The sequence below is a fragment of the Aythya fuligula genome, chromosome 5 (genome assembly GCF_009819795.1).
Source record: "Aythya fuligula isolate bAytFul2 chromosome 5, bAytFul2.pri, whole genome shotgun sequence".
Lineage (NCBI taxonomy): Eukaryota > Metazoa > Chordata > Aves > Anseriformes > Anatidae > Aythya > Aythya fuligula.
This window is the reverse complement of record NC_045563.1, coordinates 55,373,531-55,517,709: the sequence shown is the minus strand read 5'-3', so window position 1 is coordinate 55,517,709 and position 144,179 is coordinate 55,373,531. Positions and strand designations below refer to the sequence as shown.

General features: G+C 37.8%; 2 protein-coding genes across 4 annotated transcripts; one reads left to right on the top strand and one right to left on the bottom strand.

Moving 5' to 3' along the window:
* The first annotated feature begins 40,982 nt into the window (after window positions 1-40,982).
* On the top strand, window positions 40,983-45,206 carry SVIP (small VCP interacting protein). Its single transcript, XM_032188942.1, has 4 exons — window positions 40,983-41,162; window positions 41,768-41,818; window positions 43,508-43,621; window positions 44,420-45,206. The coding sequence occupies exons 1-4, from the start codon at window positions 41,100-41,102 to the stop codon at window positions 44,432-44,434; spliced, it is 243 nt and encodes an 80-aa protein (XP_032044833.1). The 5' UTR covers window positions 40,983-41,099; the 3' UTR covers window positions 44,435-45,206.
* Window positions 45,207-50,516: 5,310 nt separating this feature from the next.
* Window positions 50,517-139,781, bottom strand: GAS2 (growth arrest specific 2). Of its 3 annotated transcripts, none has more exons than XM_032188752.1 (8): window positions 139,759-139,781; window positions 129,702-129,863; window positions 121,849-121,973; window positions 105,183-105,324; window positions 95,057-95,120; window positions 90,266-90,410; window positions 86,158-86,265; window positions 50,517-51,314 (listed from the first exon to the last, which is right to left on the bottom strand). In XM_032188752.1, the coding sequence occupies exons 2-8, from the start codon at window positions 129,841-129,843 to the stop codon at window positions 51,096-51,098; spliced, it is 945 nt and encodes a 314-aa protein (XP_032044643.1). In that variant the 5' UTR covers window positions 129,844-129,863; window positions 139,759-139,781; the 3' UTR covers window positions 50,517-51,095. The 3 variants fall into 3 exon arrangements, with proteins under 3 accessions (XP_032044643.1, XP_032044642.1, XP_032044641.1); XM_032188751.1 differs by lacking the exon at window positions 139,759-139,781 and adding an exon at window positions 139,564-139,678; XM_032188750.1 differs by lacking the exon at window positions 139,759-139,781 and adding an exon at window positions 139,066-139,146.
* Window positions 139,782-144,179: the final 4,398 nt, after the last annotated feature.

Here is a 144,179-nt window from a genome sequence, read left to right as displayed (position 1 = left end):
CAAAATATGCAAAAGTATTTCTTCCATTAGATAGAAATTTCATCTCTGATCTTAAAATTACCTATCTGGTTCTTCAGAAATGCCTGGATGCTCACAATTTCTCTGTGGGAAAGCACCTCTTTTTCTTTCTAAAATATTCTTTGAGATTAAGCAAGAAGTGTAAAAGAAATATATACCTGCTCTGAACTACTTCTTTCATGAGGGTTTCATTATGAAGACACTTTCTTAGGTGAACTGCTTTGGTTTGCTTACAACTCTTTTGTTTTACGGTAAAAACAGTAAGAAATAAGTGAGGTGAAAAAGTTTGCTTATAAGCCAAGGCTCCTCAGTCCTATTGCTCATGAGGACTAGTCCAACTACCTTTATAGACTCTGATCCCCATCACCTTACATTTGCTGTGCAAGTTTCAGAAGGAAAACCTCTTGAATTATCACGTATCAAGAATTGTGATTAAATGGGAAATAATATCATTTGTTCCATTATTTCTGCCATAAAATATGCTGCTTTTTAGAAATGGGATAGAATTCCAGAATAAGGAATGTAGATTTTGTTGTTCTTCTGGTTATAACAGCATATTTAACTGAGTTTCAATCATTTCAAAATAGATAAAGATGACCTTTTCTGAAACAGATTGTGCTGAGCACAAAAACATGAATAAAGATTAGTTGACTGTATGGATCTCTCCATCAGCTGCACTGCAGTAACATTTTAAGAGAACATAACACTAATGCCTGTTTGTCATAAACCTGGTTATCATAGCCCAATATGGTTCACTCAAAAATTATTCTGTTTACTGTAGCTTTTACAAAATTATGAATTCACCTATTTGCCGTTGCTGATTTTTTCCAAACAAAAATGTATTAATACTTTTATTTATGAAACTTGCATTTCCCAACTAAAGTTATTAAAAGGTTTCAGCTTACAATACTATCACAAGTTCACCCGTTCTTATTGTTTTGCTACAACTTAATGACAAGATAGATACTGTAATGCATGAAATCAGTGAAGGGTTCTGTATTTTAATTGCAAAGCATAAGAATAGCCCAGTAGTCTACTTCAAATAGTGTCTATGAGTACGTGCATAGGGAGAAAGTATGTATAAGCTTTCTTTTGTTTATTTTTTAATCTTTCAAGAAAAAGATGCCATCTAAGACAGATTGATAACACTTTTATTTTTACTTGTCGTGTAATGATCCTATATTGAAGCGTTACACTCTTCATTTAAAACAGAATACATTTGGATTCCTGCAGAGTAAGACAGGTCAATCAGATAGCAGACTCCCTATTTTTAAAGAAAACATAATATTTAAGTTATATTATTACTGACACATAATGAAATTGATCCCCAATCAATACCCTGAACCAAATTCCGGGGCCGTAAGTAGGACATACGGAGCAGAACCCAATGGCTCTGCTGCCAGCGAAATCCAACAGCTCTCAACAGTTGCCACTCAATCCTGCCTGCTTTTGATTCATCCAGACCATCACAAAGTAAGGAGAAAAAAAAAAAAAAAAAAAAAAGAAAAAAAAAAAGAGAGAGAGACAGAGAAGGAGAGAGAAAAATAGAAAGAGAGAATGCGCCTTAACACATACAAACTACCCAAGTGGATATGCTTCTTGTAAGATGAATTTTCATCAGAGTCTCCCCAGGCTATTAGGCAGGTATGTCAGAAGAAGCAGTTCCACTGAAAGCTTAAAAGGCATCAGATCAATTTGCCTGTATGATTTTTTCCATTCAGCTATAATCCTCTGCCATTAAATAGAATAAAAAAAATAAAATCACCTGGAGCTGAAGAAAACATCAAAAAAATCAAGTGGAAGAACAGTTTCAATCACTATTTTATTGTTTATCTTAAACTTAAATATTTATTTATTAGAATTTTTAAACAAACTTTTTTTTTTTTTTGAAATCTGTAAAGAAGCATAATTAAAAAACATCTCCAACATCCAGAAGATGCAATTAAACCAAACACTTCCATATACAAACTAAACTGAAGGTGTCCTAACCTAGTTTTTACTACAGGTATCTTTTTTTTTTCTACCCACAGCAGAGAAGATTCTATAAATAGAAGGCTAAAAAATATTTTACACCTATGATTTACATTAAGAAATGTCTCCAGACAGAAATGTCCCATCCTTCCTACCTAGGCAGACAGTTGGTGATACATTTAGTACAAACATATACATATATATATACACATTTATGAAGTGTTGTGTTTTTGTTTGTTTGTTTTTTCCCAAAATAAAAAATAATTTTAAAAAGCAGCTTTGGTTGACAAAATTATTTTGCTGAGTTAGTAACCTAAATAGGAAAACATTCTGGAGAACATTATTTTATCTAATTAACATTCATGCAATTAAAGCCATGAATGAAACTGGATTCCAAGCTAAGCAAATTCAGAGTAGGACACTTATTATACCTTCAGAGTCAATCAGTGGAAATTTCAGTGTTCTCATCCCAGAATAAATAAGCTATGAAGAAAATCACTTTGCTCCCAAAGGTTGTTTTAATCAGTCAAGTGTATCTATTCAGCTTTAATTTCAGAGATTTTCTGATTCAGAATTAGTGTTTATTGAGTAAATAGATTTCTTAATGTGTACGTAAATTGTCTTAACAATAACAATTTTAGCTGTAAAAATTGCTGACAAAGTTAATATCCCATTTATTAATAGACAGCTAAACATAAACAGCTAACAGTTTAACAAAAACAAAACAAAAACAAACAAAGAAATTGAAACTGCGTAAGCAAAACTGAATCAAGGTTATTCTAAAGAAGGTCCCTCTCAAGTCTATTCTTGAAAGAGTTCTTTCATTTATGAATCTTATGGAAAAAGTTAGAAATGCACTGGATGAAAGCTTTGTAGGTGATGAAGTATGCAGTTATTTCCCACGAAATCTCATACTGCATCGTATTTTCAGCTTAGGTAAAGAGTGATGTGGAATACAATTCAGTGCAAACTGCTATCAGGAACCAAGCATATCTATCACAGGAAAGCTTAAGAATCAAAAACAGCAAGAGAATGAACAGTCAAGTGCAAATAAGATGCTAAAACAAAAGAAATGGAAGCAAATGGAATCCTTGAGTGAGTTCACAGCACAGTATCAAACTAAAAAATACTTCACTATGAAATATCCTTACTGACATTCCTGTAAGTACATCTAATAATGGTGTCCAGATTGCTGAAAAGAAATCTTGAATATACAGGAATTGGGCAGGATCTTTCAAGTGCTCAACAGATATGGGAAAACATGGTTTATTTGTAAAAAGCATGTGCTAAATCAAATAAAATGATATACCTGACTGTGCAGCAAAGATCTCATTTACTCCTCAACTCTACCTTGCTCAGCCATTTTTCTCCAGTGACAGCAAAATACTTCAATGTCTTTAAGAATTTCTGCTCACCAGGTTTATTTAATGGCAACGGTCATCCTTTGGTTTCCATAGGACAAGAAACTGCAGAGTGATGTGATGCCCTGGTGCCATGTAACCAAGGAAGCACTGCTGTAGCAATAGCACTGTGGGGACAGACAGCAAGCAGTCAAGCTGCTTGACTTGTTTTCCTGCTATGTATGCTGTTGCTGGTAAACGTTGTCCATTTTAAAAATAAATGAAGATATGTGTGTAGGCAGAAACCAAATGCTGAGATAATCACATGCTGTCACATCGTTATTATTAATAGGGATGAATAATTTCAAATAATAATAATAATAATAAACAACAACAAAGAAGCTTTTGGTCTTTCAAGAATACAGATGGGAGGAAAAATAATAAAAAGAAATAATAAAACAAACAAACAATACACAAAGTCAAGCTGACACATCAAGTAAAAAGGTTGTACCTAGGCAGTATCTCCAGCAGATAAGGAATATGCACTACATATAATCCCACAGGGAGCATTAAGAACTCAATTTTCAAGGAAACCAGGCTAGGAGAGTTCAAATTATTTGGAGAAAAAGGCCAGAAAGATTAGTAAATCAGGTGTTTCTGGTTCCTTAAATAAATCAGAGTTTCAAAGCAGACTGGAAATGAGGAGTATTTACAAGTATTTCCTCCAAGCACTTAATATTTTTATCTTCAACCCCAGTTATAACACATTTCTTCTCACCACAGTCCTTGGAGGAAAAAAAGGGAAGTTTAGATGTACTTATGGGATATCCTTCACCCTTGAACTACAAATTAGTACTGACTGGCAACTGCCAAATCTTTATCTTTTCAAGAAGGCACACAGAAGGCGGCTTTATTGTCAGTGTAAATTGACTGGAAGGAGTTACTGCTTCCAAAGGAAAGAAGGATGTCAAAGACAAGCAGAGGCCAAGACCTAAAAAAACATTAAACAAAGTCACAAACAGAGACAAAAAGAACAGGGTAGGAAAAAATAACTATATCTATCTATATACATATATGGCCCTAAAATGATAACACACACTTAAGACATTAAAAAGAAAGAAAACAAAAATTGTGTCTGTGGATTCTCTCTGAGTTTCTTCAGCTTCACAAGTACCAGGAGAGTAGCTCATCAGGAGGGATTTGAATAGTTACAGAGTAGAGTTTTAAGAGACAAGATGATGTATATGTGACAATTCAAGCAAGCTGCAAGATAGGTTTGCATCACTGAGCACGTAAAGAGATGAAGAGTACAATAAATACAGGCAAACGCAGAGGTTAAGAAGGACTAGGCTGAAAAGCATACTTCCTGAGATGGCAGAGAACAGTGCTGGCACAAGGATTCAAAGAAAGCCAGAGGATCCCAAAGGCACCGTCTTGCACTGCTCAGGTTGGTGAGCAACAGAGGTAGTGGGGTGATGCAGAGGACAAGCAGACAGAGAAGGGCGATGTAGTGATGGGTATGGCAGAGTGAAAATGCTAAAGGTAAGTTGCAAGCAAGGCTATAAGAGTAGGAGTGCCAAAGATCAGTTTGCTACCTAATGGAAGGAGCAACCTTCTCCTCAGCATCCTGCAGAATAAATGATATAGGTATTGAAACACACGCCTGGAGGTCTTTATTCCACTCTGTCTCTGCTCCAAGACCTCAGGCACAGAGCAGCAGCACACCTCGGGGTTTCCACCCACAACAGGGGAAGGAGGAGTCCCTTGAGAGTGAGTGACCCAGCACACTGCCCAGAGCCACCTGCACCATGGGCACCAGCCACAGGAAGGGTTCCACGACAGACTGAGGCTGCTGAGAATTCAATGAGCAAGATTCAATGAGAATGAGCAAGATTCAAACACACGTTACTAAATCAAATTTACTTCCATGTAACCACTGAGACAGTCTCATTGGTTTCCAATTCAAAGAGGAAACTAATTAAGAAGTTCATATATCAGGTTTTGCAGTTCTACCCCCACCTCACAAAATATTGCTGTACTTGCTTTCTATGCCAACATCTCCACCTCCAGCTGATCTGAGTCCTACAGAGAAAACTGATGCTGAAAGTAATTCAAGAATTTCGTGTCTGGAAAAAAAACAAGTACCAATTAAAAACATTTACCCATAGCAAAGAGATTTTTTTTTTTTTTTTTTTAACGCTGAACGTTAACTTCCTTTGCAGCTTTAAAACAGCAAGTGTATAATGAGGGATTCAGAGAAGTTGCCGTGGGAAAAAGAAAACCCCACAGTAACCTCTAAATTACCTGAATGAGTCATGCATGTCAGTTCACTTTTTAAGACAATACTTTGGGGGATTACACCTAATTTTGCAGTAAAGTTTTAAGAGAATTACTTTACTTGCTCTTCACTTAATAATAGGGAAAAAGCACTTTACATGTCAAATTAGCAGCAGTGCCAGGGAGTTAGTTATTCATATGAGGAACTCCATACAGAGATGCATAATCCTTCTGTTTTCAGATAATGTGTAGAAATAAACAGAGAGGAAGACCATATAAGCCTTTAAAATAATCATAATCTATAAAACAGGACATGATAGGTTCTACATCACTCTGGATGGCAGGAAATCTATCTTCTCTGATCCTGATAAGAAATTCAATCTTCTGCCATCACAAAATCCAATTGCTTTAGCTGTTTTTGACTATATGAAAAGATTGAAAACTCAATTCTCCCCATATATAGGGACTAGATTGATTAGGGGATGTTTGTATTGACTAACTATGACAGCTAACTGCTGGTTATAAACAGAAACAAAAATTCTTTCTTCTTTCATATTAGCCTTATATAAAAAGGCTATCATGGAGAAATTTGTGTAGGTGGGGAGAGGGAGAAGGTGTTACCTCCTTTACTCTCTTCAATCAACGATCTTAACAGGATTTTATTTTATTTCTTGAATTATTTCCTGTTTCATGCTTTTTCTTCCCTTGTCTTAAGTTAATTAAGTTCTTAAAAGAAAAAGAAGAAAAATAAAAATTTAAAAAGACAGGCCCTTTCTCATTTTGTACCATAGGTATTTTCATGAACATCTGTAGAGTGGAAAGCAGTATGGTACTGATTAGTGAATGCTTTGTTCTGTCACTCATTATACCCTCCTTTTAATTTTCATTGAGCCAAAACTGACTTGCAAAGCAACAAAAACAACAGCAAAATCCAATCTCTCACCACAAGCCATATACCACTGAGCAGAGTCCCCAGTGTATAATGCTGCTTGTATGCGTTCCTCTGCATTTGTTAGGCTTGGTTCCTCCTTGCATGTACCTTATTCAAAGGGACTCACACATTTCCTCCCTTTTCTATGACAACCAAAATACTATCAGAACCCAGACTTCCTGCTCCAAGCACTCCTGGCTGACAGAGATAGTACCACAGCTTAGATAAACCATGCATTTCACACAAATGCATTCAAGGCATCTCAAATCAAAAAAAAAAATCAAGGCAAAGTTTATTCTAACCTCCTTCCCAAGTCATTATTCTATACCCACAAAGAAATAACAATATGCCTAATATGCTAATATAACAATATGCCAAAATATACCTAAACATCCTTCTTGAAGTTGGAACATATAAATAAAATGCCTACACCTGCCATGTAATCTGAAGGTAGCTGTGGTACAACACTACTACAGCCCACAGAGATCAGAACAGGGATATCCCAGGCTCTTATGTACATATTTAATCTAGTTTCCATTTTCAGACTATATTAAAAAATTCTAATAGACTCAGAAACTTGATTAGATGGGGAATTTTGCTGGATCCTTTGTTATGCTGACTGACAGATGGAGAAAGAAAGGCTAGCTTTTACCTGCTCATTTTGTCAAACCTTATACATGCAAAACTTGGACTTTTTTTTTTTTTTTTTTTTTCCAAAGCCATATCTGTTATCACTTCTGCAGATCTTGGCTCATTTAAACATAATCTGTCAGAGAGAATGACAATATTGGTATACTACAAAGCTTAAGCAAAACACAAGGAGACTGCAGGAGTGCCAAGGAAAATGGGTTCCTCAGCTCCATGCCCTTATTCCAACACCATTAGGCAGCACAATATTTGCCATTCTCAGGTTTTTGGCAATTTTACAACCCCCAAAAATATGCTTTTGTATCCAGGCTTTTTATAAGCTTATCTGTAAGTCAGCTTTCCTTGCTTAGTTTCCTGCAGCTCAAACATTTTTAGTAACAAAATATGCACGTCTTCATTGATTTAGACAAACGATACCCAAGTTCCCCGAGTACTCATCACAAGAGCATCTTCAAACTAAAATACCTCATTTCCAAATATAACCAAATCTGACATCAGCACTGGTGTCACAAACCCAATTCTGCCTTTTGAGAAATCTTTTGCTAGTTCAAGAAAGGACATTAAAAGGGTATGGGGAAAGAAGATGCTTCATACTAAACAAGATACTACCATTTAGCATATTCAGGCAAACAAATAATGATACTAATTTAACGTGCTACAGAAAAACATAGCGCCTGATAATTTTCCCCTCTTCCCACTTCAGGAATGACTGGTTGTGTTTTCATCCCACACTTGAACACAACAGTGAGGTTCCCAACCCCATCTCTGGTGCAGCTACACACTGATGGGGATATCTGGTAACTGCAGGGAATTACCTTGAGCGACTTACAAATTCAGAAGTTCAGAAGTGCACAGCAGACCTATTTATGTTACACACATCCACTCACACAAACACATGTCTCTACAGCATCATCCCCATGAGAGGTGTAAGCTGACTTGTTCTGAAGCTAGGGCTTTCCTCTGATGACCTGCCATTATTTGTATTTCAGGTTTCTCCAGTCCAAAGTTGTCCTAAAACAAGAGCATAAAAGACTATTTGTGTAACTACGCAGAAGTGGTATATCCACAGCCTGCTTTTTGCTTCTTTAATTCCTTATTCCTTTCCCACCACGCCTCAGGAAGAAGCAGCCAGATCATCAGCCAGACCTAATTCTTAGAGTGTGGCAGCACAGAAGAGGTGGACAGTGCTGTGCTATCAAAATATTTTACACCTACTTTGCTTCTAAAAATATTTGAATGCAGCAATGAGTTAGAGGATAGGAGTGTTTGGCTGCAATTGCTCTTTTCTGCTTTGAATAATGCATAGGAATAAATATCCCCTCTTCTCTACTGTCCTTCCAAATGCCAAGATTCTTACAAGTTACACGTCCATCCAAAAATCAGGTCAGGCCAGAATCTACTAAACTCACTGTGGTAAGTGGAGAAAGCAATTCTACATAAAATAGCAACTTCGTTGTGTAACTTAACCATGAAGTCCTTGTAAAGTGCAAATAAAACAAACAAACAAAAGACACAAACCCACGACAGACTCATATTAATTTAATTTTTTTTTCCTGTAACCTGTGCACATAAATTGCTGGCAAGGTCTAATTTAAGGGAAGATTTCTTGCTAGGAAAAAATAGTCTGCTTTTCCCATATGTGCATAAACAGACTAGTAATTGAAAGCAAGAGCGATAACTGTGATAAAGAAATCCCAGGATATTATTTACAAATGGACAGCTGTGCAATTGCAACTACAACAATTTCAGTTGCTCCAGCTTTCAGGCTTGCCCACACAATCATTAATTTAATATTTAGTCCACCCAAATCCAATCACATTGCTCTTCATACAGACTGGCTTCTTCCCAGAAATACGTATTTTCTGACCATGCCTATACAGAGTTTTCTTAATTTATGCCTTTCATGCACAGACTATCTTAGAAATAATAGGTATTTGACATTCTGCACCCCAGCAAAACACATGAATTAGAAATTTCAGCCAATATTTATTTATTTATTTAGGCATCCTGCTGTAATTCCTGACTAAATGAAAGCATATTATTATTTAAGTGCCCTGGACCGTGATTTAAAAATTAAGAGAACTGGAGAGCTTATGATTCTGGCAGTGTCCATGTAAAGCATTATTTTTATGAAATCCACCAGTGTTTCCCTAGATGGAAAGATGGAAATCAGCTGTGGCATTAGCACAGCAATCAGTGAATCTGGGAGTCCACACACACAGCACAAAACCCATTTCTCAGCTTGCAGTTCAGTATTTGCACTAGGTAGAGATTCTGAGAAAGCGAGTAAGAACTCATTAAACAGATGTCTCATTATTATTTCTCTGTACAGTGTATTTTCCCCCACTCTCCTCATTCTGGCAGTTGCTTTCAATTCTTGTTATTTAGAAGGAAGCTTGGCACTGTAACAAAATACACCAAAATTCCCAGTCAATTAGTACGAGCTGATCCAAATGGAAGAGGAATTGTGGCACATATCTGCGGGCTGGACTTGGTTGGGCACCTAGCCTGTTTCAGACACTGATGGAAGCCATGTGAAAAGGAAGAAGATGCTGGAAAATTGCATGTTCTTTCTGAGCCAAACCACAAAGATAAATGCACCGCAGCCTGTTTCAAAATCACTTTATGACTGTGATACCTCTGGGTCAGGGTCTGTTTTTGTAGAGCAAAGCAGATTTTGACAGCACTGTATCTCTTTGTGGCTGTAATGGAGTAATGCATCAAATTGGTGAGCACAGCAAAATAGGATGCCATGTTTTCCAAGTTCACTGAAAACTACAGGGGTGAGTCATTACACAAACAAAAACCCCAGAATGAAAGAACTCAGATAGGGCAGAAATACTCTAATGTAACCTTGAAGCATCTTCCACTGACATACACTGTTTTACAACAGGCAAACACACAAAGACAAGCTCTAAATACCCAGCGTGACTTGACTCACTATTAGACGTAACTGCGCCTCTCATTTGCTAAGTAGTCAAGTGTTTGGTGATTACATTTCATTTACATGAAGGAGTCATTTGCCAACTTCAGAAGGTCAGAAAGAAATTTCACAAAAACACAGTGGCAAAACAAGGGGTTTTGTAGTCTGCAAGAACAAAGCAAATAAAATATAAGGAAGACTGGGGATCTGGCGGGGGTCATCAATATTTTCACAAGCCTGCAGAAAACAGAGGAGTGACTTGCTGTGATGTTTTGCCAGTGGACTCCAGCCTATGTAATTATTCACTTTCAGAGTCAGTTGACTTTCAAGAAAGTGCTGTCTCATTTAATTATACATGAATTTGCATGACTAAGTAGCCCTCAGTATTTTTTTTTTCTAAGCAATAAAACTTGGATTTCAGGACGTTTCCAAGAAAATACTGAGCTGCTTCCATTATTTAAAAGAATAATTAAAAATCTTGATCACCTCCAAATTGAGAGCAATGTGTGCCTAATAGAAATTTCACGCGGCTGGTATGTGCATCTCTGGCACTATTCAAAATACATATGAAATATTTTCCAGGTGACCAAACCACCCCGAGTTTTCCTGGTTAAGTACCTACATGAGACCTGAGAGGTAGCATTCTCCTATAGGAAAGGCTGTGTGGATCCCATCAATCCAACCTCACAGAAATATTGGTGTATTTACAGAATATTAATTTCATAGGGGCATATGTATAAATGCTCATTATAAAGAACACTGCACCTCAGGCTTTTTAAGCTCTCTGTAATATAATACAGCACATGAGATAGGAGCAGAGGCAGAAAGGCAGCCCAGCAAGCCTAATGAGCTGGTAACAGAAGTCAACATAACAAAGTGTAAGGAAATATAAAAGACCTTCCAGGGAGATTTTTGCTAATGTCTCACAGTTAAGCTCCAGGGCTCTAGTGCCATTTAATTTCTTGCCTAGGGTAGGGAAATGAGAGCACTGCTAGCACTAAGAGTGAATGTTTATCTCTGGCCTGCCTCTCTGCTAAATCACGGCTCCCTGCAACCCAGCCTGAAGAAGCAGGTTTAACTGGTGACATCCACCTGAAGATCCAAGCTGTCATGTTTTTAAAGGGCTTGCATGCACACAAACAGATATATGGGAATCTGAGCTATCTGAACTGGCTGTGGCACTGTTTTGGGATAAGGCTTCTCCTTCCTTTTTCAAGATCCAAGTTATATACAGTACATTCTCTCTTGTCTGTGTTGTCCACCTGCATATCTCATTAACAATGATGCTCCACACTGACCCTTAAAAACCTTAAAGCAGCTATTTAAGTGCCAGTCAAAGGAAGGCTAGAAGAGAGAAATGGCTAATTGCAGTCACTGGAGTTTGACATCTCCTGTAGGCGACTGGAGACAGGGATAGGGAAAGTAACACTACTCAGCAATCGCCTGCTCTGCCACTGCCCTCTTGCAGTGTTTTTTGGAACAGAGAGGGAAGAAAAAAATAATAAGAATACATTTCATATTATTTTCTGCAAGAAAGCCTGCAAAAACATGGACTGGCATGAGATCAGGCAAAGAATAATTCAAAAGCCTGGAACTCCAAATTTCTTAACAGCACTTTATTACAGAGCAGCAATTACAATCTATTTTCCATAAGATTAAAAATAACTCATTGTGTCCCAGCCATTTGGGTCCTAAGCCTACCTAGAAAAAAAAAAAAAGTTTCAGAAGAGGAAATCCACTTTTTTTTTTTTTTTTTTTTTTTTTAACATTTCTAAGCCTTCTCTTACATACCCAAACAGCACCTGCCAGCTCGACAGCTGTTACCATATGACAGATATCTAAGCACACAGCTCCTGTCCTAAAGAGAAATGTGTACAAGCGTTTCACGAAATAATCACAAGATCAATGGTTAGCAGGAGAATTTTCCAATACTCAGAGCAGCCTTTTTTCTGTTTAATATCCCAAATGAGTATAAGTAGATGTGGTACATCCTATACAGTTATGGCTACAAAAACAAAATCTGAGCGGCAGTCCTTCCCCATTTGGGTAAATGAAAGCCATCTTCCTTCCTCTGTTTTGAGAGCAATACCAGTCCAACTACAAAGCAAACAGTGGGTGATCACATTCTGATTTCTATTCCCATGGAGATTAATGGGTTTTGCCAAGATAAGGCAGATGACATGATTGTGCACAAGGCACGAATGCTGGGGAAGCAAAGCACGGTCTAAGGAGCACTCCTGGTGAGCACAGGTACAGCTCCTCCTTTCTGGATCTTTTGATTTTAACTAGCACCAATGACCTGCTAAGTATCTGCTGCTTTCAGTCTCCTCTCCACAGCGACCCTAGCCCAGATTAACTTAACACCCATGTCCCTGGCCAACTGATATCCAAGCTGATGCTGACAATTTCTAGCCAGAGTCTGAGATACTAAAAGAAAAAAAAAAAAAAAAAAAAAAAAACTCTCCTCCCACAGTTGATGACAGGTATTAAAATATCATACACTTATTTATCACCCAAAACTGGAGTCCAGTTTGGCACGTGCTACAGAAGCAATGCCAGTCTCAGTATTTGTGTCCTGTTTCCTCCCTGCTCTAGAGCAGGCAGAGACAGGAGCTCCCTCTACAGAGAAATGAGGCTCAGACAACAAAAACCGAATCAGCACAGAGCTTTCTCCCTGCCTTAGCTACTACTTGACAGTAGAGTCACGTCAAACTGGGCTCTCGTGCATCCACTGCCTTTGCAGGACCCACATTTAGTACCCAATCTACAAGGATGCCTGGTGAATGAGGTGCCAGAAAAAGGTGGTCATGGTTCTGATCTGCCTTCCCATCTCAGTCCTTTTACTGCAAGCACCAAACTAGTGACAGAAGATAGGGCAGAGGAGCTCAGTTCCACCTTCTGTCTTACTTCAACTGCCACCCGTCACAGGAAACATTGAAACCTCCAAATACAGGCCAGTCTGAGGCAAGAAAGGCTTTGGTATCAATGTTTTCTACTGAAGGTAAACAACCTCACAGGGATAAATTAAATATTCATTGAGCCAAGAAAAGGAGAGAAAGGCTTCACAGACCACTGGTTTGGGTATCTGATTATTCGCCAGGGAAACACAGCTTTCTGTACTGCTCTGCTGAATGCTTAACGTAAAGAAAGTGTTCAACAGCACAGACACAGGGATGGATGTCTCCTTATCTCCCAGCTAACTACCAGAGCCACTGAGCTTTGGACGTGTGACGGCTCCACTGGCTGCACCAGCAAATACTTAGTCCTGCTGCACAACAGGCATCAGCTTAAGGAGACTGGAGCTCTTTCCATGAGGGTATATCAGTGCTGCAGAGTATGCTGTACTTATGTCCATCAAAAACGAAGATTGGAGAAACAAAACCAAGCAAGCAGAAGTAATAGCAGATAAACTGAGTATGCTCAGTCATGAAAAGCTGACATTTCTGGTCACAATCCAAATTAGTAGTGAAGTATCTAGTTATTTTTATTACCCCTAATTTAAAGCCAATATTGTCTGCAACTTTGACAAAAGATTTATTTATTGTCATATTATGATGTTTATAATGAATTCATGACACACACACACTGACAGAACTTTTTGGGAGGCAGCATATAGAAATACCTGATCCCTGCTAATCTAAAAAAAATAATCCATACAAACCTCATGTTAGCAGCAGTGCACTTATACATGTACATGACTTTAGGGAAACAATCCAAATGAAAAACACCTTCTCATGGCAATGAATCACTACTACACATTCATAGCAAGAAAGTCACATTTAAATTTCCTCACTAGGCTAATGATAAGAAAAAGATCTTATATAACCAGAACCAGCTATAACCAGAAGCCACTGTAATTATTTTCCTAGGCCTAGCTGAATGGAGAGAGAGAAGAAAAAAAAAAAAAAAAAAAAAAAAAGCCTGCTGTAATGAATGTACAGTGACTTTGTCAGATGGTTGTTATTTCTGTTTTGGCAGTAGAATTTGGTAGGTTTGATCCCCAAGGACTTGCTCAAAAAATAGTAATGTGTGGATCATTTCTAGCGATGCATACAATGAAAATTAAGTCCTGCAACAAAATAAGTTTTGCCACTAGGCAGACTGCTGAATGAAATGTTCGAGTTGCATTAGTTCCCCTTATCTGTATTTGCAAGCTGTTCACAGATAACCAGCTGAATGATAGGAGATTTCCCATAAATATTCACTTCATGTTTATTGAGAAAAACACAGTAGTTTGCTATCCAAGTTTAGAGTAACTAATTTCTCTAGAAATATTTTCCATAGGAAACACAAGAATCAGCAAAGCTTTTTTTCTGGGTAGAAAACAGCAAAACCTGTGCCAAACTATCAGCTTTGTGCACAGACCAGAAAATGTTCCAGTGCACTGGAATTCAAATTTTATCAAGTCAGTCAACACATTTCTAATAAATGTCATTTTTAGGCCCCCCTGTTTGCATACTTAAGTCAACTATGGCCAAGCAAACTACATAATACCAGCAGAACAGAATTAATAAACTATACATTACGTACCTCTTTTTTGCAGTGCATCTCCATGGTATCAGGAGTTCAGCCATGGTGACTAAGGACTCAAAACTATTGCAGTTGTTTCTGTCTCTACTGTTATGTAGCACAGATTGAAATACATAGTTAAGCGAGGAAAGCAGTTTGGAGGGGCACAGCCAAAGTACTCCTCCTTCCACACATTTTACAGAAGAAATCTGGGTGCCGTCAATCAGATCACTGGGCCTCTTGCTTTAAGTGTAGGGTAAAAAAGGTTATCAGTAGTTCATGGCAGCACTTCAGTGAAGAAGCACTTCAGAAGAGCTACAGTGCACAGGTAGGGAAGCAACAGAGAATTTCTATTTATTTATTTATTTGACTGATAGCTGTACAAAATCTTTCATGCTGTGAGATTAACAGAGAGAGGCTGGATCCTTCTCAGCTCTTACTACACAAGGTACTTTCATTCAGATCAACCATGCAGTAACCATGAAAGCTATTTACACCAGCCAAGGATCTAGTCTACAATGCCTGGCTCATAGCCACTGAGCAGTCTACAGAGATGAGAGGTTTTGACATTGCCCAGATTAAAATAAATATATAAATAAATCACTGTTGTTCTTGAAATTTACTGGTTTAATATGAATTTTGCTTTGATATTAACATATAATCCCCAAACTGAAAGGACAACAGTGACAGGGGCTGCTGGTGCATAAAAGCACCAGATTATTATTATTATTATTATTATTTTAAAGATTAAATGGCCAATAGTGGATGTCCAAAGAATCAGCAGGCCTCAACGAGCAGAGGAGAGCACAGCAGGAATACAGAAGTGGTGCTTCTCCTCTGAGAGACATGGCACCCACAGCAAAGTTTTAGACCTGTCCTTTTAGTTATAACATCATCAAACTCAGCTTTGGAGTCAAGTTAAAAGTGAGGCAAGTATTTTAACATTTGTCCTTCCCCTTGGAGTCTACTAATGTGTATTTTATATATATATATATATATATATATATATATATATATATATATAAAACATATTCCCATATTTTTACCTATATATTTATATACAAGTTGGTGTGCAAGCTGTACACTGATTCAAGCAGCATCCAGTACGTGAAGTTATTATGCACCATAGCAAGCAGCATAGTCCATTTAATCATGAGATCATGAGAACTGATCCTGTCCAGGTAAACAAATAGGGAAATCAGGAAAGTAGTTGTATGTGTGTGTGTATATATATATATATGTTTATATATGTATATTTTATCACTCCTGTCACTTAGTAGGTAGCAAACAAATTTTAGAGACTTAATGGATTCTTTTAATCAGCCCATACCCAGAAAAGCAGTCCTGATCCCTGAGTAGCATATTTGAGCGAGAAGGCCATGCAGGCCCTGAAAGCACACACAAATTGAGAAGGGATCATCAGTTCATTTACCCTGAGCTCCTGTAAGACCAGAGATTTTAGTGTTTCACACAGTTGCTCCTGTACTGAATCCAGAAGTATGCTTTTGCTACACCACCTCTAGCACAGCTACAGTCAGTCTTGATTTAAAACAATGGAAAACATAGGAAAAGGGTTAAAACTTCCCAGCTAGTTAGCTCCAGCAGCTCACTACCAACGTTGCAATGTAAGGGAATGGGCAAAAAATGAAAAAAGGAGGCTAATTCCAACACTAATTTGTCAGGCTTCAGCTTCCAGCTGCTGAGCACCATCAGACTGTAAAGCACTTTGGTAACCAGTGCCTGTTCAGTGTTTTTTCCTCCTGTTAATTTCATATACTTTGTCAATTCTCACTGTCTTTTCCCTCTCTTCTTTTATTTTAACATATTAAGTAGACCGATCTTTCTTTCACATTACAATGAATTTTCTTCTGTCTTCAAAAAAAAAGCATCAGACTTCTTTCTTCTTAGACAATCAATTGCATGTCCCAGCATTAAAACAAGTTACTGAAAATTCAGTGCCATTTACCTGTATCAGCATCCTTGCTGGTGCTGTGAAGAGTCACTTCCTTGCTCCTATTTACTGTTCCCTTATGCATTCCCCTGCGGAGCACGTTGCCTTGTTTGGTTATGAAATCACACAGAGAACATATGTTCAGGCACTTGTATATTGCTACTCCCCGGTCCTTTCAGTTGCTGCCTTCCAGGGTAATTTCTCATTTAAAGTAAGCTCACATTCCTTATTTCTATAGGAATCACTTTACGATTGGTGTATTTAAAGCCTATTTCTGTTTGTTTCAGAGAACCTCTATTTATCAGTCTTTCATGCGTTGATTTATCTAAACATTTTCTCCATATTGATTTTATAGTTACTGTTGCAAAATGGTATAGCCGAGCTGCAGTAACTTTAGTAGGATGATTCTGTATAATCTATCCTGGAGTCCTGGGGACTACTAACATCCATCAGACAAGGAGCTTATAGCCATTGTGGAAAAAGAAAGGCCTTGCTGCCATACCCACAGGTGCGCTAATTACAGCAGGCAGCCTGTTCTCTAGGATTTACTCAGGTGGACGTTCAGAGACAGGGGGAAAAAAAAAAAAAAAAAAAAAAAAGCAGTCTCCAAGTTTCCAAAGAAAGCAAGCAGTTAATACTTTTGTAAAATGAAGTAAGAGAGCTGTCTGCTGTGCAATCAGGAGTACACAGGAGGGGATGGGCGCACAGAGGTTTGCAAGGCCAGGCGATCAGGGAATGAGCCAGGCCTAGTAGAGGGCCCACTGGAGCCCGATTGCCACACTAGCACTAGCCTTACGCCATGAAGGATAAGAAGCATTTGTGTCGTGAAGCTTTCTTCAACCTGAGTTCAGGCTGGAGGGACTCACTTGGTCACCAGAGGCAACCATGAAATGGGCCAAGGTGAGTGCAAAAGATGACTTCTGTGCTAGGCTGTGATCCACTTCGTGCTCTCCCACAAGGGAGGGCAGCAGCCTAATTCTGACAGGAACTGGTGCCAGCCCAGCACTGATGATCAGTTTTTCTACCTTTCCCCCTGATCTGCCCCACACAGTGCTCAGTCACTGTGATTTATAACTATCACCACAGCACCTTACCAAGTCATTGGCACTATCACAGAACTGCCTACTGGAGGCTACCACCATGTTGTGCAAAGTAAGACTCTTGGAAAATGGTGCAGATGACTATATGCATTTTCCCATTGGGAAAAACAGCAGCAGAAGCTCTGCAGATCCATCTCGTACAGCAAATCCACAGGTAGACAAAAGCTCAGCTCTCAACTCTGAGCATCCTGCTCCTGCCAAAGACATTATTCCTTTCTTAAAGTCATTTGGAAACAAAGAAAGCAGTAAAGGATTTAAGTGCTTTGAAGTGACAAGAGATAATATTAATGCTTGTTAATCAAGTGTTAAAGGAAACTAAATAGAGCAGGAAGTCTCCTGTACAGAGCATATTTTATTTGAATTGACTTAATCTGTTTTGTTTTATTGAACATTTACCTATATTAGACAAAACAAAGGAATTAATGTAATGCCTTAATACTGTGTTAATCTTGGAGTGCCTTTATTTTTTCCTCCCTTCCTTTTTTTTTTTTTTTTCCCCCCCTCTTCCTTTGGAACTTCAAAATGATTTCTAATAATCTGAAAAATGCTCCCAAGCAGAGTTAACTTGCCTCTGCTCGCTCTGTGCCTCCACTTGGGACTTGCTTCCCTTCCCATATCATTACTGCAAACAGAATGTCTCCTAAAGTAAGAAATCCAGCATGAAAAGATACTTCATTATTCTGTATGGTGATGAATACCAAATTTCCCTTGGGCTGTCAGGAAGTGGAAGGTTTTTATCCGTATATCAAAACAGCAGTCAGATTTCATGAAGCCTACTTACAGAGGATTTCCCCCCCCTCCCTTAAGTTCTTTCCGATTACTAGCATTTTGGGACAGAGCAGAAGCAATGCCATGTAAGATCGTCCCATTTTAAAGATGTTGTGGATACTGCGTCCAATTTCTTCTGCCCAGAATGATTTACACGGGTTATTTTCAAATACTGTTTACCTTCACTGTGACTTAAATTTGGCTTTGTACTGTATTTCAAACAAGCATCTGCACTGAAAATCATTATGATGACCTTTGGCTGGTGAATCGTTTTATTTATTGCTGTTCATAGCATTCGTTCATGTGCTGGCTGACATTATTATTATTATTATTAAAGTACTTCATTTTATTTATTCAACTTCTCCTAAAATGTGATTTATGTCAATTGAAACCATTAAAATCATACCGTTTCCTTCCCTTGCACATCTCACAAAATGACAAGGAAAAATACAAAACTAACTTTTTAGACCATTACATGTTTGTATTTGTCCAACTATACCAAACTAATATTCTCAGACAGGACTTCAGCTTATTTTCAGCATAATAATCACAGATTGGAGCCAGAGGCATATATGAAGTATCAGAAAGACATGATAAATATAGGATAATGATCAGTAGTAAAGTTTCCCCCAAAGCAAGTGAACAAGAAGTTGGCAGATGGTTTCTATGATTTATATTTGCAGTGTCACTTTGATGGAGACTAAGTGTACTGCTTCGTAATAAATAAATTTCATTCCTCAATTCATAGTCAGAGACACCTTTTTTTTTTTTTTTCATTGGACTACAGAAAATGCTACATCAATATACATTCCTCTCTGTTCCCTGCTTCTCATAGATTTTGTGCAGGACCTACACCACAGTTAAACATAATTTTTTTTGGAACTGGTTTTGCTCAAAGTGCAGACAGAGGTTTGAGGAGGATCCTTAAACATAGAGCCTTGGCATTAAAACAGCTATCTGCATGCACACCATCACTGCAATACATTCTCTACTCTGCACCCCACTAACTAAGGCTTTCAGCTTCATTAAGAAAACATGGAAAAAAACAAAACAAAACAAAACAAATAGAAATAACAAATATGGACAGTGATCTATTTGTAAACAGAGGATAAATAAAATAATCTTTACTTCCCAAGGTGGGAATATTTTTGTCATGGCAAGAAGAGAAAGTGAAATGTAATATGAACACTGAGATTATAAACTTCTGTACACTCATGGGAGAAAGTGATTATCTTCACACATGCTGAAAATAAACACAACTGCTTTCATTTATACCTTACAGTCCAAAGCTCAAATAAGCAAGTTCGCAAAGCTGTAGGTTAATGACCATATTAAAAAAAAAAAAAAATAGATTAAAAAGAAGTCTTTCAGCTTCCTGGTGCACACAAAGCATTCTGTGATTTAAGGAACTTGACATTTAAACACAATGTCTTCAAGAAAAATCTTAAATGAAAATATTATTTCGTCAGTAGCAAAACATCTTGTACCAGAATAATGGAAGAAACTAGATCATTTCAATGCCCTTTCATCATCTGCTGAACATGAATCTATGTTGATTCTCATCTCAATGCATAAAATACTAGCAAGTTTTCCCCTGAAGTGAAAGATGAAAGATATAACACATGCCTCATCAGGAGTGAGGTTCAAGTAGTCTGAAAACCTGATTGTGAGCCCCAGTGCCAAGCTTACTCTCTTAGAAAATATATTACAAAGCCCTTTTCATTTCTTCTTCCTGCAGTTTAACAGTGAAAGAAAAAACATCCTTCCCAACATACTACCATACCCCTACTAAAATGCTTTCCTCTTTGTTGAGAAATACAAGTCTTGGACAACCTTTTTGAAAATCCCATACACATCATGGAATTTCCTGAAAATCATTCTTGACATTTTGCAATCACAGGAGTTAATGTCAGCAACATTTGTTCATGACATCCCTGCTGCCCTTCTGGACCTTATTTCAGGCTTATGGCAAATTTGCTTTAGCCATATATTTATCAGATTCTTTAGATAAATTTGAGATTGCCTTTCTTTTTCTTTTCCCCAAAGAACAGCAAAGAACATAATGTGATACACAGCATGGCACACAGCATCAGTCTACCCACATATATACATGACTCATTGTATTTCCTCCTGACATGAAGATATTACTTCAAGGGGCCATCATGATACCACAGCTCAGTTATTTCTAGAACTCCAATTCTTTGCATGCATTAACATCTATTTCTACATAATACATCCTCATAAATGTATTTTTACTGCAATCCTCTCCCAAAATGCTATATACACCCTTCCTGATCCAAACACTCCTACAGATGGAACAACTCTAAAATTCTTCTAGGGGGTGGTTGTTAAAAAAAAAAAAAAAAAAAAAAAAAAAAAAAAAAAGCCTTCAATTAAAACACTTTTTATTTAAAGCAGATCTCCTAAAATCTGTACCATTTGGCTATCAGTCTCACAAAACCAAATCTGTTGAAATATTTCCCCTTCCTGCTTCCAAGTGGACCAGAAATACAAACAATATACTATATGGTATTTTAGTATTTCTAGTCTCTGCCTCATGAATGTTACAATAACATATTAAGGTGCGTGACAGCTGGTTTTAAAAAAGAATAGAGGTCCTCCCCATCCTCAAAAGTGTAGTTGAATAAACCTACAAACTTGTTTACTGGAATAAATCAGCAACGAAGGATGATTTCAGAACTAAAACACTTTGTGATGGCGCACAAAGTACTCATATCCCCGATCCTCCTAAATAATAAGAAATATGCCTTAGAGGTGGGGACCATTTGCAAGTGTGATTGTAATGATAGCCCCAGGCTCTTGAACACTTTAAAATCATTTCCAGTTTAATGAACTGTTCATTCTACAGCACTTAAAATCATTGCTGGCAGAAATCCCCTCGCTAATGGAAACACTGGAACTCCTCTTTTAGAGGTAACAAGGACAGGGCAAGGGAATGAAGTACGAGAACATGCAAATCTCCAAAAAGATGTTATTGGACAGCTTTAAAAAGGCAACAGATAAGCCAGGTGCTGCATGATTAAGTGATGTCATGCCAGAATTATCACTACTATACCATGTGAATCATCTGGGTTCATGGTACTCTAGTCAGAATTAAAAAACAAAACAGAAACTGCTGCCCAAGCACACCACACCACTCCAAGCTGAAGCACCAGCAGCTGGCCAAAGCTAAGAGTTAAAAGTGTGGCATGCTTAGACCCCGTGCTAAGCATTGGCAAACTCAAAAATTTAGAATTGGGCGAATAGGCAAGCGTGCTCCTCCAGGACCAGGGCAAGAGCAGAGCTGCACAGGAGCCTCCCCACTGCGGTGCACTGCTCAACCCCAGAGCCAGACCACCAGCATGGGCTTCCACAGCATAGGACAATGCTGGAAGCTGAACAGATCTGCACTGTTCCTTGCATTTCTGGAAGCGGTGGGGTGTGCTCGAGGCTGCAGCTTGCAGTCCACTGTTAGAGCGCGTTCTCAGGCAGCCCTTTGGAAAAGATTTTTTTGCAGCTCTCACTTCCATGGCACTGGTTTCTCTCTCTCTCATGCACAGAGCTGGCTGGTTTCAGAGTGAACGTCAGGATTGCTGCCTGCCCTCGGAATGACTGCTTGTCAGAGAGGCTGACACATTCGGTTTTGAAACCTGCCAATATTTCACAGCCTCTGGAACAGACAAGCTGCCAGATTTCCTTTGGGAGAAAGAAAGGAGGGGATGAACATTCACTGAATGAAAATAACTAAGGCAGGGCTGGATCCAGCCTCGTGTAAGCAAACTTTTCACTGAATAATGGCTACAGGACTGGCCTTATTGGTTTTAGCAGAGATTTTAGGTGGAAGAGGATTCTAGGATTCAGCCTTTCCCTTTAAGGGCAGGACTATTTTGTGGGGGTTACTCGCCTGAAAACAGCAAAAGCCTGAAAATTTGCACAAATACAAAAGGCACCCGACCTGTAACTCTCCCTGCACAGAACTGTTGCACTGACCAGCAGCTATTGCAAGCTTGTATTGCCTAATGCAATAGCAGCATCTTTAATCATAAAAAAATACATAGGCATAAATCTTGCCATGCTGCAAAATATCTCAACATACTGCAGAGCTCTGTGAATGGCTCATTTAGTCAAAACAGTCAATATGATGGATAGATTATTTCATTATTAATGACATATTATTCATAATAAATCCATTTATACAGATCAGCCAATACAGAGAATGCTGAAGATGAAGAACAGTTCAAACACATTGCTTTCCAAGAGAAAAATGGTCAGACAAATCCTCCCTTGGCTCCCCACACTTACGGAGATTTCCATGCTCCTCCACCCTGCAGTGACCCACAACCCACAGAAAGCCCTTGCAAGTCCTGGATTTAGAGCAGCGAGTGAGCAACACAAAGCTCAATGATTTTGGTCCAAAACCTTTTCATAAGCATCTTTCATCCTTGTCTTTCAAGCCATAGAGGGGTCCAAAGAGGAATTCATGCTTGAAAAAAACCTTTCTTCCACAGACTGAAGCAGTTGTGGGCACAGCTTGTGCTTGTCTAATTTAAGCAAAAGAAAGCCCAAGCAGGGACCATTTCTGCTTAGGTGTGTGACCCTTGTTGTGGTAGCTTTACACTCACCCAAGTTCCAGCACTATAGGTGTTTCTATTGGAGTAGATTTCTTTTTGTCCCTTTGTTTTGTTATGCACATAAAAAACGATTCTGATAATGGAGGATGTGCTTTCTCTGACTGGTGGTTGCAAAACCAATTTCTGTTACCTGTAACTTCGTGAAGGTGAACTTTATCAGCACAAGGCAGAAACCTGGCACAGTTGTTTCAGTTTTTGACAGAACTAGCTAAAATGTTACACTGATTTCAGACAAAAAGTTGGAGAAGGAGCTATACATAGGTGCAGAAAAATAATTTCAGCAGGAGCTTTACTACTATTGTTTGAAAAGCCAGTTTTCACATTGATCATAAGGGTCACCTTTCTTGTAAAAAGGATTGGCTCGGGACGAACACTCTTGGAAAAAAAAAATCCACAAAAATAAGCAAGAAATGAGCTCCTGAAAGAAATTATCACACTGAGGCTTACAGCAGTCTTTCAGAAATGCCATGCTTAGCTCATAGCTCCTCCATTCTGTTAAAACCACATAAGCACCAGCTTTGTAAACTGACTACCTGCACACCAGGACATGATGACAGGAGCCAAGCAGTTGGCAGACAGGACTTCATACAAAAGAGAATATTCCAAGTGTTTCTGCTGGCCAGAGGAAAATGAACCTTTTTTTTTTTTTTTTTCCCCCATATCAAAATAAAGCTTAAAATGGTAGAGGGTTGAATATCAGCAGAAACAGATAGACAAGAAACTGGTTGTGTGTTGGATGAATCAGTAGACAGGTCTCCTGCTGGGGCTGTACTTTTAGAGGATCTGCATGGGGAAAAAAACACTGCAGCTGAATTTCACCTGAATACATATATACCCAATGCAATCCTGCAGCACTGCTTGGCAGGTGGAGGGGAAGAAAAAAATAAGTCTGATATGCTCTACTCAGTGAATTCTCATGCACAGTGAGAACAGGAGACAGTCTTTTATTAAAATAAATAAATAAATAAATAAATAAATAAATAAATAAATAAAAATAAAAATTTGTTCTGGTCTTTTCCTGGGCTGGGGGGATATTCCGTTATGAAACTGTAGCCTTCTTTCTTGGTTGCCTCCATGCAAGTTCAGGAACAAAACACTAGATACTCTGTAAAGGACAAAACCTTTGCTCAAGGAAACTTAGAGTGCTTTGAATTATTCCAACTGTTGGCCAGATTACTTGTATGTTTGTAGGAACACTCCCCCTGTGTCACGGCTGTGGCATCTGGAGCACAGCTCTTAACTCATTTTTGAAAAACTGGGGAAAGACACAAAGGACTATGTGTTCATCCCCTCCATCACAGTGGTAGAATTCCCAAAATAATTCCAGGCCAAAGCAGTAAAGACATTCTAAGACAGGGAAACCACCTGGACCTTACATGCTCAGGGCCTTCTGAACACAAGCTAGACACTAAGCTCACAAAACAGCCCCCAACAAACACTGACAGCAGTTCTTGAAAGTGACGGTAGCAGCAGGGAGAAGCAGAGCTTGCTGCAGGCAGTGTTTCTTCTTTAGCAGCTAGCCCAGGGACCGGCTGATATTTTAACAGCTGGTTCCAGTGAACTGGACCACACTTAGCTCCAGCACAGACTCACTCACAAGTTGATTTACAGTTGTTCAAAGCTAATGTGTTCTTCACCATGAAGAATGGTATTCAGATCAACTAACAAGTCTGCTTTTCCTGCCTGAAACACAGGGGTTTGAAAGGATACAGGCACCAAGGAGAGAACCACATAATGAAGGTAGCCAGCATCCCTGTATTGCAGTATATAGTACTATGAGAAATGAAAGAGATAGATGCCATTTCATTTGTTCTAAATCAATGCATAATTTAAAGGAGATTCACATTTGTATCCTAATACAATATTTACATGGTCGATAAGTGTATTTTCTCAACAGATGTCTTATTGTAAACTCTGATCTGTTTCAATCTGCAATCACTGGGGCTATTCACATGCTAAAAACACTCTGATGGATGATATATTTTAAGAAGTAATTGAAAAGGGAAATAAAACACATAGTTTCAAGTCAGAAAGGCTATATTACATACTCAAGAGATACTGGGACTGAAAAGCAAGTGCTGCAGTGGAGGGAAAGACTCCATGTAGTTTTCCTTTGCTTCTAGCTTACTACCAAACCCCTAAATCTTTCCAGAGGAAGAGAAGCAGTTCTACTTGCAAGATATTGAATTGCCTTTAGTCAATCATCCCAATGCAGGAAAAGTGTAACAGAATTCAGAATCTGTCCCATTGCAATGAGCACGCTGCTGTTGACTAGAGGTATTTTATAGTTATTTTTATATTTTAGATCCCTGTGAAATCTGGCTAGGATGACCATATATTTCAAGAACTGCTCACACCTCATGTGAGGACCTCAGACTTGGGACACTTATAGATCCTCTGTCCTCACCATCTCAGCTAGCAACCCACACAGAGCATGTCCTTTGCAGTGAACAGTTGGTACAGAATCCAATCTGAAACCTACTTCCAATTGCAAATAATAAAGCCCTGGGAAATAAATCAATATCAGATTAGCTGCAAGGTTAGCGCAAGCATGTGAAGAAGATAAAACAAACACCCAAAATAACCCCTCAGAGGGCAATTGTATGAGGTCAGGATTCCATATTAAGGGCACAATGTTCAAACAAGAAGATGAATTTTTATTAAAGGCTAATACACAGCTACTTTGAAAAATGAACTCAAAATATTGTTCACACATGTACAGATGAAGTATTTTGAACTAGGCATACTCAAACTTACAACAGAAGTTAGACTGAGAAGAAAAAGACGTAAAACTAATCTGAAAGTTTTAAACTTGGGGGTTGGTTTGTTTGTTCGTTATGGTGTGTGTTTTGTTTTTTAAATGCTAATATTTTGGTGGAACTGCTATCATTTCTCACTTTGCTAGTCAAAACTACATAGCATGCTAACTACACCTCAGGTCTACTGCAAAGAATATTCTCATATTCAAGGAAAACAGGATGCGCTATTTTCCACCTTGATCTCCAACCAAACTGGCTCAGCATTTTCTTTCTGTGTTAGGTCAGAGCACCTCATGCACAAAAGATACCTAAAAAGGATCTAAAACAATGCTAAATCATGCTAGAGAAAAATGTCTCAAACAATGAGCTTTGTATGGGGAACAAAAAGCTGAGTCCCAGATGTCATCTGCAGCAGTTAGGGAACTCAAGGACAGAGCATTTATGAACAAAGATTACAAGCATTTAGTTTGCAAAACAATTTTCCCGGGCGTCTCCCCATTGAAAGCACAGCAAGGATGGTGGAGATGGGCTGTGGTCTATGTGGGAAGCAGCCAGCAGGGCTCTCAGAAGGAAGCAGCCAAGAGCACACAAAAAGAACATGCAGTGTTCCCACAGTCCACATGCAGAGAACCTGCAAAAAAAATCCAAGCTCACCTTCTCATTCTAGTGCCATGTAACACTGGCTAACACAGCACCAGGTTTGTCTGACCTGAAGTACAACACTAATTAGTTTCCCTATTACATGTAGGTCTACTCTGAAACAAGCTATCCTGCAACTGCATAGATGGCTTAGGTGTGTACACTGAACTCCACAAACGTCCTCATACGAAGACCCCCTTTCAGCAGGTTCACAAGGGTTAGTGGGGAGCCAACACACAGAGAAATGCCCAGTGGCCAAGTGATAACCCGGATTTGCCCTTTCACCAAGTTCTGTTCGCATTTTCATTAATATAAATTTCAGCATCTTAATACAGGTACTGCATGAGCCCCATAGTGTTATTGTGCAAGGAGCAAATGCGAGGGAATAGCCTGAGATCAAATGTTGTGGGTATTGATTGGAGTCTGGCACAAGCCACAGCTTGAGCTCTGCAAAACTCCCTGCATACAAAAGCCTCCCCTGTAAGGCCACTTGGACCTCTGACAATGAGAACACCACAACACCCTCCTCCCTCATTCCAGCCCTGTCACTGCCCAGGGCTCAGAACTTTGTTCTCTTTACCCTAGAACCTTTTCAGAGATATTTAAGGGAGCCATTAGTCAAAAACTATTCTTATCCACTGCATTTTCACTCGCTAACAAGGAAAGAGCAGCAACCAGAGCAACTACGCACGTTGTGCTGCTGTGACACAATGATGTTGCAGCCATTTCAATTGCACACAAGCTGCATAATCAACCCTTACTGATGCTTCTGGCTATTTAATAATAGACTTGCTTCAGAAAATTGTTTTTATCTCCAGTTTATCATTTCAAACTTTGTAACAAGAAAGTACTCAGAGGAAGTCGCGAAAAGACCCACTAGATGAAAATTATTCAGTGGAGGCCTATGACTGCAGGCTGTCATGCATGCTGAAGTCATATCAGGCAACAATGCATTAGGCTGTAACCAGTTTTCATGTCACATAAGGACTATAGCTATAAAGCTACTCGAACATCAGAGAAGGCACTGCAGAACCTCTTTTGGATGTGCCTATCCCAAAACAGGATGCCAAACCTGGTGTTAGGCACCAGGCTCCCAGGCAGAGGGGAAGAAAGTTAGGCATCTCAGCAGACTGTGGCAAGGAGAAAGCTAGGCACTTATCTGGCAAGGGACTTAACTAAGAAAAGAAGGTTCAAGCATATGAGAAATTCTGCTCTCTTGGAGCTTCAACGTCTCAACATTTCCTTAGATCCAATATCTGGAACCCTCTCCTAGAAGGTTTGAATGACAACTTGTCTCCTAAAGGGAGTCAGGAAGGAAAAAAGCAGAACCAAACCTCCCCTTTCTGTTACACACAACAGGCATCACACATTTTCTGCTCCCCACAGCTGACATTCCTGTGGACACAAGCCCAGGGTAGAAGCAGATCATACACTCACAGGGCTCCCACTTTACCTTTAGCTCTTTTCTGCTGAAATGTCCAAGCTGTCAGCTAACCTTAAAACCTGTGATTATGTATGTATTTCAAGGGTGTTATCACAGCTGCTGTAGTTTGGCTGAAACACCAACAGACAAAATAGCAAAGCTGTTTTCACAAGTTGACTGGGCATGGTAAAAATGAAAGGCAGCCAATGAACAGAAAATGAGTAATAGTTCCTCTCATGAATAAAAATATTAATTTACTTTGACTTCCATGTACGCATGCATTTCTCGTAAACTAATAAAAAAGACAGAAGACATTTTTGCTCTCTGTTAGCATAAGCCTCTTCATGAGCAAGAGGACGTCGGGCTACATTTCACTCATCTAATATGTTTAAAAGCTTGGAAGACTGTCTGAAGCCAGTAACTTTCCTCTTATCCCCGTGTGGTTCACAGCAGGTCACGGTCAGCCAAGACATGACTCACACACATCACAAACATCTGAAAGGTAAAAATCCTTCCTTCCCTTACCCACTATGCTATGGTCCTGCTAAAATAAAGGAAACCTATTTCCATCATGTTTAAATGCAAATCTGCAGAACACCTGACTCACCCAAATGAAAATGTCACAAATTCCCTCCTCCTAGAACAGCTTATGATGCAAACCCTTGTGGAAGGGTTTATTAAAATATTATAAAACTAAGATTCGTCCTAAAGTATCTTCTGGCATGGAAGAAAGAATTATATCCCTGCAATATAATTCTGGAGAAGGGTTCAAAAATCCTCTTTAAAAAAGAAACAGATAATTCCTTTAAAATATGCACATTTCTAATGTAATTTATGTAGAAAACCTTATTAGTTTCATTCCTGTTAAATGCCATAGGACTCTCTATAATGGAATTAATTTCAGAAGAAAAAATGCCATTTAAGTTTATTTAATCCCATGAATTAATACAAGCCATTTTCTGACCTACATTAAAGAGGAGGGGTCTAGCCTTAAAATGAAAACAACTCCTAGGAGATTTTTTTCCACTCAGTTTAATTAGAACTACAACATTAGACATGAACTTCATCTCAGACCCATATCATTCACACAAACTCTACAGCATCCAATATCTGTAACTCACTCTAAGTTTAATTTTATCTTCTGTAACCCTGAGGAGAAAATAAAAATACTCCATGAACTGCATTGTTCCACCGCAATTCATGATAATATTAAATAAATAAAAAAAAATAAAGAAAGAAAAAAAGAAAGATGGTTTCTACACTGGAAACAATTAAAACTATTCAATAATCCTAAAATTACTATTCAGTTGAGTATAAGGAAAAGGGCAAAACTTAATAGCTCTTAAAAACAAGTTCTGCAAATCAGTTTAACAACTCCTGTTAATCCAGAGATTAACAGATTCAATAAATGAGGTTTGCTTTGCATTTGTCTCAAGTGAGAAGAAAAACAACGTGAGCTCTAAAAAGACAAGTAAAGCCCCATGCATCTTAAATGCATTATTATGTAAAACTGCAGGATGTGCAGGCATAATAAAGCAGTTACACTCATGTATTTTCCCCAAACTGCCAGCTTTGTGTAGTACTTGCTATTCTGACTCTTTAGCATCAAGAACCCTGAGATGAAGCAGCCGCCCAGTGTCACAAAGAGGAACTTGTCAACTAAATGCCTGTTCGATCATTACAAACTCTTACTTTACCCAAACAATCAAGTGCTTGTTTTACAATTACATGTTAAGAACAGAGATACGAGTTGTTCTCCCAAAATCTAGATGCCATTCCCAAGACTGTCAGAAACATCTGTGCTCAACCAATATACTGATTATTTGATCGCCATTAAATTCCATCACAGATAATCAGATCTCTAGTGGTCCTGTACGGTTCCTCTTCTGTTTCTCACATAACATTTTATGTTTTCATGGTAGAATCTCAATTTTCATCAGTATTTTTCTAAGTCATGTCTTGGTTTTCTGCAGTCTTCCCACTGGCATCCCTTCTGGTTGGTTTTATTTTGCATTCTGACCAGCACCCAAGAGCAGATGTGCTGCTGTGACAGCACCCATCACCACATCACACTTGAAAACTGCCTGTGCATGTGCATATGGAGAGAGAGGTGGTAGGATGTTTAGATTCCTTTACAAGGTTGATACACTTCTGTTGCAAGTCCCCCAAAAATAGTATATTCCCAAGGCTAATTTAGAATACCATTTTAAAATGCACCAGGTTGAAAATGTTGTGGACAACCATCTTCAGTTTGCACAGCACACTAATAATGCTGTCTTGGGGACACCCTCCCCATTAACGTGATGCACAAACCATCATGCAAGTACGGTTCATACCTCTGAGGTCAGTGTCTTGTCTAATAAATTCCTTAGCCAGAGCTCCAAATTATACCTCTAACCCCTGGCAATCCAGTTGGATTTTTCTGCTAATACACTACCATCTGAAATCAGTCAACTATCAAGTCAGTAACTTAAAACGGAGAGAAATAAAAAACACAACAGCAGTATTGAAAACACACTAAGCCAGAAGCACAACTATTTTGCAGGTGAGTTAAAAGATGCAGTGCATGCATCTACGGTAATGTGCTTTTTAATGTCCTTTCTTCAGTTTTCTTTTCAGCAAGTCCCTGCAGTTAGTAGAAAGACCTTAACGTTAACAATTTCCATGGTAGCTTATTAGCACTTCATTGTTCTATAATGCCAACTCTATACACAATACTGTTGCAGTTCAATGGCTCCTGTATTATGATATGAGATTGGGCTAACTCAGCCAATATTTCAGCTGCACCTGAGATTTACACTTGGTGCAACTTGCATTTTATATATGGTTTGAAAACATATTAGAATAAATTGCAACTTGCAATCATGGAATACATGTATTTTTAATTTGCAGAATAGATTACACAGATTCCTCGTGCCCTTAAGAATCAAGGGGAGAAGCCTCCTACATGTAGTTCTACAAATCACCTTTTTCTACGGATGGTATTACTGTGACTCATAGGAGAGTATGCATAATCTGTAATACAGGGAGAAAAAATTATTTTTCTTTTTTTTTGTAGTCTGAAGAATTGTTCATAAAGACAATGAAGTCTGACTCATAAACTGAGCAGTCCTGAAGAGAAATTCATAATCTTTATTTATAGTCAAAAATGAATTATAAGTGACCAATGTTCAGTGATATGGTTGATATCCTACGAAGAAGTGATGCATTACTGTACAGTAGCTGCGCATAATATATGTCTTTTTAATTCAGTTTTTAAAATGATAGCTTGTTACTTGCACAGAACAGAGTTTATCTGAACTCAAATATATAGAATAAACATACAACATGTTGCCATGGAAACATTACACTGAGAAGATTCAGATCTGATCTACGGTTCACAAAGAAGACAGCACTTCTTTTTAATTGCTGCAGCCAGTTAAAAATAGCAAGCATTGCTTTTGAAGATGCACTCGAGAATATTTAAAGGAGAGCCAGCACGAAGCAGTTGTTTCCCACTTACTGTTCCACTTCTTTCACCTGCACAGCTTTTCCTCCACAATCAGTCATCAAACCTCCCGTGTGTGCCCACTAAGAGGTGTCCTAAGCAGCTGGCACCCCATTGCACCCCTGGCACAAGGGTAAGAGCCAAACGCCTCTGCTCAAGGGTTCTGGTGCACAAGATCTTCTCAGGGCGGATGTTTGCATTGAACACACGACTCAGTGCTCCCCATACACTTTCTATAGTAACTGAACTTTTTGCTGAAGCTCCTGAAAGAGAAGCAGCCCGAGGCAAACGCCCACATGAGGAATTTAAGTTTGAGCAGCTTGAGCCTGGCACTGTTAGAAAAAGATGAAACCCAAACCTTTTCATGCTAAGTGTCGGGAAACCTACGAAATGATACAAACAATTCTGTCTACAATAAGCACATAAAGAAGTGAAGAATTGAGACAGCAATCCTCCACAGGGTCAGAAAAGTGGACAGGGGGCTTTGGAAGATCACGAATGACAAAAGCAGCTGCAAAATCACAAGATAGGGAGCAGCTGAGGGGAAAGAATGTAGAAGTTGAAACACTAGCTAGACACGAAACACGTGGGAGTATAAGTGCAGAGATGTCACAGGATGGAGGAATGAGGCTATTAAGCACTATTGTGTCGGCTTCCTTTGACAAGGCATACCCACGCCTCTTCCGTGGCCAGCATTTTAAAGCAGTGGACTCCTCTTTCAGGTAATGAACAGCTACAAGGTGTCCTTTCCAAAGCAAATTAGCAGTGCTATTGCCAGCCTGCTTCAACCCAGCAAGCTTCTTATCTAGAAGACCGAGGAAAATACCACAAATTTTCTATAGCAATGACAAATCCCCATGTTATTCTTTAAGCAAACTTTTTACTGTTGTGACCCTTAAATATTTCTGTGTTCACTCACATACAAGTTTCTGCTATGTCTGAGTTTTCCCTGTTTCCCTGGAAAGGCCTACTTAGCTCCTGGTCTGCTTGTTTGCTCTTTATCTGGTAATTAGCAAGAATCTGATTGACTCACCATGAATGCAAACCTGTAAAGGGCTAGGGATATAGAAACCTCTTCCCATTGCCATTCTCTTCAGTATGGGATTAAAACATTAACAGCCACAGAAATCAAATGGGTACTGCATCTATTTCCGTAAATGCCAGTGAATAATGACAAATTACTGCCATGAGATTTGTTGGTGACAATACACCCAGGTGAAATCTGGAAGTTTACCCTGATTTCCTCATTTCCTGAATTTCACTTGACCTACCAGGATGGCACCTCCAGTCTGCTCAAGGACTTGTCTTCCTAAAGGCTTCAATATATGTACTCAGCCACACTGAAAGCAGAATTTTAGATAATTTTGAAAGATTTTTTTATATATATATAAATATTTCCTATAGGAAATATATTTCCTACCAAACACACTATTTCAAATGGAGTAAGGAAGTATTGCAATTTAGGTGTTTGTGTGTTTTTTTCCCCTCTTCAAGTGGCATACTGGAATTACATACATTTATTCTACAGTTTTAGTGAATATTCTTGTTTTTCATGTGGCTCTGAGAAGTACTAGAACTTCCTGGAAACTTATAACTCTATTGCACTGCTGATTTCTATTTATTAGGCTATGATTTACATTACACTGTAAATGTACCAAGTCAAAAAATCATCACTAAGGAATTTATCAGTAGGTATGGTCCACGTGTCTAGGTAAAGCTCAGGTACGCTCTTCTCTTGGTCCAAGGAGACCATTAAGGCAAAAATAAATAAATAAATAAATAATACTGCTATGTTCATGGAATTGTACAAGCAGGTTACAGAATGACCGAAAAGACCATGAAACATTAACATTGCAAATATATTCCAGAACATGCACCCATGGGTTTTGGGGACAGAATAATTTACATATCACTACAAGTTTTATCCCTAAGAATAGTCTGATGCACTACTCAAAAGGAAAAAAAAAAAAAAAAAAAAAAAAAAAAAGCTTTGTGCCACATACACTGTCAGACACTCCAGCATCTGCTGACTGCAAAAATTTTTGTTTTGGTACATAGGTGTGTGCATTGTTTTCTTCTTAATATACAGGTGTAGCTGAAGTCATACTTCCAGGATAAGGGGAAATAAATAAATAAAAACAAATGCACACCTGTGGCCTTCCTCCTCTGTTGTTTTGTTCTTAGCCCTTGCAATACTGATTTTAAATGTGTAACTGAATACAAATGTTCCCCACTGAGTGGATGCAAGAGGTACAAGAGGTTTAAAAACAAAAGCAAAACAAACAAAATCAAAACACATGCATGCACACAAACAGGGCAGCTGAACTTAGACATGAAATTTTACAATCACATTTGTAGGCAAGTCCGTAAGATACCCGTGCTCTCAGTGCTCTGTTGTTTTTATGCCCCACGCTTGGCATGGGCCTACAGATGTCTCACCTCTGAGGAGACATCAGCTATATGATGTGACCCACGTTAGTGAGCAGCAAACCAGTAAAAGGTGCAAACAGAAAAGCACTGAGAGTTCCTGCATGGAAACAATTTTGAGAAGGACAGAATTTGAGTCAGAACATCCCCTCTCAGTAAGATATGTTAAAGCCGTACCAGTCCTTGGGAATACGGGCACTATGGCAGGGAGCAGACTGCGAGCCCCCCTTGGATTTGCAGGGGTTATTACACGTGCACAAGGCATCCATGAGAGAGCTGAACCTCACACTGCACTGAAGATAAGAAACTGGTGCCCAAGGCAGCAGCGTACAATATCAGGAGCATGCAGAAACCAAGCAGAATATACACAATCCAAAAATCAGCTGTTCCTCTTCTTATCCAATCGCAGGAAAACAGTCTGCTTTTTGTTTTCAAAGTTATTTTCTGCCCAATAATTCAATGTTTCTCTCTGGTAACATGCTAGAGGGAGAAAGTGTATGCAGTGCTGTATGTCATGTAAATGAGTTTATTGCATAGCGATTTTTCAAACTGTGCAGCTGTACAAAGGCAGAGTGCAAATTGACCTTAAAGAGCAGCAAAGTCTTCCTTCTCGGTTTTAATTGCCCTTGTACTCAGGCACAAGCTATTTCACAATGCAAATTTTTCATTATAAGTGGCAACTGTAAGCAGAAGGTTTTTTGGCAGCCCCTAATTGCTGTCTAACCAAGGCATTCCGGACTGGTAAGTGCATCGTGCGAACGTGCTCAGTGCAGGACCTAAAAGCCTTCCTTTGTACATGTGAAGGAGCTTCATCAGGATTCCATCGAAGATTTATTCCTATGTGCCGGACAGTCGATCAAGCAGGACTTCCAGGTGTTTACAGACATTATTCAAGGAAATGCTGCCATTGATTTTTACAGAGTTTCCCAGAGATGTCAATGTATGGGATTCTGCTCAGAAGGAAAACGTATAGACAGGAAGTTTGTATGCAGTGTGCAAGTTTTAGTCACCCACGAGTGACATCCATATACCTCCCTTGCTTCCAGAGAGCAGATTGTGACAATCTGTTAGGAAAGATGGGAAATTAATGGCAAGGGATTCACTGCTAATGAAGCAAAATCACTGAGATTAACTGAAAGCTTATGAAGTTAAACCATGGCTTAAAAAAGGTCACTTTTCCTGGACCTCAGCAGAAGTTGTACTTCCAAAATAGAGAGTTTCCAGAGCGTGGACAGCAGTCTGACATTTTCAATAATCCCTAAGCTAAAATATAAAAGGAAATTTGCAGAAAATCTTGAAGCGATCACTGAATATCTGCATCTGTATTCTATCAAGCTAGTCAAGCACTACACCATATTCATCATCCTCTGGTTAGTCATAAACAATTTTTCACAAAGTCTGCCTTGCCACATTCTTGAAGAAACTCAAACTTTAAATGTACTAGTTCTCAATGTCGTGGAAACTGTTATCAAGTATCATCAAGTATTTTCATTAAAATGCTCCTTACATATGGTTCCCTATGTTTTGTGAAGACATAAGTAGAGTGAATACTTAAAGATCATTACTTCTTACTGCCAATATTCTGCAATATGTGTACATAAAATATTTTGTTTCACGTTAAGCTGGTGATTTCACAGCTAGTTAGTTTTCTGAATTGTCCCAAACTAGGCAGTAGCTAGAAGCTTTCCTGTTTTTGGTTTCAAGACAGGCATAAACCTAGAGTTATTATCTGAAGTAACTCTTGAGATACAGTCCTATAAAAACAGGCAAAACACGAAGTCACTGAAACATGTTCATTCTATGCAACTGTATTTTTTCTCTTGCCCCACAGTCAAATATTATAATTAAGACTTCAGTCTGGCAACAGTAAGAACAGATCCTTATTTATTTATTAAAACACCAAGGACTTTGGTGGAATTACCAACAGAGTTGCGAATGAAGTTGATGTCTTAAAGTTTCATGATCTCTGTGGTTGGAATCACTATCTACATACAGAAGTAAAATGTTATGAGTGAAAAACCACACGATTTGCAGGCCCTAATTACTGGTGTAATAAATTAACAAACAGCGCACCTCTGGCATGCATTGGACCATTGCACATGGCTGTCCTTGAACCAGACGAGAATGGAAGAGCCAGAACAAAGCAACTAAGGATCTAAACCAGCATCACTGCCAACTTGAATATATCCAGTGTGCCTAAGGTACAAGAACCACCTGGTTCTTGTGGCTAGTCTGCTTACTGGCTGGATTATACACATTTTACAGACCCGTTACATAGGCCTGAACAGGGAAGAATGGCTGGGGGAATGGTCCTGTTTAGCCTGACTTGTTGTTCACTAACAGAGCTGCGTAGGTTTTCCTATATTCATAAGAATAGATCACCCCTATATTGGAGGTGGTGTTTACACAGGGACAATTATTCTACAACCAGAAATTCATTTCCCCTTTCTGTTTACTACAGAGCATCGCAGTATGCAACAATAAAGCCAGAAAAAAGATGACACAAGCAGGATAGACCTGGTGGAGCTGCTGTGGAGGCCATCAGACCTGGAGCCCCACGACCATCTATGCAACATCACGGCCCCAGCAGGATGCTCTCAGAAATCAGGGACAGCCTTTGTATTGATTAGCTTCAGTCCTTTCCAAGTGGCATTTAAACTGATGGCTAATTTCTACAGAGTAACATATCAGGGCCATAAAGGCTTATATAAATGTCCACAGAGGCTGCAATTATTTTTCCAGTAGACAGCGTGGCACTAAGCTGACCCACGCCTTTCCCGTAAGGGTCTATGCTTCTGTTGTTGTAAAAACATTGCACGGTGAAAGCAAGTACTGCCAGTGCACAAATCAGAGTTATGACCGAGGCAGCTACTCGTACAGTCATTTGCATTTTTCTTGGGGAAAAAAATCAAGAAGTTTAGAAAAGTCAAATAAGTATTGTTATTAGCTGGAAGAGAGGTATGATACCTTAACTAGGCACTCCAAAGTTTACTCCCAATAACTAGAATTCGGTCTCTAATCAGTTTTCCTTGTGTTTTTGTTTCTTTTGTTTGTTTTTAATAAAATGATCACAAAAGCTTGTTAAATTCTCAATCAGAAATGGGTTTTCTCTAGATTTACACACACCACTAACAACATTACTTCTCCATTATTAGTAAATTCCCACATTAAAAGATCAGCACTACAATTACTGTGGCAGTTAACAGCTCTTCAAGAGGTGCTCTTTTGTAGAGAAAGAAGCATTTATGGGGTAGACTAACTACCCCATAATTTTCACCCTGTAAATGTACGTTATCGACCTTCAAATCATTTGGCCAGGGTTCTTAAAGCCACTTCCCTTTTCTCTGCCCTATATTGCATACACAATAGTGGAGGATAAAAAATGCCTCCGGTTGTTTTTCCTCTTTTTGCTTATGTTGTTGGGACTCACTTTTGTTTTCCTTTTTTTTTTTTTCCCCTCCAAAAAAGGTTTTCTGACACTTCCAGAACTCTAATGGATAGTATTGTATGATCCTCATTCCTATTCAAAGCCACACTGCCTGCAATATCAAACCACAACAAATCGAAAGTGTGTGTATAGATTTGGGAAATTCAGGAAATGTTTGTGTCAATAGTACCACCTGCTGGAATTAAAGAAGACAAAAGAGATGAAGCCTTAAATTGCATTGAGTTGCATCTTAATCTGACTTTTATCAATGTCATTCTTGCACAAGCACCATCGTAACTATTACAAATGAACATGTAATGAACTGCCAGATCTTCTAATGAGCCACAAAATAATCTGCATAAAGGTCAAAGACATCTGTAGTGTGTATTTTTTGGTAAATCAGATACTCAAAACACTACACACTATTCATCACATTAACAAAAAAAAAGTTCCAATTGATCAGTCTAGCAAGCCCCTGCAGGAAACACGATACTCCTGTTAATGTCACTGTTAAAAGTATGTGGTTTGTTTGCTCGTTTGAAGGTGACTGCATAACAAATGTATTATGCAATAACACATAGCACTAGCATTTGGCAGGGTGGGGAAAGGGGACAAAAAAAAAATAAAATGAACCAAACCCTCCCCTGTTTTCTGTTACTGTTGAGCTACCAGGCGTTATTATTACTGATCTTACACTGGCAATAAATCCTCAGCGTGCAATTAATCGAAGAGCTTTGCCATCTGTAATCAGGAAGAGCACTCTTCACTCTGTTGAGCGATCCCTGCTGTGCTGTTTACAGATGATGAGTGTCACCCCTTTTCCAGGCAAGGAGCAGAGCAATGCTCTGCACTGCTCACCCCCAGCACGGGGGAAGGTTCCCCAGAGAAAGAAGAGTCTGCTTAGTCTGAAGAGACTGAGAGAAGGATTAAGAGGGAAGGGAATGACAGCTGATCACCACTGCTTGTTTTCAGAAACACTTCCGAAGGCAATGCAGATGAGTTCAGCCTGCTGCCAGCTCCGTGTTTCACTCGTGCTGTCACGCTGCACCCCTCGCCAGGGGAACCAGCTGCCCTGCTGCTTCAGGCCAGGGAGCATCTGCCCCGTGTGCTGAAGCTAACTGAATAAGGCCCTTATTTCCCAACCTTTGAACGTGTATGTCATTTTCAAGCATCAGCACATCCGAATACTCAAAGATCCTGCTGACTTCATGTCAAGCTATACATACTCAGGGTTTCTTTAAGCTTATTGCAGGAAGCCTCAAGAAGAAATCAGTTCTTAAAGGACCCCAGACTAAGCAAAGTTACTGCAAGGCTATTCTTTAACTTCAGCAACTTCCTTAAATGTCTTGTTAGAGAACAAGTTGGTACCATATTTCCAATTACTTCTCAATAACCAGCACTCTGTGCCTTATGCACACAGGTTTAAAGAAGTGTGGTTTTGGTTGGACCACTCACTTCTCAGTTATATATCTTATCCGCTCACACTACCAGGAAGCTGCGCTGTCACTCTCTGCAGAGAAGTCTTGTTCAATAGCGCTTACATCTTCCTCTAAACCTGGTAGGCAAGACAGACACCTTTTTGCTGTATTCAGGGGTTATCATGGTACTGATGGAGTATACAGGGGACTGCAGCAACCATGAACCCCTGGGGTCTCACCTGAAGCTTGACAAGCACTAATCACTCAATCGCTTAATCCATCCAACTATAAAACCATAGCACCTTGAAAGCTCAGAAATGATAACAAAACTGCTTCCATTACAAAGCATCAACTTAAATCATAACACCCCAGAACATGCTGCAGCTCCTGGAGCACCACAGCCCTGCCACGCTGCTGCAGCTTCTTGCCTTCCTTTAGACAGCCTCTAGCTGTGAATGATGGAGGGAGGCAGGTAAATCTCTTTCTCCCTCCCTCCAGCTTAATAAGCCTCCCAGGACTACAGCCACACTTTTGATGCTCACTTCAGAAAGCCCAGGGCCATGCTGTGACTGGCTCAAAGTACTTCGTTTAGCAGTAATGATAATCCTCTCTGATGGCTAATTAGAGCTGCAGGGAACAGACACAAGAACTAAAATTACAGTAACATATGACATCGTGTACTCGTGGAATAAATAGCAGGACAAGAACATGGGCACAGAAATAAGTACTTGGTTCAATAGCACTGAGACAGGAAAGAAACTGCACAGATGTGGCATTGTTTGTGAAGAGTACTTCTAACACTCTTCACCTAACCCCTGAGAAGGGCTATATAGACAAAACCAAGTTCAGGAAATGTTGTTGAATAGAGCAATGCCATAGCTACTATAAATAACTAGGACAAAAGAGAAGGTAGCAACATTTTAAGAAAAAAAGGAACAGAAAAAGTATAAGAGACAGGAAAGAGGAAAAGACTTTTGGAAAATTCGGTATAAGTAAACACAGGGAAACAAGGCCAGCATGGAGAGAAGAGGTTTGCATGGCACTTCAGTGCTGACAGGAAAGCACAGCAAACCATCTCAAAGGGGACAAAAGGCTGAAGCCCAAAATGCAGTGCACGGAGGTGCTTGCTGTGCTCACTGACAACATCGCTACAAGCTGAGATTGTGCCAGAGCATTTAAGGGTTTGGCAACAGGCACGTCACTATCAGCTTTCAGCAGGACCTTTGAGACACCCCACCACCACCATCGTATTGGAGCATGAAGCAAAAGCAATCTTTAGACCGCACTAAATCTGGCTCAAGCTTTAGTTATTCTGACACTTCCAGAAATCTAGCAGATGCTGGTGCCTTGGTTCCTTCCCATTTAGCAGTTTATGCTAATTTCTCAGAAGTTATGTCAGAAATCTCTCAGAAATTGCTTCACCTTGGAGTGCCAACTAAGCCAGTTGGGAGGGATGGGGACAAGTGCTATGGTCTGCAGAAACCAGAGACTTTCAAGTTCTCATTTCACAATAGCACGCGTGATAGCACCAAAGGGCTGCCAGGCATTGGCACATACAGCTGGGCCAAACCAACATAATCAGACAGAAAGAGCACTGTGCATTTGCTAGATATCACCAACTTCTATCAGCGTAACTCCTGATAATGTGGCTCAATGCTTCCATCTGAATTTTGCTTTATCACTGACAGCTAAATACAATTTTGTCTGGTCAGAGGGAAGGTTTGTCTGTTTGTGAATTAGGGCCGCAGGAGCTTTCTACTGACCCCAGGAAGCCCCCTGCTGACATTCAGTATCGGTATCATTGATACCCTCTTGCCAAAAATGCAAGTACCCGATGTGTGGAAGCAGCCTGCCGCTGCTCAAGGCCAGTGGATGGCAGCATAGCACCAGGGAATGGAAATGCTGCTTCTAATTTAAGCATACTTCCAGTAAACTACAAGTCCTAAGGTTTACCAGAGCCACCTGGAAATTAATTAGACTACTGCCCCTCTTGCCCTAACACAATGAAGGCAACGCAGTTTACTTTTTGAAGGATTTATTGTGTCCTCAAGTGAATAGACATTGACTCTAATGCCATGAGCAAACGGGAACTGGAGCACTGCTCTCCTTTGGGGAGGGCTGGCTACGGACCCGCCAGCACCGGCTGGACCCGAGCTACACGGGGACAGTTCCTGGGGTGGTTCCTCGGGCTGTGATTTCACCGCCCCCTTCGGCTCCCCCGCCGGTGACCCCATAAAGCCTCAGGCACCGCCTGGGCTCGCAGCGCTCAGCCCGAGCCCGGCCCCGGCCCCGGCCATGCCCGCCCCCGGCCGCCCCGCACGGCCCCGAGGCGGGGCGAGCCCTGCCCGAGCGCGGCGCCGGGCGGAGGCCGCAGGCGGGGCCGCCGCCTCCTTTTCCTCCTCCTCCTCTTCCTCCCCGGCCGCCGCCAGCCGTGCCGGCGGGGGGCCCCGCCATGGGGCTCTGCCTGCCCTGCTTGGGGGGCGCCGTCAAGGACGTGGTGGAGACGCCCGACCCGGTGAGTGCGGCCCGGCCGCTTCCCCCCGGCCGCCTGCGAGCGCGGTGAGGCCCCGAGGCCCTGGGCCTGGCCCCGCCGCCTGTGTCCGTCCCCGTCCCCCCCCCCCGGCGCCTCCTTTTGCCCTGGGAAGGGGAGAAAGGTGCCCTGGACACAGCGCTGGGGGCTCCCCGCAGCCGCACGGGGTCAGGTTTAGGCTGCAGGGACAGGAGCTGCTGCAGGGCTGGCTGCCCCTGCCCGCCCTCCTCCACTCCCCACCTGCGGCTTTTAGCCAGGCAGAGTACAACAACCCCTTCTTTACCTTCCCCAAGGACATTTATCACTGTCTTCTCCTTGTTTTTCGGGGAGCAAAAGCACCGTAGAGGTTTCTAAGGGGGGGAGGGTTGGACTGCAGCTCTGTCAGCAGCTGCTCCTCTAGCCCATTAGTCACTAAACACACTTTGTTCTCCCACATTTGCGGTGGAGGTAAAAACGATGCTAATTGACATAAGGTTGGCATTTTGTGACGGTTTGCAGTACAGGTTTGAGTCACTTAAAAATGCAGACTTTTAAAAGAAGGTACAGACTGTATCGGAATAGAGTTTCACTGTCTTTCACATTTTATTTAGGAAATAAAAAGAAGACAGCTAGCAGAAGCTGCCGAGAAGAGGCAGATGGAGGTAACGCCTGATTAAATGCTATTTATTCAGAATATATTTGGGGAGCTGGTTTACAGGGAAAGTAGCTAGGACTTCTGCAGGAACACCAGATATCGTGCATGGATTATGGGCATTGTCGGTAGGTTTTCTGAGTACTGATATTTTACCTCCATACTTCAGTATATACACACACATACTAGATTGTGCAGCTAGGTAAGTACTCAAAGACCACTGCAAGGTAACTGAGCTTGTTTGGATGGAAGAAGTTCTTTCAGAGTTTGAAAACCATTTAGCAATTGAAGAGCAAGTTCACTGTTACTTTTTCCACACACGATAAGACTTGAAAGCAAGAGACATAACTACTGAGAACTAGAGTTGTTATTCAACTGCTGCAATGGCAATTTCAAGTTAGAATACATTTTCCATCTCTTAAAAAGGCAGATTATGGACACTCACAAGTTTGATTTATCAGTGTGGGAACAACCAAAAGTATTTCTCAGCTTAAGTTCTAGTAAGGTAAAAGTACGTACTTTGTCTTCCGTCTTTTTAAGGCTGGTAGGTTTTAGCAGTTTCAATAGCCTTAAAGCTTCATAAGGTAGAACATCACTGATCTATGAGAGTGGCTAGAACTCACTAGCCCATCTTCCTATCCTTACTTTTCAAGGAAGTTGTTAAGAAGTGAACCATACAAAACTGACAGTAAGGAAAAAGTATATCCTGAATACCACAGCTGATCTATAAAGAGAGTCACGTGTTGCTTCCATGTTACTGAAATTATATATCGAATTAAAAATTGACTATTACTAGTGACAACCACACTGACCTGGTCTTGAGGAAGTTAGCTAAGTAATTGAACCAACAACAGTAACACTTCAGAGCCTTTCTGTAGAAATTGTTACTTTTCATTTTTGTCTCAGACTACATATTAAAAGCAATCCTCCTGTAGTCTCAAACTTTTTCTCTTTTTTTTTTTTTTTTTTTTTTTAGGATAGCAGCTTGAAATATACTTTTGAGAAGTGTATAAGAGAAGGAAGTCCTCATCCAGCTCTTAAAAGGCTAAAATGGTTTCCTGGGAGGAAGGAGAAGTGAAGCAACTTGGGTTGCAGATAGCTTTGAAGTTCTATGGTAGCTATTAGGCTATTAAAGAAAATACAAGTATCACTCAGTTTCTCTCTCTTTTAAAAAAAAAAAAATAAAAAAATTGTTAAACTTGTACCAAGAACTTGGATAGCATCTCCATTTGATGAGAAGAGCTGAAAAACATGAATGGATGTTTAAACAGCTGAAGTTCTTAGAAGTTGTACCTGCCCAAATTGTCTCTTCCCACTTAAGTCTGTTCATGAGGGGAAGAAGAGGCCCTGACGCTGGAAAAAACTACAAACCAAAAGCCCAGAGCTTTTTTTTTTTTTTTTTTTTTGGTAAAGTTAAGTTCTGTCCTTGTGTCTTAAGGGATGCAAACTGGGTACACTTAATTGCATTAAAGTATGTTCACCTGGATATATTAATATCAAACTAGAACTCCCTCACATACCTGCAAGAGCACTTAATATAAAGAAGTACTCTGAAAAGTCTGGTTTGACATCATGGTAGCGTTAATTACTGTTTCCATCTTTACATGCAAACCAGAGTTCACAAGGTACCATTACCAGGACTCGCAGTTTGGCTTCTATCCATAAAAATGACTGACCTTATGCAAATATTTCCTCGCAGGCTTCCTCTCGAGGTATTAAGAACACTTATTCCGTAGAGCAGAAGAAAAAGAAACAGGAAGAAATAGAAAAAAGAATTGCAGCTTCAGGTTCTGGAGGAGGAGGAGGACTGAGAGTAAGTTTAAAAATGAAACAGTATGATGCAACTGTCTTGATATTCACTAAGGAAAATCCGATTTTGTTTTGTTGTTGTCTACAAGATTGAATAATGCAAGGAAAAAAAAAAAAAACAAGAGGAAGGGAAATGGAATAGAAATAGAAGCATGTGTCATGTATTCTCAAGCAGATTTAATTTCTGGGATGCAAGGATGGCAGAGAGCTTAGTTTTCCCGTCTTGCTCTCAGTTTCTGCACCAATGATCTGATTCTGTTTTATGATACTCTCAGCACTGGGGAACCTCCTCCCTGACCTCAGTGTCCCATTTCATTACCTCTTAAGACTTGCTCTTCTTGGCTCAGAGTTTACAGAATATCATTCAACTAAGTACAGTAAATGTTTGGGGTTTCAACCATCTTTTTCTCTTTCTAAAAAAATGCAAAATGCTGCCCTATTTACTGATAAACTTGGTTGCTGCTATTGCTACCACTTTTCTAAATAAACTGTCACAGAAAAACAGGTGAAAATTTAATGCAGGAGTTCTCCAGGGCAATAGCTGGATCCATTTCTTGAAACACAAGTTTTGTAAGCAATTATCTCTTCCCCCTGTTGCTGGATATGAGGGCATTCATAGCAGTGGAACTCTGTGGGTGGGAGTTCACATATCTGCTACCACTGGTGAGCTTTGTGTCCACCACTCACTGGATATAAACTGCATTAGACAAGGGAGTTGGTCTTTGTACAACCCTGTGGTGTGGATATTTACCCCTCCAGCTTCATATAAACCTGTGGTGCATTTTGTTGTTTTTTTCTTTAGTGGCAGGTTGGATAAAGAAGTATGACTTCTGGAGAGACGATTGATGTTTACTGCCAATAACTTGCCAGTTTCTGCAGCCGAGTGGCACTTACTCATCATGTGGCTTTTGCTGTTTGCGTATGAAGACTCAGCAGTACTTTGCCATTGCAGGAGGGCAGATGTGGAATTGTGTACTAAGAAAGTTAAGAGCTCAAGCCTCTGAACACTAGGTTTTGGCCAATTTTTGTTTTATGTGCATGTTTTATTGGTTCCCTCTCAAGGGAGTGAGATGGGTTTTCTCACATAGAAGTGATGTCTTGACCCTGTAGTCAGTCTGTGTGTATGTTATCTGGTCAGTGGGTATGTCTATGTTTATGGCCAGCTTAGGCAGAGTTCACATGCCCATGTGATGTTTAACACTCACTTCGAGCTCTACAATTAAACTTTTATCCAACTCCTTATATAGAATGGAGTTCATAAATATGTATCTGGATATGTAGGTTACCACATTTCTTTTCAGTTTCCTAATAACTTGTGAATTGCTTAAGGATTTAGTGCCTTTAAAAAAAAACAAAAACAAAACAACAACAACTAAAGCAGTTTCAATGATAGGCCCTCACAGACTGAAGCCTTTTGACACTGCATAATACACCTTTATAAACCCTGTATACTTACAGCAAGAAAGCTGTTTTATTGTGAGTCTAATAAGCGTTCTCCTCACTTTCAGATGTGAATTTCTCTTCAACATATACGTATTTATAAGGAATACTGGAGCATAAACACTACATTAAAAATACCGTTAATTCATTGTTTTGTTGCTTTTTCCTTTTAAACACAAGAGGGCAGTGCTGCACTTCAGATGATTTTGAAAAACACAAAACAGAAGACCCATTATGTCATCTCTTGGCTGGTTCATTTGCTGAAACTTCTGTACTATCTGGGTGGGTTTGTTACACTGCACTAACATTGGCCAAACGCCTGAAGCTCTGTCGCTTTTCTTCTGTATTCAGGAATGTCTGTAATTCCCTTCCCAAATGTGAAGCTGCCTTGGATTATTTAGAGCTACCTAAACTATGGCATAACTAGTGACCTCAAGCCCCTGTTTTCATAGACAAGGAAAGCTTGTTGCAGCATGATCAATGCTAAAAAGCTGGCCAGTCTTTTCCCTGAAAAGCATTGTGTTTGGCTCAGCATGTCATTGACCCCGTTTTGACCTATATTGGCTTTTCGCCTTCCCTGAACTAAATACTTGTTTTACCTTCCCAAATTGTGTCTCACATTGTCTTAGGAGCTCAGTCCTGACACAGGGAGTTTCCTGGCTTAACCTTCATAATTGACTCAAGAAAGGAGACCTTACAATTTTAATATGATAGCGTTAGGGCTAAGAAGTTGTGTCCTTGGCAGATGATGAATACATGTAGTTTCCTTTGATTGTTTGCACTTGTTCTCTTCACTGTATTTAAAAAACATTACTATGACCAATTAATTCTAATGAAAATGCATTGAGATGTAATAAAGTATATAAAAAAAAGTTTGCAATGTGAATTTCAATCCAACATCCGTCCCATTTGGCGTCCTACAGAGATTATATAGATGGTATAGATGGTACTTAGCATATTTCTATGATGTACCATCTAAGATGGTACTTAGATATTTCTAACTAACACATTTTACTTCTCGCTCTCCATCTTACTGTAAGGGAAGATCAGCAAACTGACCTAACAGAGAGTCGGTACTTGAGTAGTGATCACGAAGATTTTCATGGAAACCAACATAATAACCTCATCAAGCAAGTTGTGATTCCTGGACACCTGCTGAAGTTTCCTCTTTGACAAAGCAAGAGGTATTTGCAGTGTGAAGTTCTCATGCTAGTGTGCCATGACATGCTACCCACACTTGCTATAGATAGGGCAAGGTAAGCCTATTCTGCTCCAGGTAATATCATCTGGACCAGCAAAAATGCTGTACATTTATTTTAAAGATTACCACGCTGGCTGAACATAAACACCACTTGTCATTGATTCCTGGTCCAGCCAACACAACTGGCTTACTTGTGGCTCTTGGCCTGGCAATGTTCCTGGAAGGTGGGAATAAACAAAAATCAGATCACCTCTGATTGAGTGGGCCTTGTGTTAAAAGGAGGTTTTGCAACCCAGAATTACCACAGAAGCAAATCTTGCTTCTTTGTCCAACCCTTCACTAAATAGGAGATACGTCCATGCTTCTTAAGTGACCTGGTTTTGAACATGAAATATATTCCTACAGCAAAGAAAGACTTCAGAGGATTTGGGGTGCTGTTATTCTGTATTACAAGTCACCAAGTGATAAAGCTATTTTTAAAAAAGCTTTCTGTACCATCCTGGCTTGATTGTTTGGGCAATCACAGCCTGAACCTAAACTGGGAAATGACTTGGGTGAATAAAAACACTTCGTTTTCCTAAGTTTTCTGATAACGTTAATACCAGATCAGAATGAAAGCAAGACATACTGCAGTTCAGCAGCATACAATTTATCGTTGCCTGCAGAGTGCTATTAGGTGGTAAAGCCAACAGCTACATAGATTCAAGCTGCTCCCTACTTGGAGAAACAGATACCACCCCTCTTTGTTACCACTTTGTGCTGCACTAAGTAGCTATTAAACTCAATAGGAATTTGGTCCTTATTTCCTCCATTCCTATCAGTTCACTTCCCCTCAGAAACTGTTCAAAAACATTCAGATGAGTTAGGTGGTTGATACTGTGTTTGATTTACAGCACTATGACCACACCTCTTCCGCCTACCTTCTGAAAGCATTTTTAGTTTCTTGCAAAACGCTTGGGGAAAAAAAAAAATTCTGGCAGCCAGAAAACCATGCTCCTGAACTGACATCAAAGGGCTGAAACTGAGTGACAGGATAGTCATTGCAGCAATAGTTACAGAATGAAACCATCTGCTACTGTGCACTGTCAAGATACACTGATTCCAGGCAGAGATTGAGGCAGGACTTGCTGAGGTTTGGGAGAATGCAGAAGCTACGGCTCCCCAAGGGTAGGTAGGTAGCACCACTGGGCGCCCTTAGCCAAACACATGGCTTCAGCATGTGGTTTGGGCACCCTGACAGATTCAATCATGGAGACAAAGCTCATCAAGTACGAGTGGTGCCAGCAGCTGGACTGGGATGGAAAAACCTCTCCAGCCCCATAAAATTTTGCGTGATCCTAAAGGTCTGTTTCACCTTACTTCAAACTCCAGTATACCCACAGGCTAAGAAAGTAGGAGACAAAGCAAAGAAAAGGCCCTTGGCTTCCTTCCCAGTCAGCAGCCAACAAGGCAGTACACAATATAAGCCCCAGAAGAATCAAACCCCCATAAGCATCTCTAGCAGATGCTGCTGTAACACTGTGCTGCGGCAAACAGCTCATCTCACTGATCTAAAATGAACACGTATAATGTATTCAGTGTTGCGTCTTCAGTTATAAGAAGCTTGCTATACCTTCCCACACATATATTCACACCTCACTCTTTCACTCATCCCCACCAAGAGCCCTTGAGCTCCTTGAGCTGGTTACCATAGAATTTCTCTCTCTTAAGTTGCTGTTGGGCAGGGGGGGGGGGGGGTTGGTAATGCAAATGAAGGCTCAATTATCACTACAATAAAGATAAGGTAAAGTAATGTTCCCACTCAATTATATAAATAAATCTGCTTGGGGGAAAAAAAAAAAAAAAAGACAAATAGAATATGAACAGCAAGGTAACATAAGGTATGTTCTACAATAAGTATTAACAGGTGTTACAATTAACATTTCCAAATTATTTCTGAATTGTTTCCAGAATTATGATGTTTATTTAACGTTATATGATAATAGTTTTTAAAAGCCATCTTATACCAATTACCATCTTGAGTTTTACCAGCATTATTTATTTATTCACAGCTAAAAAGTGGTTCTGTGTTGGCTTCTACATGACCCAACTCACACTTCAAGAAGAGGCTCTGGTGCAGCTCAGAGTAGCTCAGCTTTGTAAGCCTCCCTGACACTCACACTGCAGAGTTACACAATGACAAGTTGAGCTAAAGTCACTACATGGTCCTCTTCCTCACTGTCAGCCTCCATTGATGCGTCAATGTTTCATCTTTTCATTATTCACTGTTGTAACAAGGAACTATTTCAGAGTCTCAACAGACCTTGCTTAGGATACAGAACAATGTTTGCAGATCTGATACACTGAAGGCCAGAGCATCCACTGGTACTCTGATATTCAGTTCAGCCTCCTAGGAATCTATGCAAGATACCTTACTAGCCACACACCACGCCATAGAAATTTTAAGTACTATCCAGAATAACTGATGACCAACTTCGTTTCCCCTCCACAGACAACATTTTTCAAACAGCCTGTTCTGTTCCCATACTAACAAACAACAAGAAGTACTCTAACTCCTTCAGCAAGATGTGAATGCTCAGCTTCAGCTTTGTAACATGAATTTCAGACTCCTAACTCCTCAGAAAAATAAATAAATAAATACCCAACGTTGCTCCAGAGCTTAGTACAATAACAAGACACCACTTAACTAAAGAACTACACTTACCTTCCAAATATGATATCTCCAGCCCCTCTTTCCAAAAGAAGTTAAATTACTGCAGGATTTTTTTTATTGATTCTCCTGCTTTAACTTCCTTCTCCTTGCTCCTTACCCATCCCAGGTGCATCAAATGACAGAAGCCCCACCTGAAAACGTTTTACTCCAGTTAGGTGGTAGCAGGCAGTACGTAAAAAAAAAAAAATCCTTTAAAGGGCTCCTATTATACCATCAAATAGGCTGAAGTTTTAAGTCAAGTAGTATTTCAATGTGATTTTAGGATGCTGGAGTACAAATGCATACCCTAGTTTATTACTTATTTATTTATTAAATTTAAAATCTTGGTTTGGATTTACTGGGATTATTTGTTGATGTTTAATGTTAAAATAAATCTAAGTATAACATATATATAAAATTGTAAATGTCTGTTCTTAATCTATTAACATATAAATATCTTTCAATACTGTGTGCCAAGCAACTGTGTAATTGCTAGTATTTAGCAGGTATTTATAGGTAGTAAGGTAGGATAGTTCTACTGATATGTGATAAAATGTGGTGGTTTTAGTAAGGCATTGAGCGTGAGGGAACAAGGTCTTGAGCCTGTCTTGCTGTAGCCAGTAGAAATCTTGCCTTTAATTTTTAAGACCACAGGAGCAGATCATACGGGTATTTATTAAAACTAAAAAGTACAGAAAAATAGCAATTGATACTTTAAAAAACAAAACAAAACAAAACAAAAAAAAACACTTCAGGAACACTTTCGATTCTGTTCTTTCCCTGCAAAGGAGGAAAATTAAACATAATCCAAGTATTTTCTGCGCTATCTGTCGTAAGTAAATGTTTACACCACCATTTGCTGTTTACCTTACTATTAGGTTAGTAAGCAGTTCTACATTGTAGGCATCTCCTCAGTGGCACCAAAGTACAGGAATACAGTTTACAAATACCAAACAAGACTTTGAAAACATATGAGTATTTTTAAAAAAGTTTATTTCATTTGTAATGAAACAACTGAGTTCTGCTCGAATTTATACAGTCAGTGAAATAATCCTATAAAATGATTTTTCTAGGAAGTTATAAGGCACATAAATTACCAAATATAAACAAAGAAAAGTAGCCAAAATTATGAACTAAGCCCCAATACGTCTTTAGCTATTTTAGAGGTGTGTGAATGATTTACAAGAATGTGAATCACTCTACTGACAGGGTAATGAATATTTTATATTTGGCATGACCAACAGAATGAAAAATAAGGGGAAGGAAAAGCTCACGCTCAAGCAGAGGATAATGTTTTGTGATGGAAGTGGGACTAGTCTGTTCTGAAGCTCCTCCTTGGATAGAAGGGCCATGCATCTTTTACTACTTCCCTTCATGGCTTGCAAAACATCACCCTGCTAGTACAGCTGGCCGTCTCTGTTGTCTGACAGGGGAAGGGGCAACCTTCCTTCTGCTTCTATATTGGGCAACTCTGTCAGAAAGAGGAAGGATCTAAGTGCGGATCTAGCACTTGGTATTGCCTTTTGTTTTAAAGAGTAGAAGGGTTGTGGGTCTTTCTTCTTGAGCTATTTTATGTTGTTTTGTTTTTGTGTTTTTTTTTTTAAGTAATCACTTTGGGAAGTTGTTTGGCATGCAACAAGTCTCTATATTCTATTGCTTAAAAAAATCTTGCAACCCATAAAAATAGTCAATTCTGATTTCATTTCAAGAGGCATTACCAAATAATTTCCACAAATACTAATTTTCCACCTGCATATATATATTTCAACTAGTCTAACAGTCAAGGATTCAATGTCATAAGATTTTCATACAAATATATTGTATTATGTATTTTCTTCCTTTAACAGGATCCACTCCTTTATGTAACTCTAAGTATACATTCACGTATTAAAGAGTAATAATTTGGCTAAAAATATATGTCTATTTCTTATCTGATTGTAGTAATTAGCCTAGCAAGGGTAATTTGCTATAAAAGATACAGTACTAGAAATAAATATTTCTACAATTCAAAGATCTTCAAAATGGGTTGCCATTTCCAGTCTGAAAGTTTCTGAAGTCCTTTTAAAGCATAAACTAAATTTGCTACACTTGAGAAAATAATTTGGACCTACATATATAGAGTCCCAATCACATGAGAAGCTTATTTCACTTAATCTCCTTCTTGGTTTTGTAATGGGCAGAAACAACCAGATAATTGTCTGGATTCATGTCCCTGAGGGTTGGAGACTTGCTCTGGATTGGAGAAGTTTTCCCATCCACTCGAGAGATCTGCAGCATTCGGCACGGGTCATGCTTCAGTAAGTAACCTGCAAAAGTCTCCCATCCTCCTCCAACACGGACCATCACGTGTTTGTTGTGCAGCATCTGAAATTACATATAAAGGAACAAAAAATCTTCAAGGTGAACCATTCACTGGGTTTTCATTCTTCCTGCTGGAAAAAGCTCTGCTTATTTAATTAAAAGTCACAGACATATTAGTATTTTGCTTTAAAATAAAAGGGAAAGAAACAAAACTGTAGAATGTTTTTTATTTGAACTCAGTAACTATGAATATTTTTTAAAAAAAAATTTAAATAAAACTTTTTATAAAATATAAAAATAGTTTATTTAAAACTTTAATAAAATAAAATAGTATTTAAAACTAAAAATTTTCATACTGTCCGTAAACATTACTACTTCTTTTCCGAGTCTGATGCCACTGAGTGATCCTGTTCTTCACGTAGTTAGTGTAAACATGGTAGGGCACATGGATTATTTTTTTTTAAATACATAGATACCATCATACATGTTTTGATACCATCATACATGTTTTGAGACTGTTTTTTGTTTACATGAGAAGGAACTATATAAATGAAGTAGTGAGGGGAAAAAAAAAAAAAAAAAAAAGAAAAAAGATCTTTATCTCCTAAAATATCAAAAAAAAAAAAAAGTTATTTAAGAAAATGAAGAAGTGAAGTACTGTTTGTTTGTTTGCTTGTTTTTTTGTTTTGTTTTTTGTTTTTCAGTATTGCTGACATATATTGTAAATAAAATGCTATAAGGAGGGACATCACAACTGCTATATCTGTAGCTGTTTTGAGATATCTCAATTTATGCTGAGTTGTAAAAGAATATACAAGAAAAGTCCCTACGCTCATCCTAGGAGAAGATCTCAGTAGTGCTTATGCTTGCTGTCTTTATTCCAGCAACACTAGTGCTTGACCTACAAAGAAATTTTAGGTTAAGACAGAGGTATCCAACTGTCCAGTTAGGTGCCTATCTCTGTTGTAGAGTGTGGACCTCAAGGTCCACACTTATTTTCTGCCTAAACTCAAATAAGGCTTTTCACCAATTACAAAAGTAATGTCTATGCACCTAGTCAAGTCATAATTCATGCATTGAAACATGCTTCGATTAAATGCATCTTATGAATTGCAAAACATAATTTAGCCATAGCACAAGAAATTAAAAATTTGCCTTGTGAAAGTTCCACCTCCAGGCCACTGTCCTCAGACAGCTCTACATTGTCCTATACATGCACAACTGCCTTGAGGGCTTACAATATTTGCACTTCTGAGAGTTATATGGCATACAGACCTTTTGTAACCTAGCCCAGTGGTGCACAATCACTACACAGAGTACGGACAGCAAAGCAAATAAATAAATACATAAATAAATAAAAATGCCCAATAAAATAAATAAATAAATAAAAAGCCTTCAGTGGCATGAAATTTAAATCACATTTTCAGTCTGGACAATGTATCATGAAAGAAGCAAATGGTTTTTACATCAAATTGAAAATTGAAGTTCAAACAGTGACAGTGCCTTACGACAATAATATACATACTTCTATTTAGCTGCTTTCTCCTGTTTGAATGCTTTAAAAAAATAATTTTGAGAAATGTACCCAGAACTTGTAAAGTAAAAGCATTTTAAACTCTACATCAGTCCACCACGACATGTGATGTTGCTGTGGGAATGAGTTAAGTGTTGCTGAATTTCAGCTTCCACATATTGTCAGAGGGGGCTTCACGTTCCAAAAGAAGTTAGTATCTGGACTTCTGATTAAGAGTTAGGAATGGAAAGTTAGTAAAAAAATATATTTGGTTCAATTCCCCTTAGGGACTGCTGCACAGACAAATAAAACCTATGTGGTATGCTATTTCCTGATGCTCAGGTTAAATATACATCTTCTGTCTTTCTCCTCCGTTTTGAATATATTATTTTTATATTATAAAATTCATTGCTTGCTCTCTATAGAGACAGGGTTTTCCTGCATCCTAAATATGGTCATTGTTTATGCTGTGCTGTGCCACAAAAGCACAATTTTATTCCTATGGCCATATTTTGATTTCAGGAACATCAGCACAAATCCAGAATAAATCTGCTAGCTTCAAAATTGCTCTGGACTCCTCACAGAAGAATAAAGGATTTCTCCTGCATCTATAAATAATTGCTCTAATTTCTAACTGAAAAAGCCATTTCCACTGCAACACCCTTCAGCTGAAGATGAAACTTTTGGTTGAGATTCTATAATCCCCCCAATCCAGCTTTTCCATGAGAACTCTGAGAAAAAAGCTGGATACCACAGTAATAAATTTAATTAGTCAGTTATCAAGGCCAATAAATTCATAACATTAATGTATTTTGATGCTGCTATCCAGCTAATTAAAGCTGAGAAAATCCTTCCAAATGACCAAATTACCAGACAATACCTTTGCAGAAGAAATTATAGATTGTTTTGGTATGCATTAAGGCATACCAAAGGGATAACAGACAAAACAATTGAGAGAAGTTCAAAGTATGCTGTCACTACATAGGACTTGGACATCAAAGTGAAACATGGTTTAAACTGTTTTGATTTTCACATAAAGGAATTGAGGGAACTTTGTGGACTATTGGAGAGATATTAGGCTGTACATGAAGATATTAAGCTCATGTAAATAAGCATAGCTCTACTGACTTGAAAAAAAATCTATTTGGTTTTATAGGAACTGAAAATCTGGCCCAAAAATGTTATTCTTCAGATTATATTACAACTTTTTTTTTAAGGATATTTCAGGGAGGGGAAGGGAAGCAGGGGGAGGAATTACACACGATGGATCTCATCCAAATCCTGCAAAAGCCAACGGAAAGAATCCTACTGACTTTAATGGCACTGGGGCTGGGCTCTGGAAGCCAAACTCAGCAACCTAAAGCAAATCACAGTCTGGAGTCAGTCAGCGTGATTTTAGGCCAACTTCTGAAATGATGTAGGCTACATACTGAGAGTATATTGACTATAAAATCCAAAGGTGTTTGGCAAAATAACGCAGCACATCACACCAGAGGCTGCACAGAGAAAATTTTGCACTCTGAAAGTATGAAGTTAATGAGATTGGGAAAGATAAGAGCTGAATGTATTTCAATTAAATTTTCCTGAATACAAGCCATTTAGATTTATTGTCATCAGAAGATAAGACTCTTGTTTCTTGTATCTTAGCATTTAGCGGACCTTATTTTGACAGGTGTTCAGAACCACATAATTAAATGGGCTTCTACATTAATATATTTTCACAGTGGCCCTAGAGATATTGCAGGCCACAAAAAAAAAGAGAAAAAAAAAATAGAAAAAAAGAGAAAGAAAGAGAGAGAGAGAGAGAGAGAAAGAGAGAGAGAGAGAGATCCTAGCGTTGGTAAGATTTACACACACTGTTTTGTCAGCACAGTACCAGCAGCAAGCTGGAACACCTCCCTGCCATCACTTGGCAGGCTTCGAGGCCAGTGCTAAGTCACAGCAGCAGTCACAGCAGCACCAGCACACCCGTATCGTGCACTCAGTCATGGCACTTTAACCACTTTAACTTTTTTTTTTTTTTTTTCTTCTGGAAATGCAGCTGAAGCTCTTTAGGAATCGTTTTGCTCTGCAACTTGTCTGTACCATTTACATTGCTGATCTACCCTTCTGTCTATGCCAAAAAATGGCTTTCTCAAGTCTCAGTATTAGTCACTAAGCATTTTTCATGACAGGCTTGGCTGTTAACCTACATCCTCTTGAAGCTTGCCACTGAAAATTATCACATCTGTCACTTCACGTGAAGCTCAGCCTGGTAGGGCCCAGAGAAAGACTCCAAGAAATACTGGCAACATACAGAGAAGCCTGTCCAGCTGTATGCTTTCATGGACTCTCCAAAAGAAACTGTGACAATATCAGTTCAGCATCTCTGACGGTCACTGAGACGTACAGAGAAGTCTATGCCAACATTTGAACAAAGTAATGCTAATACTGTGTTCAAACAGGTGATGACTGGGGGCTGACCGAGAAGATGACATTGAGGAGAGCTGAGTGGGCACTGGCCAGTGGTCAGAGAAAGGTCTAAAAATTGAAAACAGCTTTGATAAAAAAAGAAATGGGGGGAAACTACACAGATGTGCATGTCATGCTGAGAGTGGCATGTCGCTGTCTGCCCCAAAATGCAGATTTAGATTTAGGGATGGGGCAAGCAAGAAGCATTTTGGGTTTAGATTTATACTTCTTCCATTGAGTTTTTGAGAAGTTCTGATGCAAGCCAGTACAAGGGCAATGGACAAAAGAAAAAGAGCTGCCCTGTGGCCCATGGATTAGCAGTACTTCATGGTGATGTTTAGTAACATCATATTTCCATGATCATTAATGTTATCACTCTGACAGCGTATTAGTTTCCAGTACATGCCAGTACAGGAAATGCAGTCACATAAGTATTTGCACCAAGTCTACTAGATACATTCAAACGAGGAAGTGAATTTTCAGAAATATGCAGGTAATTGTTGCTCTGTGGAGTTTTGCTACTTCCCTGAGGATTCAGTGACCTGAAAATGCCATCGAGAATATGTAACAGTCTCCTGATAAATTGCTGCAAGCCACGTAATTACAGACTTGAAAATTACCTTGTTAGCAGAGATTATGAAACTTCATCTCTAGAGTTCATCATAAAATTTATAGCAAAATTCTGCAATACCATCAGATTTAAGCACCAGTCAGGTTAGATTTAGATACATTGCTATTTTTAAAAGTTCCCAGCCACTCCAACACACATTTTATATGAGGTATTACTGCTCTGCATACATAGAGTTCACCCTTATGGACAAAAGGGATCATGGGCGCAATTCCCAAGGGTATATGGAAGGAAAACAGCTCCCCTGCAACTATTATTTTTCTTGGCTCTCATTCTCCTTTTGTCATTGAATTTGTGGGTGTTAATGTCTTCTCAGAGAAAAGCAGGAGTCTGACAAAATATAAGGCTGATTTTAAATGTTTAAGAACTCATTTGTGTGCCTAAGTGCACATCTGAGGAATTCAAATTGAACCTCAACTCTGCAAATCTGGAAAAGTGCAAATTATGTAGCCAATTCCAGATATTAATTATTCATCCACACTGAAGTAATCTTCTTAGAGTATATTAATGTGCATTTTGGCAGACAAAAGTAGATTAGTCCCTTCCAACCTGAATTATACTATGATCTGATTATATAAAGAAAAAAGATGTTTCCCCACCTGAAAAACAGAACTCTCTGTTTTATTTTGTCATCCCTCATTAGGTCATGTTTTGTCTAACCACCTCTTAATATAGAATTATACAAAACTGGTTTGGATTATGTTTGCTACTTTTAAAAGTTTCAAATAATGCAACTTCTATTGCTCCCGTCATTACATATGGATTTGTTTAGGGACCTCCTCTGAGTTTTTGTGTCGTAGTTCTAAAGCCCCAATAAGGGAGCTCGCGCTTACCCTCTCTGCAGAAACCACACTAATGACATGGAAAATAGGCAGCTCGCTGGATTAACATTTCCCTCTCATTTTCAGGGACTTATGTGTATTAAATCACACTACATCAATCTCACTTAGATGGAAAAAGCATTATAAAAAAGCTCAGCTTGAAAAAAAGTTGTCAAGTGCTCACGGTAATTGCTTGTCTCAATATTTCTAACTGTGCTGGAGTTGGATTTTAAAATTACCATTCCTTCTGAATTATAAAGAATTGTATTTTCATGTTACATCGTGGGCGATATCAAACACATTGACGGGTATTCACTCTGTTAAGTGAAGCGATTTCCTATGCTATGTTGTATACACAAAGACCACGGTGGAACGATACTTTACAAATGAGTTAGAAGCCTCACTGGTTTAAGTCTATATTCTCTACACAAATCAAATGCAAACATTCCTTTTTTTTTTTTTTCTTTTCTTTTTTTTTTTTTTTTTCTCCTGGTGGAAAATAAACCACCATTGAGGCATTCTTCAAAATCCTTTAGTCTCCAGTTTGGGGCAGACTATCATTTATTGTTTTACATCAAGTGATACTTCTCACTGAGCAAAGAGCTCAGTTTTCACGTAGAACCTAATAAAGTTCCCAACCAGTTCAGCAACACCCACACTTCTCCATGGCTATTGACTGACATACAGGGGCAGGGAATGAAAGAAGCATTGACTTAAATAGGTGATACAAAAATTGTATCAGTGTAGTTCCAGCTGGAATGATTTTCAGTGGCTGCTGATACACTGAAGCCTGATAGATTTTCCAGGTGAGGCAGCCATAGAGGCTCGCACAAATGAAGCCTTCTAACCATTTCATTACAGTACATATAGACCAGGCTTTACAATGAAAGATCAGAAGCCTCATGTAATTCACTGAGTCATTTGTACAAAGTTTGTTTCAGATCAAAAGATCAAGCAAAGTTTGTATACAGAAGGCATCTAAATAATCATTCACATGTGCAAACATCCAAAAGTCAACCTAAAGGTGAGTAGCATTAAACAGAAAATGTTTCAGAAAATGTTTCAGTAGTATAAAACAGAAAATGCATAAGCATCTGCTTTTCTTCTTCTCAAAATTTGGCTCTAACATCACTCAACCAAAATTTATCAGAGAAGACTACAGGCTTTTCTCTCTGAAGACAGGACCTTAATTCAGGAGGTCACCCAAAGTCAAGACAGTGATTTTAAGCTTATCCTTACCTCTTTAGAAGTTATAATCTACTAAGTGAATCTTTCTCCAAAACTAAGCTGAGTACTAATTTCCATACATTCTCCTAGCCAAGAACTGTTTTTATATCAGAGTGCTGAAGACAGAAGAAGGAATGCTAGCGGTTCAGTGTTAGTGAGATATTCAGGAACATTTTTAAGACAAGCACTATCTTTTACTATATATGCTGATTGTCCAGTATCGCATAGCAAATAAGAATTTGGGTCACAGTGACATATTTTGGTACCATTTACCATATTTAACTCCAAACTGCTACAGATATACATACCAGGTTCATATTAGTAGCATGTTATTTATTCTTCAGCAATAAGAATGAGATGATAGTGTTAATTATTAATGTCCTCTGTCACAGACAGCATTGTAGCTTGAAAGAATTATTATTATTTTACACTTTATTTATGCTTAAATCTATTAACAGATTCTACAATAAAGTAGAAAAGGAAATATTTAAATGTACAAAAAAAATAAAGAAGATTGACTGTTCACATTTTGAAAGCTGGCTCAATAACAGATATAGCCTTGTCTATTCCTTCTCAAAATTAGTACAGCTTTGTATCTTTTTCCATTTGTCATTGAAAAAAATTAGCCATTCATTATTATTTTTAGGAAGGATTGAACCAGGAATTAATAAGATGAAAATCTGTCACAGAATGCAATGAATCTGGGTGAGCAGTATGTGGAGATTTTCTTACTTACACTTCGCTTTTCCAGAACTGACCTGAAACATGTAGCTCTTCACAGGTTTCGTAAAATGGCTGATGGTGTCAATGCTAAGAGCCAATGTCTAATTGTAAATCACTTGTTTTATTTTTGGTGCTTAGAGAAAAGATCAGAGCTTGGCTAGCCTGAACAATGATTTATGCTCACTCCTCAAAATGATCCTGCCAATTTGGCCTTTGTCAGTCTGACTGAAAAAGTTTTGGAAGGCAGAGCTCTATCGGATTTTTTCAATATTGTGTAGAAAAGGGGGGTATTAAATTATTTAACTATCTTCTTTATGTATCCTCCCTTGCTCACAGAGTTTTCTGGGATCACAGAAGTTGAATTCTTAAGATTGTTCCACCTCTACCTGAAAATGCCAATCTGCAAGTAGAAAAAGAAAAGATGTTTGAAACATGCCACAAAGCCAGAAGGCTCACGAACAATACTTAAAGCATAATGCTTGCAAGCTTCAAAATACTTAAGCACTGATATTAAAATGATCCATGTGAGATACCTAAGTAAACTCTTGGTCTCCTACCAGATTAACTAACATATGCACCAAAAGGTCTCAAGGGAAACATAGTGAAGTCTAATAAAACCGAATAAGACCAGTTACACAACATTTTCATTAAGTGACTGATCCAGTTCCTACTGAACACAATGGGAATTTAGCCAACTTCTCAAAATGTCTTTTGGGTTGTGTTCTTCTGAAATCTAAACCTTAACCTTTTGCTAATATGAGTGATTTTTTTCTTTTCTGAAAAGCCCTAAGGATAAGGGCTTTAAAACTGTATGCACTATGTCTTTTGCTAATTAAATCCACTCCCTTAAAAAGGAGCCTTCTCATTCTCCTTTTCATCTCACAGATATTTGTATGAAGCGATGCATAATAGCATCAACTTTCTTACTTCACTAAATCACATTGCAGAGATTTCTCCTCTTTTAAAATACAAACTGAACCGCTTTCACCTAACTTGTCCTTACTTAATTGATCAGACAGTCATTTTGCTTTTGTGGTGATTTCTCTTTTTTCTAGACTGACATTATTGCCCATTTATCACCTGTCCATTTGGCTAACGCTTCCATCTGCCAAAAAACACCTCCTTTCCATAAAAATAAATAACTAAATAAATAAAATAAAAATTTTTAAAAAATAAGCAAATGAAGCACAACTACAGGTGAACTAAAACAAGAACACCTTTTCCTCAAGGGGCTCAGTTCCTTTTCAAAACCTTTTTAATTTCATTTGCAAGTTCCTGCTAGAGGATTTGTGGACCTCACTTGAGATTTCCACCTCACCATTTTTCAATTGATTTTTCCAATACTTATACACGCTGTTAAACTAACTTATCAGTCAAAACTGTTTCTTTATGGGACTTATGAAACACTGTTATAAGATGTCACATTTTCAGCACAGGGCTGATGATTCAGATGGGAACTGAACACATCTGCATCCCGCTATGACAGATTGCTACAACAGAAGTAAGTGTCTAGTGATTCAACTCATATCAGACTGCAGTAGCTCAAATACAAAGTCTTTGCATATTAACATAACTTGTAGGTATAACATATATTATCTGGTCACCTGCTCAAGAAAGTTAAAACATTCTAACACTGCTTAAGTAACATATAATTTGTACATGACTGTAAATTCTTTATCCTAGCTGCTTAAGGGGAAGGTAAATGAAATATGTATAACCCTTTAAAAATCTGGGGACAGTGTTAACCTGTATCTCAATTCCTTGACTTTTGCCCTCACATAGAGCTAAATGTTGCTCCTTTGTTTTGGTTTATTCAGAAGGCAAATCCTCCTCACCAAGCACCACAGCAATATGAAATGAAAACAATCATTTACATGTAGTCACAGCTCAGCAAGCTGGAGTGTAGTAGGGATAGAAATCCAATACCAAAGGGAAAGATTTAATACACTGTCTGTTTCTAGAGCTTTTCCCTAGTGGAGGTACATGTGTGGAAACACTGAAGTAGCTTCTTAGTTATAAACTGGTTTTACAATATGCATCTGCTGAAAGCGTACTCTGTATAAAGACTTTAAACAATCCAGGAAACATGTATTTGAGCACAAATATGTAGGGTGTCTAAGAAGACAGAATTAATATGATGCTACATGACTAAAACTTCATACAGTCTGAGGGGAACAGCTAGGACTGTGACCTCCACTTGAAGCAGAAAATGGCAAATGACAGCCTCATGACAGCACAGGAGGACAGGAAGCATTGAAGCCCAGGACATAAGGATGACTGAACCAATAACAAACACTCGACCTAGAAACACCCAGTGTAACACTACAGACAGTAATATGCAAGAGCCAGGGGAAACAAAGGTTATTTTTAAGAGGCATCTAATGATGAGCAAGAATCCAAGAATCAAGCAGCACAATGAAGCACTGTACTGATGTTAGATATAGAATATTAAAAGACAGAAAGGGAGACTTAGGGGTAACTACAATTAATTATTGAAGTTATAGATCAACAATTTAATGACTCGGAGGACAAACTAGAAATGTGACTGACAATGCTGTACCAATAATTACGGGATCTAGCAAAAAGATGATTTTTAGTTAATGTTATGATTTGAAAAGAAATCAGACACTGAAACTATGGAGCAAGATCAAGGGAATTCCACATGATACCTAGCATCAGAACCTGAGGCACACACACAGACGTATACGGAAGGTGGTGTCAGAGGGACAGGGAATTTTATCGGAATGAGATAGGGAAGAATAAGGGTCCACTTGCATTGTGAAATGAATAGAAAGACCTCATTAGGCCTGAGGCATTGAGGAACAAACAGTTGATTATTGAAGAGGTCCAGTCTTGATAGAGTAGCATTTCCCCAGCCATTATATTACAAAAGATACTTGGAATCCATGAAATGGCATCTCAGCTTCTGCAAAAGAAATAATCGAGTGAGAAAATTGGAATTTTTCCTCTTTCACATTGTGGAAATGCAGCTTTCCCCTTCTATTTATTCTTGGCAAGGAGTTAAGCCGATACGCTTGGTATAATGGCACAAAACACTACTGCATGTGGCTGGAAACTAATGAAGCAAGTTGCTTGTTCCACTGGTTCAGCTCTGGATTGAACATACACACAGGGAGCCAGCCTTGTTTGCAAAGCTCTAGATTGTAACAGAACAAGAGTTTCGCCAATTTTCATATACTTGAAAAGGCCAGGAATTGGTTTAGAAGTTGAAACCACAACCATGGAAATCCTGCATGGCATAGACAGCTAAAGTTGCATGGCCTCCAATGAGCTCTGGAGGTTAAGAAAAAGGCAAAGTCGCATAAAACATTTTTTCCAAAAAAAAAAAAAAAATGGAAAATTTTGATGACGCTGGTGGAGGTCAAATTAAAGTATTGTGTACAGAACAAACGTTGCACTTAATGAAGCATATTTCTGTTTTCAAAGTATAACAGACTTACTCCAAGTATGCCTGACTAACTGAAACCAAGATACATTTTTGGATGTGTACTGATACAAGTAACATGCAGGTTTGGACATGTGGGATTCTCATTCTTGATTAAACTTTCCCTCAAACTTCACTTTTTATTTCTGTATGACACAATTTTATAGAATTTGGGAATAGTATGCCTATGGTGTCTAATTAACACTAGACCTTGGCTACTGTTTGAAAAAGTATCCTGCGTAGGCGAGCACTTTGTGTGTGAGAAATGACTCAGATGCAGATAGAAGTAAACACACTTGTTTATTCATTAAAAGTCAAGTGAATTTCTGACAAGTGGAAGCTTTTCGTTCTTGGACAAGGAGGAATAACGTTGTGGAGAATTAATTAGATGCGGTAGTCATGTTCAGAATGGCATTTGGAGGTGAAGGGACTGTGCACTTCCAAGCCCCTGCACCTGGTTGATTATGAAGGCAATGATGTCAGTTTCTTACTGCTTCCCCTCCAGACTTTTATGTGGGGGCCAACCACAAAGCAGACCTATTTCCTATCAACTGAAATGTGGGACGTTTAAAAGAAATCTAGCTACTTCCAGCTATTTTATGCAATGTTCAGGAGAAGAGACGATATGGCAAACATTAAATATGGAAAAAGAAATCAGGCAGAGTTTATGAGATTAAGTGAAAAAAAAAAAAAAGTACAAACTGGCAAATGCTGTCTCTGGATGGAGACATGGAAAACCAGATGCACTAAGATCAAACAAGGGGGGAGTGGAAGACTGTCAGAAAAACATTTAAAAAACATAAGCATGACACTGCCAAAATAAATCTATGAGTGACTGATTAAAAAGAAGTCTTTACTCTAACCTTTGAATCAAAAATACTTTTGATTCCTCTTACTTGTAGATAGCTGATGTTTCTGTTCTGTAGATGCAGATAGCTAAGCATTTTGAGTCTTGCAAAGTCTCTTGAAAAGAAATAGCTAAGGGGACAATTTGTGTTCACTTACTCAATCTAAGTAAGTTCTTACCCCTCAAGGAATACCACTGTAATCACATATTGGAGCAGCGAGATAGTACTCAGAATGAATTTCTAATAAGAAATAAAAATATGAGCTAGGCTCATAAGCAGTGCATGAATTTTAAAACAGAAACCTCTGTAAATACAAAAGGAATTAATTTTACCCCGACTATTAAGATTCTCCAAATTTACATTCCATTCAGTATATTAAGTTATTTACACAGTGTGAATACACATTCATGCACAGTGATGATCAGTTTAGATTTTGCCACTGAATTCAGTGAATCTAGGATTATACCATGCAAATGTGCGTGGGTAGCATGTGAACACACTCGTGTTATAGCATTGCAGAAGTACATGAAAATGTTCTTTTGAACCCTGAAGCGCCATCTGTTTTCTAGCTATTTTCTCAAGATTCATTCTGTCTCTCCTAATTTCTGAATAACAGCCTCAAAAAAGCCAAATATAATAATTCCGGAAAGCTGATAATAACAATTAAAAAGCTTCTTCTGCAGACTTCTCAATGCCTGCCCATGCAAGTGACGTGTATATGATAAGTGACACAGAGACGTTACAAGTCTAGAAGATTGATTTGAATTATCACATACATCCAACTGCAGCAACCTTTACAGTACTCTAACTCTGCTTGCAACATTTAACATTTCACATTGCTTCAAACAGCTGCTTTGCTGTACTTTATGCAAGATTAATGCATAAGCTGGAGGTAAAATGTTTGATATGATTCCTTCAATGGGCATCCCTATCCTCAGAGATATCAATACAGCACACCCAGCAATAACTTTCCTGTAGCTGTGACCTTCGTAATATTTGTCATGGAACTGATCGTGGGCTATTTTTCCCAAACTACTGCTTTCCTCAGTGAACAAGACAAGATTCATGGTCAGAAACCCAGTCTTCTACAGATAGTAAGCCTATAAGGACCCTTTCAGAAGCAATATTGCAGCAGGATCATGTGCTAAGTACTGAAAAACACCCAAATGGATGGTGTTTTCTCGCAGGTGTGGAGGAAACAGAAGGAAATTTCATTATAAATCATTTGCTCCACAAAGGTATATGACAATCAGATTTGTTGTGGAGACTGGAAATTCCTTGAGCAGACAAGATTTGAGAAAAGTAGCTGAACATTTTTATTTTTGCTGAAAGAAAGCTTTCAGTATCTGTAATTCTATTTTTCCTATCATACAGAAGTACTGATATAAAGCGTTCATGAACACTAACAGCTCAGAGCCAGGAGGTGAAATCTGTTATCTTAATTCAATCAATGCTAGGTTGAGTTGCATTTCAAATGGACTTCGATTTGCTAGAGACTATTTTCAGCCACCAGCATCTAGAAGTCCATACAACTCCCCATAACATTTGGTCCCCGAATTCCCTTCCTGTTTGAATGTCTGAATTTTCTTGCAGTTGAAGCCATCCAGTGTTGAAAAATAATATGCCTATCTTTCACTTCCTCAAGAAAACAAGATGCTGCCAGCTTCCTTAGTGGTAAGAATCGTGACCCATAAATGTTAAAATTCTGTTTAAGGTATTACCCAGCATTCAATAATAATTTCAATTGAGATAATTATGCCGATGTCCTCAAGTTGGCTGTTAGTATTTCAGTTTAATGTGTTAAGCCTGAAGTCATAATATTTTGGAAGGAAAAACCCAAACCACAAATCCCAACATGAAAACAAAATCCTAATACCTGGTGATTTTAAATATCTCTTCTTGGTGACTTTCTGAGCTGCTACAGACCTCATATGCAAACAGTTCAGTAAGGCAGTACAGATCAAGGACTGGGTATGTGATTGGCCATTTTTCAGGTTTATATGACTGACCTTCTCCACAACCTTGAGAAATGAAGTCCACTAAACACAAGCTTTTTTCTCTTACTACATATCTATTTACTTCATCCAATCTGATCATCTGAAAATCTGAACAGAATCAGCTTTTAGTATGAGTTTTTACAGTGCCCAGCAGTTTTTACAGTGGCTAGCATCACAGACCTGATTTTCGCCCTGCAGACTCCACTGCAGAATAAAATGAGAACACATAATGTTAATAAAATTAGGAAACAGAACTGTCCCATTTTCTTATATTGCAAACAGAAGTTTTGTAAGAACATCACCACTGCTTCCTAACATTTAAACAAGCAGATGTATAACAACAATTTATTCAGAATACTCAGATTTTATTTCTAAGTTATATCTGAGTTCTAACCTTTTTATCCCCTTTTCTTTTATAACGGAAGAGCTACTTTTCAGAGCTGTACATCCTGTGCTACAAAAATAACATGACTTATAATAGAAACTGTTGTTGTCTGGAGCCATGCACAAGATGAAGTCACCTTCAGGATAGCATCTTAGTCACAAGATTTAAAACCTAGTCAGCAACGGGAAGGTATGATAGCATTAGCTATCGCTTACACAAAGAAAAAACATGATGACTAAGTATGGGATCACACTCATCTGTTCGTTAATGAGTCTCTCAAAGGCATCACTCTTACGTGTTTCTGAGTAATAAATAAAAAATTAGATTCCTAGAGTCAATTGTTATCAGTTGTTTAGCATGGCCTATTAAAATAAAAATACCTACACATCAGGTTTGCAATTATAAAGAAAATCACAAGGAGGCAGACAAATACCACAATCACATTCAGAACCAGTGAGGATCTCACAAAGGACAGTTAAAACTTCTTCACTTGCTTGCATAATGAAAAGTAAAGGAAAACAAATAATTTCCAGACACTTTGAAATACTAAAAGAAACCAAAAGCCATGTATTTTATGTTAGTAGACTGATCTTTGGAAAGAACTTAAAAATATTTGACACAGTACCGGTCTTCTGCACTGATCAGCATAACAGGCACCTCGGCTTTAGATAATTTTCATCAGCCTATGAGCCCACTTGGCTAGTAGTAGCCTCCTTGTTTGGCATGATGCTATCAAGTAAGCTAAAGGAAAGACAACAGCCTGTGGTGTTTTGATAGACTCAAGAAAGGAAGCGGTGGCAACATGCTCTCTATCTTGACTCTGAAATAAAGACCACAAAGATTGTATACTCCCAGGATGGAAAAGAGGATAGCATTTCTGTCTCGTGACTGGAAACACAGGAAAACTTAGTCTCTGGATTTAAACCAGAATACAGAGCTATTGTTTCCAGTACAGGCATCTGAAAGTAAATCCATGCCCTTATTTTCAGTTTCCATTAAGTGTACCTTTAGCTCAAAGAGATTTTTGAGAAAAAAAGAAAAAAAAAAAAAAAAGGAAAAAAAAAGTTTACTTTTCTCTTCCTATATCCACAATGTGAATTATCTCTCAAGTGCCAATCACCACAGCAGAACCGTTGTACTAGAACATGAAATAGATGCCAACAGCTCCTGCTGTGTATCTAGCTTCATCCACCATGAGAAGCTGACTGCTGTACCAAGGGATGTTCTCACAACCCAAATGTTTGCTTCTGCCTCTAGCAATATCTCTGCATCACATTCAGTCTTGAGGTATTGAGGTGACATTGCCTTGGAAATGTACTGACACTGTATTGAGGTGACATTGAATTAGAAATATACATAGGAACTTATTTTGTTATATCATTTCTTAGGAAAGCAGTGGTAACACTCAAAAACAGCCAACCAAACAAATAAAAAATCTACAAAGCATTCTGCAATGAGGGCCCCAGATAAAGAATACCAAGATAGATATGCATTTTTTCCTGGAAAATTTCCTTTTTTTTTTTTTTTTTGAAATGAAAAATTCAATAATACTTTTAGTACTCAGACTTCTTTACTCTTCATGGGATTACCTTCAGGGATGGTAGAGGCATGGGCTATCTGACACAAATCATAGCAATAAGTAATATACAACAGATATGATACCATTTCACTTCATCAAGTTTATGTGACAGACCTAGGATTTATTATAAGTTCTCATACACATCTCTTGCATGACCTTTAGCAAGTAAATATACTTGAATTCCATGCTTTGAGTCCCTAGGCTGAGAGTAACAACTTATTTCTTCTGTGTACTAAATTGCAAGCTATTCAAAGATAGGGCATCTGAATATATACAGATAAAATGTCTCTCAGAAATTGGAGTTTCTAATAACTGCTGTAAACCAGTCAACACAGGGAAGATATAACAGAAACTAAAAACAGTTTCAACATTTGTAGGTAACACATGCATTATTATAGAATAATATAAGGGCTTGGGTTGGGAGGAACACCTTAGGATCAATTAATTCCAACCCCCTGCCATGGATGGACAGGGACACCTCCCACCAGACCAGGTTGCGTAGAGCCCCATCCACATCCAACCTGGCCTTGAACACCTACAGGGATGGGGCATCCACAGCTTCTCTGGGCAGCTTGTATCAGTGCCTCACCATCCTCATAGTAAAGAGTGGCTCCTTACTGAAAATTTTCAGATGAAACTGGGCTGTACTTATAGATATTTAGTTGCCCACATGTCTCCAAAGATGCAGCACAATTTCATTATACACTCACACCCTGTCTCTCTGTGACAGCTACTTATAATATCAAAAAAAAATCACACAAACAAAACCCCCACAAAACTGTAACAACAACAAATAGCCTCAGAACAACAACAAAACAATGCTTTGCAGTGATGACAGTTCTGAAGTTTACAAGAGGTCTAAAATTGGGGAAGCCTCAGCCATGTCATTACACTGGCCTGGGGATATTGTGTCAAAAACCAGAAGTGATTTAAGAAGAGTTGTAATATGCTTACAATCCATTTATTCCTGTGGCAAAGAACTAATGTTCATTTAAAAAGCTTTTAAAAGCAATACAATATGCCATGCAGATATAAAGCCATTTGTCCTTGGTTGCTTAGTGACCCTAGAAAAGAGATGTAAAGAAATTCATGGGGCCTTTATTCCAACTAATTCAAAAGGTTACATGTAATTGTCTGGTTCTATCATTAAATACACTTAACAATATGATCTGTTAGAAGGAAACTATTCCTTTAGACTCCTCTCTATGAAAAAGACTCATTAAAGTGTAGCTACATTGAAGATAGTGCTTTCAAAATCTCTTCTAATGGCAACAAGAACTAATAAACACCATCAGGTACTTGCATCATGTTTAAAGGTGGGTTACATGGCAATTATTTAACCCATCAATTTTTCCTCCATCTTTTCTCTATAGGGTGCTTTTTTTTCTTCACTTCCCATAACCTATAGCTTTAGCAAAGTCTGTTCTCTGCATTACAGGCAAGAAAAAATTGAAAGCTGCCAAATAATGGAAGATGCAGAGGAACAAGTACAGAAATGGAGAAGGGTGCAAGCCTTCTCTTTATGAGTGCCCCTGGCAATCCAGTACTCCAAAAGGACAAGGAGAAGAATACATGGAATAGTTCTTGTCCCTTCACACTGTGATGCCAGAATATTCCTCATACAGGTGCAATATCATTTTATTACCAGTGCAGCAGGAACAATTGCTTAACATTTACCCTAAGGAGAAAGCCTGCGTGTGAATACTCATGGAGTAGCTGACATGCAGCTAACTCACACCCTAAAAGTACTAGGTTAAAGGTTAGACTCAATAATCTTAGAAGTCTTTTCCAACACAAATGATTCTATGATTTGTGCAAAAGTCTTGGTGGCACAATCTCACTCTACAGACATGTAAATAATTCCTAATATACTGAAAAAGATCTTCTATTCTGACACTCTTCCAAGAAGTTCTGGTTCACAAAGAGAAGCCTTGGCCTCCGATTGCTTCCCCCCACCGGTGTAGTGTAGCAGGAGCTGTAATCCCATCTCCTCCCACTCACACTCACTCTCATGGGAACATTTCCACTGCCTCCTTCCTTCGACGAGTGGCAGGAATGCACCACATTGCATTAAGCACCCTACACTCAATAATTATCACAAGAAAACTTTGCATAATTACTCCGGGCTCCAGACCGATCGCATTCTTGCCTCATTCAGTCTATGTCACACATATAAAGAAGAGTACATGAACAGAAGAACAAAGAATGGACAGAACACCGAAGAAAATAATTTCTTTTCTTCAAATGTGTACAGCTCCCCCTCTACAGCTCCATTCAACCAGGCATCCTTTTCCTCTTTTGAAAGCATTCCTTCCAATATTCAGAAACCTGCTAGACAGAGTATGGTTAAACAAAGAACATGTGCTGACCAACATTTAAGATTAAAGGTCATGACAAGCAGACATCTGTATTCTGTATTTCCTCTATTATTTGTCATGTTGCAAGTGATCAGATCAGATCAGTTAACAACTGATATTTAACAGTACTTAATTATACTGAATATCAGGGTAATTTACGCTTACTTTAGCAGCTGTTAAATTAATTTCAGTCTTTTTTTTTTTTTCTTTTTTTTTTACACATGCAGCAATTATCTTAGAAAAATACACTATTTGTATTTTTTCCACTTTTTTTCCACACTATTTCTTCTTCTTAGTCCTGAGTGCCAGAGGACCTCTGCACTATATCAGATGTACCTCAACCTAATGCCAGTTCATAAAAATGGATCCTTATCTCATTTAGTAACACAGGGTTCTCACTGTTTTCAAATTCCATCTCAATTTCTTTTCAGATTGCAATAGGCCTTTACATATGCGGTACAGTCAAAATACAAACATTTTCTAGTTACATGTAAGTTGGAATTAAATAACACAACAAGAGAATAGCATTACCTAGAGGAGAGAAAGCTAAGATCCCCAGTGGTAAGTGCACTGCCAACTTTATTCTGCAGTCTAACTGTTTACATTGACCTATCACTAGAAGTGTCACAACTATAGCTTTTGTGGGAAAATTATCTCAAAGAACAATCTTTTGGTTACTGGCACCTCTAACTGAGACAAGAGGCTTACAATTAAAATATGCGCAAGCTGACAATATTAAGATAACATTCCACAATTGTCACTGACTAATCAGTGATTAATTATTTAGAAGAACCATCACAACTCTGTAAGAGGCTCAAGAAAACCAGTGCAAAGCCCAAGGAGCCAAGATACTGGTTGGCTGCCTATAGAGTACCTCAGATTCCTTCTGTTTTAGTTATTTAGATTTTTAGTTATGCTAGAAAACTTAGCGCTATTAGATAAGATTCAACAGACAAAGAACACAAAAGTTGCAAGATTTCTTTTCCATCTTTATATAGAACAGTTTAGGGCAACACCAGAAGTATGAAACCAGTCACAGATGTGACCAAGTAAAATGCAGAGACGTGGAAACTGCCTCCCACCTCCATTCCTGTTTTTTAAATCAATGCAACTGCATGCACAACCAAGAAAATTACATTTGGAAAGTATCTAGAAACAGATTAGTTTATCAGATCTTTCTTGAACTGAAACTAGAGATTATTCTTTTAAATGAACAGGCCTGAAATAAATTTAACTCCATGGGTTTCACTAAAATACCTTCTAATTTACAACTGGGGAAAATGAGGGGAAAACTAGTGTATCCTAAGTTCAATAATGTTTATATTTAGGCTTAATTTCCTTTAAATAGTACAAAGCATCCTCTCAAAGTTTTCAAAATGATGTCAGCGTGAATCTATGAGGTATGATGTTACAATGTTGGAATGAAATTATGTCAGTTCAAATCTATGAAATCAACATTGTAAGTAACGAACTGAAGCTATACTAATGTGTAAAAAATCGTTAAATCAGTTTGAATTGAATAAATAACTCAGAATAAAATTAAGATATTATGGACCAGAAATGAATTATCTGAGACTGCAATCATCAGTCTTGACTGAAGACACTGGGAAGATTTGGTCAAGTGCAATCTGTAGTATAATATTTAAATTCAAGTCCACCATAGTTCAAGTGATTCCAGCTTGCATTGGAAGTCTTTGGTCTAAATTTAGTGGGACCATAAGTAACCCCAGAAAATTATGTACTGTGTACAACAAACTAGAGAACAGTACAAATGTTTGGAGAATGTTAGCTTGAATGTTATGTGGAAAAAATCTTATCCTGATACTAGATAAAAGCAGAAAACCCTCATCTAGTTACTCTCTCATCTTTAAAAATCAGTAATCCAAACACAAGTCAGGGGTAATTTATTTCCATTGATGAGCACAAGTTAACATATAGCAACATGGCTGAATTATCTTTTGCTGGTACCGACTTTTCTTGCTCTTTTTTATTTTCTTTCTAGGATCAGATTAGCACTTGCACTCATGTTGATTCCAAGTTCCAAAGCATTTGATCTGAGAATGGGCTTACCGTGCTGCAGAGAAGTGAAGGATCTGCATTTCAACTTACAAAAGGTATTGATTTTACATACGGAGGCTGACTATTTCATTTCATACACAACTACTTTGTCAGTCATTATGTCCATTTTTGGACCTGCTTACCAGCACCCTGTACGTAATGTTACACTATCACTCCAGCACTACAGAACATAAATGAACACAAAAAGTACAATGATTTCAGTTTTCAGGGACCTGAAAAAATCGTTCTCATGTTCTAACCTGTACAAGTCTGAATCAGAGTTTCTGTCTTTTAACCAGGCATATTTTTTCAGCTGACTGTCTAACTAGAAGCCAAACTGAGCTGCAATCAGTCTCATCTAGTTTGATGTATAACATTTTTTTAAATTGTTTTGACACAAGATAATACAGTTTACATGGATATGAAACTGGCAAGGTTTGGTAAATTTGGGTGATAAAAGAGAGAATTCTGATGTTTCTGTTCTTTTCATGCCTGCTTTGCACATCTGATATTAACTTTGTGCCTAACCCTCACTTTTCCATGGGAAGGATCCAGGAAAAATCATGGTAATACTATCACTTTTGTTCTGCAGAATTCCAAGTTTATCTTTGGAATGCGTTCTAAGACAGTTTACTGTACAATATTTTTGTTGCACTCGTGAGTGGCTGACCAGGGGCCAAGCCTGATATCCATTTAAGTGCTGAAAGTGCTACCAAAAAAAAGCCACTTCCTTGGTGTAGAAGTAAAGATAAAGAACTAATGGGGTCAAGGGAAGAAGCAATCAGACAAACGGCATACATATTTTTCATGCAATGCACTATTCTTTGGAATATTTAACGATTTTAGGACTCTGATAACTCTCTTGACACAGGAATGAATTATCTAAATTTAGCATTAGTAATATAATTTAGCTTAGTTTTGATAGACGCCAGCTGTAACCTGACGGGACTTATATTTAGTCACATGGAAATCCCCTGTTGTATATATTCTAGCATGTTGGATCTCTTTGCACTCATCGGTTTTATATCTTTCCGCAAATACCAGAAGAAAGATCTTTTTAGGTTCTGGCAAAGATCTTGGAATGGGAAAATGTACTAGTTGCCAAAAAAGCACTGATTATTGTAACAGAGTAGCCTGGAGTTTCTATCCTTTTCCTTTTAATATATAAACTTGATTCTGATTTAGAGCTGACTCTCCTGACAGAGGTGTTTTCCTCTGTGCTAATTTTTGCACAGCTTGACTTTGAGCAACTCCATTGTTTTACAGTACATAAGCCCCTTCTCAGGTACTCAGAAGCACAAGTTTGTTTGTTTGTTTTTTTGTTTGTTTGTTTGTTTGTTTTTTTCCCCCCATCATTTACTCCTCTGTTGCAGGAGATAAAGCGGGCAAACAGAGGGAGAAACAAACAGCATTCTATTGCATGCATGCTTTTTAACCATGATTTCTCTGGGTAGCAACATATCTTTCTACCAAACAAAGTAAATACCTTCAGGAAAATCTAGTATGCCCTTATTTTTTTGCATACCTGATCCTGACATTCAATTTCCTTCAGGTAAGCACTTTTTTAAAAATCAATCAGCATAATAGATATTTATTATTAAAATAATGTTCTAATGGAAAATATAATGAACAAGATGATCTTTCCCAATGGTAATGTTTGTTTGTATGAACACACGGGATTTGTATTTATTTATTTTTAGGTCATCAGGTGATGCTACAGTAAAGCCTCAAAAGCTGTGGAAACGTTCTTGGCTGAAATGCTTTCCCAAATATTCTCTGTCATACATCTGAACTGCAGTGTAAAAAGCACTTTTTATGTTCTTACACTCCAGGTCTGTGTGGCACTCCAGCCACATCTTAATCCATGAGAAAGCAGGACTTACATGTTACTTCTCCTTTTGCTTTCTGGTTTCCACAGGTTAAAAAAAAAAAAGCTCTAGCTGCAATCTGGACTTCAGAAAAACCAAGTGCATCCAAAACCAAATTATTTCACACTCTAAACATAGGTAAGGCTAACTACAAACTGTAAAATGTAACTGTTTTAAACTAACTGAAACTGTATATAATCTAAGCATCAAGAGTGACTGTTCTTGACTTCTTGAAAGCATGTACTGAAATTCTACAAACGTAACTTGTTAAAATTAAACATTGCAAATAAATTAGTGCTTCCTTTCAAATGAAATATTAAAAGCCAAAGTCTTCATGTCCAGATTCCTGAAAGAAATACAGTGCAACTGTGTGACAATTTAGATGGTGGCTAAGACCATTCCATGTGTACTGTGGAATTTCATGCATCCATGTAGTAGCAATGAACTCATATCATTCAAGCTCTGTCTTGTATCTGCTTGAAAACACATCACATTGGCATCTTACAATAAATAATAATAATAATAATAATAAGGTCATATTTCAAAGGTGCTATTTGTGGGAAGCCAGTTTTGAAATTGGCACTGGACAGCTGAATTTCTACCAAATTCTTGTGTACAGATCTTTGTTTTCACAGTGTCCCTCACACATACTATTTTAATTGATTTTTTTTTCACTATGATCTATATGTTCTGCAAAACAGTTTGACTAGATTTAGAAATAGCACACAGACAATAAATATTTGCAATTCAGTGCCAAAACCCAGAATAATTAATCAACTTCCCTTTTTACATTTGCAACATCTAAAAGGCACAGCTATCCCTTTTAATTCTCCCTGTGCATCTAACAAAGACTTTGATAATACACACCCCAACATGGTATGAAAAGCAGATTGAATATCACTAACTCAAATAGTTTAAAAATATCTAAAAATATCTCTATTACCAAAGTGATAGAGAAAAATAATAATCAAAATATGAGATTTCATACCTTGCTTTTCAAGGTGGGGATTTGACTGATCATACTCAGATCAGTCAATATATTGAATTTATTCTTGGGTTTCATCTCCAAAGAAGATGCTGACCACCCTAAGTGGAGTGGTAAAAGCTGGACTCAACTTGCTTGAAGCCACACACATTCTGTGGACCATTTAGGGCAGTAAGTATGCCTTTGGGATGGGTAAAGAGCATTTCTCAAAACGGAAATATCTATCAACTTGGTAGACTGTGGGATTGACTAAAAAATAAATAAATCCATGGTAAACATTGGAAAAGGACTGTTGAATCTGAAGCATCAAGAAAAGTCAGGGGAGTATTTCTAGATTTGAACTTGTCTCCTTTATCTTACAAAGGTCAAAACTGAACCTGTAGGCCTACAGATTTTGCCACCACCAAAGCAAAGCATGGAATGGAAACATATGACCACCCAGCTGACACAGGAATTAAACCTGGAAGAACATATAAGCATGCACATTGTAAATGAAGCTGCAGTTTAACATGCAATTCCAGCTCAGTGTCTGCCTTATACTTTGATCTGAACTGCAGTAATTGTTCAGGATTAAGGATTTCTATTATTTCAAACCAACATCATCTCTCATCATCAGTATAGTCTTATTTCTATATTGGATTTTTTTTACTTCATTACTAGCAAAATGGGGATATTATGTAACAATTCCTGAAGTATTAAATGTCAATATATTAATATTCACTAGAATCTGCAAAAAATTACTCGATGGCTTTAAGCCAAATAGAGCCAGACTGTTGGCTTCACAGAAGAATTCACTGACCAACATCTTATGCAGATATAACTACATTGCCAGACCTGGATCAAATACTTGATCTCCACATTTCCTACAGCAAATATTTCATACCACTGACACCCTATTACACAGTATAAAGCTTTGAGCTTGAAGGTATCTCATCTGGCTTAACCCTCACGCCAGCTTTTTGGACAAAATTGAAACCACAGTAGAGAAAAGACAGAGTTGAAGAAGCATATTCAAGCCTAGTCAGTACGTTATGGACATTTTGCAATGCTTTTCACTAGCTGAAACAAGGGATCTGGATGCTTAACACATTGAATGAAAAGTCTTTTCCCTATTATTCTACACATACTGGAGTGCTCTTAACCCACCATAAAGTTTACTCATTGTTTCTAGCCTTCCTATACTGATAGGTTGGTTCTCAGAGGTTGAGAAAATCTTAACTCCCCAGAGAGAATTTTTTTTCAAAACACTGTTTTCAAGGGAAATATCTAAGTAATGACTAAATGATTAAATTACGTCAGATTAAGAACAACACAAAAAATCAAATGGACACCTAAGCCCACTTTTCTGTTACTTTTTCTTAACTGGAAAATGTGTTCCACAGTTAGGCCAGTAACAGGATATTCCTATATACGGTATCTACACTACACCTGAATCTTTAAGATAATAAAACACAAATATCAATACATGCAGACCAAACTTTCATTGACTCCTTCACAAAAAAGGGTTTATACTCAGAATTGTCTTATGTAGGACTTCCTACAGGATATTTTACAAATACTATATTTGATTTAAAGAGAAAAAACAAATAAACAAACAAATAAAAAACACTACCACCAGGAACAGACCAAAGAGCAAAAGAAGGGAGACTCAAGAACAATGTACACTTTCACTATGAAAATGCCATGATATCATTCTTTGGCTTGCTAATATATATACTTGGAGAGACTGAGGGGGCTAGGGGGGAGCGGGCAGGAACAGAAACAGGGTTCTTTGTGTCTTTATGAAATGCCAAATGACTCCTTCTCCCTCTTGCCCCTCAGTAAATCATAGGGAAGCAGTTAAGTAACATGAACCAAGAAATTAGCACAAACAGCATAGTCATTTCTGAAAAACTGGCTTCACTAAAATGCCAGGCTGTCATTTTACCTGATTTATGTGACTTTGGTTAGAAGAATTCTGAACACCACTGTAATTTTAGACCTGAGACACACCAGCATATTGATGATATTTAAAATAAATACTTTTTGCAAAGAAGGCTTTTTAGGCCAGCATTCTCCTTACACTCTTTGTAATAGACCTCTGTGTTTTAACACATATACAGAGAAGAAATCATAATAGTAACTGTTGCTTGACACTACAGGGGGGATTGCTGGCTTGGAGTTTACTTTCAGGAATTATTTTACTTCCCATGTGCAGATCTTATTGGCCTCCATCTTGCCAAAAGAGAAATACCAGTTAGGTTGACTTCCAATGTCTTCCACCGAAAGCAGTATGTTACAGCAGAATGGTAACAGCATGATAAAAACGTGTGTCTAAAAAAATATATGTTAAACAGAAATTCTTACTAGGTCATCTTCTAGTGCAACATGTAAAATAACATGAATGAAAGGGGGATAGGGCAACAGCCTGTTACTAAGAGGAAAGGCCCCAGCCACACTCTGGCCTGCTTGCAGAGGCAGATGGTAGGTCTCGGTGGCACACCCAAGCCACTCGCACCACACACATCTATTTAAAAATATTGCTGCTCTAATGGAAAGTTTCCAAACTGTGTCTGGGATCAAGGCTGAAATTTGGATGTGTAGAGATCAATGCCTTTGCTTTGGATCACCTCTGGTACCTCTGTCAGAACAAAAAAAATAAATAAATAAAAATAAAAATAAAATAAAAATCAGGGAAAGGGAAGGTTTCAGGCTGGGGCCTGTTAGGATTGAACACCGGTGAGGTAAAAAAGAGTTCCATTACACAGGCAGTTGAACAAAAAAAGTTACTTCCTTTATATTTAGAAAGTCTTTGAGATTGTTAAATCTTCCTTTAAATGAGATAGCCATTTGTTATGGCTATGCATTTGACAAATTGTTAAAAACGAGTCTCTTTATAGGGAAATACTTGCTCTTAAGTTCACATGAATGTTTTTTATATTTAAGGTGATCACATGTTTAAGGTTCTATGAGAAAAGCCAGACTGTCAAAGGCTTTGTGTAGTAAATACATCAGAGGAAGCAGCACCCTCCGCCCACCTACTTTTTTTTTTTTTTTATACTGTAATGTGATATAATAAGCTCTGCACGCAAAGCGAAAATAAATATATAAATATATATATATACACATATATATAAAAGGACAATGTTTAGGACAATGTCTCTGGCTCTCAGCTTTATAAGAAGTACAAATAGGGTTTCATCTAGTTGTGTAGACAAAAGGCCTACTTCTGATAGCAAATGGGATATAGACAGACCGAAGCACTGGGCAATTGGCAAAAGCATGACATTCAACAAAGGAATAGCATGCGTTTATCTAAATTGAGTGTTTCTGTAGTCTAAGTAAAAATTTCAGCATCTGTTGTCATGTTTGAATTACTGACTTAATCAAATACTACAATTTTAATGATTTTTTAAATTTATTTATTGTAAGTTAAATCATGGAATCTTAAAACATTTTGAAGTTGGAAAACACCTTCAAGATCGTAAGGTCCAAACTTCAAACTAATTTCTGGTTTACTGAAAACAAGACAGGCTACCACACCTCAAAGCAGTCAATCAAATGATGCTGATTTATCAAATAATGCTGATTTATGACTTGACTTGAGGAAGTCTTCAGATACAGCTGTACCTTTTTTTTTTTTTTTTTTTTTTTTTTTTTTTTTTTAATTTAATAAGAGTTCTACAGAGTTTACTAATCTTAGCCAAAGAAAACATTTGCCCAGATGCTTGTTTTGCTGCTGCCTTTCAAAAAATTAATGACAAAAAAAAAAAAAAAAATAGAAGAGATGCTCCCAAATTTCCATTAAGAGTTTACAACATTTTTTTTAAAATATATATTTTAGATAATTTTTACACAGACTAGGTGTCAATGAAACCACAAAACAAGATGAAGTTGAAAAAAAAAAAAAACGTTATTAATTAAAGAAATTTGTGTTTACCTTTTTACCCCCCAATCATAACATATTGGAAAACTTGTTTTCATATGCATATATAACAAAATAATTGTTCATTTTTACAAGACAGTCTGGAGAAAGCACTTCTGGACCTATGTAAAAAATATATATATTTAAAAATAAAGTTGTTTTCAGGAAAGGTGAAATAATGGCACTGGGTACATATTTTAATATCCAAATTATCCATACCCAAATTTAGCTCCAAATTCCACCTTTGGAGAAGTGAGAATTTTTATTCTTTGTGGCTTCTGTGGGCTATGACTGACTTCAGTGTTTGTCTACCAGTTTATGTCTGTCTCCTTCAGTTGTCACTTAGCTTTGTAGCATTGGTAATAATTAATTAAGATTTCATAACAATAAAAGGGCAGTAATTATATTCTTACTCTTTTAGCAATGGAACATTAAAAAGACTATTTAGAAAATAACATCAGTGAGAATTTGTTAATTGATGTACAAAGTATAGAAATGGATTTTGAGTCAAAAATGCTACTTCTAATATCAAGAAAAAAAAATCAAAAACACAGAAAAATAAAGTCAGGCTCAAATGTTGGCCATGGTTAAGCACTTGCAGTTTATCTTGATTTGAACAGGATCCACAGAAGCACAATTTCAGTCCCGTGTGAACTGGGATAGCCATTTGCTGCAACTATTTCAATTTCTGACATAAAAAGAGTTTGCACGTTCAAGCAGAGAGAGTAAGAGATAAGATTTAGTCCAGTGTTTGACAGTTACCCAGGGAGAAGTAAGACCTACATTTTAATATGTTAATGTATTATGATCATAAACTTTATGCTTAGCACAAACAGCTTGAACAGGAAATTAATCATCATATAAAAATAAATATTGTATATTTATAATCATATAATTATATTTATATATTTATAATCAAATTTGCATGCATATGCCCTCAAAGTCTCTTTCCTTAATTTCCCTTTACTGTAACCAAGATTTACCACAGTTTTTTGAAATATTAATTTAACTTTAATATATTAAATTAATTAGTAAATATTAACCCTGTTCTAAACTATTAACTGCAAATTACATTTCAAATGAAAATATTAATTTTTAATGACATAAAATCTAAAAATCTGTTCTTCAGGAGAATTGTTCATTCTATGCAAACAGTATTATTACTGTACAATTTCATATATAAAATAGACATACTATATTTATCATGAGACTTTCATAGCCTTTGGCTTCTAGACAGATTAATAAATAATTCAAGGACGTGACTATTATGGCTAAACGAACTGCACCACAAAGGTTTACTCTTGATAAATACTTTTTTTGGCTTTTGAAGCAAGAATCAATTCCTATTGATCCATGCATATGCAGCTCAAGTAGTTTCAAGTGTTTGAACATATCTTCAGACAGAATCTTAGTAAATAGCATCATTAAAGACAAAAAACTTGCCCCCAAATTTAAAATAAAACAAAAATGTGAAACGAACAATGTATTTTTAAAATTTGTAGTCCAAGAAATATGTAATATAAAAAGCCACGTAATTCTGTAAATTGATTTACAGTCCAGTTAATAAATGTAATAGAAAGAGAGAAGTACTGTGTGTTCCTCACCATTAGAAAAAATGCTGTAGGCATGAAACCTAGGTGACATGAATACAGCACTCAGATTCTAAAAACAATATTCACTTTTGAAGAGGGGGACGAAAAAAAGAAAAAAAAAAAAAAAACAACACTCAGCACAGCTGCATAGTCATCACAGTCTCTTTAGTGGACATCTCACAACTACTGCCAAAGCAAAAAAAAATAAAAAAATTAACACATTCTGATGGAATACTGGTCGAAAAAATAGTTGGTACACAAGCCATATTCTCATTAAAATATAACGTTTTATATTTCACTGTGGTGAAGAGCATTTGGACAAATATCATTTTCTACTTTTCTACTGGTCAGAATTAGAAGCAGCATTGAGGACAAATCCATTGAACACACGGGATAAAATACTGCTGCCCATATGATAAAAACTACTTAACACTACTTATCTTGCATGTTACCACTGAGGTGTGACAGAACTTAACTTTAAACTAAAACTATAAATTTCATAAGGATTTGGCATTTATAAAACACAGAAAACACAGTAAATACAAACCGCAAGCGAGACAGGCTTTACCTACATCTGCAGTAAAAAATGTGAACTCTATTTTTTCTATTTTCCAGTAGAATTATTAACATTTATATTTTGGATGCCTGAGTCTGTTCCCATGATCTTGATTTAAAATACTGACATCGCTCTAGTCCTATCTGATAGGAGATAGAACAATTCAGATTGGACAGGAGCTCAGGAAGTCACCTAGTCTAACCCTCTGCTTAAAGCAGGGTCAGCTATAAGGTCAGATCAGGTAGCTTAGGGCTTTAACTAGTTGACTTACACAAAACGCCATAGATGGTGACTGCACAACCCCTTTGGTCAACTTGTTTACTGGCTTGACTATCCTCATGGGGAAAAAGTTTTTACTTAAATGAGAAGAAATCGATTGCAATGCAACGAGCTTTTGTAATCAACTGCATTTCCTGTGTGAGTAAAACTTTGCCATTAAATGAATAATTTAAGCTCCACACAAAGTGATACTGGATACAACAGGAGGAAAAAACATTCATTTCACACTGATAAGAGAATGGCAAAGTAAAAGAAATGAAAGGCCTTTTAAAAAACAATTTAAAATTTTCATGTTATTTCAGGAATGCAAAGGCCAAACCATGTTGTATTAAATATTTAAAAGCCTACATAACAGTTTTCTTAAACCATGGCCAGTACAATTCAATTTAAAACCATCATCCCTACTCAAGATATAAAGCCTAGGTGGAAATCCCCATGAAAGCTTCAAGTTCCTTAAAAACATTACCCTAAAGCTAAAGAATACTGCAAGAGATAAAAAATGCACTTTTATGTCTGAATCCTACATGTTCAATGAGAATTTCTAATGAACTGTGCAGAAACTTTGGTTTACTAACATCACATAAGCCTCACTTATTTTCATTTCTCTAAATGGTAGCCTAAGTTAAGTTACAATATGCTTTAAAAGCATACTGTACACAATAGACACCTTAAAGATTCCATTAAATTTTTAATTAGCATTGTCTACTACTTGTCTAAAGCTATAGTGAAGAATATTAACTCTCACTCATCTTGTAAATCGTTGCAGCATAGTCCTATAAAAGATAGATGTGCTTGCATTGACTTCATTGATAGTGCTCACATTACAGCAATACAAGATCCTTTTTGCTTCAGCAAGGGAAAGCAAAAGGTTTATACAAGAGCACAGAAAGCTCAGCGCTAAACTCGTTAAAGAGTAACATTACAAATAGCTGCATCTCCAGTTCCAATACATCAGGATTACTAGCTTCCAGCTGTGAACACTAACTGCTGTCTCATCATTAATGTAAAATGTATTAACAGCTGTTAAGTTCAAAATGGAATCTTACAAAAAGATTAATCTATGAAGCAGAAGCACAAGAAATAACTGGAAATACTTCCCCCTATTGCTTTCAATATAAACCTATGGATCCCAACCTGTAATTCTTAACAACAAATTATAAAGAGTTTTTCATGTTGCAAAGTAATTTTTGTCTGTAAACTCATGGCTGAGTGGATTAGCAGTTTATCTGTGCACTCAGATATGCAGATGGTGATCCAGTACCTTTTCTATAAAAGGACAGTTGAGTCAGCAGAACATCTTCTCAAAAAGGGAAAGAAAATATGAGAGGATTTATGTAATTTGTTCTATTTTTATATACTCAGCATTCTAGGGAGAGAAAAAAAGAAAAAAAAAAAAGAAAAAAAAAAAAAAACAGAAACAATGAGATCTATAACTCTTCACATACTTATATTCAGTTACCCACCTTTATCGAAAGTATTGAGAATTTCCTTATATAATTATTTGGTAACTAATTACTAACTAACAACTGAGAAGGTTGAAAGAATTCAGTGTTCACTTGCAAGAAAAGATGAAACACAACAAATACTCAGAGAGGGTCAAGCTGTGGCACAGGAACTGGCACATGTTTTAAAAACAAACAAACAAAAAAAGTCCAATCATCCACTGTGAGAACATCTCCAAACAAAACAGAAAAACAAACAAACAAGCAAGCAAAACAAGTTACATCTGGGTATAAATTAGGGCGAGACTTTAGACATGACTTTCACATCATCTCTAGCAGTTAACCTTGAGCTGACAATTAGAATGTTTGTCTAGTAGCAGTAGAAGACTCGGATTCAAAGCTCAAAGAAGAGGTGAATGACTGTCACTGTCCTTGAAGTCCAGTGATCCTGATGAAGTCCTGATCAGCCAATGCTTTTGACATCTTAAACACCACTGAAAGTTATCTGATATGGATAAAGCTCTAGGAAAGGAATTAATGTGCTAGAAAGATAAACTGTTGTGAAGATTAGAAGTGAGAGGGCCTTGGCAAAGCAGAAAATCTCTTAGAATCCTTCAAATAAGCAAGACAAAAGAGCCAAGTGTTGAAGAAAAACCCAAACCCAAAAAGCACAGTTAGAGCTGTGAATATGAATTACTTATTTGGTCTGGAAAAGCAGAAGACATCTGAGTCTTGACAACTGTATAATCCATCTGCTTTCCATTTTTACATAGTTAAGTGGTATATCATGTCTACCTGGATGTCAAGCATGCTTACATGAGTGCATTTTTCTCACTAAAAATGGGCAATAGAGGGGAAGAACACTGCCATGCTGTTTGCAGCCACCAGTGATCTTATATGCATTCACACATATTGAAAGAGAGTCCCAAAAGAAAGCTTCTACATCAGTGCTATAGCAGGAAAATAATGCCTTTCATTTACTGAGATTTCAATTCAGATAGAACTAGTATCAATTTAAATGTGTCATTATTATCACAAGCAAATAACTGATACTAATGATTAAAAGAACCAGATCAAAAAGTACAAGAGCAATCAGAAGTCAGGAAACATGACAGACTTGAAAGTGAGGACCCATTAAACCACCTAATCGGACTCCAGTTGCAGAGAAACAGTTTTTCATTCTGCAGAACCCAGTGTTTTCAATTTTATTATGGATGTGGATCAATAATATACATCTTCATGAGAGAAGCTTGCTAGTTTGCAGAAATCATACATCCTTATCCTTATACCACAAGATACCTTGAAATATTTGCCACTGAAAGTCATAGTTAAAAAATAAACTTTTCCTATGACCTGACTGATATTTCTTAATATAAAATTATGTATTAATGTAAATAACTCCTTTGCTGTCTTCTGCAAGAAATAAAGAGTTGAAAATCTGTGACTCAGTTTTCCAAGTTAAAAAAACATGCTTTTGTGCAACTGAAGTTTTCATGTCTTGTTATTCTTTATTTTTACAAACAGGCTTATTAACTCAATACTACTTGGTAAGATTAAGACTTGTACCCCAAAGCACTTCGTGGCATAATGGTAGGATCAAAGATTGAACAGACAAATAATTGATTGTGAAGCTTAGATGCCATTTCCAAAGAGATATGGGCACCAACAGCAATAAATACAAGAACGTAGTTACTAGGCACAGAAGTGTCCCATAAAAGGGAAAATGGACTTCAGCAATACAGATACTTAGCATCTTATTTTTGAGAACAATTACAACTTGAGCACATTTTACACTAGTACTTGAAACAATTGATGAAAAGCATGATTTAGGACAAGGTTGGGCAGATAGTCATTTAAGAAATTCTTTCTGTAATTTTAAGCACCTGCAATAAGATGGTCAAGGTAACTACAACAGTGAGACTCAAGTCTTCATACCAGTAAAGCATATTACTCAATTGCATTTGGATTTCAGCTGCTAAAACCAAGGAAACCATGAACTTGCTGTGGCTGCAGATGTGGCAGTTGCTTAAAATGTGCTTGGTGATCAACGGTGCTAGAAAAAGGTACTTACATACAACAAAGGCCTGGAACAAAAACCACAGGTTGAAAGTCTCCATGAAAGAAAGAGCGCTTGACTTTTCTCTTGGCTCTCCAGCACTGTCAGATCACAGAAACTCTGAATGATCCAGCACTAGAATAAGCCTCTATAGAAACCTGCTCCATCAAAATCATATTGGTTATAAAGAACACTGCAGTTCTGCCTGAAGCTGACCATATACACCACTCAGAAGTGATCGTGTTCATCAGTTGGTACAGAACGATCTACAGAAGTTAAGAAAAACTGTCTCAGTTCAACTGATTATACACACTGGATTATAAACAAGTGGCGTCTATCTGGTTGTGTTACACTCTATACAGAACACAGAATGTAGGAGGAACTATCTCAGCAGCACCAGAACAAGGTGCCAAATATCAACAAAATTAGAAGTCAGCTATGCATCTCTAACATATTTTCTCATAAGGAAATGTCCAAAGGATTCCAAAGAGATACTAATAAATCTACTCATGTACACAATAAAAATACGTAGAATGAAGAATCAAAACTTACTGTGATCCAGTGGAGCGTTCCAAAACGAGATCCAAACTAACCAAAACCCAGGACAAATGACTTCCAAAATCTATGAATATAAGCTTGTTCCCACTGAACTTCCTGGCAAGTTTCCATTGATATCAATGTTGCAGGAATGATCTTTAATACTGTATTTTAATGTCTAATCTATATTACTGTTATTTTTTGGCACAATTCTACTTTGGAATGTGGTAGCGTGATATGAAAAGGGTGTTTTGTTTGCAAACTTGGAACAAAATCTGACTTGGACTAGATTACACAATGAAGAAGCCAGTGAAAGGGAATTTGACGTTCACCATTCTGGCAGAAAAAAAATGAGTTTATCAAATCTAGAAGATTTAAAATACTTTGATATTGTTATTTGAAATGAAAATTGAAAGGGAGAAAACAGAGGGGTTAAACTCTTCCAGATTACAGATTAGTTTGTTAATGAAACTACCTTCTTCAAAGTCATGTAAAGTTAGTACCCTAAAATATCACAGAATTAAAAAGTCTCATTGGCTATGAAACAGAAAAGCTATTAATCCTTTATGCTAGCATGTTAAATCTCAAACTATCTGTTACAAATCCTGTATTTCTTCTTCACTCTTAGCTATTACTGAATTAAATGGGAGTTTCCGTTTTCAGCAAAGTACTTAAACATGTTCTCAACTTTATACACATGGGACAACCTAAACCCTTATCTAAATTTGACTTCAGTGTAAATTAAGCATACGTTTATGACATAGAAAGCACTCTGTTTTGTTGAATCGGGAATTTGACTTCTATAGATGGGAAGGAGTCCTCCTGACTTTCGTTCTTAGAAGTACTAAATCCTCAGTTTTATCAGGCCATAGTTTCACGTCTTTAACAAAACAGGGATAACAGTTCTTCGACAGCAAGAGGTGTCATTCGAACCAGTCTTTACCAAGGACAGCACGTGTGAACAGAAAAATGGAAAGAAGCATAATATGAACCGGATTCTTTCCTCACTATCACAAAATCGTATGATGAGTATTTTCACATTATTAGCATGAGCATGCATCCAGAAGATTAAGGCGATCAAAATTAACTTTGGCTACCATATTTGTGCTAAATTCAGCTAAACATTAATGCTAGGAAATATTTACATTTACAATTACTTTCTGGTATTGGAGTTAATATACTACATATGAAGTCTGAAATACAACACTGGGTTTAGAAATACCTGCTCATCACATGTAGTAATACAGACATTAATGTTTTGCTCCCCTACTTTAGGGATATGTCTTAGCTGTGACTTGTTAATTCAAGGATCATGAAGTCTTTGATCCTTTTCCGGACCTGTCAAATACTATCAGCCAATACAAAGTGGGGGAAAGGCTGTGATGATGAAGTAGATTTTCTTTCAGACAGAACTGTGAGGAAATCATCTTCTCTGTAAAGACTTCTGATTGCCATTGATCAAAGACGGAGCAAATTCAATGACCTAGAATTAGAAGGACCTACCAAATGCTAATAATTCCGTAAGTCAGTTAACCCACTGTATTTCTTTATTCAGCATCATAAAACTGAGTTGATGCTGGTTAAAAAGAAAATGTTTCCAAAGGGGAAGGTAGAAGACACTAGCAACTTGCTATAAAATAAAATAAAACTTTTACCCTAATAAAGAGGATCTTTTCTCCAACTCTGTATCTTCCTTGTGAAAGGCGCTCCACACAGAATTTATTAGGGCATTTACAAGGTGGATCTTCAGAAATGTGTTTAACCTGATAAAAAAAAAAGAAAAAAAAAGAAAAAAAAAAAAAAAGGAAGGAAGTTATTAACAAAATCTGTTTAAAATAGTATCTGTGGCAAAACATTCAAGAGGACATTTACATGATACCATTAATCTAAGTCTTCATTGCTGGTATTTTCCTCATTTTTCTTCATTTCCTTTTCACTTTTTTTTTTTTTTTTAAATACTTTCATCTTGATTTTATTTATTTGTTTTTGAGAAATACTATTTCACCTACCACTTCTTTAAAGGGAACATTGTAAACCCTTCACTCAGATCTAAATTCTATCGAAGTTATTGAGAATTTCACGTGAATTATGAATGAAAAAATCCTGAATGAGAATTCAGCATTAGGCCCTTCTTGTACTGATGTGAATGCCACTGTAATATTGTTTAAAATATTCAGAACCTAAAAAAGGTTGCTTACTTCTTAGGAAACTGAGGAAAAATATCTGTGAATGCTTCCCTGTCTTTTCAGATCACTGACTGACCAAAAAGATCTAGGGTCACTTCTAAATACACTCAGCCTTAGGATGGCTATAGAAAGCACTGCATAGATTCATGTGCACATTTAGATTGTGCACGTATGTCCTTCAGGAGCTGCACCAAATTTAGCCAGACTCAAGAATCAGGAATCAGTTGCACGTTAGCCTTGAAATACAAGCTATGTGAAATCAATTAAATAAAATGTTAACATTATATATACACATGCACGCCTGGTTCCTTATAAGGCTTATATATTAAAGCAGATCTTGAATGCTGATTTTTTAAATTATTTCCATAATCCCAGACTGTGGTGCTTCCAATGTAAAGAAGGATTTTACAGCTGTGAAAGGGTAAAAATAGAGACAAGTGTCATAGTTCAACATAAAATTTGTACTGTATAATTGAAGTCTACAAACACTTTGACAATTTGAGTTTAGCATCAAAATTTTGTAGATGCATACTCAATATTTTATGGTGAATCAGCTCAACTGTCAAAGAACCAGTACAGCTGACAGATGAAGGTGTCATAATAATGTATTTTGCCTTCTAAATAAATACAATAAATACAGAAGCATTTTGGCTTCTGGATAAAAGTTATCCAATACTTCCATTTTGCACTTTCAAATAGTACACTTGTACTTTAATTAAAGGTGAGCAGAGAATATTCTGACATAGTCATGCCAAGATGCTCCTCAGTATTGCTAACTACTCTTTGATGATCACCAAGTTAGGGCATTATTGCAATCAAGGGTAATTTAAAGGGGCCTCAAGGCTGCTCTACTTTATCAATGCCAAACATGACTACATAGCCCCAGCAAGAAGAGCTGAGAAAAGACAGATTAAAACAACCTTCCTGCTTTTTGTCAGCTACATCTGCTTGACTTCAGCCTCTTGTGAAAATGCGGCCCTGCATATGCTACCAGAGACATTAATATTTAGTGAAAGTTTATTTTGTACTCTTCAGTGATCTGAAAGTAGAACAGCCATCAATTGCTAAAAGAGATGTGGTTGAGAAATTTATTTGGCATTCCAATTGTACACAGGAACATCATTTTCATACACTGCAGTTTTCTTTGATGGAAGCTGACCTAGTATGTGGGTGTCAAACAATGCAAAATGCTGGAGGAACTTCCTGGAGGTTTTCTCCACTTCAAATAACATTACAAAGTCCTTTTGAAATTCAGATTGTCTATCAAGGCCTTGTAAAAGCAGTCTGAAGACTGGGAAATAATCTGCTCAGAACAGCTAAGACATGAACATTTTGAACTTAGAAGACAAACAAAAAAACAAAAACTAGTAAAGCTATGGAAATACAAGAGGTATTTTGGTTACCTTGAATAAATTAAAAAAATACTTGTGAAGCAAAACCAAAGTTTTTCAAATACGCTCTTAAGAGAAAGTCATAGATTGTTAAACACACTGGAAAGAAATTAAACATTAACCAAAATTATTCTTTCTATACTGGACCGGTGAACAAAAATGCTTTTGAAACCAGCCTTCATGAGCAACATGAAGGCCATCTAATTATGTCTGAAGTTCTTCAGTGTAGTTATCTGAATAACTACATTACCTCGTGGAATAGTTTTACTAAGTACTTTTTTATTAGTAATATTTGTTTGCCTTTAAAAATAGGGCATTATGTTTTTGTGAAAAATATTGCATTTAAAAATTACACTTAGGAAAGGGATTCTGTGTATTTGACACAGAAAGTGTTCTTAACTATTAGATGTTTTGTCCTCAGTTTCAATGTACAATCACTGCATTATTTTAAGACTAGTTATTTAAGTGACTCTTGTGAACAAATGCTAAGTGTTAGCCTCCATTTTCTAGAGAATCAAATTATTTAGATAGTCGGCTGCAATAGGAATAATGTCAGTGAAGCGAGGAGTTGGTGACTGAAATCCAGGGTAGGTTTCTGAGCGTGCAAAAGGTGCATTCCTATATCTCTTGAAATGTAGGTAGTCCTCTAAACACCATCCCCATCCTTTTGACAACGGCCCTCTGAATGCTGCTTGATAATCAGGGATTCCTAACACAATATCCTATCACAGTTATCACCTCTGAAGATGGTCTTGAAATTTCCATCTGAAAATGGGTAAGGTGGAATATGCCTTAATTACTACGTCTACCAGGGATAATCTATGCAAGCAAAAATACAGCATAGTTGGACCTAACAGGTTCAAGATTGTTTTGAGCTGTGTAAGCAAAATAGAGACATATTAGAGCTGTGAAGAATGAAAGCCAACAGATTTATACCATTGTAAAACAGCAGATAATGAGACCTTCTCTGCTGATCCTCCTATTGAGGCTTCCATTACCTTACGATCCCAAAGGATACAGCAGTATTATTGAGTGGAATTTGGAAATCAAATAAGGAAGCAGAGGGAAGAATTATATCCTATTTTATTTTGTGTCTGGACTCTACGAGCACTGCTGCTATTTTATGGTGTGAGTGTCTGGGGCAGTAAGGGTCAAGAATCTAGCTGGATGAATTCCATTATGTTTCTATCCCTACTGGTTTCTAAATTAAAGGAGGTGGTTGGAGACAACCTTCATACTCTCTCGTGTTCCTACAAGATATGCAGTCACCACACTCCTACGCATAATTGTTCTTCCTCAATTCTATTGAAATATAAGTGAGTGCTTTTGTAAAGTTGTGGAAGAAATAATAAAACAAACAAAAAAAAGGTAAAAAAAAAAAAGTTAAATTTAATTATTTTCATTAAATAGTATAAAGTATTTCAATAAAATGAACAAACATTATATTCCATCTGCTTTTTCTAACAAAAAAGTGGCACATGGATTTTTCAAGAAGTGCTTTGTAACTCCCAGGTGGCACATCTACCTTGTAATATAACAGTTACTATAGTAACAGCTTCTTTCTATAGAATATATTTGTACTTTTCAAGTTTAACCTCTTCCTGGTCTCAGAGTGTGTCCTTTTCATCTGATTCCAGTAGTTTCAAATGAACCCCTCTAGGGATTGCAACAGAGATATGAACACTACAGTATAATGCGAAGAGTTTAATAAAATTCAAAGCAAGATGCTTTCTAACAATGAAGAAAAAATCTTCCCCCCACCACCACCACCACCACGTGAGAAACATGCACAACAGCAGAATAAAAATTAAGCTGAGATAACTTCAAAGCGTTTCTTAACTGTCTGTACAAGTCAGTATGGGCCAAATCTCATAGTCCTGACTCAGTCCTTTCTCAGACAAAACATCAAGTGGGAGTTGATGAATAAGAAGTGAACAGAAAAACACAGAGTAATAAGAAGGGAACTTGGCCTTAAACACTAAGCTAGGCTAAACTGCATATCTCCTACACAATGCTAATTTTTTTCCAAACTTCTGGCAGAAATAATTGCGGTCAAAAATAAATTAACTCTATCAGTCTGCAAATCTCTAAAATACAGTGAGATGTAAAAATGAAGCTTCTGTGTGTTTTGCAAGTTAAGTGCATACAAGAGTGGACCAGATGGGAAGCTTTTCCCCAGAACTTACAGCATCATCCAACAGCTTCCCTGTGCTCTTTTTCCCTGGAGACTTTGTTGGTGAGGGCGAAGGAGACGGGAGGGGGGCTGAAAGCGTTTCCTCTTGTTCAATCTCTTTTTCCAACTTTATTAATCCAGGAGGCTCCACCCCAAACCTTTTAGAAACACACAAACAAATTACTTGTCCTTCTGTATTTAATGTTTTACAAAAAAATGGTGGAAAGTATTTATACTTCTTATATCACACTACCGTGCAATAATAGGTTGCCACATGCAACCTATTTTTTGTACTTGTTTATAAACAAGTACAAAATATATTATATATATATAATATATATATATAATATAATATATATATTATATATATATATGATATATATTGTTTATAAACAAGTACAAAACATATCTGTCATTGATGCCATCACTCCAAATCAACACCAGGAATGAAATTAAATGATATCTTTCAGTTAATTAAATTTACAGCCAGTGTAGTTCTTCAGCTTCTCTGTCTGATAACGTATGGTGGTGATTGAGTAATTTATGAATAACAGTAGGCCTTAAAAATCGCTCTGCTGTGGAGGACTGATTGAAGTTCAGCACACTAGCAGTTTTTGTCCCTGTTGCTTGTATGTGTGGGTTGGGGGGGGAGGGAGGAGGTGTCTTTTTTGTTTTTGTTGTGGTTGTTGTTTCCTTCAAATTACTTGACATCTTTGATTTTCTGTTAGCATTTTTCATAGAACTCCAGCTGAAAAGGAATTAAAGCCTCTAATATTGTACCTGGTCTCTAATATTGTACCAAATTTACAGGCCAATAAATGGACACACAGCAAGTATTTTTCAGAATCAGCTAGTGTTTTCCTTATAACCTATTTTTCACAGCCAATCTTCAGACCTCTGCTTACAGTGGCAAAATACTTGCAGCTCCAACCAAAACAAATACAAGAAGCTTTGGCATGGAGCATCTGAAGCACAGCACTTGGAGAGCAAAGCTCTTTAAAACAATGCCTGCTTTTGAAAGCTTTATGGCAAATGATTAAGTCAGTATCTCACAGCAAGCAACAGAACTTGGACATATGTCAGGAGTCCAAAGGCCCATCCTATTTTCCTAATCACTGATAATTCCCCTCTGCGTTTTTCTGTGCCAACATTGATGAACAACAAGAAAAACAAGGAAAAAAAAAAAAAAAAGATTTCCTTTTTCAGAGAAGGGCTTCGACTTGATAAAGTTATCATGCCATGTAGATTTCTCATAGCAAGCAAACGGCTTGCATAAATGAAACCATATTTTCTTCTGTAGTAGAAAAGTCCATAGACCAGATGCAGAACTATGCTGACTTATCTAGGTAAAGATCTGGACACTGAAATATTGAGTGGAAACAAACACATTATTAACATTTAATCTAAATACTCGAAAATAATGTTAAATGCATACAGAGAAAGGGCATAAATGCATATACTGTCTCTTTTTTTTTTTTTTTTTTAAATAAATTTTAATTTAGTCACACTACTGCCTAGTAAATTAATAGAAAGAAATCTAAGAACCAAATCTGTGCTTGTATTGGCTTATAACTGGTGCAGTCGGCCTAATGAAAAGTCAGCCAACATTGAAGCTAGCACTTATATACAATCCATTTACTTCCTGTCTGTCTGCAGATGCCGACAGGCTGTAAATCATTAAATTCCCGCTGGGCCCTAAGCCTACACCTGCATGCAGCCTTACTCATCAAATAAAACTCTTCCACTCTTCTAAGCAATGTTGCTTCTTAACTTCTGCTGCTTTCCATAATCTCCATTTTCTTTTTTTTATCATTGTAACAGACTTTTAAAGTTCCACGTGTTTGTTATGTTCTAAATTCTTCTGGTGCTGAGTTGAAAAGCAAACAAACAAAAAGCCCAAACATACACACATTTTTTTCCACACGTGGAATCAACCTGGATTGATACTGAATGGATCAAACTGCTGGGAAGCTGAAATGGTAGAACCACATCTTTTCTGAGAGGGCTCTGTCATGCAGCAGAGGTGCAAATTCTGTTCTGGAAGGTATGCTGAGAATTTCCTTTCCTGCTCTTTTCTAGCCTGCTTTCTCATAACGACAAATGAAGCAGCGTTGGACTGTAACATGATCTCCAACAGACTTCTTAGAGCACCACTTCCCATTTTTACCAAGGAAAAATTGAATACAATACCAGAAGTGTTAAAATTGCTCAACAGTAATTTCAAGAGATCTGTGGGGGTTGTCTTGCCCCCAGAGTTTAACAGTTACATAAGAACTTCATTCTTTTTTTCTGCATCTCCCATCAGAATTTCTCTTGCTGCCTCTCATGCTTTCAGAGGAGGACTGAACTGAAGGAGTTGGCTTTGCTAGGCACCTCCATCCAACCCCCATTGGGTAGAGCAAGATGCCAACTGCATCCACCAAGTTGTCTTCTATAGTCTGAAGAAATCCATGTCCATCAGCCTTTCCTCACACAGAACATGTTCCAACTAACAAGCACTTCGCTCGAGCTGCTTGTTTTGCTCTTACTAATGCAGCCCTACACACATTTGTCATCTTCATTGCCACAAGGGTATCCTGATGACTCCAGACCACTTCTTGGCAGACTCTCAGGCCGTCTCTTGCAATGCTGCTGCTGAGATGGTCTGTCCCTAACCCGTACACAAGTATTCTGCTCCTGGTGCATGCTTTTGCACTTCTTTGTTTTTGTTTTCTTTTCTTTTTTTTTCTTTTCCAACTCCAGAATTTTTCTATTCTTTCAACATGTCAAGGTCCCTCTGGACAACTTTGCTCTCCAGTGTGTGGACTTGTTCCCAAAATATCCTGTTCATCTATTAATGTGCTAAGGCTGCCTTCCATCACACCATCTAGACCATTAATAAAAACGTTCAAGCAATTTTGTCACCAGTATAAATCCCTAATAAATGCCATGAGTAACCAGTGGGGCTGACACTCTGAGCTAAGCAGTCACTACAGTTTTCCACTCTCTGTGTAGTCTATCCATCCAGTTCATCTCTCTCTAATTTGGTTAAAAGGACACAGTGAGAGATGTGTTGTTAAAGTAGTTAAAATGCTATTAAAGCATAGGTAAATTAGAAACCATCTACCCTTGTCCACAGAGAATCTGTTGAATGACTTCAAGCTGAGCAGAACAAAACTCAGTTCTGTCTCTGCCTGGAATAATCCCCATTCTCTTTCATTTATGGATCAAACCCAAGAAGACCCTGAAGACTAACAGTAATCTAGCTGGACATTAGCATTCTTGAAGCTGGATCCTTGTGATGAATAGGCTGCTTTGAACATATCTTTCTGCTTTTAGAACAGAGAAAGAAGAGGAAAGTAAGAAGTTATTCAGTGTCTCTATTCTTCTCATTCTGTAGAAGCACATACATGTAGAGGCACCTTTTCAAAAAATCTCTGTGACAAGTCTTCTGGAAAGCAGACCCCAAAAGGCTGTTAACAGACCTAGTTTGCTTTACAAAGTGAGCATACAACCGGCCTCATTCCCATTTAAAACAGCAAATTTTCTTTCCTATGCTTAGTGGAGGGAACTGTCCATATTCTTTTTCAATAATAGTTTTAGTTTACAAAAGATCAATCAAAATTGATGCCAAATAAGTACTTCTCCATTATATCAGCCTATGAACCATCAATTATATTCCCCTTGAACGGTTTTTGTGCCCCTCATAAACTTAAGAGATTATAAATATTTTTGCTTGCTTTCAAGTAAGAGATATTAGAGCAGAAACAAGTATATAGACATATGTTATTTGACCTCTAAGCCATAAATAAAAAATGAATACAGTAACATAATCTGTAAAACATAATAATGATGTATAATAATTCCTGCCATGTAGAAATCAGTTCTTTTTCTTACCACCATTGCTATGCCAACTTCCACTGGCAACAAAGGCTTTTCTGAAACTTGACCAAGAGACAAGTTGAATTAAGCAGCTTCCCAAATGAGTTGCATTCATAAAATATGAATGCCTACAATAAAATTTTGCCATGAAAATACTAGTTGTTTTACTAAGAATAAGTGCAGGCCTCCTTCATACTGATTGTAAACACAAGGCATTTTACTGAAATTAATGAAACTATTTAAATAAGGCAATCCACTGCAATAGAGAGGGCTTTGTATAATTGCCATTTACATGTATGACTGGGCAGCACTACTGCTGTTCAGATATTTTGTTGAAAATATTATGCACTGCTCTGGTTATTTCTGCATCTGCAAAAACAGAAAAATTGCATTTAATTACCATCATTTTGATTGTCTAGAAAAAGTCACTGGTGACTTGCAGGCAAAAATAACACTAAAGGGTACTGAGGGTCCTGTCTGATTAGGAGCATCTGACAGAGGTGGAACACAGGCTGTTAATTCCATTCTTGTCCTGATTCTGTTGGTGAGAATCAGAGCTAAGTTTATTTAAATAAATGAGGTAAGAATCAGTGTTGTTTAGATCAGATTTAAGTTATTTGAAGACTGATTTATTAACAGCAAAACTAATGAAATCTCAATTGTTTATAGACAGACGTGACTATTAGAAAAAGAAACAGATCAAAGTTTTATTTAGAAATCATTCTCAACTGTCTCCCCTCCTAATATAAGGACAGCCGAGAGAAAAGCTTACTGATGTGAAGGTATAGATATTTTATTATATGTGTCCTGGGTGACATCATGTTCTTCTTGAACCTGATGAGCACAGAAGTTAGCTTGGGATGTGCTGATTTAGTAAGTCTCTCAATAGTCAGTGCTGTCAAGAATGTAAATATTTCTTCATTCTTTAAATATTTCCACCTACCTTGCTGCAATCCTTCCAAGTTCCAGCAAACAAAGGCACACTTCTCTTGGCTGCTTGTGGAGAACTGGAAAAGAAAAGTGAAGATGGAAAACATATATAAATAAAAGCTATTTTAAACGTCTTTGTGACGGACAGAACTAAATCATCAACATCTATAACTCTCAACGCAGATGAAACTTGCATTTTTCTTTAGCTAGCTAGAATTTTACTTACTGCAACAAAAAGGATGGGATCAAGGACTGTTTCTCAGAGTGCAGATGATTTAGGAAATTCCCATTTAGTTATTCTTTAATTCTTTTGATAATAAAATTCTAAATCATTGGAAAATTATTTGGTAACCTACAATCAGTTTGTAATATCCTAAAAATAATAAAGAGCTCTGGCAGAACTCTCAGACTAGAAGAGGATCAAAAATAAATGAGTAACATTTAAATTAAGTTTGTTTGTTGGTTTTTGTTTTTTTATTTTTAACCCTATAAACTAAAATAATTCATATCCTTTACATCACTGTTTTTCTTAACCAATTTAAATCAGAAAAACTACAAGACTTCATTAATATACCTCACTGTAAGTTTAGTCCTGAATTTCTCATACCTTTCTTCTTAAAACAAATAAAAAATGTGAGTAATCTAGGAATTAAGCTCATCACAAGAAAACCAAACCAAACACTTGCTTCCTGTAATATATATATACACGCATGCAAATATGCAAGTTTTTATGCCTGAATTCCTCATGACCTGCAGTTGTTAAGCTTCAGAAGAAACTGTAACACACTATGAATCTCTGTACTTCTAATTCAGAAATATCACCATTATCTGAAAAGATTCTCTCTCTTTTTTTTTTTTTTTATCTCAGATAGGTAGAGTTTTGCAGAGAAGTCTGGTAAAATACATAAGCAAAAAACAAAATCAGGATTTAAGGAAAGCCTGTGACTTCTTGTAGAATCAACTCCCACAAAATCCTCAAAGAAATACCAAAAAAAAAAAAAAAAAAAAAGAGAAGAAAAACAAAGCAAACAACAACAACAAAAAAAAAAAAAAAAAAAAAAAAAACAACAAAAAACCACAGATAAACTATGAGAATTATGAGTACATCGTCATCATCTCTCCAGTAGAGAGATGTCTCCATTGTCACTGTCTCTTGCAGCATAACCCTCACATTTTGGATAAACTTGAGGTTTTAAAAACTCCCATACTAACTGAAAGATATGTACCTTATACTTCAGATTGAACTGACACTAAAAAAATAATTGTGTGACTATTTGTACCAATGAGGAAAAAAAAAAAAAAGGCAATGAAGTTGATGTGTTTTCAATGAGTTCAAGCTGAGACATCTGTAGTATAAATGTTTTGGTTGTCTAATGACTCACCTAACTGAAATGCATGAGGAAAAAAAATAATTAAATATATATACACACACATATACACCTGAAAAACATATTTCAATGTCTAGCTAAAACTCAAAGTTGTTGCTTTGTCCTATAATGTATGCATAAGACCTGGACTTGGAATTCAGAGTTAAGCACCTCTAAATAACTAATGCCTACTGGGGCTGATCTTCAATTTCTGCAACTTCAACTTCTCGCTCCACTGACTTGAATAAATCTGTGGTAAATTACGTGAGTTGAATGCTCGCCCTTAAGTCTTTTACTAGCGTATATGTAGCAATTCAAGATGTATGCATTCTTCCCCTCTAATCTCATCCAAATATGTTTCCAGAAGTAAAACTGCAGAGCATGAAAACTAAAATGGCAATATACTAGGAAAAGTATTTTTATCCTTCAGACATCTGTTATTAAGAATATAAAAGATGGAGACTTGGACATCCAGCTATTCTCAATGTTCTTTCTTGCCACAACAAAGTAATTTTATGAAATATTTAACCTTCACTAGCAATCAATATTTTTTAAGTGTTATATTCATGACTCTCGAAAGATATTCTGCTGCTTTCATTCTAAAGCAGTTAGTACTACTCCAAAATAAAACTTGATTTTAAAGAAATAAGACATCTCTGAGACTACAAGTGGAATAAACCATTTTTGGAATAGTCAAAGGGAGTTTCTGAATTGCAATTCACACATATACACGTCTGAATAACTTTTGGAAGGGAGAAGGAAAAGAGAGCCTCAAGTAAAATTACTTCCAAAAGGATTCATAGATATTACTCAACAAAGACTTGAATAAGAAAGGTAAAGTATTTTTATGTCAATGCTTAAAGCTCTTCTACCCAAACAAAACCCAAAGTTCTTTAGCAAATTTGACTCAACATAGTCTAGACACATTTCATGCATTTCACACTGAGCAACGTGAAACAGTGAAATCATTGTTAGAGGATGAAAAGCTGTGCAGGCAATAACCAAGCATAAAAACAAACATCTGGTCACGCGATAAGAACAGGGTGACACACTGCTTCTCACAAGGCAATGTTAGCATTCCTGAGGACTATACCAGCATATGTATTTGAGTACTTGAGAGACAAACAAGTGTTTCTTTGTACACTGCAATACCCACTGGAAATAATTAAAGATTCTCAAAACAAAATTTTTGGTATTTTCCAAATACAGCTGTATAATGGGCTACCACCTCACTAGTGAATGTTCAGGAGTTAGCGAATGCCACAGAGACACAAGACTGCATTTCTATACCTATCTTGGTTGAGATGTTCAGTAACTTTGAAAAAGCAAACAAGACCACTGCCTTTTGGAACAAGAAGCACTTCCAAGCGTCTCAATTTCTGAGTACTCATCTCGAGTGTAACTCACATCTTGAGCTATTCCACAGTGACAAAAAACTTGATATTTAAAGTCACTTTCTAGAGGCTGCCTCCTCAGCTTTATGTGAAAAAAAGCTACCTTATTTCTTTCTCTTGCTTTTTTAGTTTTACATATGGAAGTTGCAAATTCATTGATGTTTTTAAAGCAGTTTGAGACATCTAATAGAATAGGATTGCAAAAACTATTTCAAAGACACTACACAGCATGGAATTCACTTTTTGTATTATTTGGAATCAGTATGGCACTAAAAATAAAATGTGTAGGATTCCTCGTAATTCATATTTAAGTTCTTACACTAATTGTACTGCAGTTCATGGACAACTGTATCCTCACATGTACACAGTTTTCTGAACATATATTTGTACAGACATATATATTGCCAATATCATTTGTGGACAGCAGGCAATTCATTCCGAGGTGATTGGTTACAAGCACAGGTTGAAATGCAATAACTGTGCCTATGGTATTCTGTTATATCCTGTGGGAAAGGCATCCATCTTCTGAATTACTTGAATTTACATTAGTATTTACTTATTGGAAATGGGCACCACATCTACTTTTGATATGACCAGTTACTCAATCCTAGAAATCTTGCATGGCAAACATACATTTGCTATGCTTCTTTTTTTTTTTTTTTTTTTTTTTGAACTGAAGCAATTGATACACAGTTACACACGGTAAGTGCTGAAAGCTGAAATGATGTTTTGAAGCCATCTGCATTCTATGTATAGCCACATACATAATTCACTGCACATCATTCAAAGTCTACAGCATGACTCATTTCCCCACCAGTGCTACTGTATGGTGTGAAGAACTGAAGAAAAAACAACTGTGGAGATCTCTCTAACATTCCTGCGAAGCAAGTGTAATTATCTCCATCTGATACACAGAATTAACGTACATGCATTACAAATAAAAATGCACACTAATTTAAGTGTTATTTAAAGAGACACACACCCTTATCTGCAGGGTACTTTCATGTTTTCTAGCACTACATTTTTTATGAAAGCAAAGCCAACACATCGCAGCGATCCCATTACAAGGTCTGGTATGTTTCATACCACTGCCATAGTCACTTGTCAAATGCTATTCAGTAGCAACATCCAAAAACGGTCTTTCAACATCTTATATTATTCTCCAAAAATCAACATCTTCAGATTTTTGCATCAAGTGAGGCATGTGAGGAGAAGACCTACTAGTAATGATTTCCTTCACTTCCTGAACCAATCACTACCAATACATGGCCAGAGCAAGGTCCATTCTGAAGAGAGCACAGCTCTTGATAGACCATGACCACATGAAGAGTTGATAGATATATCAAACAGTTAAAATTAAATTAATTAAAGTGGTAAAGCCAGCCTTAATTATAGCTTAAGTACTTCACTTTGCATCATTAACACAATTTTTGTATGCCATTTCCTATAGTTTTTCAAGCTGTCACATACAGAAGAGAACAGTATTCATGGAGAATCCCTGGCCAGTCCTCTCCTAACAAACATTAGGAAGGTGAATCTTCTGCATAGATGACTGTAAGTAAATAGGAATGTAAATGTAGAGGCCACGCGTGCTACATAGATCTACTGCAGAAGGGAAATGGCTGCCTTGCGAGAGAATCTTCCTGTTGTTTGCTCAACAAGAAAGCAGTGTGAAGATTTACCAACAGTGCATTAAGTCCACCTTATTTTAGATATCCTGACAATTACAAGGCCTTTTGCTTTTCATCTCATTTATTTAAAATTCTTATCTATTGTCATTGCCTGCATCTTTTCCAGCTATTGTCAGCCATTTTTTTTTTGTCAACAATACTTTGTTTTCAGCTCCTAACAAACCTCTATTCCTGCCACTCTCTAGTTCTATCTTCTTTCTCCACACTGCCCCCATCTTTTTGCTGCCCATGTCTCTTTATACAGGCTCTCTGCCTCTTCCACTCACTCACTCACTCACTCACTCACTCACTCACTCCTTTTTCTCTTTCCTTATGTTTCATTTCCTTCCTACCTGCTTTTCATCATATTTCGACATCTTCCACCTCTCCCTTGCCCAGTGGCTAGACCCTAGCAGGAAAAGCCAGAGAGCAGAGGAGGAACAGCCACTGCTTTGAAGTGCTGGTCACCCCCGGGGGCTGTGAGATGACAGCATGCACCCTGCACATGGACAGCATATGGCTGCTGAGCACACTTAAACTAAGGGTGTTCAGAATAAGAAACATGAGGTATGATTACTTATTTTTAATTAAAATTTGCAGAATGTACATCCATGATACAGGAACAATCTTCTTAAAACTGCCTGCTAAATTTCAGGTCTTGGCTCCTAACATTTTAAAAGCCATTTTTAACAGAGTCAGGGTGGTGTTCTTTTTTTTTTTTTCTCATATATAATATGTACGCACATATATATAGCTATATATTTTATATCTCAGACAGATGAATCAAAAAAAAAAAAAAAGTATGTGATTTATTCTTCTAAAGCGTTTCCTAGCTCACTAGACATAAAGAGATAGAGGTTTAGTACTAGTCATCATACCCTTCCAACTCCCATCATAATTCACACAAGCCTAGGGAAGATTTTTTGAGAAGGTTCATCCTTCTTTCTATTGTCTTCCACTTCTTCCTTAAACACTTTTTTTTTTCCTTCAGATCCTACAGTAGTTTGTTTTGTGTTTTAATGTTGCTTAGACAACACCTCATCTGTTCAACTGATCCCAATATATCCTTTCTTGTACATCAAAAAGAAGTAAGCTATGACATACAGGTACTTACTTAAGGAGTTGGGTTCTCCCAATGGAACTATATAGCAGAACTACAGAATGGCTTGCACAGGGAGGGACTTAAAAGATCATCTAGTTCCAAACCTGTGCATGCTACCCACTAGATCAGGTTGCCCAAGGCCTCATCCAACCTGGCCTTGAACACCTCCAAGGACAGCGTATCCGTAGCTTCTCCCTGTTCCAGGGTCTCACCACCCTGACTGAACAATTTCCTTTTAACATCTCATCTAAATCTCTCCTCTTTTAGTTTAAAACCATCCCCCCTTCTCCTATCATTACCTGCCCGAGTAAAAATTTCCTCTTCATCTTTTTTATCAGCCTCCTTTAAGTACTGAAAGGCTACAATGAGGTCTGCCTGAAGCCTTCCATCCTTCTATCAGTTACAGAAGTCTCAAAACAATGAAAGTTGCACACAATAGATCTATCAATAGCACAGAACTAATGTAGAATTAATATAGATAACATCTAAACAGTAACAATTTACTAGAATTATGATGCTAATCCAATGCTAATAACACTGCCTGGATGCTTCTATAGTCCTCAAAACAGAACATATTCAACAATAGAATGAGTTGTTTAGTAAAATGCTGTGAAAGATGGGACGTAGCCTTTTTCTGATGCAACTACACATAAAATTCCATGTGCTACTGTAAGATGGCAATATGTCACTCAAAGAATGGTCAAAATATGCTTCCGTTTTTCAATAGAAAAATTAAATTAGAGTAAATCAATCATAAAAAGGAAACCATTTGCCACTACACATTAAATATTTTTAAGCAGTCATTTCAGTATTGTGTGCTTTTGTTTTTTATTTTGTTTTTAATTGGAAAGCAGTATTAGAATAGAGGTCAGAGGTGTTTGTGTTTCTGTCTATTATTTCCACTAAAGCACTACATGCTTTTGTTTATGGAACCTGTTAAGTAAACTCTAACCAAAAAATTGCATCAAAACAAGTCCACGTCACACACTGTGTACACACACACACACACAGTAACAGAATATACAAGCACAAAACATTAATACAACAATATCCAATAACTCTCAAAATGAACAACACACATTAGCATGCTGGCACACTCAGTGGCAAACCCTTTTCTTGCTGGGTAGACTCTTTATCACAGAAGAGACGCAGAATATTCATTGGTTCCAAATCCTATAATCATCCAACAACACTACATTACCAACGATGAGTTCATAACTTCATCTTTAAGTTCAGTTAACTGAAGCAATCGTACAAAATCTTACCATTCTTACTATTTGGCCAACAGTATTTCTTCAAGTATTACACTCTTCAGGCTTGAGCACCATAATTACAAGAATCTCCATCAAGAATGCTTCCATAAACAAATATCATAGCTGTGTGGATCTGCTGCCCTAAAAACCTACAAAGGGGAACTTACAAAATATACATGACACATGGAGACAGAGGAGTTACAGACAGTATTACATTTCTTAGACTGCAAAGAGTGTATCATGTTCCAAGTACTAGATAAAGGATAAATTTTGACCTGTGATGTAACTGAGAACCCCATTTGAAGACAATCATCATCTGATCAAATTGTGAGATGCAAAGTTTGACTTCAGATAATCATTTGCCCTTCCAATACAGATAATTCCTTCTTTAAATACACTAACAACAAAATAATAATTGTTAAAAACAGTTAATTAATCAGTGAATGCAGGGAGCATGCAAAATTTCCCTTTCTTGACAGGTTTATTCAGGTTATCAGAATTGATCTATTTATTACCACTTATTATTATTAGAATCCTATCACACAGATTTTGAATACCAAAATCCTAACTTCAATGCAAATACAGAAACATGTAATTGAGTAAGTCACCACTGTGTACCAGAGATATCCATGTACTGAATCAGAGTATACCTACAAAATCCAAACTACTGCAAATTTATTCTTATCTGAATAAGACACCATTTTCTACTGGCTTCCAAAGTCAGCGCTAGTAGTGCCCAGGCAGAAGGGAAATCTGTGCACTTGTCCACAAATAATGGACAAAGACACAAAGTGACACGGGTAGGTTTACTCACCTGCTTGTCTGGATCCACCCCAGAATTTTAAAACATTGCAGAGCCTAAACTCTAAGAACACTCAAGATTCCCATCAACATCTCTTGCCTGCAAGCTTTAGAGGCGTGGGCCACACCTATCTGCCATGCTGCCTCTTTCCCACTGTTCTAACTCTATATGAAGGAACACCTTTGTATAACCTTCATTCAAGTACCAAAAACATGGCAGTGTTGGATGCATGTGTGTGTGGCTAGTCTTGCATGATTTCAAAGATTGCATGAATATTTCCTGTGATACATAAAGGAAACACCATTATGTGCATCTAGAAGCATTTGCATACCATAAGGCAGGCTGAGCAGAGTAAAAAGGGAGAATAAAAATCAAGGCAAGTAAGAACATTAAAACAGTAAGGTTCCTCAATATAGGCAGAAAATATTTCCTTTATTACACAAGCTTTTATGTTTCAGTACAGTTTATTAGCCATGGAGGGGAGGGAGAAAACAAAAATTAGTTACCTTTGTAAACACCATTTCACCAGGGTTATTTATTTTCAGGAACATAGCAAACTTTCATGAGGCAATGTGAACACTTACACGTCAATCTCACACATTCCTCACCACTTTGAATAGAACCTTTTATGCTACTTACCTGTGCTGAATTTTTATTTTCTGTGCAAGGGAAAATGTGATTTATGTGACAGAGAAACATAAATCCTTTCAATTGATAACTGTTATGAATCATCATTACTTCTAATGTAGTAGTACTGAAAAACTTCAAGCAAAATCAAAACTTTTCCTAATTGCACCTCAAGCTGAGGAACAATAGCAGCTTCTATTTTTATCTTGTTTGGAAACAGCATGGTCACCATTACCCTGTCAATTTTAGAAAAATAGGTCAAGTTCTTATTATCAAGTTCTAAACCTATTTACAGCACTATAAGTCTTTTCAACATATACTTTGCATACATAGTAACACTCAGAGAACAGAACCTGATTTTCAATCAGTGAGTGAAGTCAGTCAGTAATCAAACAAACCCAATAGAGCCACGTCTGGCTTATGTATTTGAGCACAGTTCACTTTGGTTTTCTGAAAGCAGAAGTCATCTTTAACACCAAATTTCCAGGTATGTTTGCAGTCTATATTATACTGTGGCTAGCAAAGCACTGTATATGTCTAAAAGTATGTGTAAGAATTCATTTATACAGGAATGATGTTATCAAAGCTATGCTGATTTCACCTCTAAATAAGATCTTATTTCTTAACAAGACAGGAGGAAACTGTAGACACACTTTCAACTACACAGTTAACCTGTTATTGGAACAATGTTGAACTGTTGAGTTTACCATAGCAGAAGAAAACCTATATTTGTTTAGATATTGGCTTAACCAGAGGGGCTCTGCTAATCTCAAGCTATTGGAGGTCTGTGTTTCCTTTCTTCTTGACTTTGCACTTTTCTTTGTTCTAGGAAATATTCAACTTCTCCCTCATTTCAAAACTTTGAAAATATGGTTGTTGTTCATCTTATACTCGATTTACTGTGTGCAAGAAAAAATTCGTCTTGAGGATTTATCTAACAAAATAGAGACAATATATATCTTAGTACTGTTTGTCAATTTAATGATACTAGTTTCTTCTCTGCCGAACAACTTCATTTCATTTAATAACTCTCACATGGTAAAAGGACAAATGAAAAAAAATGTTTCAGAAATAGTTGTGCTAGAAGACCAAGACTGTAAAAGAAGGGGAATAGATCAATTGCAACACAGGTAAGAACTCCAGACAAAGCTTCTTGTTAAAGTAAAGTGTGTTCATTTATCCTCCATAAAAAATGAGTTGTCTATCATCACAAATGCTTTATAATTTTATCTGAGTTCAGATAATAAGCACAGATTTGTCCCTCTATTTCGCGATAGGTGTCTGAAACAAAACATTGAGGTAACTAAGCCCTAAGTTTCCCTTTGAAGAGAGGAGTTAAAATCATAAAGAATACATAAAGAATATATACTGATATAACAATGTTTTTTTAAATGGTCCAATTCTTTTGATAAAGCACCCTGAAGCACTGATAGTTCTTTTCCAAAGCTGCCCAAGTGAATCAGGTGAAAAAAGATCCAGTATAGGACACGAAGAATAAAATCATATTTTCTTGCATCCTGAACAACTCACTGAATCTGCACTAAGAGCTAAATACCAGAAGCAAAAACTGAGAATGCACACATATCCTACTGTCCCAGAACAGAACAGGACTGTCCTATTCGCCAAACTAAGCAACAACATTCCACGAACAGAAAAGTGTGTATCGTGAAAAATCATTTGCATGCAAGAAATCATTTTAAGATTTTTGTTTTATACAAGCCCCTTTTAAAATTGACTTAAATGAATTTCAAGTTATGTGTACTTCATTTGTTTATGCTTCAGATAAGGGGCAGAATCTACACAGACAGAGGTCAGTTTCAGAGTCAGGATCGATTAGAAGAGCCATTTTCTCAAGGCAAAAAAAAAATAATAATAAAAAAATAGTGCTTTATAGTTAAAAATTATTATTTAAATAAATACATACCCAAACCTTCTGATTCAAACAAGCAGGTATCATCCACCCCTACATCTCTGCACCAGGATAAGAAATTTGCTGTGTTGTCTCGTGCAAAAAAAGACCCTGAAGCAGCATTGGCTTTGCATGGAATCTTCCGTACTGGTAAGGTCTGAAAAACACAAGTTCTCCATTTAGATAATTAATATCTGCCACCTAATATAATACCCAAATATTCTGAAATCAATATGCCACCATTTTTCTTTGTCCATTTCATTCTTTGTTGAGAATTTAATGGCACAAAGTGGTCAACCACAGAGACTCTTCAGAAGCATAGTAATTGGACATGTGATGTGAAGTTCAGATCACAATTAGTATTAACAACCTTTTTTTTTTTTTTTTTTTTTTTTAAAGAAAAAGCTATCATTAGCAACTACAGCTTTGAGATCTGATGTTTGGTCCAGTTCACTCAATTAAAAAAGAAGAAAACCAATACTTTCTAAAGAGAGATCTTCTACTGATAACTTTCCCAAAATTAAGGGCAACTTCAGGTCTAGTTTCAAATCTCCACGTTAGAAGAGTTTTTAAGATTTCCCTATAGCTTGGTGAGTGTGAAATTGTAGGTCTTGAGGACTGAAGACTGCAAATAAGTAAGAAATGCTACTGTTCCCAACCCCATGCTAGCCCCCTGTGTGCAACCCAGAAATCTAGCCTAGCAGTTACAATATTAAGGTCTAACAGGGCCAGACTTTCATTGTACCAGAGCAGGACTATCTACATAACCACAGCAGAGGAGACACTACTGGTATAGCATATCAATACCTGAACCCAACAGTAATTATTACAGCAAACTTGTTGCTCACGTTGGTAATTTTACTGAGATGCATACAAAGAATACTTCAGCATTTAGTTCTCATTTAAGGTTTCTTTTCCAAAAAAATGAAAAATAGACGTCATCCACAGTGAAACAAAGAAAGAATGATATATTATTACTACATAGCTTTAGAAATCAGCAAACCATGGAGGAATTCAGACTCCATGCTGATTTTAACGTGCTGCTTTTCTATTACACTAATTTATGAAATACTTTATTCTGTTCTGGAGTCAGTAGTTACACAATGGCAAGTGAGCAAATCGGTAGCAAACTGAAAATGGCTTATCTGGTAGTTCCTGTATCTATGTCCAAATCTTAGTTTGAATGGTCCCAAGTAATTCTTAGAAATGTAGGGAGGGAAGACAGACATGGGAGCAGGCTACCCTTTACAAGAGCTGCTGGTAGCGTACTTATATTAGTATTTAAAGACTATTTAGAACGAGTTGATACATGATTTTCAGTTTGAGGTCTTATTGCAGTAATGTAATTGCAGAATACATATGCAGACACGAAACTAATCTTCTCCACATACCTGATAACCAAGTAAACTACAAATAGAATGTCTACCAGAATAAACAGCATTCCAATTAACTTGTCATTATGTCAGTATGAGCCTAGAAGTTGCCCTAAATATATACGCATGCCTTATAAATATTTAGGCCTATTGCTTAGTTAGCTCTGCATCTAGCCCTCAGCTCCTGAAGATTCTTATTCCAACTGCATCTTTTTACGTTTTTCTACTCGCTCTACAACAATGATTATGTTCCAAAACATTTATAAAGAGATATTGATATTTTTCTACATGGTATTATCAAAACCACTGACCAGTTTTACATAAATTTTTAAAGAAAAACCCAAGCTACACCATTAATATCAAACAAGGAAACTCTTTTACCACAATACCTCCACTTGGACCACAGCATCTTTATGATGCAATACACAGACATTAAACCAACTGAGTGAACAGGTCAACGTAAAGATACCAAGCAGATTACATCCAAGAAATCTATGTCGGTCGGACTTTTTGAATGACTACATCCAACTTAAAGCTCAAATCCTGGATGACCTTGTAACAGATTCATAGCACTATAACAGGAACAAGATGACAGAAGCCAGCTCCAGTGTTCCTGGCACTTGCAGACTTAGGTATAAGCTACTCGAGAGAGTATGGAAAGGAGATAAAGCTACACCTAATTTTCCTCTGAAAATATCCTTGCATTGTGAAACTCTGTCATTTCTCAGTTCACACCTCAGTTCTCATGGCTGCTTTTCCACAGCACATCTAAGTTACTTTATTCTCTGACTCTCCTTTGCAGCCAGTCTAGCTAGTCTTCAAGTCAAAAACTGCTCATAAGCCCTGGAACAGCTCTGAATGATGTTACGGGTGAAATCATAGAGGGTTTCCTTCCACTCAGTTCTCCAGCACCAACCCAACCAATTCCTTGCCTTTAGAGCCTTCACCCTCTTGCATCCCCTGAAAAGTAACCTATATTCTTTTATGTCATGCTAACGGTATTAAACACTGTTCTGCAAGCCTGTCTTAAAGCCCTCATATTATTTCTGGAAATTTCAACTAGGAAGAGAAAAACCAAAATCAAACTATTATGCTATATAGCTGGTGGGTGCCAGCTGGCAATCAGAGGACACCTGGACCCTACCAACTCACTCTGCTGAGCCCAGAGCACACAGGACACGAGTCCACCTGCAGCACTGACCCCATAGACCAGGCTGCTCCCTGGAACAGATGCCCTCAGCAGAACAAAAGCAGCTGGAGCCAAGGAGACTGCCAGGAGAGCTGACACTGCTGTTCTTATAAGGAGCTGTTGGGGAAGGCATTGCTATACCTGACATGGGAGGCAGAAAACTGGAGTCTTCTCCAGGTCTGCTGCTGCTCACCAGTATTAACAGCATATTAAGAAATTTGCTTCTAAATGTTTTATATCTGTTGATTTAGATAGATGACAAGACTGTCTATAGAAATGCTTTCAAGAAAAGCACTTCAGAACAGATGGTTTATGCATCAGAAATCTATGCAGTTATAGTCAGTAAATAAACCACCTAAAACCTCATTTACATAATGGGCTATCCATCAATAACACATCCATACCTTGACAACTAGGACAGACCTTTAAGTATATCAATCAACCTAAGTTCACTGTGAAACATAGACATTCCTGGAACTATAAACAATCATTTTACAATTATCAAGATTCCAGTGTCTTCTAGACACTATTTTTGTGTAGTTATTGGTACTGACAGCAAATAATAAGGGTCTAGACACAGATCTATCATACCTAACGAAACTGGGATATTCTTTAGTTTCATAGTAACAGATAAATGGTTGATTAACAGGTGCTCTGAACAACTCAGAGATGAAAACTTCCCAAATGCAAAAACAAAACGTACTGACACTGACTACAGAAGGGAAAAACCTGCATTTTTGAAGGGGGAAAATGCACAAACAAAAAAAAACCACATGCACATAACTAACAGTCATTTCTGGAATAAATACTACATAGACAAATATCCCTGGCATTGCATGATCTCACTACCATATAGCATTCTATATTTCATCCCATTTCCCACAGCATTAGGGTCCTGCTGAATAGAACAGCAAAAACCTCCTCTGTATTCAACAACAGCACAATCAGGTTGATCATAGAAATCATAGGGAAATACTCATATTTTCTTATCACCTAATAAATTTGCCTACCACCTTTTAAATAGAAGTCTATTTTTTCAGTATTTCCAAAACTCTCACTGTAACATTCAACTTATAACATGTGAAAGCTCTTATTTAGGAAAGATTTCATGCTCAAGTATTCTTTGCCGGTTTGTATAAATGGCCTGAATATCTCAGAAGTGCTTTCTAGCAGATCATTCTGAAGTAATTAGCTTTCCATATGGCAAAAGTGACTTTTGTTGACATAGTATAGTATAACCACAGTTGCTTTGAAACAGCAGTGGCCGCAATTACTCCTATCGGATATCATGAAAACAGTTCCCCAGTTACACTCCTTTTACAATCTTGTCTTGTTGATGTGCATGCATGTGGTTTAATGCAGGATGTGAAAGTGTGAGTGAAACATATGACGCAATCCTGGAAAAATGCCGTCAGGTTCACTTCTAAACCCAAAAGGGACTCTCTTTACACTGATGCTCTGGAACCACATGGAAAAAAAAAATGTATTTTTAAACCATTTTTCCAAAATGAGGGTCCACACATACATGTTAAAAAAACAACAACATTTCTAATAGCAGATTTGAGTCATATTTTGAAGACTCAAAATCATACCTCCTTTTGAATAAGGGATTTCACAGCTTTTTGAAGTGTCACTCCCACTTGGGTACAAGGAAGAAGATGAGCAAGTATGAACTGAATGATGAATAAACTAAAGTAATTCCTGCAACCTTAAGTAGCTATTCAGCTGGACCCTTTGTATTTTTTTCTTCCCCTTACTGTGGTAGTAAGGGGAAGAAAAGTAAGTTTACTTCCATTTACTGTGGTAGAAACCATTTTCAAAGCATAACCATTGGACCAACAAATGAAAATAACTTACTAAATACACAAATTGGATACAAGTAACTCTGAATATGGAAATACATACCTGAAATTAGAAAATGAAACCTCTCCCATGTCAAAAACAAAACCTTAGGAAAAAAAAAGAGCAACATCCTCCAGCCCTTCCAAATATGCAAGATAAAGTCAAAATACGGGAAAATTGTAGAAATTAAAGCTTAACATATAAATTTTCAAGACTTAGGAGTTTAAAGAGTTGACAGTTTAAATATTGTCTATTAACCAGATCCTTACCCTATGCAAGCAATGTAGAGGTCATCAAATTCCAAAAAACACTCCTTATCCACATCCTAGATTTTATTAAAACATTTGGGATTGCTTTGGAATACCCAACCAGTTTATGATATGACAACAGAAATAATTAACATTACTGGGGCTTTATATAAAGGTACAGAGTACGACATTAAAATAAATTCAAATCTAAGTTTAGCCATGGTGTTAGTCAAGCATATTCTCTCATTTCTTCCATGTAGTATTAGCTTTAACTTCTTAAGAAGAAAGCATAGATGAAGAATAAACTTACTCTAACAACAATATATTTTTAAAAGCTAAGACTTTGTTTATGGCTCTGTTATTCCAAGAGCTCTGTCCAAGACACAGCTCACTGTTCATGTAGCAAGAGATGAAAACTGATTTTTATCCAAAAAAGATGGGGTTAAAAAAAAGTTATGAAAATCTAATCTAACAAATGCACAGCAACTCCTACTTCTAGCAGTGTCTTAGAAAACAAAAGAATAAAAGAGATGACTAACTCCATATATAATGAACCAGTTAACTTGTATACCCAGACACAAATAATACCAAGAAGTAGTATGGTAGAAGCTTCATTCACCAGTTAAAATTAGTTATATAATTAGATTTGATTAAAGTTTAGTCAAGGGGCATTTCCATTTTAACATATGAGGCAAAATCATGACATGTGCCAGAAAAAGCACTATTTAATTGAAAGCAAAATATGGCATGGAATTAGGTGTCTGTTAAAATTCAAGAGCTATTCAGCAACTGAATTATCTGGAAAAAAAAAAAAAAAAAAAAAAGGAAACAGAAACCGAAGGAGGAAATAGCCTTCTCCCAGCATGTCCCATACACAGCATGGCTATTGGGTGGCTGGATAACACACAGAGACCAACAACCTGAACCCTTCCCTTGAAGAGCGGGTGAGACCACCTTTATGAAAACCAACAACAAAAAGCCCACATAAACAGATGTCAGACCCTGCTCCTGCCTTCTCTATTTGTGTAATTGAGGCAGGGATTAAGTCACCGGAGTCCAATGGCTTAGGGAGGTCTATAAATTGACTTTCAGTTTCCTGACATCTAACTGTATAATGTACCTAAGCCTACTGACAAATTCACTTTTCTCAATTATCTCTCAGAGATAATTTAGAATTAACTGACAACCTTCAAGGATACATGCACCACAAATTAAAAGACATGACTTCTATTTATGCTCTGAAAATGCCAGCAGGCCAGAAGCAAAAAACAAAAGGAGGGTACTGTTTGGTTTTATTATGCTATAAAATAATTCCTTAGAGATTGCAACCTAAACAGCAACCTAATTGCAACCTAAAAAAAAAAAAAAAAAGTAGCATTTTATAACAAAATTAAGACAGAGACTAAGGTATGTCATGTCAAAGAAGCCTTGGCTTCATGAGTTCATCACCATTCATTAAGTGTTCTGAACACTGCCTTTAGGTTTCCAGAATTCATGTTTTTACTGGCGTTTTTTAAATTGCCATTTCATAATAGGCTTCTTAGGTATCTGATGAGAACAAAAAGGGGCAATTCTCACACTTGTTCTTTAAGAAGATAACTACAGCTTGTCTTTGATAGACAATTTGGAACTTTTTTCCCTACTGCAATCGCCAAAGCCAGAGCTGAATTAACATACAGTTAGTTGACCAAGTTAAACTATCCCAGCTTCTAAATTTCCTTCATTTATATGTAATTTAATGAGAAGCGTAGGAGGACTACATTTGTGTAAGCTGTTTGTGGTTATTTCATTACCATGCAACAGGGCCTGTGAATGAACTGCAACTGCATGTATAAACTGAATTTTTTCCGTGGAATATAACTTGGTCAAATATGAATGCACTTTGACAGGACACATTTTAAAAGACATCTTATTAACCCATGACCATCCCTTATCAAATAACACATTCTTGAAGCGTAAATGATTCTCTTGAATATGAAAAATATTAAATTTTGGCAAAAACAACATATTTTAGTCTCAGAAATTTCAAAGTCACTTTTTCCCCTTAATCATTGCAGAAGAATCCAAGCTAAGGTCATGACAATGCTTAGAAAATTTGAGTCTGAATAGCTCGAGTCCATCAGAACACATTATAGGTTTAAAAAATTTTCATATTGAAAGATGTTTCCATGCTTTCACTTAGAGTGTGGCGTAATGCAGTTTGAACAACCAACATATTTCTTCGATCCGTGGAATTAGAGGATAACATCTCACTGGCAGCCTGAATAACAAATGTAACTAGTCATTCAAATCCCTAGATGTAATTATTACAGTGCTGGGTATACTGTCATGCCTCTTCTTCTTTTTCCTGCAGCTTTTCTCTCCACGATCAATCTCGTGCTTTGTGATCCTTTGAAGTGCAAGGTGGGGATGAGGCATGGGGAGGTTTCCCAGCCCTTTCTGTAAGATTAGTTCCAAATGGTGCTTTACCTAACACGAGCCAAGTGTCAAGGAATACATGATAAAGATCACCCAGTCTAAAGGAAGACAGTTGGTTTTTTTCAGGTGCTTTATCTGTTCACTTTCCAGATGCGTAACAAAAATAAAATTTTTATGCAAATGCTGAAAACATTGAGAAAGAATTTTACACGTAGCTCACTGCAGGTAAGTCTGACTCTCCAAAGTCCTTCATGATCATTTTTTAAAAAAATTAGGTCTTTGCCTTTATGATAAAGACTTTTTTTCTGCGAGTTCTTCAATTAGAAACCACAAGGAAACTGCTGGAGCCCTGGGAATTCTACACTGGCGTAGAATTTAAAAGTGTCCATGATTTGAAAAACATGTTGGAATGTTAATCTACACAGCCAAATTTCCAAACCAGCCTTAACTCACTCTCTAAGGTTGTGAACAAAGCTTTGCTTTATTCCTGAAGCATTTGGGGCCAATCTACATACACGTGCCCAAGTGGGAATACATGCTTATAAAAATAAACAAATTCAACATAATTATGATATCTATAAATTAGTGTCTAAACTTGAAAATGACTAATGTTTTTCCCCTCCTGCCTTGCAGTCTTAACGTGTGGCAGTATATTCACAAGTACCATTTCAGAAATGTTTGCTCCTTTTATAAGTTCAAGACTCACTATTGGTATCAAATCCTGTAGTTCTTACTCATTTATTACTTCCTTCAAGCTGCTAACACTAAATCTGACTTAAGAAATGGACAATTGAGCCAAAGACAGTTTGTCTAAGTTATATTTTCTCAAAAAAAAATAAAAATAAATAATAATGCTAATGTACATTCAAGTGCCTAATCTTATGTTCCTGTTCCAGACATTTCCCTAACAGTCTATCAGAAAGCCCCATAAAATATCTGTTGGAAAGTTGCAAAAATGTTTATAGATTAATTTAGAGACTTAAAATAAACAATAATAGTAACAGAATGCATTTAACATAAGAAGCAAATCAAGCAAACCTACAAATGGCTGTTTATACTTTCCTTTCAAAAACTATGTCCTCCAATACTGAGGCTGGAGTAATGGTAAAATTTTATGACGAAAATCCAGTTTGAACAGAGATTTTGTGAAGAATCTAAATATTGGTATTTTATTTAAAAACTGTGTTCACTAAATATCCAGGGGGGGAAGGGAACATGATTTCTAGCTAAATGGTATTATTAGAAGTCAAAATTCCGTTCTCTTGACCCTATTTTCAGTCTGAATCATTAGCATATTTTCCAAAGCAGGAGCTAACAGATCATTAGCTCCTTAAATCTGAACTACTTTTTCCATGATAGTTATCACAAGATGCAAATTTTGAGTATTTCTGCAAGTTCAGGAAGGGCCAGAGAAAGAGGTATGCAAGAGAATCCCTGTCTTAGGTTCACTTTCCAGAAGAGCAAGGACGGTTCACATGGTGATTAAATGTCCACATCTACTCCAGCTAAAAGAGGGGGGAAAAAAAAAAAAAAAATTCTTTTCCCAGGGCAAAGCATCAGCAGGAAGAATGACCTTGAAGATACAGGATGCTTCAGAGCTCTTTCCAGTGCTGCATAGCACTGTCTTCAACATGGTGCATAAAGTGCACTTAAAAGCCGCTATGCTCTTCAACACATTCACCTGGAAAATACCAGGCAGACAACCACAAAATATCCTAAGTTTGGTGAAAGATCTCCTGTTACCATGTGGTAAGAAACAGAACCCTATGCTACCATGCAATCTTCCTGCAGGCAGGAAAACTTGAGTTGTAAGAATTATTTGCTCAAGCACGTAGGGTTTGTCCACGTGACCATTTGCAGGCAAATCTTCCAGTATCTGCAAGAAACCTGGTAGCAATCCAGTTGTGTGTATGAACACGAGCTCAGCAAGCTATTGACATGTCTGAGAAAGGTAGAAGGAATTTGCTAACAAACAGCTTTATGGTCTTGTGGAAATGATTCCTTCCAGATGGATTAGGACTCATGAGTCATTTCACAAGATTACTCTTTTCCTCTTCTAGCCACATCAGGGTGTCACTATAAAGATTAATATACAAAAAGACAGTACTGTACTTGATTTTTGTCCCTCCTGCATAACTAAGAACCATATCTATACTGTGTATGATTAGAAATTGGCTCCGCAAGCTTTAGCTGAAAACAAATGTCTCCAGAAAGTACAAGTGTGCAGACAAGCAAATTGCTGCCGCAGACCACAGAGAATCTGTTCATAGCCTGACCACATCCATGCAATTCTTGGCTTGAGCATCAGGTTTACAGCTCACAGAGAGCACCTGAACAGGGGCTATGAGACCACCAGACCTGCTAAGGCCGTGCAATGCTTTCCAGTGCCATGCAGTGCATACGTGGTTGCCTAAGTGGTAACTGGGGAGGCTTTACTGTGGACTGACAGGCTTGAGGCATCAAGCTTACAGAATACCATATTTGCTGCAAGTCCATTCCCTCTACAGGACACAGGTAACCTTGAAAAACTGGAGCCTGCAGTAAAAATAGGTGTGCAATGGTGATCAGATCACACTTTCAATTTTGGCCATCCAGGGTATGAGAGGAGCAAGATCCACACGTTTCAGAGGAAGATACTTCAAAGCAAAGATAGAGAAAAAACTGCCCAAATAAAGTGTTTATTCTTAGCCCTTTCCCTTTGAACTTAAATTACAGCTTCAGGCACGGAAAACTTAGAACCTTTCCAAATAATAATAAAAAAAAAATTGATGCAATTCTCTCTGCTGTACCTATGGATGTTCTCATAGCAAGCACACAAATCTGATTCTGTTTAGGAATCTGGTAGCCATGTTCTTAATTAAAAATACCTTGCTGTTTAATGTTCAAAAAGCATTATTACAATTCAGAAAGACCTAATGAAAGAAAACTATAAATGTACTGATTTTCATTGCATAACACCTAAATCATTTGAGGAAGACTTTATTAAGGCAGGATCTTTTCTTCTTCAAGAAGAAAAATAAAGTTATCTGGTTTCACTTTCTTCTTCCCCTTTCCTTTTTTTTGTTTCCTTTCCTCATTTCAATGCATTCCTTGGAGATTCAAATGTCATTTGCTATTTCTCACGAGCTTCCAGGATTCTGATAAGTTCTCCATTCACTTAATTCCCTTGATGAAAAATAATAATTGAAAAGATAAAACAAGACTATATATATCTTTTGTTCTTGTAAATTGTTAGGGCAACCTAAAGCTGTTACTCAATTCTGACTCTCAATGGTCTGGGAGATCAGTCAAATCCTAACCCAGATTCTCCTCTCCAGGAATATTACATTTAGTAGATATTCTTGTGGCCTTGTTGCAGAGCAAAAAGCAAACTCTTTGAGGCAATAGATTTGCAAGCTAAGGTCTGTCTTCTATCAATGTTTACAGAACCATAGCTTCCCATGTTCCCTATGAATGAGATGAGTCAAATAACATTTTTTGTTTTCATAATGGAAATTACTTAGGTACTGATCACAGCTCAGCAAGTGGGATAGTAATACAGTTTGGCACAAGATGAGCTCAAAGCACTTTGCAATGTTCACAAATCAAAGCAATAACATGCAGTGAATAGTATTCCCAGGTAACAGATGTGGAAAATGAAAGCATTGAATGTATTCTCCCAAGAGCAAACAATAAGTTTACAGCTGAAATTGAAAGTGAATATGGTCTCCAGTTTATAATCTTGTTCTTTTGCCATTAGTCCCTTCTTTCAATATTGACAGAATTCAAGTCATTTCCCTGCCTTCTAGAGTCCTTTGCTTTACAGGATTCTGTCTTTACTTCCACAGATGCACAGTTCTCTTTAGAAGCATAAGCATCTGGAAAACTTCAAACAAACTTTAAGTTTTTGTTTGTGTAACTGAACAACTGTTTCTTACCTGAGATCCAACTTCAATATTAGATATTAAGGGCAAGAAATCTTCACCCAAAATCTCAATACAGATCTCTTAATTATAACTCAAAACACATACAGTCAAAATTTCACTGTAGGCAAATCTGCATGACTCCAGAGAAGCCAATGCTGTAACAGTGATCTGCACCCTCCAAGTCTCAGATTCACTAAGTATATTTCCTGGCACAAGGGAAAGCTTTGCATGTGGAACCACTGCAGAATACACTTCGGTTACTAGGACTATGGGTAAGAGGTGGGCACTATTTCTTAATGTTAGGAAATACAGGAACGTGTGTGTGAATAAATTGGTGCTTTACCAGACAGTTTCAATGGAAATACACATGTACCTATGAGGGCAAAATTTAGTGTTTTATACACAACAGCTTTTTTTCAGCGTACATTCAGTTTAATGACATTAAACCAGGATAATCTCAGCTCCCACTGGAAGAATAAAATTTAATGCATAATTGAATTAAATAGTTTAAGACTTCAGAAATATTTGCATCTGGATTTATTTTATACTTCTACCTCTTTTATATGCCAAATCACGTCTAGATCATGGCTTCTTGAAAATGAGGTTGAATTTTAGATTTTGATTTGTTTTTCCAAATTATTTCTAGGGGAGATTTGAGTTGAAATTTATCTGATTAACCTCTGAGAACTCTGAGACAAGGAATGATTCAGCTTCGAACTGTTTTAATTCATTTTCCATGAAACCATTGTTTTCAATGGAATATTCATAAATACATGTATGGCTTCAAGGATGGTGGGCAGACTATTACACCCTGCCTATTAAAACTGCGATAACCATTAACACAGTTTATCCATGTTTATTTTAAAATCTTAATTAATGGGCTTAATAAACTAAGCCCAAGCAAATGCAGGCTCTATGCATAGTGCACATGCCTTGATGCTTTAAATTTGTTTGTACAGCTGTGAGATTCTCAAATTAATTATCTGTCAGGAAAAGTAAAAGACTGCCAGGAGAGCATGGAGATGAAATCCAAGCCAATGGGAGAAAATTAAAAAATGGCATCCTGTGACATGAATCACTTTTACAGAATAACCTCTGCTATAATAATAAGTCTGTAGTTTCTAGACACAGATCATTAGCAGCAATACACGTAGTTGCATCAACTTACTACCATTTAAGTGTCCAGCATTTATTAAGACGGATATCAGTCATCTATCTCCACGTCATTTTGTAAATGCACACAAGACATTATTATGACAATAAAATCTCCAAAGAACTGAAAAAAATTATTTCTCTAAGCAGATATTACATAGTCACACTACCCAAACACCACACTCCCTATTCAAAACTCTAAGTTGTCTGAAGCAAAGGTTCAGGTACAATATCAACATTTTCTGAAACACTAGGTTTTGAAGCACGGTTTAGCTGCTGAACAAGGAAGAACACTGTCTTCTGGGATTTGCAAAAGAATCTAGCACCTAACATCCTTTGAAATGAACAATTGCTACCTTTTTCATCATTAGCAATGGAAATGTTTTTAATAGCCTGTTACTGTATGATTAACTAATCTAATGCCAGAGGTCAGGGAGTTTGACTCGTGACAGAAACACTCAGTATCTATTCTGACATCCCCAAGCACCTGTTAAGACATCAAGCTCAGGAGGGCGCTGAGCAGAAACTGCATAAAAGGCACCAGAGGCTGCCAAACTCCAGTGCTCTCAATCTCATATAACTGTTCTGGATAATAGATACCAAGCAGAGTCTGACTCAGGTGCTATTTTTAGCTGTAAGACTTCAGTCCTAAAGGCAAAATGGTATTCCATATGTATGCAGAACTAAAAGTACAATTTAATTTAAATTGATTTCTGAGAAGCGTGATCCTTGTGTAAGGACAGATTTGCCAGTGCCCAACCCTGCACAACCGGCAAGGCGTTCAGCCTCCAAAAGTGATAACCCACAAAACATAAGAGCAACCCTACTGGATCAGCCAAAGGCCCACCTAGACTAGACCAGCCTTAAGTAGGTACCTTCCAACCTAGAATAAGACAACAGCAAACACATTATACCTCTCAACATTTTCTCAGGCCCCAACTACTTGATGATATGGGGACTTTCTGGGTTTCGTGGGTTTTCTGTATATTCGGACTTTTAAGGTCTTTCTTATTTGGTGTTTTCCTGAACCCAGGTCAACATTACGAGTGGGTAACGTTCATTGGCAAGACACTTCCAACCACTTCATCAACAAGAATCCACTTTTGTTTGTTTGGCTCCTACCAGCTTCATTAGATGTCAGTTTTGTATAGGAAAAACTGGGAATATCTGCCACACCCTTCACGATTTCAGACGTTCCATCCATTGTACCCATTCCGCTTCCTTCCACATTGAAGAATCCTAACCTACATAAACACTTTTCACAAAAAACTACTCTCTTGATCTTTGGTGCCTTCCTATGACTCTTAAGGAAGGAAGACTTCACTTATCTGTTCTATACTTCTTAATCTCCTTTTCAGTTTCTTAAAGCTGTATTCCCAAGTGACTTTACCAGCAGTTCCCTAACTCTTTGGAAAATGTTTCCAGTATCCCAAAGCTTCTCCACATGATACAACAAGGAAGGGTTTATATCAATACCAGCCTCTTCCTTCCAGATTTGGAAGACCTGATATTACGGGAGACACAGCCTTTTTGGTTTATGCTTTCCCAAATTATTTTACGCTTCAAAAGGCTGATGCTGGCCTACGGGGGCCCTGAAAGATGAAGAGCATTCAGTCCTCCCTCATGAGAGAGGAAGTCATGCAGTTACATCAAGAAACCAACTGCAATACTGACAGTGAATAGAAACTTACTGTGCAAGTAATAAATTCTGAGGCAATACAATTTAACCTCTGTCAGTCTGTAGATCAAACTTAAGAAATTATAGCAAACAACTGGCCAGTCAGTGTATGCAGCATTAGTTTTTTATTGTATCCTTACACATGTTGCTGTAGCTGCTCAACTAGCCAGACAGCTCCAAAAAGCTGTGAAAGCAAATTCCTGATCAGCAGTATATATCAAACAGGACAGGATATGTCATCTTCCTCTAAGATGAAACTAAAACCAAAGTATTTTATGGAGTTCTGCCATCTAGGAAGTAGCTTATAAATGAGGAAAAACTTGACTTATGAAAACAAACCAAGTCTTCAAGCTTGTGGAGGGACTTGGTAAGATTCCCTCCATCCCCATTATCTTTATCTTCAGCCTTATCCTCTCTCTCCCTCACTCAGTTGCAAAAAAACATTGTATCTGTTTTGATAGAGGTTGTCTCTATAGAACTTCCAGCTACCAGTGAAGTCATCTGCTGCAAAGCACCTGGTTGAAAGACCATAATGGTTATGTTTTCCTGTGCACAGAGAAAGGACCAAATTGTTTCAAAATTCCGCTATGTATTGTTACTGGAGAGCATAATAATAATAATAATTCAGAGGAGGACTGTGGAATTCTTACTATGTTAAATATCATACAGTATAATCTTCTTATAAATTTCCTTGGCACCACAAGTCAGATTTTCCAACGTGTATACAAGTCCTATTGCCTGGGATTGCTTCACAGGGAATTACAATCTGAAATGATAAGTAGTTCCCTAATAACCTACAATGACACAAAGCTATTACACTGACATTTCTTTCAATTCTTACTAGAATAAATATGAAATAATATACATTGAGAAAATAGCAGTGGAGCATGTTTTCCATTTTGTTGTATTGTCTATTATACCAGTGTGACAAATAATGAAGACCAAAAGTCTTCATAATTACAAATGTCTAAACAGCTTCTAATGTAACTTCAGTTAAAAAAAAGGGGGATCAGCTATCTGAAATAAAGAAGGCCATATTGTCCACTGAAGAAGTTAATCTAAGAGTGGAGCACTACCACTCCAGTGGCAGAACACAGATGTAACACTGATATATTTCTCGGTTATCTTTCCAAATGGCTGCTCTATCAAAATGACCCAGCATCAGATAAAGGTCTGATGACAGAAAAGCAAACAAAAAATAATATATCTTTAAAATGAATATTTTGAGTTTCTGAATATTCACTGGAATGTTGTAGTTGTTGATTAATTTACACCTATTATTTTTCTGACAATTTAAAATTAAAAGGACATGGCTTTCAGAGATGTCAGTCTTAAAAAAGAAAATAAAATGGCTTGCCATTCAGGATTTAATTGACTTTCTAGCATATCGGCTGGGCAAGATATGAAAACGGATTATTTCAGAACTTTGTAGCCAAGTTTACCTTTGGGTTATTCACTGAAGCTTTTAGTAGCTTTTGTTACCAACAGTAACTTTTCATTTGTTTATTTTTAAGAAAAAAATAAATTAAAAAAGTAATAGCTCTTTCTGCCTAGATAGCTCCTAAACTCAACCAAAAATACTGCCTTATTTTTTTCCTTAATTTGGGAATTATTGTGACACTAATAGACCACTCCTTAGGTGAAGACAAGCTGGACCGTATTATAAAGAGCAATTCAGAAGTCATCCAGTATTTCTACTAGCCAAATCTTGACTGCCAGGTCAAATATGAAATATGAGTTCCAGCTGTATTTTTGTCCTTGTGGGAGAAATTTTCCTTCCCTCTCTGATTTACTTCTTATCACTTCTCCTCACAGCTATCTCCTCCTTTTTCTTTAGAGGAAAAAAAAAAAAAAAAAAAAGAAGCCTGCCTTAGTGTAGACATTTTTTTTCTACAACAACAATTCTAAGCTTGGAAACTAGAAAAAAAAAAAAAAAGAAAAAAAAAAAAACCAAACAAAAAAAAACAAAAACAAACAAACAAACAAACAAAAAAAACAGCTTAAGCAGCTGCTGTTGACAACACTGTCAGTCCTCAAAACTGCTGATAAAACTTACGGTGTGCCTGGATTTCTCCTCCAGACAAGTTATGAGAACATCAAAAAGAGAAAATGCATTTTTTACTTTCTCTTTTTGGGTGTTTTTTGTTTTTGTTTGTTTGTTTGTTTTAAACCTGCTGTGTATTTGCCTTTTTAGGTTTAAAGAAAGATGTATCTGTTGCCAGAAAGAGAAATAAAAACACTTGCAGAGCAACTGAACTAATGTATATGTCAACCATCTCATCTAACTTCTTTCAAAAAGACACTTGCTGCACTCTTTAATTTCTCCCAATATAGTCAGCCTATGGTTGGGACCAAGCGAGATCTTAACCTGATCTTTGCACAGCTCTTCAGTGTCTTCTGAAGGTTTATGTTTTCCACATTATCTCTGCAGCTCTTGACTGAACTCCTTCCAGTACGCCACAGGACCTTTAAATTCTAGACACCAAAAGTAACTATAGAATTTTATTATTGGCCTCCCTAGAGCTGTTTATGGAGGAAACAGCACCTCCCTTGGCTACTTAATATACCCTTCGCAAATACATACAAGGATCACGTTTTCTCTATTAGCTACCATATCACACTGCTAGATGCCATTCAATGTCTTATTCTCCACATGTTAAAAGTCATTTTTGAGTACCTTCCTCTTGTAATTACTTTACTAATTACCAAAGAAGCATTCGTTTCCCCCAGTTTTACATTACCAACCATTATATCTCTGCCCATTTGCAGAAACTCCATAAATAAAAATTCTTAACTGCACAGAAAATTTCAGTACCAAAACAGTCAAAATATCTCAGATAATGATAATACATGCTAGAACATTTAATGACACTTACTTTACCAGGCTTGTTTGCCTCAAAGCTGTTTTCTTTAAATTTCTCCTGCAGGGTCTCAGCTAACCGACAAAGTAAGGCACCATTATCCAATTTCTCCATAAAGGTTTCTGCTGTTATTTCTCTACCTGAACAGCAAGCAGAAAGTTAGCATGGCAAAAAGTGTGCAATAGTATCAATTGCACTTATTTAAAAAAAAAAAAAAAAAAAAAAAAGGACATTCTAAATACATAGACAACAACTTGAAAAAACATGCTTTAACTGAATAACTTGCATTACATTCAATACTTAGTGAATAATCTCACTACTACCTCACCAGTACATATACAGCAAATTATTCAAAAATAACATGCTTTTGGGGGGAAGGTATGTTACCAGAAAATAATTCCAGCCTATAAGAAATCACATACAGCATTTTACATAAGAAATTCCAGTGCTTTTAGCTGTCTTTTTTACCTGTGCAGCAGGCAGATGATTTACACCAGTATGTGTGGGTAGCTATAGCATAAGAATTGCTAACACTATTACTGCAGATTATTTTGCAACAGAAGCAGCAAACTGTGCAAAGAAGGAAATGACAGTTTTCTTTAACGAGCCTTCAAGACTTGATCCTGCAAAAATGTGAGCAAATACTAGTGACTGCAAAGCCCCTTGGAAAAAACATTTTTCAGAAGAAATGTTAGATTCATTAAAAAAAAAAAAAAAAGAGAGAGAGAGAGATGACAAAATTTCATGTCATGTATCTACTTGCCACACAAATTAAAACTTTCATCCAAAAGAACAGAACCAATAGTCTGATTTGATATTGCCATTCTGGCTGATAACATCAAAATATGCTGGCTGGAACAAAGCCAACTACCTTCCATGACTCTACCACTGCATCTTCCTGCAGGAGGAGATCCTGAGTGTCCCACAGAGAGACCTGCCTTCTGATGAGGCTGGACAGGCCAGTTGAAAAGGGAATTATTTGCTGCCTCAAACTAAACTCCCAGAATCATGACATCATTTTCAAATTAAATTATTTGTAATTCTTGTTGAAACTTTTCATATTTTTACTGGAAAAAATTGGCTTCTCTTTGGAGACTCTTTTGACCAGCAGCTGTCTTGTTCAGCATTCTTAACTTCTACCAATACCAAGAGAGAAACAAGGACTAATTATTGCTAATTATTGCTTTTCCCATTAAGACAGAACTTAGTTTTTGTTTGTTTGTTTGTTTGTTTGGGTGCACTTTTTTTGTGTGTGTGTGTGTGTGATATCTTCCTCTGTAATTTGGAAACTGGAATAACACAATCAACTCATTTTTTTCATAGGATATTACACAGCAATCCCAAATAACGTTGTGAGACTGGTTCCCAAGCCCATTCACATCCACTTCTGCTACTCAAAACTGATTTAAAAAAAAAAAAAAAGTAGGTAGAAGTCTGCCCACTGCTGGTTATTTTTGCCACAGATTTTTGACCAGGAAGCAGCTGCCTGACCAAATCAGTTAATCAGTTTTATACTTTTCCAGTCAGTGTGGGAAAAATTATTTTCCATGAGATGTCTGGAAACTGAAAGCATTAGTCTGCTTAGAGCTGGTTCACAATGTTTTTGCCAAAAAAAAAAAAAAAAAAGGAAAAAAATAGGAAAGCTATGAAAAAGATTAAGTAGAAATAAAGCTTTTCTATACTTTTTCATTGAGAAGGGAAACCAAATACTCAAAAATAAAAATGAAATAGATAATTAAAAACTAATGTTATACCCTAACATACTGTGAGTACATTGTAATCTGATAATCAGTGTTCACTTACAACATTGAAGAGAGCAGTATTATAAAGCAATATCAGTAAAAAGGAAAGATTGTTTGTCTAGGCCCTTGCCTGAAAACTGTTAGATACTTCAGCATCCTTTGGACAAAAAAATGCCTAGTCTTTTCAGTTTGGTCAGTTAAAGAATAAAGATTAAGACAAAGATCTTTGCAGCAATTCATTCTCAGATACAACAGACTTACATTTCTGGTTACAGTTAAATCTGCTTTTTCAAATGCATTCCTCAGAAATATCTGTTTAATGTCAGTTGGTTCTATTTGTTTGTTTGTTTTTGCTCTCCCCTCCCTTAATTCCCTCTGCCATACAGCCTGCTTTATAGCTCCCATACACGGAAATTACTTCTCCAGGCAGAAGAGCAGTAGCAGCACTGCAAATATTGATCATGGTGGTAGCTTATGCGTAACTGACATGATTTTAGCAGTGCCTCCAATTCAGCTGAAGCTGGGTCTCAAACTGTAACAGGCCACAGATACAAAAATTGAGCATTTCAGCACCTCAAAAAACTTCACCGCCATTCTAGCTTCTGTTTTATTCCCATTTGCGCCATCAACATTTATGGCAAAAGGTATAAACCAATAGAAACCTGAAATTGAAATATTACCATGTTATAGGAACTGCTTTATTTTTAATGAAGTATTGGATTTTTTTTAATAGACTCATTTTCTCTTTTAAAAATCTATTTCAAACATTTTTAATCTCTGCAAGGTTTTACTTTTGTTTTGAAATGCACAATTACCTCTTGCATGGGTAAAAGAGAAATCACATCCTACCAATCTATTCTGTTTTATAATTTATAGATGCAATTTATAGATTTTACTGGTCAAGCCTTAAAAAACAAAACAAAACATAACAAAAACCATGACACTTAAACCTATTTAAAGCTATTTTCTCTTTAAACAGACACGGGAAAGATCTTCTATCTTCTGCTTATATTTAACAATATGTTTACACTATTTTTAATGCTGAATTGTATTAGCAGTTTGGTCACTGCATATTGTATGCTAAGCTGGAGTATTTTAGTTCTGTTCCCTTTTATGAAAGCTGAAAGAATGAGTTTTGCACTGAACATCTGTATCCAATGAAAAATATATTAGGTGTCAGCTTTCAATTCACTGTATTTTATGGCTCCAAGAGGTGGCATTTCTTTGCTAAAACAGACACTCTGACATATTTAACAGTTGAAATGTATTGATTCAAATGAGAGTAATGTTCATAGCCTGAGGAAAAAAACGGCTCTGTGTATTTGTATGGAAAAAACATTAAACTCCATTAAAAATGTATAACTCCCCCTATAATTACAAGAAAGCAGTTGCAATGTTTTTATAGAATGGTAATAACATTAAATATAATAAAAAACAACACTAGAAGTATGAAAAAAAAAAAAAACAGGAATATGAAGTCTTTCTCAAACCTTACAAGCATTGCTTACCCTCTCTTACACTACACTGACCAGATACCCCTTAAAAAAGTAGTTCTTTTTCCTGAATGCCTATTGCTTGGGATCTGCGGGCAGCTATCTGCAAGGCCACCCAGCCCTGGGGTCTTCATTCAAGCAGACTGGGAGGTCTGTGAAAGAAGAACTGCAAAGAGCCCGTATCCTCACCCTCTTGGGCACATGCCCTGGGTAAAGCACTCCCTGTTGCCCCCCTTCCTCCCCAGACAACCAGAACCTTCAGAAAAAGGTGGAGGGACTCAAATATTAAAACAGAGGTAACAAAGTCTAGCTGCTTCCTCTATTCCATCCCTGAATTGTTCCACACTCAGTTTAATTCCCACAATGCAAGACACTGGCTCCAGCCCAATAACTAGCTGATAAACTATTTGAAGTGAAGATTGGAATGGTAAGTCAAAAGTAATAGTTTAGAAACAGAAACATCTCTGAAACATCTCAGTAGGAGGATGCTCTTGTACTGCACTGAGGTAGCAGTGGAAGTATTTCTCTTGACCCCTCTACTTGTGTGGCATTCATACCCAAGACAACAAAAAATTGAGGAAAACAATGGCCAATGATTTTATGCACATAAAAAAACTGCCTCTTTTCTGACAAGAAGGCTGTTGTGTATCCTAGAATAGCAGAGAGCAAGAGGAATAATGTTGATAGCCTTGACATTATTGTTTACTTGAAATGGGATACATAAACAACCCCAGTGGCATGCTGATACTAAAGAAAATTATAAAGTCTCTCAGCTACATAATTTACTCAGTGCCAGCAAAAACACTACAAGTATCAGTGCCATGAATATCTCGATGTTCAGAGATATTCGTTATTTCCCTGTATTTCCCACTGGCTTGAGCTGAACACACAGATGTTGAAAATAGAGGTACTGTTACAAAATCCTCTTAGACTGTAAGATAACTGAGCTGAAGGAGGTTTTGCTTAAAACTCAGAATCTAAGAAATACCATTTTCTTACAGAAGACTTACAAGCCTTCATCCCCCAGACTTTATGCCTCCTTCCACACAGCTTTAAATTCCAAACCTGGTCTCAACTCAGTGCCTCTCCGACCTTCCTCACCTTACTATTGCTCTTCTCCAGGTCTACTCCATTTCCTTATCCAGGCAAGCAACTTTTGCATGCCTCATACACCATGCAATTTCTACAAGTCCAGTTCCTCATTATCTTACAATCTCCAGCTCCTTACCTATGAGTTTCTGAAGCCCAGAAGTTCTGATAGCTAGGGTCTCAGCACCGAAGCCCAGATATGTTCCCATAACCAGGGAATATCTTAAAGGCCTATTTTGTAGTTCCATGTTCTAAATGAAGCAGGATGGAATAAACAATGGTATTGGAATCTCCTGCATCTGGTAAACAGGCCCCAGAAACAGGAAAAAAAGATCAGGGCTTTACACAATAGCCAAAGGGGAAACAGGGAAATTTGCACTTTATATCTGTCCTACACTATCAACTCATCATGAGGCCTGCTCATTCTGATGGAAACCTTTTCCCTCTCCAGATACCTAAGATAAAATGAGACAGTATTGCAGAATACAGAAGGCAGCAAACCCCTGTTGCCTTCAAATTGTCATTTTGCCTCCCTTAGAAGATGAGTGTGGCCCAATGGCTGTAATTCCCATGTGAAGCTTGCTCAAGGTGATACAGATTTCAGTGTCAGCAAGAGGATTCAACTAAACACGTATTATCTATCCAATTCAAAGTGCATCAGCAGTGAAAGCATCGTGCTTATTGTGCTTCATTCGCTCTATACAAAATAAGGACATGGCTAAGGAGATGATCACACCTTGCAAGACAATACATCTCCTCAACTTTGGCACTGCAAAATCTCTCAGCTGAGCCACCAGAGAAAAGTGAGGCTATGAAACAGAACATCCATAGAACATCCAGCATGTAATCCCATTCCTGCTGCAACCCTGAGGCACCCCATTTTGCAAAGGCTATGACGTAAAACATCACAAATCAATCCCATTGGAAACATGGATTTCATCTGAGATGTCCCTCTCCTAGTCCCTGGAATGCAGGCAGGTAACATCTATTCAGCAATGTAGCTGTAACGACAAACTGTTCTTTCAAAAGCTTTGAGTTTCTCCAACACGAATCCAAAAATAAATAGTGAAATGTGTGCAAAAGTACTAAATACTACCCAGAAACAATCTCCATGCTAAACTACAGTAAAATGTCTAATGTCTCAGGGTTAAAATTCTTAGAAAGCTATTTTTCAGATTCATCATGTATCCCAGTCTTCCCGTTTGTCCCTCATATAAGGTCAAATTCTAGCTGTGATGTCTAATTTTTATGTAATTCGTATTATAAAGGTCAATATTCTTTTCATCTTTTCCAGTTTGCAATTTTGAACCCACACAAGGCTTTGCTGGTGCAAAATTAACTGCCACGTACACTGCGTAGGACGTATTTGCTGCTCCACAGAATGCCAAAAATGCCGTCAGTTGATCAAAGTACATCTAAGAGGTTCGTCCCTCTTCTTTACTAAATTACTTTGTAATATTTTTGAAAAATTCTACATTTATTTGAAAAGATTACTTGTCCTTGTTGATCCATAGTACAAATGAATGAACAAAATATTATGAAACAAAATGTGAACAAACATGACAAAAATTAATTTAAGTACATCCTAATTTTTACTATAGTATAAACTGGGCAGTCATATTGTGCTGACATTTTAATAATAAAGTGACATAAAGATACTTAAATGTAGATGACACAAGTTAAAGCATATACCAAACTAGGGCATGAGTATACAGAACATTTTATCCTACAGCAATATGTGCATTTATCCTTCCTCTCATGAAAGTTAACCACAATTATATAGTAATTAAACCAAATTTGAATTCTGGGTGAATATCTTTACATGAATATAATTACTTTAATTTAGTTACACTTAATTTATTTTCAGTGTGAATTTTAACTTAATTATTAATTTGAATAACAACGTCTACATAGGAATTCAAAGCACTTGAACAAATCACTGTAACTTAGTTCTTCAAAACAATCTCTGAGAAAAAAAAAGCTTGGATGTGAAAAGGTGTAGGGGAATGCATTAAGCAAATGAACTGTGTATGCTGCTTAATTAAAAGAAGGCTGAGCCCATTTAGTTATACAGTGCAGAGTTTGGTGTCCATATGAAAAATCAGATTTTTAATTACAGTTGGCATTTCAGAGCCTCCTGCTGGTTGCTACTTTCCTACTAAAAAAAAGTGACCTCATTCCTAAACTTGTCACTGGAAAAGCTCTGTTAGGAACTGCTAACAAACTTCTATTTGTTTTCACGTGGCTCACTATAACTTCATTGTTTAAAACATTTCAACAATACATTAAATCCTTGATAGAACGTGCTTCTACTGATTCAAAAAGCAGTCCTTTGGATTGCTGTCTTGTGGTAATTGGAACGAAAAGGCAGGATTTCTAGATTTTGCTCTGGCATTGCCTAACCAACTTAATATTTGAAACTCATTAATTTAAATGGAAGTACCACACTAAGATGTGATTTAAGGTGCCAATTTTACAGTTTTGAGTTCATAACTATTCCAACTCTAAAATAGTTATCAACTATCTACAAAATATTGTGGTCCTGAGTACATTCTGCTGACACCTAATTTTTCTACTATGCTTCTCAGAGCATAGCAGTATTGCCCTTCCTCTCAAAAAAGACAAACTGCAGCAATGCAGAACATGCAGAGGAAAGGCACTTTGTTATTGTAGGATATCACTGAAAGGGTACAGCTACAGCAGCTGCCAAGACAATACATTGCCTATATTCTCACCAGAGGAGACTCACACAGAAAATCCCCAATTTAAAAAAGCTCATCCAAATTTTCCTCCAAAATAAGATGAGCAAGGTTTTCAGGTAAACACCTCATCTAAAACAGTATTGCCTGATTTTTGAACAAGGGGAGGAACTGTTGCTGTGTTTCTCTTACTGTCATCTTGAGGATAAGGAATTTATTACAAAAATCAGCTATTTCCCTGATGTATTCCCTGTATATTCATGAGCAATATGCTTCTGCTTCACACAGCAGGAGGCAGAGCCAGAACCAGTAACTCCCCAGGTCCCAGCCATAACCTGGGGTCAAGCTCCTCTACACAGAAGCTTCTGGAAGACTTTGCACACATTGCACTGGGCAGTAATTATCAATCACTAGACTACTTGGTCAGCAAAGAACTATTTAACAGGTTCTTCCATTCAAGACATCCAATACACCTATAGTTTGTACAAGGTCTCCCCATAAAATTATAAGATACACTTGATGGTAGTAAGTAGCACTGTCCAGCTTAATAGTATTGATGCAGAAAGCACATGCAAAGGAAAATTGAAAGGGAAATTTGAGGAAGAACAAACATGGAGGGAGTAAGAGTTCAATCATGCTGCTGTCAGAAACACTGTGGAGTGTTTCTCCGACTACTTATTAGCTTTTCTGACCATGCTAACAAGTGCAGAAGGTGAAGATAGCTAGCTAATCAAAACCACCTTGATTTCTGAAATGCAAAGATGTCTGAAGATCTGCATTTTCAGCTGAGAGCGCATAGAGTTCTCTTACTGCCCAGTGATTACATTACTCTTATTGTATCTTACCCAGTAGGTTTGTGAGCCACAGGGCCAAATCCTCTTTCATTGGCAACAAGTTGGCCTCATGTCTACTGGCAAGCCACTGACTGTACTGATGCATATCAGAGAGGCCAGGCCCACGTGCCTTCGGGCTCAGAGCAGTGCACATTGCTTATCCACTTGTTGTACCTGTTGGATTGTCAAGAAGAAAAAAAAAATCCATTATACCAAATAAACTTTGACAGGTTCTCTTTTTAGAATTGTAGTAGACAACAATGTTAGCTATGATTGTAAGAAATCAGATGTCAGACAAACAGATGGGGATCTAACACATGAACACTTCAACTGAAGTCTTGTTTTGTTAATGGCTCACGTTGCCACTGATTAAATCACATAGATAAACGTCTACTTCATTTGTACTCACCAAGCTACACGTTGCCATCACAAAACCAAATATTCTGCAAGGAATGATTAAAATCAAATGAAAATAAACATTTCACACAACTCACTACGGTGCCTGATCCAATATCCATTCAAAACAAATGGAAAGCTTCAAAGATTGTTGGACCAGACCCAAAAAAAACATGTGAACAACTGAGTTACGCTACCGCAGCAAACTTACTAACAATTAACAAATGCAGTTACCAGGTGGGATCCACGTATTCCGCAGCTTTAGAATAACCAAAGAAAAAACACCACGTGGATTTACTGAATAACATTGTTTCTTCAGAAAGCAGCATGACAGCCAGTGCTGATCACCCACACTTCCCACTTCCACCATTTGCACAAAGACTCCTCTGCTTCAGTGACAACTTCTGGAAACTTTCGTTTCAGGTAAGACAATACGTCATGTGTTAAATATTAGTCAAGTGTTCAGACTCCTGCAGTGGCCAGGGATGTTAGGCCCACAGGACCTATATCCCTGTTCCTGAAGGACTAATTCTCCCATCTGTGGCATTCGTGTGCTAAGAAAGAAGGTTATTTTTTTTTCCTGAAAAGAAAATCAGACCTGAACCCTAATGCTTGCAGCAATGACTGGGATGCTTTCTTGCCTGGCAGGCAGTAGCCTACTGAAAACCTGGTTGCACCAACAAGGCCTTATGGAGGTTGAAAGATTATTAATGGGCTAGGGGGTAAAAGTCCTAAGAAATTGTTCTTTGCCTGTTGTCCCAGGTGACCCGTGCTAACTGTGGTTATATGTGGCAGCTGACTTCAGCTTATGAAGCATTGCAAACACTGTTTCTTTCTGTGCACTGCATACCTTTCAAGTCAGGTAAGAGGTAATAGTGACTTAAAAAAAAAAGTCCAATTTGTTATACTATTCCACTGTGGTCTGGAATAGCAAGAATACTTAAAATAAATTCTTTGCCAAAAGGAAAATGTTTACTGAATGTAAAAAGTAATTGCATTTCCATAAAACTGTGCTGTAACCTGCATTTCCAAATACATGAAAAGCTATTTGGGATATTTTAACATTTACATTAAAATACTCCAGCATTTTTAAACCATACCCTGGGTAACTAAACTTCTTGTTCACAAAAGCTTCTGCGTAGCTCTTGATGAGAGCACCCAACCTCCCACTCTAAACCCTGAAACTTTAGTTGCCCTTGAAGTAGTTGGACACAGCTTTGACTATGACTCTACCTCTCACTGAAATCAGCCGGTTTTCAGCTGGGAGGTAGGTGGGAGGGCCTGGGGGGGGGGAGGGAGAAGGAGACAGAGATGGCAATAAAGCTTGTATTCCTGCATACAAATACCTATTTCTGAATTATCATTATATTTGATAGTTTTCTAACAAGAAAAATCCTTAAGTATCAAAATTCCTTTGGAAGCCAAGCATTTTAAGATAGACTAAAAATGTAAACGAAGCACAGCTCTGTTCTGTAAACTGACTTGTTACAAACATCAGCCTGAACTTGTGTTTTTCTGGTTGATTACATTCAAGTTATACCTGTTCATTTTGTTCAAGGGGAAAAAAAAAAAAAAAAAAAAAAAGAATTAGGCAGTTGACTGTGCAAAAAGTTATCAGGAATGTCACTCACAAAATGGATTCCTTCTAACTAAATGATGCGAACAGCTTCGGACTTGTAATGACAATGTATTTAAAGTTGTTTGAAGTGACTTGGAACCACACAATTGATGCTTCAAATCACTGCTTCTCTTTGGACAGATGGAAATGGAAGCAAGACGGAAAACTAACACCACTTGTCTTCAAAGAGTATGTGGGAAAAATCAGGGATAAATACATGTACTTGTTAGTTTCTTTGCAGACAAAAAGTAGTTTTAAAATAATTTGTGAATGATTTCTGGAGCCTATCAACTCCACTGATGAGGTGAGAAGCAGAATAGAAACTAGTTTGCTCTCTTTAATTGTCTTGGAAATTGCACCAGTTAAAATAATTAAAAAAAAAAAAAAAAAAAAAAAAAGTTTGTTTCATATACAATACACAAATAAAGCACAAGAAAAATGCATCTTTTTCATCTATTTCCCAGTTATACACTGTAGCTGAATATTTCGGAAACAAAGTCCTGCAATTTGTTTCTTTTGATAAATATACTGAAAAACACATATCCAGGACTTAGAAGTACCATTGTTCTACAGGAAAAAACTACACATTGCACCTCGTCACTCGAAATAATTTCATAAAGGCTTTGAGGAGATGGTTGGACTCGATGACCCTTGGATGTCCCTTCCAACCTACACTACATGTACGCTGCTCTTTAATATTTCAAGGATGCACACAGACATTTCATGGGGCACCCATTAGATGGCACACAGCTGGGCTGTGCTAACAGCAAAACCAGGGAGACAAAACCCTGTCCTTTCACCTCAAGAAAGCTGCACCTACATTTTCACTCCTAAGACCTTGTATGTGAAATGTGGAGTTAATTGATACCACCATTATAATATGCCTCACAGATGGCCTGAATGCTGTAGTTGGCTTCCACCAACAAGGCAGGACTAATTCTAAAGTGGAAAAGTTGTTTTTTTTTTTTTTTTGTAATTGTTGTTACTGCTTCTTTGTTTAAAGAACAGAAAAAAGGGAGTGAAGTCTCCTGGACCAGCTACACAGAGATAATTTGGGTTTCCCTGTCGGTCTGTGAAACAAGTGCTGCAGTCTGTTTATGCTTCAGTTTGTTCTCTGGGGAAACGCAGAACACAGAATTGACAGATCTGAGATGTTATTTGAGTTCAGGCCTAAAATCTCGAAATACACTTCATACTGACCTCTCTTGTCTTACAAAACTCAGCAACCAGGCTGAATGAAATTCAGGAAACTTGGGCCTCAGTGCAGGAAGGAAAATGGGAGAATAAAGAGCTCTGACTTTGGAGGATAAATAGGTATTTGAGTCTGGTAATAACCTTACTAGTAAGAAGAGCCAAGATCCAGAACAAGAATGGTGCTCTGAGTTTAAGGTGGTTTTAACAGGACACAGGGTCACGGAATGGGACAAGTTGGAAAGATGAAGAAAGACAAGAAGAGCTATAAACTGAATGATTTGGTCATCTCTACACTGGGATTAGGTCTGCTTGAAATAGTAGCCCTGAATTAACCATAGTTACTGAAAGGATATGGGTTAATTTGCAGAGCTGACATATAAAGTTCAGACAGCAGAAAGAGAAAGTCAGTACTTATGAAAACTCTCCACAGAAAAGAACCCTGAAGAATCGCAGATGAACCATGTAGAATCCAACTTTATCTCTAAGTTTAAGTTCATGTCGGAGAAGATTTCTTCTTCTTCCCCACTACTTCCCCACCACTGCCACTTCTCTGCAAGCCTGCACTACACCTCAGTAAAATATTTCCTTGCTAGAATCAAAGCAAGAAAGTCCTACCTCAGATGTTTAAAATAAAAATCAGCCTTCAAGGAACAGAGCACAATTACTCCTGTAGCACCTGTAGCTCCTATCACAAATTCTACAAGAGACAGCTGTGGTACAGCTATCAAATTGTGACAGAAGCTATAAACTCCTAAATATTCTTTATGTGAACACTGACTGCTACTGAACCTCTAAGTTTAACTCAAGCCTCCACAATATTTCAGTACTGAAGCACCTACACTCCATCAGTGAAGTACCTACACTTCAGCCTAGAAAAGAAAACATTCTGGGGAGACCTTACAGTAACCTACCAGTACTTAAAAGGGACCTACAAGAAAGATGGGGAGAGACTCTTTATCAGGAAGCTTAGCAACAGGAGAAGGAAGAATGGCTTTAAACTAAGGGTATGTTAGGTTAGATGTTACAAAGAAATTCTTCACTCTCAGAGCAGTGAGGCACTTGCACAGGCTGCCCAGAGAAGCTGTGGCTGCCCCATCCCTGGAGGTGTTCAAGGCCAGGTTGGATAGGGCTTTGGGCAACCTGAGCTGGTGGGAGGTGTCCCTGCCCATGGAAGGGGGTTGGAACCAGGTGGTCTTTCTGATCCCTTGAAACCCAAAGCATTCTAAAGAATGCTTCTAGAATTCTTCCAAAGAATTCTATGATTCTACACCATCATCTCACTGCTTTAAGACGTATTAAGATATTTACTTTTTGGTGAGGCAGCGAAAACTGTCATGACAATATAGCATTGACAGTATCAGTAAGAGAGATTACCTAACTTGCCACAGAGGTAAACAGTAGCATTCAAGGATACATGGCTACAGCTGAGGAGGCAATCTGCTTTGGCTCCAACAACTATTTCATCCTTTCCTTTTGGCAGACACAAGGTATGAACAAAGTAGCCAAAAAATATTGTTTTTCCCTATCTCACTACTTCCTAACAGCAACATCAAATCAACATATATACAGTTCTTTAAAACTAGCCAACACAAACATGTCAAATATCTCATTTTGTATGTTACACTTTTCTATGAACTGTTGAAGCTGACATGAGATATGCCTAAGTATTTTTAAAACTTACCTCTAAATGCTTTGCTCCTCAAAAAGCAATTTCTTCCCCCTATTCTGAAGGCAAAGTAGGAAAGGTCTTAAACTACTTTTCATTCTGTTTTGTTACAGGTCATATTTATGCCGCACAGCCTTTTTCTTTCTTTTTCCTTTTTTTTTTTTTTTTTTTTCCAACCTCTGTCAATAAGAAGAAAACATCTCAAATTCTCAGACCTATTGTCTAGCTGAAGAATTCTATGTGGGATAGTTTACAGTACACCCAGTGTCTTGTAACAGATTGAACACACTGAAAGGTTATATTTCTCTCTGCTTGCTTCTACTAAACAGTGAAGTTTTTATTTTGCTTTACAGTAGTACATTTAGTTTTCTGTGTATTGTAGCTCTCTGCTTGTATTTTGCCAGCAGTGTAACTTACACTATCTGCTGATTGTTGTTAGTGATCATCAGATGAAAGAAAAGAGAATCAAACAAGTAATCTTCTGTAATTCCACTGGCTTTTGTTGGGGTTAACCAGTAGAATAAAAAGATTCAAGAATAATGCACTCTGTATTTAAAACACACAGGAGTCAAAAATTGTTTAATCCAGAAAGTAAGACTGGCCACACAATTAAGTGCCCACAGTTGCATATCCCTGGATTCAATTCCATTTCTGATTCCAACCACCTTCCTTTACGAGCAAGTTTTCATAACACTACTCTTCTAACAAATTGGAGCATTATAAGAATGAAAAGATTGTTTACTCTGCATTGTAAGAAGCGTGTACAAGTGTAGGTGCATGCATATATATGCACATATGAAAAAATACACATGCTCCAGCCTGTGAATTCATCAGGCAAATCAGTAACTTGTTACTCCCAACTACCCACCTAGCACATATACATAATGGTTTATACAGAGAACCTGCTGGCTTTGCAGTGCTCTCTGTTAGATGAGTTTCGCTGTTGCTTCAGCCTTGTCCCTAATTACGACACGTGCATTTAGGTCTCAGTAAACAAAAGGAGGATTGAACCACTCCTTTTTACTTGCTGCATGATACTGTCCTGCCGGGTCAGGGACAAAGTCTTTCTGAGTCACTTCCTCTTTATACTTTGTTTTAAGAACTAGTATAGAAATGAAATATCTAGCAAAACAAGTCTTTTTCTTTGTATTCAGTTAGGAAAGTATAAAAAGATGTTAAAATTGGATAGGAAGGAAAAAATTCTAAAGCAAATACAGAAACGTGTTGAGATCTATCAGATCATCTCTTATGCAAAGGTCCTGTATGATGTATCCTTTGTACTACACCAGCTTGATCTAAGCTGCATCACAGACCTGTTGCTTGAGTGTACAACAGGGATGTGTTCGGGCTCTCTAGCCTAGCAGGCAGGACATTGGACTGGCTCCTTTCAGTTGGCAGCCAGAACAGAATTAGCCAGGAGTGAAGATTTGTGCACATGCCAGTTCAGTAGCCTACTCACTCTACAAAGCTGGAACAGAAGATGGCATAACTCAGTCTTGGAACCCAGTGTCCAAGGCAATTTCCTCAAGCTTTCACAGAAGTAAATACTTAGGCTTTAAGCTTGTGAAATGATGTTTCCCCTACTATGGTAGGAGGAAGCGTGTTAGCTATCTAGTCATAGAAGAGAAAATACCATGCATTCAACCGTGCAATAGCTTCACTGTCAGTGGTAGAGAGAGCAGACAGCAGCTTAGACGAGAGCAGCAATAGTTTTCTCTGAAGGAACTGGAACTTGAACACTAGACTGCGCATTGGCTTTGACAGAGGGGTATCGGCTATAACTGCAGACAATCTCCTGCTGTCTTAGAGAGAAGGTAATGCTATTGGAAAGCAGCCATCCTGGAAAGAGAGGAGACAGAGGATCAAAAGCCAGAACAGAGCTCATGAGTATCTGGCAAGGGTCTCTGCTGGATCTCCCTGCTAGTCCTAATCACCTCAAGCAGATGGAAAAGAACAGAACTTTTGAAACTGTACTAGAGTTTAAGTGGACTGTGTGAAGCAGTCGCTTACTGTAAGCTGGGTGCAAAAGAAGCTTAAATAAAAGATCCCACATTCATAAATAAAGTTGCGGCAACAAAACACACTTTTGTGTGAGCAGAAGTGATGCTGCCCACAAAGTGGGATTCATACTTGCAGTCGCCCCTGTCTCAGCAGCAAGTGCCACTCACACATACAGCATGCCTAAGCATAAGCACGCTCACTGATTTTTATCTTCCTACCTTGGTGTTGACATATTTTTCAGATTTGGACAGAATAATATAAATCCACAAACTAAAGACTGCTTTTTGTTTTTTTCCACATCCTCAACCATATACATATGTGTGCACACACTTGTGTATGCAGAAGCTGAGGGTGGGGGGAGAAGATGTGAATGCCTTCCTTAGAAAGCCACAGGGTAACTAACAACTTCTGTAATTTATGTTTTTGGTGTCAGGAAACTTCTTAATGGTGAGATCTGCTAGACAGTGGTATAACTTGAAGTCAAGTTGTGAAAGCTCCCCTACTTGAAATACTTCAAATAGACTAAACGAAGCCATAGGACTATGAGCAGAGACCCATCACTCACTGGTCAATGTGAAACAGGCAATTTTTGTCACCTGCAGTTTTCAGCTTAGTGCAGAACAGTTATCTCTTTCCTTCTGTCATTCTACATGTGTAAAAACAAACACAGTCACTTTTAAAGTTATGATTCTGCCACTACCTCTCATAGCTCCTCTTCAAAAGCTAGTACAGAGCCTTCCCTTCTGTAAGGCATGACAGGTCGTTCTTATCTGCATCATCTTAAATGTGTATATATGTAATCTTAGTTTTCTCAGTACCATAAACAAGAAGATAAAACATAGGCTCACAGATGCAGCAAGCGTATTTTTAAAAGGAAATTCAATTTTTCTAGTTATTTTATTATCCTTATAAACTATACCACAACCAATTTAGCCCAAAGTTTCTGGAGCTTTCCCAGATTGACTTGGAGCATACTGTACGTGTTCGGGGGGAGGGGCACCGGAGGGGAACCACCATCTGAAACTCATTAATCAATTAGAATTTTTAAGGGCTTACATCAAAATGTGATCTACACTGATAAAGTAAACTTTAATCACAAGAAGCCTTTGTCCTTTCCTTTATGAATATACTCGCTACAAACGCGCGCAGCGCTCGGCGCGGAGGATGCAGAACCTGGCAGAAGCAGCGCGCTGATACTTTAGACCTGTAAGGCCCTTGGTCTGAGGCCAGACCAAAATGAAGTTAACCACACAAAAATCTGAGCTAATCATTGAAAGCCTAGACATTTCCAGGACTATGCCTGGTAGAAACAATTTTGTTGCCTTGATAACGTCTCCTCTTCCAAAAGGAAAGCAACGAGTCCTTCTCACATAGACCAAAACAAAACCTGAGGAATGTTCAATATCTCCCTGCTCATAAAATTACAACTTCTGGAAACCAAGCTGATTGTAACACAGTCCAAAAACTTTCAAGTTGACTTCTCTTTGCCTGGCTCTTACCACATGTTTTTCTGCTTATCTAAGCAAAATAGCCATTAAAAATTAGTACAAAAGAAGTTTCCATCTCCACCTGAGATCTCAACTAGAAAAGGAAGTATTTCCAGACAGGTACATACACACACACCTGGCATAAGCACATCTCACAGGGAGTGGAAGCGCATCTCTTGCTACAGGCACACTATGCAGACAGAGTTACAAACCAACGCTCATCTACATTGCATTTAATTATGAAGGTCCATTTCCCCGTAGTGTGCTGAAATTAGTGTCAGGCTTCCACCGAGAGGTTTCAAGTGGAGCGAGAAAGGTACTTCAGGCAGTAAGCGTGCTGCTTGAAATAAGACCACGGGCAAAAAGAAAAATAAAGGAACCGAGTGAGTCAGTGAGAGCTGCGAGCTTGGGGACAGCACTGAGTCTTCTTCACCTCACTTCCTTCACGGTTTGGGTTGGCTGTGGTTCCAACCAGGGTACCGCACTCCAGTGGCGATCAGGTGGCCTATGGAAGCCCACGATATCAATTCTGGAGCGCCGGCTCCTTTCCTATTAAATCGCAACGCACACCACAAAACCGCCACCAACCCACGACACCTGGCACGGCACCTACCCCGCGGGGAAGCAACCGGTCGGGATTTAACACACGCGGCAGCGCAGACAGACTCTGGGTTGGTTGCTTTTCATTTCCAAGTCACGTCACAGGCGTGCAGGAGCTGCACGGGGAGCCCGCGGCGCATCCTCCCCGGTGCCCCGGGAGCCGGCCCTGGTGCCCCCGCCGGAGAGACGGGGCTCGGCGGGGCGCACCGCTGCCGCAGCATCCTCTCGGCGAGGCTTTGGGGTCGCCCTAAGAGCTGACCCCGGAGCCCGAGGGAGGCGGCGGGCACAGCCGGCTCCCGCAGCCCTTCCCATGCGCTTCCCCCCAGCTCCACCACCATGCCAGACGAGTGTCCCCGTCCCTTCCCCAGCAGCCCGAGAGCCCGGGGGGGGACCCGACCCCTCGCCCGCGCTCACCCGCCGCGGAGCCCGGCTCGGCGCTGGGCTGCGATCGTTCCTCGGCGGGGCCCCTCGGCGGCGCGGCTGAGCTAATGCCTTGGCCATCGGCGCCGCTCCCGGCTCTGCCCCTCGGGGGCAGGACCAAGCGCGGCCGCCGCGGGGTGCCCGGGGGCGGCCCCGGCAGCGAGCCCCGGCCGCGGGGTTTCGGGCGACCCCCGCCGCGCCCCCAAGCCGCTTGCCAAGCCCGGGAACCCCGAGAGCGGGAGGGGAGGACCCCTAAACCCCCAGCTGGCCGCGGGGAAGGAGGCTGCAACAGCAGCAGCAGCAGCCGCTCTCCTTCCTTCCCTCCCTCCCGCAGCTCACCTTCCCGCGGCGCTCCCCTTTCTCTAACCGCGGAGGCAGGGGCCAAGCTCCCGGAGCGCCCCCGGGCTACCAGAGCCGGGGCAGAGACCCCGCGGGGCGGGCACGGCTCCCCCCAGCCCCCGGAGCCCCCCGGAGCCCTCCCCGTGCCCCGACCTGCGCAGCCCGGCAGCAGCCGCCCGCCGCTCCTCATGCTCCTGTCCGCTCCGCCCGGGCTCCTTCCTCTCTCGGGGAAAGCCGCCTTTTTCGTATTTTTTTTCCTTTTTTTTTTTTTTTTTTTCTTCCCTCCTCAGAACCCGATTTCCTATATTTCAGCAGTCCGCGCAGCCTGAACGGAAGTTAAATACTTACTTTTTTTCAGAGGGACGGCAAAGGCAGTTGACACTGATTTACCCTTGAAATGCTGAGATATTGTATTACAGCCCTTGGCAGCGAGTCACTGCCGGGGTCCATTTCTCTTTTATTATTATTACTCCCTTTCCAAGACTCTTGATTGTGGAAAAGAAAAAAGGAGAGAGAGGGAGAGAGAAAGGAAGTCATCCTACCTAAGTAAAAACTCTCTTTTTCATTAATTCAGATAGTTGTTTCTGGAACTTTTAAGTACTTAAGAGCACCTCTTTCGATTGTCACATTTCAATTTTTCTTTTTTTCTTCTTCCCCTCTGGCTAAAGGAGCAGAATTTCAGCTTTGTGTCTTGGGAACTCTGCTTTGTTCCATATGTCTCCCAAACGATTCCGTGCCACCTTGCAGTCCATTTTGAACAAATACTGTATGCTGTTCCTCAATTAATCATTCTTATATTACACTTTTAGAAGGGTGATGGATAGAGGTTTTGCTTGTTCATGTATGTCTGGGCTTCGTCTGCCCAGCTGAACCCCAGCTAACTCTTAGCACACCTTGAGTGCAGTCATTATTTCCTTCTCACCTTATTTCATTTTTGTGACATTTCAACATTTTGTTAAACGTCAGAGATAACCTTCTCCAACTGTTGTTTATTCACTTATTCCCTGCACAGAGAAGCCCCTTTCGTGAATTCAATAGCGGGAAACAGATGTTCAGACTTCTGTTTCTCTTAATGCATGGATGTAGATTGTCTTGTTGAGTTTCCTAATGGTATCATGTTATCGCTTTCCGTAAGAGCGCTCTAGTCAACCAGCACACTTATTTTTTTTTCTTTCACAGCGTAGATTCACTTAATTAAATTGTTCTAGCCAGAGCACATTACGTATAATTATACTGAAAGAATTGTCTTAACCCGATTGCTATAAAGCACATCAAGCTGACCCTTATTTTTCATTTGCATTCATTTTTTTGTACTCTGATCTGCTGGGAAAATTTGATTTGCACAATTAATGCCGGGCTATTCCTCAATAATTGCACTGTAAGCAAATTCCTCTTCTCTGAGCAGCAGATGTTCAATTCTGGCCAATCAGAATGGCCACATCTTTCGTTATTTGTTGTATTCCTACGCTCGTATTATGGTGGTCTGATGGACTATTAACTGCTGCGATGAGTGCTACTTAAATGAGAGCATTTCATCAGCATGCTGATGTATTTAACTATCAAGAGTTCTAGCCATGTAGTAGATGGGTAACAGAATTGCACAGAATCCTAGTTTTGTTCTGGGTAGTAAAAATGTGGACGGCCCTGAGCATGACAGATTTCTTTGGTTGGTCCAATTTCTCAGTCAAGGAAAAAAAAAAAAAAAAAAAAAAAAAAAAGAGGGAGAGAACGAGAGAAGAAAGCCCTCAGAAGAAAGCCTTCATGTGTTCTCTGGAAGTTACAAGATTCCTACCAAGTTTAGGAATTTCATATAAGGAGTTAAGCTGAATTAAGTTACTTCCACGTACGGAGTTAAGATGAGGCTTTTCCGGACCACAAGCAATAAACCTTGTATACACATTTGCACATGAAGCAGTGAGAAGGACTGAAAGGGCAGTTGTAAGATCTCAAAGCCCAGGTTGGTTATGCACTCCTTGATGTGGTAGCTTGTCCCAAAGAATAACCTACCAGATGCTGATAGTAGCAGAGCATACATTGACAAATGAATCATCTATGTGAATCGTTTTATCCTTATTATCATTTTGATCATATTTCTCTTTTACTATCATTCCACAAAGAATGAATAGCGGACTAGCAAATGCAACACCATTACAACTGTTAAGAACAAAAACCTGTGACTTAGATCAAATCTTATGCACGCAAGACTGAGTGGAACACAGTGCCAAGTATGCATCTGCAATGTACATTAAATGAATGCTACGGACGTTTCACCAGTGACACCACAGTTACGAGTGCACTGAGCTTCACACTTGAAGCAGGAATACAACTTTTCTGTTTCATGCTTTAAGATTTGAATTTGGCTTTCAAATTTGACATAACTCCCCGCAGCAGAAATACATTTTTTACATAAAGTTATTTCAATAACATTCTTGCTAACCTTTGTAGAGGAAATACACAAGTGTTTCCTTGTGAAATCTTAGCACTTCGTTCACTATTTTTCCACATAAATAATCCTCTCTCCCCACACCTTCAACTTCCAGCGTCCATACATTCTGATCATATTTCTGACACTCCATACTTTTGATATGATATGAGGATGACTGCACACATGAAGATGATGATTTGAAGACAGACTTGGAAAGAAGAAAGAGAAGGAAGACTTACAGAGACTGAGGAAGGTAGAGCTTGTTTGGAAATCATACAGTCACAGGGAAAACCTGAGCAAAATCGTTACCATGACTAGGACAAAATGGTTCCACACATCATCACTGATATAATTTTGACTGTAGAGATAGACAGAGAGGTGTCTAATCCGCTTACATGCAGCAAATTCTATCCAAAGATGTGAAAAACTATATTATGTTTTGGGACCACAAATCAGGATTCAAAAATTACAGAAGTTTTACTCCACCTTGGCTGCACATTATAAACCTTGACATTTAGATAACTAGACATGAAATTCTGGAGCACGAGGTCAACAAGGATGATTACAATGGCCTATTTTCCTCCATGAAATTCATCAGCCCTGGTCTAGAAATGTCTTAAAATCAACACACCTGGTGGCCAGTGGATGCTATATCATTCTTGCAGGTCAGCTACTGGTAGGAAGAGAAAATTACCTGGAACAAGGGGTTATCAATGCACAGCCAGCTCAAGTAACAGTCACTAAACAGGAGGAAAAGAAGGGAGCAGGGAGAGGGAGAACACGGAGAGGCATTTGGAGTTCTTGGTGGGCAGAGAAGAGTCACAGGCATCATGTTTGCCATATCCTTAGACTTTGAACCTTCTCGGTTCAAGAATAACTCAGCGTCCTGCAGCTTGTCATTGGAGCAGGCTCACACTTGGCTATTACTATTTCAAGAGGATTCTAACCCCAAGTACTCCTCTTTCACTATGTAACCAGGGTCACAATTCACTAGTCTAATATCAATTATATATAATGGATATCATGTAATTTATGACAGACATCCCAATTCTTTATAGACTCTTAAAGCACATGGCTATACAGCCATTAAATAGGACGTTTTGGTTAGCTAAGAGAATAGAGACAGCAGAGAGCAACCGACACACAGCGGCAGAAATGATGAATAAAGTGTGTATTTAGTACAGAATGTTGTACCTGTTGACTTTCGTGCTTTTTACCACTTAAGGGACTATGGGTAAAACTAAAATGAATTCAGCCATGAGTGATTTTCCATTTTAATTATCATGGAAATAAGGCCTGCTCTAAGTTAATTCCATCCTCCAATAATTCAGTTCAATGCACACAATGATTTTATAATCAATTGTACTTTGATCAAATCTGCAGTGGAATACCCATTTTAAAGCTCTATTAAGACTTTGCAAAGAATTCCTTCAGTACAAGAGTAAAATGCTTTGTTCTTCCATCTTGTAAACTTACTATGCTAGAAATGTAATTTAATCAACATACAGTTATGTTACCTTGGATAATTACAACTGCCATGAAAATCTTTGCTTTATATCTTATATCTGAAACCAACAGCTGTAATCTGAGAAAAACAAGTTTTTGTCATGGTAAGCCTAAATAAAAGTTAACTGCTTACTCTGCATCATATTTATTAAAACATATTTATTTTTAATCTTTCAGTCAAGGTAGACACCTAGATTAAATTAGACCCAGGAACAGTTTTCCATCATTATAGAATATACATACCTGAATTGATGTACCATGCACCAGCATATATAAACTGCTTAGAAGCTCAAGGTGCATAGTACAAGCCTCTCGGAGACCTATCTTATGGATATGCACTACTGGCAAGAAGCTGTCACAATTCTGATTTTTACAGAAAAATATTTTTTGACTGAGAAGGTCATAATATGGTCATAAAAGCTCATGGATACAGAGCTTGCAGCTGTCATTCCAAGAAAACTACTGGAGCTGACACAATGATTAGCAGGCCAAATTCTATGTTCTGTTTGACAATTAGATTATAACATTATAATCTGTCTCCAAACAAACCAGTACCTTAAATATTAACAAAAATGACAGATTGTTATTTTATTTTCTTAAATAGGAGGAACTCAGATATTACATTGATAAGGATTATTTAAATGACAACGGAGATTACATAGGCCTCATGGCATTTTTCTTCCTTCCTGAAGTAACTGAAACTGAAGAAGAAAACTCCAAGTCATATATGTAACTGCATTCCTGTCTCCATGAGACAGTATAGCAATTGCAAGTGACTCAAAAGACTATACAACAGAAACCAACTCAAATACCTCTCAGCCCAAATGTAAACAGTGAT

What these genes read in the sequence shown, in the direction of transcription:
- GAS2 (XM_032188752.1), bottom strand. Translation starts at nt 129,843, where the DNA reads ATGTGCACTGCTCTGAGCCCGAAGGCACGTGGGCCTGGCCTCTCTGAT. An exon ending in GTTTGAATCAGAAGGTTTGG is followed by an intron (nt 95,121 to 105,182) that starts GTATGTATTTAT and finishes TTTCTTTTCCAG; the next exon opens with TTCTCCACAAGCAGCCAAGA. An exon ending in GGAAGCTGTTGGATGATGCT is followed by an intron (nt 86,266 to 90,265) that starts GTAAGTTCTGGG and finishes TTTTTTTATCAG; the next exon opens with GTTAAACACATTTCTGAAGA.
- SVIP (XM_032188942.1), top strand. Translation starts at nt 41,100, where the DNA reads ATGGGGCTCTGCCTGCCCTGCTTGGGGGGCGCCGTCAAGGACGTGGTG. An exon ending in TGGTGGAGACGCCCGACCCG is followed by an intron (nt 41,163 to 41,767) that starts GTGAGTGCGGCC and finishes CATTTTATTTAG; the next exon opens with GAAATAAAAAGAAGACAGCT. An exon ending in CCGAGAAGAGGCAGATGGAG is followed by an intron (nt 41,819 to 43,507) that starts GTAACGCCTGAT and finishes ATTTCCTCGCAG; the next exon opens with GCTTCCTCTCGAGGTATTAA.